Source organism: Gymnoscopelus microlampas, assembly GCF_963454915.1.
Source record: "Gymnoscopelus microlampas genome assembly, chromosome: 11".
NCBI lineage: Eukaryota > Metazoa > Chordata > Actinopteri > Myctophiformes > Myctophidae > Gymnoscopelus > Gymnoscopelus microlampas.
Window position 1 is genome coordinate 18,921,479 of NC_139948.1, and position 117,958 is coordinate 19,039,436.

The 117,958-nt window shown below is 41.9% G+C and overlaps 3 protein-coding genes across 3 annotated transcripts; all 3 read right to left on the reverse strand.

Moving 5' to 3' along the window:
- Positions 1-38,373: 38,373 nt before the first annotated feature.
- Positions 38,374-41,468, reverse strand: LOC311056479 (serine protease 27-like). The gene is made up of 7 exons (XM_084073126.1): positions 41,420-41,468; positions 40,881-41,076; positions 40,267-40,517; positions 39,897-40,042; positions 39,569-39,809; positions 39,214-39,279; positions 38,374-38,833 (listed from the first exon to the last, which is right to left on the reverse strand). The coding sequence occupies exons 1-6, from the start codon at positions 41,457-41,459 to the stop codon at positions 39,242-39,244; spliced, it is 912 nt and encodes a 303-aa protein (XP_083929252.1). The 5' UTR covers positions 41,460-41,468; the 3' UTR covers positions 38,374-38,833; positions 39,214-39,241.
- Positions 41,469-43,782: 2,314 nt separating this feature from the next.
- mapk8ip3 (mitogen-activated protein kinase 8 interacting protein 3) lies at positions 43,783-104,409 on the reverse strand. Its single transcript, XM_084072400.1, has 33 exons — positions 103,861-104,409; positions 92,912-93,032; positions 91,047-91,117; positions 89,196-89,287; positions 88,811-88,834; positions 84,853-84,907; positions 83,350-83,590; positions 82,049-82,151; positions 81,557-81,675; positions 79,145-79,156; positions 76,519-76,576; positions 75,589-75,741; positions 74,805-74,862; positions 71,065-71,216; positions 70,601-70,657; positions 69,692-69,862; positions 67,189-67,348; positions 64,791-64,841; positions 63,869-63,958; positions 63,603-63,755; positions 62,550-62,715; positions 61,838-62,035; positions 55,838-56,009; positions 55,390-55,509; positions 54,118-54,198; positions 53,625-53,692; positions 50,754-50,902; positions 50,167-50,338; positions 49,685-49,798; positions 48,960-48,998; positions 46,448-46,612; positions 45,911-46,057; positions 43,783-45,313 (listed from the first exon to the last, which is right to left on the reverse strand). Exons 1-33 carry the CDS (start codon positions 104,164-104,166, stop codon positions 45,186-45,188), a joined length of 3,966 nt encoding a protein of 1,321 aa, XP_083928526.1. The 5' UTR covers positions 104,167-104,409; the 3' UTR covers positions 43,783-45,185.
- A 1,845-nt stretch (positions 104,410-106,254) lies between these two features.
- Positions 106,255-115,742, reverse strand: jpt2 (Jupiter microtubule associated homolog 2). The gene is made up of 5 exons (XM_084072294.1): positions 115,585-115,742; positions 112,617-112,768; positions 110,884-111,035; positions 108,182-108,218; positions 106,255-107,696 (listed from the first exon to the last, which is right to left on the reverse strand). Exons 1-5 carry the CDS (start codon positions 115,635-115,637, stop codon positions 107,419-107,421), a joined length of 672 nt encoding a protein of 223 aa, XP_083928420.1. The 5' UTR covers positions 115,638-115,742; the 3' UTR covers positions 106,255-107,418.
- Positions 115,743-117,958: the final 2,216 nt, after the last annotated feature.

A 117,958-nucleotide genomic window follows, 5' to 3' on the forward strand; every position in this document is an offset into this window, starting at 1 on the left:
CCTACAAGTTATTCTACGGATATCAGTCAATTTATCCGTTGCCCCAAGTTACCGGGGACACTTGACTGGAGTGGGAATCGAACCCACTAATGTCAAGTCAAGTCATGTTATTGGACAGACGCTCTACCAGTCGAGCTATGCTGTTGGCTGAGAGTTACAGGTTTCCTGGTGGTTTTAACTTGTTTTTCTAGAAGTTAGTCTGCAAAGGGAAGCATCACTGAGGATATCAGTCAATTTATCCGTTGCCCCAAGTTACCAGGGACACTTGACTCGAGTGGGAATCGAACCCACTCAAGTCAAGTCAAGTCATGTTATTGGACAGACGCTCTACCAGTTGAGCTATGCTGTCGGCTGAGAGTTACAGGTTTCCTGGTGGTTTTAACTTGTTTTTCTAGAAGTTATTCTGCAAAGGGAAGCATCACAAAGGATATCAGTCAATTTATCCGTTGCCCCAAGTTACCGGGGACACATGACTCGGAGTGGGAATCTAACCCACTCAAGTCCGGTCAAGTCATGTTATTGGACAGACGCTCTACCACTTGAGCTAAGCTGTTGGCTGAGAGTTACAGGTTTCCTGGTGGTTTTAACTTGTTTTTCTAGAAGTTAGTCTGCAAAGGGAAGCATCACTAAGGATATCAGTCAATTTATCCGTTGCCTCAAGTTACCGGGGACACTTGACTCGAGTGGGAATCGAACCCACTCAAGTCAAGTCAAGTCAAGTCATGTTATTGGACAGACGCTCTACCAGTTGAGCTAAGCTGTTGGCTGAGAGTTACAGGTTTCCTGGTGGTTTTAACTTGTTTTTCTAGAAGTTAGTCTGCAAAGGAAAGCATCACAGTAAAGACACCAGTGGGATTTGAACTCATGGCCTCTGGATCATGTATACTGTGTCTCAACCCATTGAGCTAACAGATGGCTGACAAGTACAGCCTTCCTGGTAGTTTTCAGTTGATCTTCTGGAAGCCAGTCTGCAAAGGAAAGAATCATAGGAAAGACATCAATGGGATTTGAACTCATGGCCTCTGGATCATGAATACTGCGTCTCAACCCATTGAGCTAAGAGATGGCTGACAAGTAAAGCCTTCCTGGTAGTTTTCAGTTGATCTTCTGGAAGCCAGTCTGCAAAGGAAAGAATCATAGGAAAGACATCAATGGGATTTGAACTCATGGCCTCTGGATCATGAATACTGCGTCTCAACCCATTGAGCTAACAGATGGCTGACAAGTACAGCCTTCCTGGTAGAGTATAATAATGCATAGTCTAAGATATTTTAGGAATGTTTAACAAAGCATATGTTAAACATGAACAAGCTACCAATAGCTTGTATATATTATGTAACATCAGTTACAAATGATTTAATAATCATTTACAGATGTATTATACATGTCTTATTCATGAATAGTCATAAAATACCTTTATAGATGATTTGTAACCGTAGCTATAAAGGTTTTAGTAATCATTTACGAATGTCAATAAACAGGTTGTTAATGATTTGTTAATAGTCTACAAACTGCTTATAAACGTTTATAGATGCTTTAGAATGGGTCGTTACAAATGATTTAATAATCTTTTACAGATGTATATAAATGGCTTATTCATGAATAGTTCACTACTTACTAATACTTTATAAATGATTTGTAACTGTAGTTATAAAGGTTTTAGTAATCATTTACGAATGTCAACAAACAGGTTGTTAATGATTTGTCAATAGTCTACAAACTACTTATAAACGTTTATAAATGCTTGTAAATGCTATATATATAAGTATATAAGTATATATGTATATATATATATATATATATATATATATATATATATATATATATATATATATATATATATATATATATATAAGTATATAAGTATATATGTATATATATGTATATATATATAGCTACGTGCGGTCCGCACTTAGCTATATACTGTTAAGAATGACGTAACGGTTACATAACCATTACGTCATCTCCAACGACGAAACCATTATGACGTCATCCTGGAGTGAGATGACGAAAACTTTTGACAGATTTTTGACTATGACGTCATCCTAGTAGTCTATAACTGTCCATCGACTTCAGTCTTCAGTGTTCAAGCACAGAAAATTTCTCAAGTGAAGGTCGAGGACACTGACCTCCCCCTCCCTCAATAACATTTCTTTATATATATTTTTTTTTTCTTTGTTTAAATTGTACATTAATTCTCAAGGCGCAAGTTAGCAATTGACAGATTGCAGTCTTGCAATCATTTTTCGTCACCAGCATTTTTCGTAATTTTTCGTCACCAGCATTTTTTCGTCACCAGCATTTTTCGTCATTTTTCGTCACCATCATTTTACGTCATTTTTCGTCACCAGCATTTTTTCGTCACCAGCATTTTTCGTCACCAGCATTTTTCGTCATTTTTCGTCACCAGCATTTTTTCGTCACCAGCATTTTTCGTCACCAGCATTTTTCGTCATTTTTCGTCACCAGCATTTTTTCGTCACCAGCATTTTTCGTCATTTTTCGTCACCAGCATTTTTCGTCATTTTTCGTCACCAGCATTTTTTCGTCACCAGCATTTTTCGTCATTTTTCGTCACCAGCATTTTTCGTTATTTTTCGTCACCAGCATTCTTTCGTCACCAGCATTTTTCATCATTTTTCGTCACCAGCATTTTTCGTCATTTTTCGTCACCAGCATTTTTTCGTCACCAGCATTTTTCGTCACCAGCATTTTTCGTAATTTTTCGTCACCAGCATTTTTTCGTCACCAGCATTTTTCGTCATTTTTCGTCACCAGCATTTTTTCGTCACCAGCATTTTTCGTCATTTTTCGTCACCAGCATTTTTCGTCATTTTTCGTCACCAGCATTTTTTCGTCACCAGCATTTTTTCGTCACCAGCATTTTTCGTCATTTTTCGTCACCAGCATTCTTTCGTCACCAGCATTTTTCATCATTTTTCGTCACCAGCATTTTTCGTCATTTTTCGTCACCAGCATTTTTTCGTCACCAGCATTTTTCGTCATTTTTCGTCACCAGCATTTTTTCGTCACCAGCATTTTTCGTCATTTTTCGTCACCAGCATTTTTCGTCACCAGCATTTTTCGTCATTTTTCGTCACCAGCATTTTTCGTCATTTTTCGTCACCAGCATTTTTCGTCATTTTTCGTCACCAGCATTTTTCGTCATTTTTCGTCACCAGCATTTTTCGTCACCAGCATTTTTCGTCATTTTTCGTCACCAGCATTTTTCGTCATTTTTCGTCACCAGCATTTTTTCGTCACCAGCATTTTTCGTCACCAGCATTTTTCGTCATTTTTCGTCACCAGCATTTTTTCGTCACCAGCATTTTTCGTCATTTTTCGGCACCAGCATTTTTTCGTCACCAGCATTTTTCCTCATTTTTCGTCACCAGCATTTTTTCGTCACCAGCATTTTTCGCCATTTTTTGTCACCAGCATTTTTTCGTCACCGCCATTTTTCGTCATTTTTCGTCACCAGCATTTTTCGTCATTTTTCGTCATTTTTCGTCACCAGCATTTTTCGTCACCAGCATTTTTCGTCACCAGCATTTTTCGTCATTTTTCGTCACCAGCATTTTTCGTCATTTTTCGTCACCAGCATTTTTCGTCACCAGCATTTTTCGTCATTTTTCGGCACCAGCATTTTTTCGTCACCAGCATTTTTCGTCATTTTTCGTCACCAGCATTTTTTCGTCACCAGCATTTTTTCGTCACCAGCATTTTTCGCCATTTTTCGTCACCAGCATTTTTTCGTCACCAGCATTTTTCGTCATTTTTCGTCACCAGCATTTTTCTTCATTTTTCGTCACCAGCATTTTTCTTCATTTTTCGTCACCAGCATTTTTCGTCATTTTTCGTCACCAGCATTTTTCGTCACCAGCATTTTTCGTCACCAGCATTTTTCGCCATTTTTCGTCACCAGCATTTTTCGTCATTTTTCGTCACCAGCATTTTTCGTCATTTTTCGTCACCAGCATTTTTCGTCACCAGCATTTTTCGTCACCAGCATTTTTCGTCATTTTTCGTCACCAGCATTTTTCGTCATTTTTCGTCACCAGCATTTTTCGTCATTTTTCGTCACCAGCATTTTTTCGTCACCAGCATTTTTCGTCATTTTTCGTCACCAGCATTTTTCGTCACCAGCATTTTTCGTCATTTTTCGTCACCAGCATTTTTTCGTCACCAGCATTTTTCGTCATTTTTCGTCACCAGCATTTTTCGTCATTTTTCGTCACCAGCATTTTTTCGTCACCAGCATTTTTCGTCATTTTTCGTCACCAGCATTTTTTCGTCACCAACATTTTTCGTCATTTTTCGTCACCAGCATATTTCGTCATTTTTCGTCACAGGTTTTTTTTGGGGGAACTTTTTTTTTTTTCGTTTCGGTAGTGTCACTACCGAAACGGAAAAAAAGTGACTAAGTCCAGAGCTCGATGAATGTTAGGGACCAAAAAAAACTCACAAAAAAGTCACTACCAATCAACTTTAAATTGCCTTAAACGTACTCCTAACAGGTTTTTGGGGGAAATTTTTTTTTTTCGTTTCGGTAGTGTCACTACCGAAACGGAAAAAAAATTACTAAGTCCAGAGCTCGATGAATGTTAGGGACCAAAAAAAAAGTCACAAAAAAGTCACTACCAATCAACTTTAAATTGCCTGAAACGTACTCCTAACAGGTTTTTGGGGGAACAATTTTTTTTTCGTTTCGGTAGTGTCACTACCGAAACGGAAAAAAAATTACTAAGTCCAGAGCTCGATGAATGTTAGGGACCAAAAAAAAAGTCACTACCAATCAACTTTAAATTGCCTGAAACGTACTCCTAACAGGTTTTTGGGGGAACTTTTTTTTTCCCGTTTCGGTAGTGTCACTACCGAAACGGAAAAAAATGTACTAAGTCCAGAGCTCGATGAATGTTAGGGACCAAAAAAAAAGTCACAAAAAAGTCACTACCAATCAACTTTAAATTGCCTGAAACGTACTCCTAACAGGTTTTTGGGGGAACATTTTTTTTCTCGTTCTGTCTGTGATGACAACAAGAAGACCACAAGCTTCAAGCCACAGAGGGAAGGAGAAGAGCATGCGTTTTCCACAGCAGAGCGTGTGTGGAGCCATGAGAGCAGCACCAACAATGTCACCATGTAACAGCGGAGGTGACGAAATCGACACCTGGTCAAACACCAAGAGACTTTGCCACAGCAGGAGGACTTAGCCACAAAAAGACATGCTGCATTTGAGAGCCACTGAATAGTGGAACCACTAGCCGAGTGGAGCTCGCTGTCAGAGACATAACCAAATGGACCCGTACGCCAAGTGAAGATGGAGGAAAGAGCCATTAAAACTGGAAAACTATATTCGATAACTAATGTGTAAAATATTTGTTCGTACTGCCTAATCTCTGGCATATCAACGTCTGGAAGGGTGAGAATCAATTATGGTGTGAGTCCATCCAGAGATCTGGAAAATAACTGTACAGGAACTGTACATAGTCCGTGGAAGACGGAGAAAGCCGTGGTGTGAGTCCATCCAGAAATGGAAAATAACTGTACTTAATAGTGCATAGAATTGGTAAATGCCCTCAGCCTTGAGAAACAGAGATTTAAGGTACAAACAGAGATAGATTTGACATTATACTAAATTTTAGAAGCTCTCAAAACTCTCAAACCAAAACAAGTAGATCTACTTTGGATATTATTATGAGGTTAACAGAGTCAGTGATGCCTTCTGTCTCAGGCAATTATGCATCAGTTATAAGTCGCACGTCCTGTCTCCTGATATTTTTGTCTGATTGATCATACAGTAAATGGTTGAGAAAATATATAGCTTTGTCATTCTAAAAATCTCCTGTCGTATGTACATGAATATGATTATTCATGTACAAAAACAAAAAACTCTGGAATGTAATGGTTATTTTGAGAATGCCAACCTGTTCTAAATCACATATGTATCTATATGTATTTTGGCCCTAGAATGGTAGCCACACAGCAGGGTCCTTTTCAAAGCTTCTGTTCCTGTCATTCAACAACTGATACAACGGTCTATTTCCACATTATGCTCTGTGTCAGCAAATAATCTGTCCTGTGATACTATACATTACATGGTCATTGCTAATTTAACCAGTCAGCTCTATGGTACTGTTACTTAGTATAGCCTGTTTATATTTATCTACATTTAGGGGAGAGATCTTTGTGTATAAAAGGTGTCGCATATGACACTTCAGGAGGCTTGTGCCCCGAATGGGCTGTTGGTCAGGCCAGGAGGCCTGGCTCTACCGATCTGTGTATGCTGTCTCTCTGCTGAAACTCTTCCTAATAAATGAGCTACAACTTCATCCGAATGGAATATTATTATTAATAATATTGCTATAACATGTTGTACAAACTTCATCATCATCATTTGACTGTTCTTTAAGTGTCTCTGTTGTTTTTAACAAGCTCCGCCTATTCCTTCTCAGGACTTGACCATCTTCTGTTCTGACGGTGTAGGATCTCGGACCCACTTCCTCAAGAACTGTGGCTTTCTTGTTCCAGTAGCTTGAATCTTCAAGTCTCACTGTGTCATTTTGTGACAGTGGCAATACACTTTTTGACACTTTGTCATAGTTTGCTTTCTGTCTGTTTTGCAGACACTTCTGTTTCTGTCTCAGGATGTTATACTTCTTTTGTTTTGCAGTGTAAGGAAGCGTGGTTCGTAGCCTGCGTCCCATCAGAAGCTCAGCAGGAGACATTCCATGTTCTAGTGGTGATGCTCTGTAACTCAGTAGAGCTAGGTATGGATCAGAACCACTCTCTCGTGCTTTCTTGAGCAGTTTTTTTTACTATGTGCACATTTTTCTGCTGTACCATTGGACTGGGCATACAGGGGAAATCGTATTCTTCTGCAAAGTTCTGGAACTCCTTACAGTTGTAACATGGCCCGTCACTTTGCAAAGTCTGACAAATTCCATGTCTCGCGAAGATAGATTTCATATGTGTAATCACACAAGTAGCTGTCATGCTGGAAAGCAGTGCAATCTCTGGATAATTTGAAAAATAATCTATGACTAGTAGATAATTTTTTCCATCCAAGTGGAACAAGTCAGTTCCCACTTTCTGCCAAGGCACATTAGGTAGGTCTGTGGTTATCATGGGCTCTTTTTGCTGCTTTTTCTGGTGTTTCAGACACATTTCACAGCTCGAGACCATCTTGTCAATGTCTGTGTTGATTCCTGGCCAATAAACTGCTGTTCTGGCTCTTCTTTTGCATTTTTCCATTCCGAGGTGCCCCTCATGAAGTTCTGTCTGACACCGGTAATGCTTTTGCAATCATGTTCACATGTATTTGGACATCAATCTCTGTAGAGCTCACTGGTGTGTCACTCAGTGTCGTTGCCCTGGACAGAGCATCAGCCATAACTATGTGTTTACCTGGTGTGTATATCAGCTCGAAATCATAACGTTGCAGCTTCATCATTAGTCTTTGAATGCGTGGTGACATCTCACTGAGGTTTTTCTTTATGATGGATATTAATGGCTTGTGGTCTGTCTCTGCCACAAACTTTGGTAGGCCATAAACATAACTGTGGAACTTTTCAAATCCATACACTAGTCCTAAGCACTCTTTTTCGATTTGTGCATAGCGACATTCAGTTATTGTCATTGTTCTTGACGCGTAGGCAACAGGTCTCCAATCATCTCCATCAGCTTGTAGTAGCACTGCTCCTATTCCATTTTTGGACGAGTCAGTGGAAATCTTTATCCTCTTGGATGGGTCGAAAAACGTCAGCACTGGTTCTGTTGTGAGAATGGTTTTCAGTGTTTTCCACTCCTCTTCATGACTGTCAGTCCACTTAAAGTCACACTTGTGTTGTAACAGTTGTCTGAGGTGCACTGTTTTTGTTGATAAAGTTGGTATGAATTTTCCAATGAAATTGATCATTCCCAGCACTCTCAACACACCTTGCTTATCTTCAGGCCTCGGCATCTCCAGTATAGCTTTCACCTTGCGGATGTCAGGCTCGATACCTGCACTCGAAAGCTTGTCTCCCAGAAAGGACATTTTGCTCTGTTCAGTTTTAGTCCATGCCTTTTGATGTTTTGCAACACTTTGATGAGTCTCTCATTGTGCTGTTCCAGTGTGGATCCCCACACCACTACATCATCCACGTACACCTGTGCTCCTTCTACACCTTCCAATATGTGCTCCATTGTTCTGTGGAACACTTCAGGTGCAGAGCATATTCCAAAAGGCATTCTCTGGAATGAGTAGCGACCAAACGGTGTATTGAATGTACAGTACTTTGTGCTGTCCTCATGCAGTTTGATCTGCCAAAAGCCCTGTGAAGCATCCAATTTACTGAAGTACTTTGCACTGGCCATTTCACTTGTTATTTCTTCTCTTGTTGGAATCTGATAATGTTCTCTTTTAATGTTTCCATTGAGGTCTTTTGGATCCATGCACACACGTAGATCTCCATTTGGTTTCTTGACACACACCCTTGAATTCACCCACTCTGTGGGCTCCTCCACTCTCTTTAACTCCCAGTGACGTCATTCGGTCAAGCTCTTGCTTCAGCTTTTCTCTGAGCGGTGCTGGAACCCGCCTGGGAGCATGAATGACTGGCTGTGCATCATCTTTTAGTTGGATCTTGTAGGTGTATGGTAAGACACCAAACCCTCGGAATAGATCTGTATATTGATCCACTATTGTCTCTACGCTTTTCTGTGCATTTGTTTTGATGCTATACATCCTCTTCACTAGACCCAATAGTTCACATGCTTCATCTCCCTACAGTGAGTCATGTCCATCTGGAACTACACTGCTCAAAAAAATAAAGGGAACACTTTGATCCCTTAATTCTTTTGATTTTTTTCATGAACTGTGTACATACTGCTAACGAAAAAACTCAAAAGAATTAAGGGATCAAAGTGTTCCCTTTATTTTTTTGAGCAGTATATTACAAACATGAGGTGATGCTCTTTGCCTTTAACTCTCACCTTCAGTCTGCACATTACTCTTGTGGAGATGGGTTGTCCATTGTAGGCCTTGAGTGGAATTGGATTAGGACGAATATGTGGCTTCACTTTCATGTCCCTGATGTGAAGTTCATTTATCATGTTAGCCTTTGCTCCTGTATCCAGTTTGAAAGCAATAACAGCTCCATTTATGTGCAATGGCTCGGTCCACTTGTCCTGCTCCACTCGATTCACACGTGTCTGTTTGGTCTCTTCAGACATGTTGTCCACATCCTGTGTCACCATGCCCACAAAGAAGGAATTACACAGGTCATTTTCCTCCACTGTGTGTACACGTTCCCCTCTGCCTGGTTTTCCCTTGGAAAAGCACTGTTTGGAAAAGTGATTCTGTCCTTGACATTTGTGACACATTTTTCCATATGCTGGGCATTGTTTTGGTGCATGACGCCCACCACATCTTTTGCAATTAAAAGTCTCTGATTGAATTCGCTGATTGAACTGCCTCGGAACTTTGTACGTCTTCTGTGACACCATGGCGATTTCTGCGCCATCTTTAGCGTCTCCATCGAATGTTTTCGCATGCTGCATGGCTATTTCACTGGCGTGGCTTATTTTCACAGCCGATACAAGGGTTAGCTCTGTCTCTCTTAGCAACCTCTCTCTCAGTTTTGAATCTTGTATGCCAAACACAAGCTGATCACGGATCATAGAATCCTGCACAACTCCAAAGTTGCACGTTCTAGCTTTTAGCTTTAAGTCCGTTAGAAACACATCAAAACTTTCAGCTGGCTGTTGCATTCTCAAGCGAAACATTCCGTTCAAAGGTTTCATTCTTCTTTGGTGAACAGTGTTCATCAAACTTCTTGACAATCTCGTCAAACTTGTCTATGTCTTCCGCGTCGGCGAACACAAATGTGTTGTATACTTCCACGGCTTGTTGTCCCGCGACGGTCAGAAGCAGTGCAATCCTCCGTGTATCCGCCTTTGTATCCAGTCCTACAGCCATCAGGTACAGCATGAAACGCTGTTTAAAGGTGCGCCACTCGTAGTCAACATTACCAGTCCAATTCACAGCGTCTGGCGGCTTCACACTTTCCATCTTGACGACTCGTGACCACTCCTGGTACCATGTAATGTTTTTATCTATCAATGATGAAACATAGATTCATTCAAGTTCATTTATTTAAGACTGGCAGTTGGCAGCACACAGCATTCATCATGTCTCTTGTATATACTAGTTCTGCAAATGTTTGTAGGCGTGGCCTATATATAGCATGGTATGCTGGCAGGGTAAAAGGCATAGATATGGGAGCGCCAATGGAGGGGGAAGGCTGCTTCCGTACACACTCCTCAGCGTGGCAGCGTTTTTCCTTTTTAGTATTTTTAAGCCTTTTCTTTTTTTCCTACACCGTCGGGTGTCTAAGGAGTTATGACAGACAAGCACTTCTAGACATCAGCACAGCGATCGTACACAGAATTCCGGACTTTTTCGCAGAAAACCCTCCACCCAGCTGGGTGGTGGGAGATCTTCCCTTTGTCTCGGCAGGGATCATAGCGTGGTAACGGCGAAAGAGGCGAGCGCGTCCTGGCTGTCTGGGGAGGGCCTTCGAAAATGTTCAAAAAATAGCAGATGTCCAAGCTCACAGCGTGGCACGATAAACATATAAATGGATAGAGTGGTTAAAATGTTTATGATGCTACCTTAACTACTTTAGCTGGGAACCCCCTGAAATCCCCCCAAGGACCCCTGGGGGTCCCCGGACCCCACTTTGAGACAGGCTAAGAGCTTGTAGCTGCGTTTGGAACCGTATCCATCACACTGTCAGAGCTGGTGTGTGGACTTCACGTCTGATAAACCATTACAATACCAGTGGTCCTGAAACTTTTACATTTCAAGGACCACCATAACGGGTCCATTTGGTTCCATTTGTACACTAAAGAGTTAGACATGTAATAGTCCATTTGGTCATCAACAATTATAATGATAATGAAGGATCCCAACCCTACACAATGAACATAAAGAATAAAACAAACCATGTAAGGGTAAATACAACATTATGAACATAAAGATAAAATAAACCATATAAGGGGAAATACAACACTATGAACAAAGAATTAAACAAACCATGTAAGGGTAAATACAACACAATGAACATAAAGAATAAAACATAAAACCATAAAGGGTAAATACAACACTATGAACATAAATAAAACAGACCATATAAAATGGTAAATACAACACTATGAGTAGGGCACTGCAGGGAATTGAACCCCGTCCCGGTAAACCAGGAGAACCACACCAGAGCCTTTGTTTTTATGTTGTTATTTACAAATCACATGGTAACATTCACTCATTTACATTTCAACAGTAAAGTCACTTTTTTCAATTCATCTATACTCTTTGTCCAGAGTGACTCAATAAACAATGTAAACACATACATAGAAAACAGAGGCAGTGTAGTGTCTCAGTAAACTAGGATCACAGGTAAACCAAGAACCTAGCATCAGTCAAAACGGTATAATAAATTAATAATCTGTACATAGAAACTATAGGATGCCGGGTCAACAAATGAACCCAGCATCTGAGGTATTTTTTACTTTACTGGAGTATTTCCAATGTTCAGTACTTTTACTTATACTCCACCACACCTCAGAGGCAAATATTGTACTTTTACTCCACTACAATTATTTGAAACCTTTAGTTACTTTGTAGATTTTGATTATTACTACAAAACATACAAACATTAACCCTATTTAAACGTTGGCCATTTGAAAATAGCAGATCTACAAGCTCAAAATGCATCTAAGTGCTACAGGATGAGGTGGAGTCTGAAGATGAGTCTCTTCACATTACAACAATGATGAGCTACGCTGTTGGTCACAGAATTCCTGAAGCAGCACAGCTGTACAGTTACAGATAATGAGCCTATTGAGATCAGATACGGTAATGTTTAGTGATATAGCGCCTTTATAAAAAAAAAAGAAGAAAGCAATAAATAAACAAATAAATACAAAAAAAAACATCACATTCAAATACAGTAAATGGAAGTTAAAACAAAACATACATTACAACTGAAATATTTTTTGTGCAAATATTACATAATTTCCAATGATATTATCCATCAAAGAAAAAAAAAAAAAAAAAAAAAACTAATGCCATTATGTAATTTTGACAAGCCTATGAAGTCATGACGACCAAGAAGAAAACAGGAAAACAATAACCCAAAATACATGTCAATAATTAACATTACAACAATAAAAAAAGGAGAAAAACTAAAACAAAATACAGATAAGATACAATAAACTAACAGATATTCAAATTAATATTTGCACAAAAAAAAACTCTTTCTGACCTCCCTCATCTATCCCGTCACAGTTCATCCATTTACCAATTTAGTTTATCCACTTAACAAGGCTGCCATGTTAAAGGACAAGTCCGGACTAGAATAACAGCCTTTTTTTCCTACTTTTATTGATCCCAAATGACTGGCCATGGAAAAATCATGAACAGGCCATAAATAGGTAGCCATGTTTTCACTCCACACCAACTTTAAGGAAAACTCCTTAGACAGAGACTAAGAAAATATATTTGCATTTTATTTGTGGAGCACTTTATGATCATGAAACGAATAAAATAAAAATAGCTTTTCTTTGTCTCCGTCTAAGGAGTTTGTGGAGGGAGTCTTTTTTTCTGCCAGTTTTGCTTTGTTTTTGAGACCAGCTACAGTCAGTAAATATTCCTCTTTTTCCTTTTAGTTTCCTACAATAAAAAAGAAAGAAAGAAATGTACAGAAATAAAACGTTATTTTTCAAAGGAACCTCATATATTTAAGGAAACACATGGAACCAAATGGACCCTTGTCCACTGTTTCCCAAATTATGGGTCGGGACTCAATAATGGGTCGTGGACACATTTTCTTGGGTCATGAGTAAATAACAATCAAATAATAATCAAAGCTTCCAGCAGGTGATTGGCCTGTGGATTACGGTTCATTGAACATTGTAATGTATTAAATACATTTGAAAATGACATTGGTTTGTTCTGAATGGAGCAGATATGACATATTGGAATATTGTTGATGTCCAAAAAACATTATAAAAAGTGAAAATAGCCGATCTACAAGATCAATGTCACAAAATAAAGAAAAACATTCAAAATAATGTAATTTAAGAAAATGCTAAATAAGAAATTCCATAAATAAAATAAAATAATGAAAATCTACACGTTTTTTTAATTTACTTTATGAAATTAGTTTGAGCTTGTAGATCTTACAAGCTCAAACTAATTTCATAAAGTAAATTAAAAAAAGAAAAGCAATTCCATAAAGTAGGGGAATAATTTGTTTAACATACAACTTACATTTAGTTGAAATTCAAACCAGTGGTTCTCCTCCTAAATATTTGGCAAAAACATTAAGATTTAATATAAAAAGGTTATACTAAATAAATAATTTATACTAAGTTAGTACCAATGGATTGATTGGTCTTTAAAGCATGCTCTGAAAAGGCCCACCCATCTGTCCACTTAACACGGCTGCCATGTTAAGTGGTCAGATCCAGAATAAGGTTGAGAACCACTGATTTACACATTTCAAAGATCTACAACTACAGCAGATGAAAACATAACCCTATGGATTAACACTCTGTAAATGAACATTTAATTAAAGATCTACAACTACGGCAGATGAAAACCTAACCCTATGGATTAAGTACATGAGCAACATGTAATTAAGTTTCACAATTAAGATTGACATTTTTAGAGGAACTTTATTTTATTTAACACTTTTTAAAGCTCGTGGACGTTGTTTTACTTTGTTTTAATAAAAACCTGATAATGCTTTTAATCGGGTAAATGACATATAGATCATATTTGTTATCAAAAAACAAAAATGTCCACAAAACTTACAAGTGTGAAATAAAATCTTGACTCCTCCAACCAATTTTATATTTTTAAAATTTGTAATAATGTAATAATTTACAGACCATAAATGGGTAGCTATGTTAACATCTTTTAAAAAAAATAAAAAACGATTGAAGAAAAGACTCACTCCACAAAAACCTTATGGAAAACTCCTTAGACAGAGACTAAGTAAATATATTAGTGTTTTAATTTTTTATGCTCATAAAGAGCTCCAAGTGCTAAAAGTGAAAAGTGCAACAGCAAACGTTTGGGTCAAAGGACCATTATCAGTGCATCGCCTACTGACCGCTGTGAATAATGAAGCTTTACCCGCAAATGACAACACATAAATCCACATCACATACAGCGCCTATGGTCATATGTGATGTGGACTGACGTGATGAAGACTTACCTGCAAATGACTTATAAGTGACGTGAAATGATAAGACGAGACGCAAATCAAATTACGCAAAATGATACGAGACATAAATCCACATCACATACTACACTACACTACACTACACCAGACACACACTATGGTCATTATGTGATGTGGATTGACGTAATGAAGCTTTAACCGCAAATGATTAGATCTGATGATATAGCACTGACGATGGTCTTATGACCTAAATGTGTGTTGCTGCACTTTTCACTTTGAGCACTTGGATCACTTTATGATCATGAAACAAATAAAACAAAAATAGATTTTCTTAATCTGTCTATCAATCTTTCTCTTTTTCCTTTAAGTTTCCTACATTTTTTTTAAAATAAAACACTTACAGAAATAAAAAGTTCTCATATTTCAAAAGAACCTCATACATTTAAGGCAACATATGGACCCTGGTCCGCTGTTTCCCAAGTTATGGGTCGGGACTCAATGGTGGGTCGTGGACACATTTTCTTGGGTCATGAGTAAATACCCCCTCCCCCCCCCAAACCTGTTAATAAAGTATTCAATCAAATCAAAGATCTACAACATCAAAACATAACCCTATCGATTAACGCTCTGTACATGAGCAAAATGTAGTTCACAATTAAGATTGTTTTTAAAGGAAAAACTATTTTATTCAACACTTTTTAAAGCTCTGTGGATTTTTTGTTTTACTTTTTTTTTTTTATGACAACCTGATAATGCATTTAATCATCGGGTAAACAATACATCATATTTTTATCAAAAAAACAAAGCAAAAATATCCACAGAACTTACAAGTGTGAAATACAATCTTGACTCTTCCAAACAAAAACATTTAGAAATGTGTAATAATTTAATCATTACAGACCATAAATGTGAAGCCATGTTAACATCTTTATACAAAAGGAAAACCGGTTGAAGAAAAGACTCACTCCACAAAAACCTTAAGAAAAACACCTTAGACAGAGACTAAAAAAATATATTAGTGTTTTATTTGTTCATGCTCATAAAGTGCTCCAAGAGCTAAGTGAAAAGTGCAGCAGCAAACTTTTGGGTCAAAGGACCATCGTCAGTGCCTCGCCTACTGACCGCCGTGAATAATGAAGCCTTACCCGCAAATGACAACACATAAATCCACATCACATACTACACTACACTACATTACGGTCATTATGTGATGTGGACTGACGTGATGAAGCTTTAATTGCACTGACGTGATGAACCTACGACCTAAATGTGTGTCGCTGCACTTTTCACTTGGAGCACTTTATGAACATAGAAAAAATAAAATAAAAATATATGTTCTTAGTCTCTGTCTGAGGAGTTTTCCTTAAGGTTATTATGGAGTGAGTCTTTATTTCTGCCAGTTTTAATTTGTTTTTGAGATCAGTCAGTGAATATTCCTCTTTCCTTTTAGCATCCTACATTTGTTTTACATGAATAAAATACAATATTTAGAGTAGTAAAACGTTCTTATGTTTCAAAAGAACCCGATACATTTAAAAACAAAAATCAAAGAAATTCAATTTAAAATATTAAAATAAGAGTAATGAAAATAGCAGATCTACAAGCCGAGCTTGTAGATCTGCTATTCTCACTAGGTCCCAGGGAGACATCACATTTCTCTTTTGGGTCTCGAGCTAAAACGTTATGAAAATCTTTACACTGAAATGTTTACATTCCAGTGTGTTTTTGCCATTGCTTGTTTATTGATAATTTCAGATCCAGATTCAAACAGTGACTATTTTTTCTGGGGTCAAATAGTAAAATTAAAATGAATTAAAAGCACATATAAGAAGCAAGCAAAATAGAACATGTGCTATTTCGTGAAAACAACAAATCTAAGCAATAAATTAGAAACAAAACAAAAAAAAGAGGTTGTGAAAATAGATTTACATGCTCGTTGTGAGCTTGCAAATCTATTATCTTCACTAGTTTGGGTCCTGAGCTAAAAGGTTTGGGAACCTCTGCAGTGGCACAATGCCTGGTAGCTGTTAAATATAGAGCTTACACATTTTGAATGACATCAGTTTTATTACATTGCTCTCTCGGTGTTCACATATGGGAAACAGCGCCCTCTGGCGATGATACAGAAGCTTCACATTCACTCCCTCAGGACCAAAACCCTTTTTGGCCCCGAGGGTCTCCCGTCTCTTTCCGGTAGTCCTTTCCCCAAAGGCATAAAAGGAACCGGAAAACGGAAGTTCGTTCTCTTGGCTTCCTTCTGCCTCAGATGAAGGAGCTTCACGCAGCAAAAATATCTACAACTACGAATTCTACAAAACAAGCACGAGTTTTCTGCGGGTCCTCAAACTCTAAAGCAACGAGGCGGATCTCGTCCACAGAGTTCCCCAGATCTCTCTCTTTTTCCCTGTCCGCTGTGTTTTTCCGGAGAAGAGCACAGCCCTCCAACAAAGAATCTACGACTAGCTAGCAGCCTAGCTTGCTATGGCTCGACGTCGTCCTGCAGTAGCCGACCGCCGGGAGTTCCAACTTCGGCGGTGCGGCTCCCGTTCCTGCCCCCAGATGCTCGATGAGTGGGACGCACACAGCCACTGCGTCGCCTGCCTAGGCCTCGCCCACGCTGAGGACGCCGCTTATGAGCTGTACCCGAGATGCTTTGAATGCGCGTCTTTCAGTTCCAACGAGAGGAGGACCCGTTTCCTCGAGGCTCGGAATCTTTTCCAGCCTCCACGATCCCTCTACGAGGACCACGAGGAGCAGCATGGCGACGACCGCTACTTCTCCTCTCGCCGGCGTCTTCCCCCGACAGCTAGCGGCTCCAGGGCTCTGGAGCCTCCGAGATCTACTCACCCTCCCCGCTCTCGCTCCCCGCCGAGGGACGGCCACGGGGGTGCCTCGCCCCGCGTGGAACCCCCCCCCCACACCACCTGGTAGCCGCACCGAACACCGTGCGGCTTCGCACTATTCCTCGGCGCCTGGGAGCGTGGCTTCGGCAGACGAGGAGGATGACACCATCGCCCCTTACCAACCCGAGCGGCATGGAAGTGAACGGGACTACCAAGTCATCGACGAGGTGGCGGAGGATGGGGAGATCGTCCGGGAGGATGCCCACGTGGTGGACCGAACGTTCGTCCCGGAGGATGCCCACGCGGCGGACCGCGGCCCCCCCACCCTCACCCTAGCCATCGCCCCAACCCCCTCCCCTACGGAGGCTCGCGCCGAGGCGCTCACTGCCCCCCCGCCGGCCGAAAAATTAGATTTTCCCCTCCTTGAGCTATACAAAAAAGCCACCGTCAGGTGTGGCCTCAAATGGCCAGGGGATGAGATAAGCGAGACCCCCGTCGACAGCTCAGGTTTCCAGGGTCTCGAATCAGTGGAGGAGAAGGTTACTAAGAAGAGCAAACTTCCCCTGGCGAAAGGCTTCGCGACGGCTCTCGCTTCATCGTGGAATAATCCGTCAGCCCCCGACGCGGATCCCAGACGTCCACGTTTCGACATTGATTGCACGGGTGCGGCCGATCTGGGCCTAGGCCCCCCCCCACCCATGGATCGCACACTGGCCCAATCCCTCCTGCATAGTCAGCCTCGTGGCCAGAAGGCTCCTTTTTCGACAACAAAAGACCCTCCGGTCTTCTGCAACGACAAGGATGTCGCCGGCTCGGCGGCTACTAAGGCCGTGTACAAGGCTGCGACATCGGGCGGCAGGGCTCTGAACGCCACCGCCCTTCTGCAGGGTTCGCTGAAGGAGCTGCTAAGCGAGGCGGGAGACGCCGCCACTCCAGCCCAGTTGGCTGAGATGCGACGCCTTACTCAGGAGATGATCGCTTTGAATAAATACACCACTGAGTGGACGGGTAGAGTACTGGGGCTTTGCGTCGTCCACGAGCGAGCAAGGTGGCTCGATCATGTCAATTTTCGAGGACCGGATGATAAAAAACATCTTCTGAACCTGAAAATCACCCCTCAGAATCTTTTCCAAGGAGCCGTGGGCTTTTTGCAGGACAGCCACACGGCTCGAAAAGCCCAGGACGAGGCGGCTCTCTCCTGCATCCAAGCGCCCCCCAGGGCACTTCCCCCCAGACCTCAGTCCCGTCTCCCGCGACAACCGGACCGAGGAAGGCCGGTGACACGGCAGGAAGGCCCAGCTCGCCAGGCCCAGTCTTCCTCCGCTCCACCAGCCGTTCGTGAACAGCGGGACCGAAGGGAGGACGACCGCCCCCGCCCCCCGCAGAACCGGCCCAGCCAGAGAGGCTCGACCAGGGGTCGCGGTGCCAGGTCGCGAAAATGACATTTGCACGCCCTGCGTGGACAGCAGGGATGTTTTCTCCCCCGGTCCCCTCTCCCCTCAGATGGAGGATTCGCGCCTGTATCTAGTGGCCCCGGGCCTCAGTTACGGGCCGCCGAGGAAGAGGAGGAGATCCCCTTCGGAGCCGGCAGACGCGACGGAGGATCGCTCGCCGGGCACCAGAAAAGAAAAGATTTTGCTAAAAACACACACATATGCCAGAGCAGATTGTCTGAGTGTGCATGCGTTAGGAGGAAATGTTTCGCAAAATACACATATACATGCCAGAGCAGAACGTCTGACCGTGCATGCTATTGTTGCTCCTGTATTTACTGCCAATGTTGTACCTTTTCCTGTAATAAAGATGAACAACAAAAAAATGAACAACAAAAAAATGCAAGTAAAAACAGTCGATATGAAAATGAGCCGGAGACCGCGATGGACCCCTTCTGGGGGGCCCATGGTGGTCTCCGGACAGAACAAAGGCTTTGTGACGGGCCAAAACCGTCACATGCTACATGGGTCACGCCAAAATTTTCCTCGGCGCCTCAAGGTAAGACAAGGCCAAACTATTGTCGCAATGACGGAGGGAGCAGCCAAAATGGCCGCCTCCACCATGCAACACGTGTCGCTAAACAAGATGGCGGCCCCCACACGCAGACACGTGTCGACAATAGCGTTGACCGTTCCCTTGTGCACTTCCGGGACAATGGCCACGCCCATGAGCAAGAATGTAACGACAAGCACGGTAGCCATGCCAACGAGCGCAGCCAAGATGGCGGCTCATGTGAGTACGACTACAATAACAATCCCCCCCAACCCTCTGACGCTACACCTCGAGCGTTGGAAAGAATGCAACGCCAACCCCTGGGTGCTTCGTACGATAGCAAAGGGTTACAGGCTGCAGTTTTCTACAAAACCACCCATGTCCGACAAAGTACTTTTGTCACGAGCGAGTGGTCAAGCGGCGCTAACGTTACGAGAGGAAATAACCTCCCTATTACGCAAGAACGCCGTGCGGGAAGTATTACCAGGAGAAAGCCGGCTCGGTTTCTACTCGAGATACTTCCTGGTCAAGAAGAAAGGGGGGGGATTACGTCCCATCATGGATCTACGAGCTCTCAACAGGTATTTGAAAACCTTTCAGTTCAAAATGTTGACGGCGGCGGCGTTACTACGCTCGGTCCGTCAGGGCGACTGGTGGAGCTCAATAGATCTCAAGGACGCTTATTTTCACGTCCCCATTTATCCACCACACAGGAAATTCCTGCGGTTCGAGTTCGAGGGTCGTGTGTACGAATACCTGGTCCTCCCGTTTGGGATGTCTTTGAGTCCCAGGGTGTTCGTGAAATGTACTCAGGCGGCGATAGCCCCACTGAGACAGAGGGGTATTCGCATCGCGAGTTACATAGACGACTGGCTACTGAGCGGGGACTCGTATCAGGAGGTGGTTCACCACACCCATACAGTAGTGTCGCATCTGACCTCCCTAGGTTTCACGTTGAACCTCGAGAAGTGCAGGCTCACCCCGTCCCAACACGCTACTTTCATAGGCATCGAGCTGGACGCTATTACTCTCAGGGCTCGGTTATCTCAGGAGAGGATAGTCTCGTTTCTGAAGTGTCTGGCCATGTTTCAACTGGAACGCAAGGTCCAGTACACAATCTGCATGAGGGCGGCGGGACTCATGGCTTCAGCCATTTCCCTGGTACGCCTGGGCAGATTGCACATGCGCCCTTTTCAGAGATGGATGGGCTCCCTAGGGATCCCGGTCACTCAGGGTTTTCGCCGGGTAACGGTGACCGCAGCGTGCATGCAGTCACTTCGTCAATGGAAAGTAGCCTCTTTCCTGTCAGAGGGCGTCCCAATGGGGAGGATCATCTCCAGGAAGATGATAACCACAGACGCCAGTCTGTCCGGTTGGGGCGCTACCTTCGAGGGCAGGACGGCCAGGGGTGTGTGGGACCTCAGTCTGAGGAGGGCCCACATCAACTACTTGGAGTTGATGGCGGTCCTTTTGGCGTTGAAACGTTTCAAGCCCCACATCAGTGGTTGTCACGTTCTGGTCAAGACGGACAATACCACGACCATGGCCTACATCAACAAACAAGGAGGCTTGAAGTCTCGTACCTTGGACGGTTTGGCGCGGAAGCTGACGCTGTGGTGCGACACGCACCTGGAGTCAATCAGCGCCTCTCATGTGCCAGGGGTTCTGAACAGAGGAGCCGATCTTCTGTCCAGGGGCAAGATTCATTTTTCAGAATGGTCTCTGCACCCCGCGGTCGCAAACCAGATCTGGGCCAGGTTCGGACGGCCCCGGGTGGACCTGTTTGCGTCAGAGGAGAACACGAAGTGTTCTCTGTTTTTCTCAGTGAAAGGCCAGGCTCCGCTGGGTGGGGATGCTCTAGCGCACGAGTGGCCGAGGGGACTGCTCTACGCTTTCCCGCCACTGGAGCTGATCCATCCCACCCTGGAACGAATCAGGCTCCGGGACCTGACGGTACTGCTGGTGGCTCCAGCATGGGGCACATGGAGGTCGGAGATAGCTCCCCTCCTATACGATCGGCCCTGGCCCCTCCCGCTGCGAGAGGACCTGGTGCAGCAGGCGGGGGGCGAAATCCGTCATCACAGACCCGCAGACCTAGACCTGTGGGTCTGGCCCGTGAAAGGGAGAATTTGACTGCGTCTGGTCTTCCACCTAGAGTGGTGGCTACTATCCAGGCTGCTAGGGCACACTCCACTAGGTCCGTCTACGGAGCTAAGTGGGGTGTGTTCGAGGAGTGGTGTATGGAACGGTCCCCGGTCGTGGTCCCGTTCCAGGCATCAGTAGCAGACATCCTGACTTTCCTACAGGATAGGTTGGATCTGGGAAATGCTTTCTCTACGATCAAAGTGTATCTGGCGGCCATCTCTGCCAACCATGTTGGTTTTGATGATGGGAAAACCGTGGGAAGACAGCCCCTGGTGTGCCAGTTCATGAAGGGCGCGTTGCGTGAACATCCTGTTTCACGGTCCTTGTTCCCCACGTGGGACTTGGTCCTGGTGCTCGACTCACTCTCTCGTCCTCCTTTTGAACCTTTGGAGACGGTGGAACTAAAGTTCCTCACGCTCAAGACGGTGCTTTTGGTTGCGCTGACAACAGCGAAACGGGTGAGCGACATTCATGCCCTGTCGGTAGTTCCGGAGTGCATGAGGTTTGCTGGTGATGGCAGTAGGGTGGTCCTTAGACCCAACCCGGCGTTCATCCCCAAGAACCATCTGGCGGTGGTGACACCGACTGAGCTGGTGGCTTTTCACCCGCCTCCGTTTGCCTCAGAGGAGGATCAGAGGCTGCACTGTCTCTGTCCAGTCAGAGCCCTGCGGCTGTATGTCCGGCGGACTGCGGCCCGGGACCGACCTAGCCAGCTGTTCGTTTCCTTGGGCCCGGGGCCTGGGGGAAAGGTGGTGACTAAGTCTACGCTTTCCCGTTGGATTGTGGAGGCTATTCGCCTGGCTTACACTAGTAGGGGAGCCCCAGTGCCTGTGGGCCTGAGAGCGCACTCTACTAGGGGTGTGTCGACGTCCTGGGCCCTCCTCAAAGGGGTGGCGATTCGGGACATCTGCACGGCAGCGAGTTGGGCGTCTCCGTCAACTTTCGCTGTTTTCTATAGCCTGGACGTGGCGGCGTCTTCCATGGCGCACGCGGTCCTGGGTGTGGCTTCCACCCAAGGTGGTTAGGGGCGTGGAACGGCTGCGGATCTGTTCATGCCCCTGTTCTTTAGTGATTGATAGGCCGATGTTTGGGCCTTAGATGAATAAGGCGGACTTCGGTCTGTCAGGGCCCTTCCCCTTACTAGAATAGACAGGCTTGCCTGCTTTTTAGTTTATAAGGCAGACTTAGGTCTGTCAGGGCCCCACTTTTACTGTTCCATTTCCCAGACTCGGTGGGTCTGGGGGTGTGCTCTGGACCCTGGGGGTCCGGAGGCACAGGGGTGCCAGGGGGCCACGTCCCGGGGGGACGGGGCCCTGGTGCCTAGGTGCTGGGGCAGTTTGTGTGGTATCTCGTGTAGATACTTTCCGGGGGTTTATATCTCCCATATGTGAACACCGAGAGAGCAATGTAATAAAACTATAGGTTACTTACGTAACCCCGGTTTTATAAATTGCGAACGAGGTGTTCACAAAAACACCCTTCTTTTTGCTCGGCAGAAGGAAGCTGGTGTATAAGAGAACGAACTTCCGTTTTCCGGTTCCTTTTATGCCTTTGGGGAAAGGACTACCGGAAAGAGACGGGAGACCCTCGGGGCCAAAAAGGGTTTTGGTCCTGAGGGAGTGAATGTGAAGCTTCTGTATCATCGCCAGAGGGCGCTGTTTCCCATATGTGAACACCTCGTTCGCAATTTATAAAACCGGGGTTACGTAAGTAACCTATAGTTATGACTGTAATGTTTAGAATGCAATCACACAGTTATGACTAATGTTTATTTTATTTTCCAGAAGTAATACAGTCTACAGTGACTGAACTGCCTCTTACACAGTGTCACAGTGGCTGCTAGCTGATGCCTATGAGTTCAATTCAAAGTTTCAATTTAAATGGTGCATTTATCTATAGTACCTTTAACCAAAGCACTTTGTAATGTGCATTACATTCACCAACATACTTAGCAGGGGGAGAGATAGAGAGATGAGAGATGAAGAGACAGAGAGAGGGATAGATAGAGACTCGTATAATTTACATCATTTGTGAACGATTGACATAAATCCTACGAGGCGCATATGACGCAATGGCAGCAGCATTCTTTGTTTCATGTTCTCTGCATCAGTCTCAGTCCAGCATCAGTCCATTTTCTTCATTATTCTCCGGCCAAATGACGAGCATTGTACGCAAACAACGTGAAACGAAGTCCACATCACATACTGGTCATATGGTTGTATGTATCGTTTATATTATATTATTATATTATTATTATTATTATTATGTGATGTGGATTGACGTGATGAAGCTTTACTCGCAAATGACGGCACAAATAACGAGTAACTATACGTGATGCACATGCCGACATCCGTCAAACACCTTCACATCACATACTGGTCATATGCGATGTGGATTGGCGTGATTAAGCTTTACCGCAAATGACGCAACGCAAAATCAATTGTGCCAATATTTGTCAGCAATACAGCAACAGCATGAATGACATTAGTACACAACACTATGAATGACATTAGTACACAATATACAACACTATGAATGACATTAATACACAACATACAACACAAGCAACAGGAATAACCAAAGTCATTAACCCTTTAAGACCTGAAGCCGATTCTACATGTCTCCTAAATCCCAACAGTTTTCTGAAAAACATAAGTTTCTATATCAGTGGTTCTCAAACTTATTCATGTAAAGGACCCCCAAAATGATATGTATTTGGCCGCGGACACCCATCAAAATATTTTGTTCCAGGGACCCCCCTCCCCCCCGCAGAAGCAAAGATTTGAGTTAAAAGATATTTGCTTTAAATATATATATTCAAAGATTTGCACACATTTTCACGAATTTTCAAAAACAACAGATCTACAAGCTCATAGCGCGGCACTCGGTGCTGCGCTATGAGCTTGCATATCTGCTATTTTTGAATAGCCAAAGTGTAAAATAAAGCTTTTTAGCTCAAATCTAAAAATGACACAGTTCCAGGTCTTAATGGGTTAAATGCATATGATATGAATGATGGCCCTACATCTCTCCCTGTTCTGACCTACTGTAAACAACGGCGTGTAACTCGCCTAAAAGAAAAAATTGCCGACCGATGTGAATGACGAGCTATCCGCAAATGTCGTGAAATAATCACAAAATCACATAAATCCACATCACATATAACCCTAACCCTACGACCAGTAATGTGATGTTATTATTACTATTATTATTATTATTATGTGATGTGGATTGACGTGATGAAGCTTTACTCGCAAATAGCCTGAAACGGTACAACGGCAATACAATTACGCGAAACGACACACGACGTAAAGGACGACATGCATCACATACCTCCACATATGTTCATATGTGACGTGGACTAACGTGATGATGTTTTACCCGCATATGTTGTGAAATGACACAACACAAGACATACATCACATCAATGCACATCACATACGGCCCCCGTGTACGGTCATATGTGATGTGGGCTGACGTGATGAAGACTTACCTGCATATGACGGAAGCGACGTGAAATCAAATGTAATTTTTACCCGCATGTGTTGTGAAATGACAACACATACATCACATCAATCCACATCACATACTACACTACACTACACTACACTACACCATGGACTTATGTGATGTGGGCTGACGTGATGAAGACTTACCTGCACGGATATGACGTGAAATCCTGAGACGCGACGCAAATCAAATTACTTAACGCAAATGACGCGAAATGCTACGAGACACAAATCACACAAACGCTGGCCGTGACCCAATAATTTTAAAAAATGGTCCAGTCCCTTACATATTCTTCACGAATGACGGGCATTGAACGCAAACGACGCAAACCGCTGGCCCGCCACCCGTTAAATGACGCAACGCAAGCGGCGCTGATAGTGCAAATTTTACAGTTAAAGCTAAAAAAATGTTTAGTTGATACTATGACAGGGCAAAAAAAAAAGCTATATTTTTAACTTTATCAAAAATAGATAAAGCACAAATAGGTTTAACTATGTGAGTTTGCTATGTGACCAAGAGCCACATATACTATACCCTGTCACTATATTATACAACCTAGTATACATATACTGTACCCTGTCACTATATTATACAACCTAGTATACATATACTATACCCTGTCACTATATTATACAACCTAGTATACATCTACTGTACCCTGTCACTATATTATACAGCTTAGCGTAGGCCTACATATACTGTACCCTGTCATTACATAAACAGCCTGGATACGTATACTGTCAGTACTACGAATAGAACCAAATGGACCAGTGACGGGTCCATTTGGTTCCATTTGTAAAAAACTCAAAGACACACTAGAAGGAAAAAAAGTTATAACTTTATTCAAGCAAATAATGAAGAGAAAAGAGGGGAAGTTAAAGTATGGAGGTCAGGCAGAAACCTTGTATGTCCAAAATTGTTACTTTTTAAAATGGACACAAAATAACCTGTGTTCCAATGGATCCAATATAATTATCATGATCTTTGCGTTGTGAGCTTGTAGATCGGCTGTTTGTACTGCTTTAGTATGTGACACTGTCACACGGTATGACCAAGTAAAGAAATGTCTTTACGACAAAAAAAAAAAAAAAAAAAAAAAAAATATATATATATATATATATATATGGTTTCTGCCCGACAACCAATGATAGACCGTGTCACTACTATCACTTACCTTGAACAGCAGCCACGACTCAAACAGCAGATGAAATTAAAAAAACACTAAGAAAGAAGCAAATGACACCACGCACATCATTTGCTTTCTCTTTTAGTTTGCACAGACCTACAGCATAGATGACTGTTAACACAGTGTTAATGGGGCTACATGCTACCATATTGATACCAGACATAAATCACATAGCTCCACATCACATACATTTGTACACACAAACCACTAGTGAAGAACTAGTGCAATAGACAGGCAAGAAGAAAGAAATGTGTTTGTGAAAAGAAAGATAGACAAAAATAAAAAAACGATCAAATAACTCGGACACAAAAGTAAATAAAAACAAATAATCTTGTTATTGCTTTATTAAAGCAAAGAATAGAGAAAAAGAGGAGAAGTTACGACCACATATGGTCATATGTGATGTGGACCGATGTGATCAAAGTTTTGGGCGCAAATGACGTGAAACAATAAATAAAATCACATTAATCCACATCACAGAAAGGCACATGGTCCTATGTGATGTGGACCGACGTGATGAAGCTTTACCCACAAATGACGCGATGCAAATGACGTGAAACGATAGACGACGCAAATTACCACATACATGGTATGGTAGCATGTAGCATGTAGCCCCCTTAACAAGCAGCAGCTGCAATCAAAAGGTTCCTACCTTCCTGCCATCTTCACTTACGGACGTCTACTTCTTGTCATCTTCGTGTTCTGTAAAGACACAAAAAAGAAAACAAAAACGTTGAGTTGAGCAGGCCTTACAGGGTGACATTTTGGAAGCCAAGATGGTCTGTAGAGCCATAAGCTGGTCACTGACAGGGCCGTGTCACCATTATGGCATTTTACTTGAGTAATTGTCACAAATAATTGTGATTAAGGATTTAATTGTATTGTACATGAACATTGAACATGTTTGAAAATAAATCAACATTTTTGTAACTAGAAGAGTGGGCACCCGGGAAAAGTGGGCACTTCAATGTGTAATTGGCCATTTCTATTCCTCAAAGTAAGTAATTAAGTAACTTAAAGGAGTAGTTCACCCACAAAATGACTTATTTTCTATCAATTGCACACGCCATGAAGCCTTAATTCATGGATTTGTTTTTGTCGCATTCCTATGCCAATAATTAGATTCCCGTCTCCTACCGGCTAATGTATCCGGTAGGAGACACAAAGTAAATTATTTGTGTCTCCTACCGGAAATACACCCAGTCATCAAATGATTGGCTTAGTAATGAGACAAAAACTAAATCATGAATTCAAGGCTTCATGGGGTGTGCAATTTATAGAAAATAAGTGATTTTTTGGGTGAACTACTCCTTTAAGTACATGCTTTGAAGATGCTTGACTGGCCTACAGCCACTGTGGGCATAAAACAATACGTTTTAGGTCTGATAATGATGTACCCACCCGTACATGTTCACATCATGTATACTTTACATTACTTAAAAAGGGATAGTTCACCCAAAAACATACTTTTTTTCGATTAGTCACCCCACGGAGCCTTGAATTATGGACCGGTAGGCACAAAGGAGACTCTTTGTGTCTCCTACCGGAACCGCTGCCGGTCATCAAATTATTGGTTTAGGAATGAGACAAAAACAAAAACATATTCATGAATTCATGTCTCCATGGGGTGACTAATCCATAGGAAAAAGTGTTTTAAACCGTTGGTTCTCAAAGTGGGGTCCGGGGACCCCCAGGGGTACTTGAGGGGGTTCCAGGGGGTCCCCAGCTAAATGATGGACAGGAACCAAATGGACCCTTATGGGTCTGTAACTCTCAGAGTTAAATTGACATTGGTTTTACAATGTGAATTGGGGTCCCAGAGGTATAAATGCCACTAGATGGGGGTCCGTAGCCTAATGCATGTCAAACTGGGGGGTCCTTGAAATGAAAATGGTTGAGAATCACTGCTAGAGAGCCGTAAAAACCTTCTCTTATTGGGGTCCCTGGCTTATCTTTTCAAATGGGGGTCCGCGGGGTAATAAGTGTCAATTAGGGGGTCCTTGACATGAAAAAGTTTGAGAACCACTGTTTTAAACTATCCCTTTAAGACAGGGGTCTTCAACGTTTTCAGGCCAAGGTCCCCCTAGCTGAGAGAGAGATGAAGCAGGGACCCCCTCTATATTGTATAAAATTGTGTTTGGGATAAACTTTTGCTGCTCTTTTTTCCCTCTACACCTATAACTCTTTGCTAAAAAATAGCCGATCTACAAGCTCACTACGCCTTGCAGCGCGAGGCGTTGTGAGCTTGTAGATCTGCTATTTTTGGCTTAAGTTCTCCTCAGCAAAGGGATGCTAGGGTTCAAGTGGTTAATGTAAAAAAAGATTTGGCAGACCCCCTGTAGTAACTCTGGGTCCCGGACCCCCTGTTGAAGACCCCTGCTTTAAGAACATTTTGCAAATTCTTCATTTGCTTTACATTTTGGGAGAAACATTGCCAATTTAGCAAAGAGGTGCCGTCTATTCCTGTATCAAACACCATGTTCAAGTAAAGTCTACAATGCTTATCATTTCATCAAGTTTCAGAAACAACTAAAGACAGTGGCTCTCAAATGTTTTCATATCAAGGACCCCCACATGAATATTCATTTGGCCAAGGATTGGGCCTCTTCCTTACTTCCTTCACATTACCACGTTACCAATGATACAAATGAAGGCTCTGTTCTATTTAGTGCAGCACAGTGGTTCTCAAAGGACACCCATAACTCTGAGTGTACAAATGGAACCAAATGGACTGTAATTTGTTTCCATCTGTACACTCAAGAGTTACACACCCGTAAGGGTCCATTTGGAACAGAGCCTTCATTAGCATCATTGGTAACACCTGTGAAGGGAAATGAGGAAGAGGCCCGATTTATTTCCAATATGGCCGCTGATTCCAAAACTCCAGTTTGTGCCTCCTACCTCCAGCATGGTTGTGTGTTACAGTGAAATTGGTGACCTTCAGAAAACATGCGACCATCTCGTGGACTTCACAAAAACATCACCACGTCCAAATGTAAATAACAACCGTTTGTTTATGAACAGAGCAACTCTGTTCATGAACTAACAGCAGTGATTTACTTTGGATGTTTGACATGTGATGGACACGATGGACACATCTTTTGCCAGGTCACCAATTTGTCCATAACACTGGAGGAGGCAGAATGTTGAGGGTTGGGATTCGGCTTGAAAATAAAACCACAGACGTCTTGGTTCAGCTCTCAGCCGCTAGACCAGTGGCTCTCAAAGTGATGCCTGATACCAGTCATCAGTTACCATGAGTATAAACCCTAGGGTTTATACTAGACCGGTCACAATTATTACACAATAGCCTAATTGCAATTATTTGAATTTGCAATTATGTTTTGCATAATCGTCATAATCATTACCATGTTAATAATGTTCATATATTTTCAAACATTTTGTGGAAATAGCAGATCTACCAGCTCAAAACGTGTTGCGATGCGACACGTTCTGAGCTTGTAGATTGGCTATTTCCACTCTGCTAATCCCACTATGAATGTATTTGTTGTAATTAAATGATGTATATTATGTGTCATATCTACCTTGTGCAACTTTGTTTACGAAGCCCTAAAAGCCAAAAATAAATTACATTTGTATTCATAATGTTCCCATGCTCAACGTCAAACACAATTAAATCTTTGATCGCAATCAATCATGTGACAATGAATCGTCAACTTCCATTTTGTAATGGTGACACAGCCCTAGTTTATAATGGCCAGCAGTGGTGGAAGAAAATACTGATTTGTTTTTACTTAAGTAAAAGTATCACTACTGCAATGTAGAAATACTCTGTTACAAGTTAAAGTCCAGAATTCAAAATTCACTTGAGTAAAAGTACAAAGGTACAGGTATCAAAATGTACTTGAAGTACCAAAAATAAAAAGTACTCATTATGTAGAATATCCCGTTTCAAAAGTTTTCAAAATATATTAAAATCTTTTAAAAATAGCCGATCTACAAGCTCACAATGCGTCGCATCGCATTGTGAGCTTGTAGAGGCCAAAATGTATATAGGGCTGAAGTGGTTCATAATTGTTTTTTTTAATTATAGTAAACATCTACAAAGTAACTAAAATAAAGTTTTCAAATAAATGTAGTGAAGTAATAAGTACAATATTTGGATCCGAGATGTTGTGGAGTAAAAGTAGAAGTATTGAAATTTGGAAATACTCAAGGAAAGTACAAACCCCTTTGAAATTGCACTTAATACAGTACTCAAGTAAATGCACCTAGTTACTTTCCACCACTGCTGGCCAGGTGTGATCCAGGTACGTACCGTGTGGGGCCTCCCGCCGCGTGGTTGAAGATAGCTGGTATTAATAGAGCCGCGTAGGTTGTATGGCACCACGTCCCGAGCACCGTACACCTTGTATCTCAAACGGAGAACGTTCGTTGGCACCGTTATACGTTTCAGCTCTCGGGGCCTCGTTGTTGCGTCGACGCCATCGAGGTTCCATCTTCAAGCCCCTTGTCCTGAGTTACAGACACTCTATTACCAGCTATCTCCTGATGACTCCATCCATCCTTTGAACCTTCCCTGAAGCATTCATACAGTGAGTCAAACGCTGAGTCATAGCTAGGAGCCATGACTCAGCGTTTTTAACTCACTGTATGAAGTAGATTTAGTCAACTCTGCAGAAGGTCACATGATTAACCTGCAAGACACAGATATATACCAACATTAAATTTAATATATTGTATAATAATAACAATAATAATAGAAAATACAGTTTTTAAGTAGGCTATAGTGCAGGGGTGATACAACTTTGATGGTGTATAGGGCCACTATATTTCCACACTCACTCCAGAGGGACACATTGCATATTATTGTTACTGTCGGGCAGACGCCTCTTATCTCCATATTTTTACTTTTTTTGTAAATTAAATTTGTCATTCTAGTATGTCACACAAAAGTAGCAAAAAATAGCTGATCTACAAGCTCAAAGCGCGCGACGCGTTTTGAGCTTGTAGATCAGCTATTTTGGAATTGGAATCCTGACAGTTTTTTTTTTAATTTAATTTCAAACGGATTTGCTTATAATTAAGTTAACTTTATGAACTTAAATACAAATACATTGGATATAAAGTCATTGAACTAATAATATAGACTGGAGTAATTAAAGCGGGTCATGATTGCATGTTTGGAATTGGAACAGCTGAAATCAATAACATATATCACTATTAACCTGCGGGCCGCATTAAGTTAAGGTGAGGGCCGCGTGTGGCCCCCGGGCCACCAGTTGCCCATGTATGCTATAGTGCCCCCAGGGGTACTTGAGTGGGTACCAGGGGGTCCCCAGCTAAATGATGGACAGGGACCAAATGGACCCTTATGGGTCTGTAACTCTGAGAGTGTACAAATGGAACCAAATGGACCCTAACGGGTCCATTTGGTTCCATTTGTACACTCTCAGAGTTAAATTAACATTGATTTTACAATATGAATTGGGGTCCCAGAGACATACATGCCATTAAATGGGGGTCTGTAGCCCTAATGCATGTCAAACTGGGGGTCTTTGAAATTTAAAATGGTTGAAAATCACTGCTAGAGAGCCGTAAAAATCTTCTATTATGGGGGTCCCTGGCTTATCTTTTCAAATGGGGGTCCGCGGGCTAATAAATGTCTATTTGGAGGTCGTTGGCACGAAAAAGTTTGAGAACCACTGATTTAGAAGACATTTGTAGAATCCCCCCAGAAGCAAATATTAGTGTTAAAAATGTTCGCTTTAAAAAAACATATTGACACATAAGTAGTACCATCAACAGTAGCAGATCTACAAGCTTGAAACGTGGCACAAAGCAACACGTTTTCAGCTTGTAGATCTGCTACTTTTGCCATTTTTTTAATCCTGAAAAGTAACAGTTTGGGACATTCTATGGTTTCCTCCCGATAGAGACGATATAATAGTTTCATCTTAGCCTTAGATCAAGACTCAGATTTCTTATCGATTTTGATATCGATATTTAGTTTAGATTACTTATTATCCTGCCTGAGTGTTATTTATCTTATGTTACAATTTAGCTCAGTTTAATCTCTATCCTTAGGCTTTTACATTTGTTTTGTTCTAGATATTTCATGAAAAGTATGAAATGTGAAAAGTGCTGTACAAATAAAATGACATTATCATCATTATCCTATCTTTGACATTCTTAACACTCTCCAAAAATAGTGTTTGTTTGTTAGTTGGTTCCATGTTAAAGTCTCAAACATCTTGATAAATGTATGTTACTCTAAATATAACGTGTTTATCCCAAAGCCACAGATGTTATCCCACCATACAGACCCTTTATGTTCGGTAATATTCCGCATTATTCGATAAATAAATGTTTCAATCTGGTCTGTCTGAACATCACTGTATATATCATTCAATGGGTGTAAGTGGCGCTGTTGCAGGTGAACACCGGTATTACACCCCATGTAATCCAGGAAATACAATGACGTTCATCCACAGAGGGGATTAAAACACTTCTTTATTAATCTATACTGAACACATTAACTGAACACCAACACCCCGTATGTACGGATAACATCTGTGGCTTTAAGATAATCACTTTATATTTACAATGCATACATAAGTATAGACGCACGAGCCTTAAACACAGAACCACAAACTATTTGGTAAAGTGGCTGTTGCAGCAGGTAAATGTCCATGTAAATGTGGAACTAGAACGGCGTTCAGACGCACACGGGACTAAGAGACGCGTCTTTATTAAACTCTACGTAATATTACGGAACACAACAGACCCGTATGGACGGGTAACATCCGTGTCTTTCTGTTTAAACACTTTATATGTTGGATTGGGTTCATTTATGAGGATTTATGATCAGTTTAAAACTACCAACAAACATCAGACTCGATCACCATAAATAATACAATCCCTGACGGGCCGTCTTGATCCAAGACCATAGTAGATTTATAAACACACATGAACATATGGCAGGGTTAGATCTACAAACCCCCACACAGTGAGTGTTTAAACTTTAGATATAAATCAAACATTACCTTCAGCAGAGCGGCGCGACGTGGTGCAAGCTATACCTCTATGGGTGCAAGCTAAAATGTTTGAAAGCAGACGTAGTGCGCCTGCGTAGCCCCGCCTACTGGATCCGGTGCGTTGAACACGTTCAAACGAACGTCACATGGACAAACCATTTGCGTTTTCTGACCGGATCTTCATCCTGCAGAGTGAATAGATCCCCACAGACTGCTTTTTACTCATCAACACTAAATCATCTTCACCTGTGCAGAGCAGCGGTGTAAAGTAACTAAGTACATGTACTCCTGTACTTACGTACAATTTTGAGGTATTTGTACTTTATTTGAGTATTTTCAATACTTTTACTTCTACTCCACTACATCTCAGAGGCAAATATTGTACTTTTACTTCACCACAATTACTTGAAAGCTTTAGTTACTAGTTACTTTATAGATGTTTAATATGATTACAAAACATGCATTAACCACTACAGTCCTATGCATACTTAGGCTATTTGAAATCTACAAGCTCACAATGTGTTGTGAGCTTGTAGATCTGCTGTTTTCAAAGCATTTTTACACATTTGGAAACTTGTGAAATGGGATATTCTACAAAATGAGTACTTTTACTTTCAGCACTTAAGTATATTTTAATGTGAATACTTTTGTACTTTGCATATGTGAATCGTGTATATTTACATATTTGAATAAATTGTCTATTTAAAACCAGTATGTTTTAAAACAAAAAAAAATCGATTCAATTTAAAATACAGCATCACAATCATTTTAACCACTTTATCCATATTTTATACTTTGGCCATTCAAAAATATCAGATCTACAAGCTCACAGCGCGTCACTTCGAGGCGGCGCAGCGAGCTTGTACATCTGATATTTTTAAAAATGTTTGAAACATCTTGAAAATGTTTGGAACATTTTGAATGATGTTGAATTTCCTAACATAACTTTTCTCTTCTGGGGGTCCCTGGCACTAAATATTTTTCAGATGGGGGCCCCGGGGCCAGGGGGTCCCTAGGGGTCCGTGGCCATAAAGCAAATACGTTAATGTGGGGGTCTCTACTGATTTATAGCATCCATAACTAGACGCGTCGCAATTCTGGGAAATTGCAAAGTGTGGTTGCGCCGACCGTATCACGACTCGAGGGATACGCCGGGAGGAATACCGTCGGAGGCCGTGCGACGTGCCATTCGAATCGGGTGCCGATCGGATCCTGCCTTCGTGATACGTGCCGTTTTGATTTTAGGAAATAGGCCCCTCCCACTAAATAAATAGGCCCCTCCCACAAAGGTAACAGACCAATCGTATTGTCACGTCACTCCTGATATCGCTTTTATTTCATTTTGAGAGGACTGATCCCCCCAAAAATCATGTTTTTGCCTCGGTTACATTTTGTGCATTTGTGGCGCCCCCTATGGGTCAAAATGGAAATGCTTTTGGGGATTTGTTGAGTAAACCATCAACATGTGATTCAAATTTGGGATTCACCGGACGTTTTGTTCGTGATTTCTGGTGATTTCTGCATGTTCCATGCATTTTTGGTAAAACAGGCCCCTCCCACTAACTTTGGAAGCCATTTACGGACGAACGGTAAGGACTATCAAAATGCCGTTTGGATATGTTTATCGCATGGGCCCAGAGATCATGTGTACCGATTTTTGACGTAGACAATTTGGACAAAATATGTGGGAGGAGGAGCTAAAAGTGTGTTTTGATGAAAATTAAAAATGGCGGAAAATCTATCCTGACACAAATGCGTCATGACCCAAGGAATCTAGGGAAAAATATTTTTAATTTACGACCTACGGTTCAAGAGTTATAGGCCAAAACGTAAAGTGGGCTGTTATAGCGCCACCATGAGGTGTAATTTGGACTGGTGTAATTTTTTTTCCAATAATTTTGGACTAAATCATGAACCACTGAATCATTGAACGACTCTATCAAACAAGATGTCGACAAGGGCAAATATTGCGGCATGGTCATGCTGGACCTCCAGAAGGCCTTTGACACCGTTAATCACCCAATTATGATCAATAAGCTCAAAGCAATAGGTTTTGATGACACGTCGGTGAACTGGATGAGATCCTACCTGGAAGGGAGGGAGCAAGTGGTGGAAGTAAACGGCACCCAGTCCCCTCCCCTCCCAGTGACTTGTGGTGTTCCTCAAGGAAGTATACTAGGACCTCTACTGTTCCTGATATATGTGAATGATATGTCTTCAGCTTGCGACTGCAAACTGTTCCTGTTCGCAGATGACTCGGCTCTGCTGGTCTCGGACAGGGACAGGCTGCAGGTTGAGAAAACTCTCAGCACTGAACTCAACAAGATCTGCATCTGGCTCTCCGACAACAAACTCTCATTACACCTGGGTAAAACTGAATCCATCCTCTTTGGGTCCAACCCTAACCTTAGCAAGGCTGAGAGTTTCACGATCAAAGTGGGTGAAAATGTTATCACAAGAAAGGAGGAAATTACCTACCTGGGTTCCATCTTGGAGGCAAACCTCTCCGGTGACAAAAATGCTGAAAAAACAATCAAAAAGGTCCACAAAATAACACGGAGGATGTGGAGGATTGATCGCAAAGTCAGTAAGAATACTCTGAAGATTCTTGTAGGGGCCCTCATACAAGGTCATTATGATTATGCATGCACTTCATGGTATCACAACACCTCCAAGGCCTTAAAAACAAGGCTCCAAACATCCCAAAACAAACTCGTAAGGCTACTTCTTGGCCTCAATTACAAAACCCATCTAACCCATGCCCATTTTGCTAGGATTGGATGGCTTAGGGTTGAGGACAGAGTACAGCAACTTGCTATGGGCCTGGTCTTCAAGATACACCACAACATTGGGATCCCCCTGTATTTGTCAAAATACTTCCAAAATGTTAATCAAGTCCATGATCATAACACCAGAGGCAGCTCCACAAACCATGTTCAACCCAGATTTGGCACAACAAAGGGAATGAACTCTTTCTCATGCTATTCGTCAAAAATGTGGAATGCCCTACCAAAAGGAGTAAAGGAGTGTAAAACCCTACTCATTTTCAAAAATGCCCTAAAGATACACCTTCAGGAGGCTGCATTTCAAAAATGGCCCCTGTCCAAGTCCTAACCTACCCCATGTCCTAACCTAACCTACCCCCCCCCCTCTCTTTCTTACATTCTGTATAGTAGTGTGTATATCTGTCTGTCTCTTATATGTCATCATGATTTGTGTATATGGGGATCTCATCTTAAACAAGCTAAGTGCTTAATGAGCTATCCAGTTTAGTAGACCTTGTATTGCGAATTTGTACTTCCATGTACTGTTATGTACTGTCATGTACTGTTCTCATGTCTTACTAAATAAAGTACATCAATCAATCAAACCACCCCTCCAAGTCTTGAAACTCTAGCCCTTACGGTTTCTGAGAAATAAATACTTGAATGGGAGTTTTTTCATTTTCCCATTAAAGTGGATGGGGACATTTAATGCACTAATAAATCAATATCAATTAAACTATGAAACCAATCTCTTATCAAAATACAAGCACACGATTCCCGGTGAAGCCGGTCATTTTGACATATGGCACTAAATTGGGAAAAATAAATTGTGGGAGGAGATGCGGTTCAAAATAAACTGTTATGGCCTCGGAGGATAACAATACTGTAGTCTGGTGGCCCTGTTAGGGCAACCACACTAATAATAAAGTCTGCACACTAAAAAAAAGAAGAAGCTCCCAGTCAAGGCTTTTTAAAGCCTTGACTGGGAGCTTCTTTTACATTTTTCAGTGTGCAGACTTTATTATTTCTTATATATATCCACTGTTGGTCCTGCACCTGCCGTCCAGTGGATGTGCCAGTTTTATTGTTTCTATAAAACTCTGATATAGGCTCTATGCACAGCAGCCATATTGTGAAGACATTCACAGGTGTTGCCAATGATACTAATGAAGGCTCTGTTCCATTCTGCTCAAACAGAGGTCAGGGTGTTGATATTGTGCATGTTGGCTCACTGGAAACACTCTGCTACATTACAAATCCACCGTGCACTAACATATAGGCCTATGGCCTGCTGCACCAAGTGGCTCTAAGATGTGGGTCCAGGGACCCTCATGGTTCCTTAAGGGGTTTCCAAATGGCCCCTTACGAGTGTGTAACCCTTACGGGTCCATTTGGTTCCATTTGTACACTCTCAGAGTTATGGGGGATGAAAAAATTGAAAAAATGGGGGGGAAAAAACTATTTTGAGCTTTTCTCAGTGTCAGTCCCAAATCAAAAGACGCCAAAATACTAAGATCCCCCGACCTGACTGAACACTCTATATCGATGAATACTATCAGAATATAGTGCTTTAACCTTTAAAAACTAAAAACTTTTGCCATGATGACCATACATACTGTATCTCTTGAACAATAGCACCACCGTGTGTTAGTTTAAAGAACGTGTGGAGACAGGAGACATATCAAGGCTTACTGTAATAACTGTTGTATCTGTGTCGTTGTGTAATGTGAAATGAACATGAATTGAATGTGTAGAAATGTTAAGTGGATCCTGATGTGAACACAAAACAAACTCTAAATTAATACAAGGCAGGCCCTGTCTTCACCACAAAGGTATAATAAGTGATGCAATGTGAGAGTGCGGTCTAGCCAACACCAGCTCGGGACTCCTGAGTTGCTGCCCTCCACACTCTCCTATCTAACATCAGGGTCTTGAGCTCTACAGTGTTGTTAGCTAAACGGTCGCGCTGCAGTGCGTGGTGCGCTATAGCCTTTCCTAGATTCCTAGATAATACAAGAGTACTGCTGTAAGTGCAGTAGGCCTACTAAGGACAGTGCAAGTGTAGAAATCTTAACCTGTGCAAAAATAAGTAGGCTACTATCTATATACAGACAATTTGGAATTTGGAATTACATACTGTATGGGTTAGGTTACTCAGATAGGATAGGATATTAGGATATATAACTATGTTGCATCCAACGGATGCAACATAGTTATATATCATAACATTGAACATAGAATGGGAGAATACATTATCCCAGTTTTCCCCAAATCCTCAAAAGTAAAACACAATTTAAAATAGGGGTCAATTATTTTGTCAACATCAACCCTGGATTCACCTTTCCAAGATTTTTGGCATCAAAACCATACTGGTCTCTGTTTTGAAAAATGCTGGAGCAATATTTTAAGCTTGATTATCTGAAAGGTAGAAGATCACCATATCCCATTCTAAAAGATTGCAATCTATTGAACTGTAGTTATTGATGATTGACCACTTAAGCCCTATTTTATACTTCAAAGATTTGAAAATAGACAGATGAATGAACAATGAGGATTAGACTGTTTACTTGATATCTGTGATGCATTGCAAAAACATTAATGAATGAAGGAATGGCATGTTGCAAATGACACTGAATACATTATTAAAATAAAGAGTACAGTATTTGCAGCAGGAATTGAAAGAATGAAAATGAAATGAATGAAAACTTCTGACGTCGGGCACGCAGAACGCGTGTCCATTTATTTCACACTTTACACTCACACTGACAACACAACACACATACCTCTTCCCCCCAAAGCCCCGCCCAACCCCCTTAAAGAACCTTGGTGAATTAAGAGAGTCACTACATACTTTTACTTTTGGTACTTTAAGTATATTTTGAAATCAGGACTTTTACTTGTAACAGAGTATGTCTAAATTTACTTAAGTAAAAATGTACTTCTTGCACCACTGCTTCATGTTGGTGGAGAAGGACGGGTAGTCGGGCGGCGGGGGGGGGGGGTGTTGAGGGCTCTTGGAGGTTTCTTGAGCGGAAGCCAGTGAAGGTTGGAGAACTGCTGTGTTGTGGTCTTTGCAGTGGGTGCAGGTGTAAAGCGAGCAGATGAGTGCTGAACATGTTGGAGTTGCAGTAGTCAAGCCAGGCTCTTCTCCTTCTTAGTCCATGATCTGGAAACAGACAAAAAGGACAAAGAGCATGTATTTATTCATCTAATTTAATCTAGACCATTAGTCCAAAAATATTTTTTACAAAAAAGGGTGAGACCATGAAAGCTGCGATTTAAGGGTTATACAGAGTGAACTGATTGAATATTTGTGTCTACAAACACAAACAGTCATGAATGTTTGAACGCGAATGAACATTGTCAGGAGTATCACAGAATTATGACTGTCTGTCTCTGCGTCTATGTGTGTGTGTGTGTGTGTGTGTGTGTGTGTGTGTGTGTGTGTGTGTGTGTGTGTGTGTGTGTGTGTGTGTGTGTGTAGTATGCGTGGGGAGGTTGGAATGGAATGTACACATTGAATGAAATTGCAAAGTGTTACCTTACCTCCCACCATCCGCTCGCCTCCCAACATTCACTCCTTCTCACTGTACTGATCAAGGTCAGCCGGGTCTGAGGACGAGACATAAGGGAGACAGTCAGTTAAATTACAGCCTTCACTGACTGTGTACCTGATCATTAAACCATAAACAGACAAACAGCACTATATTGGTGGAAGTCAGATTAATACAGACAGAGTACATTAAAGACAGAAATCGCATTCAAATGGACCCTTATCAGGTCTTTAACTCTGAGAGCGTGAAATGGACCCTCCCATTTGTAAGCTCCCAGAGCAATGGGGGTCCTTGAAATTAAAAGGTTTGAGAACCACTGGTCCAGGACTGTATTACTCCAAACCCACCTTCAACAGCAGCTGGCAGACCGGGGCGGGTAGAGCTGCTCTCAGCGTCTGGCACTCTGGACTCAAACCGGATGAAGCACAGGCCAGTTTTGGCGATGGACGCGATCCACATCTCGCACCGGTCCACTCTGGCGTAGACACCGGGCAGCCTGGGACGAGCACAGCCATAACCCCAGCTCACAACTCCAGACTGGACCCAGTCAGAGCCGTATTTGCTGACCATTGGACCTCCAGAATCACCCTGATAAGACAGAAATTAACATTGTTTTACTCTTCAGTTCTACTCAGTTACGGCTAAGATTTAAATGGGATCTGAATGGCATTTTACCTGACATGAGTCTTTGCCTCCTTCTTCCAGCAAACCAGCACAGATCATGTCCTCTGTGATAAGTCCTGGATAGCGATCGTTGCAGACTTCGTTGTCGACAACTGGAACCTGGACTTGCTGCAGAACCTTAGGGGGCGGCAGAGGGACTGTAGATAGAGACAATAGACAGTAGAACAATCTTATCAGTCTTCAGCCTCTCACTGAAGTGGCTGCCATAGACAGTTAGGTATAGTATTAATCACATTCAACCATGTGCCCATATTTTGAGCATGTTGTATTAAAACTCTGCAGTCTGTCAAAATATGATTCAATGGAATTCTACTGTACTTTGCCAAATTTGATGTACTTTGACATGTGATGTCATGCTCACCTCCCTCGCCGATGTTCCCCCAGCCAAGGACCCAGCTGGGAGTGCCGTTGCTGAACACACTGTCAGTGGCTGCCAGACACACAGCTCTGATCTTGTCATTGAACGGGACAGGTGAAGCCAGCCGGAGCAGAGCCGTGTCGTTGGCCCACCCGTCATATCCTGGATGAAGCACAATTTCAGCAACATCTCTGGACACTCCATTTGGACCAGCCAGGTCTCGCTTCCCCAAGACAACGCGCAGATCTTTTGGCCTGGAAAAGAGAAATATAAACGTCCCAGTGAAATGTTATATTGCTTGTCTTTCTGTGTCAATGTTTTTAGTTTCTTTGTTTGATTCAAAAACGTTCAAAACTGTGAAACTAGCAGATCTACAAGCTCACAACAGTCACATTGCAACACGCTGTGGGCTTGTTTTGGCTGTGTTTGAAATGGGGTTACCGATGATAATTCATAACGATTGTTTTTTTTCTTTCTCTTTTTAAGTTTGGGTCTAAACTGAAAGAAATTAGCTGAACATTTTGGGGAACCGCTGCTCTTAGAAGTTGTTTGTCCTATCACAGTCAAGCCCCCGCTGCTATAGGCTATAAATAACTTGATGAGTGTGTCTCATTTACTGTGTCATCTTGTAGTAGCAGTGAGCAGCAGAGAGAACCCATTCACTGTTGATCAGGGAACCACCGCAACGATGACGGCCATACTGCTCAACACTGAGCATGAAGGGCCAACTTCCTTCCTTGGCATCCTCGCCTCCAACTATAAAGTCGGAGGTGTTGAAGGATGGACCAGGACCAGGAGTAGCAGTACCAGAATCTGGAGAAGAGATCAGTCATCAGTGATATAGATACTTATATAATGTATACAGTATAATATACTGTGTACATTACCGTATGACAGTAGTACAGGTGTTCAAAGCTTTTCTACAAACTCAAATATTGTCAGAATGTTGTTCTTTACATAATTATTGTTCTTTACCACACAAGCATATAATTATATATATGTGGGTTAAACTTTTATTAAAATGTGGGAACAAATGATATCTTGTCGTGACAAATTAATTAATATGAGGGAACAATGAATATTAAGTTGCCACAACAGGGAAGATCATATCAAAATAATATAAATACAGCATAAAAAGTAGATTAGGCCTACTTACTGAACGCCATCATTCCCAGGAAAATTAGAACGGTTGTCATAATTTTTCTGTCTTCTGGTGCTCTCTGGTAAGTCTGCTCGTCTCTGGGAGGGAACTTATCTTTGCAGTGCACCAAGTTACGGTAGTCTCACTTATGAATAAATGGTAGGGGCGGGGGGGGGGGGCGTGGAAGACGTGCATCCAGCCCACGCCCAGGATCTTGGCAATATTGTAACTGTTTACATTCATGCCAATAAAGCTATTTGAATTCATTGAGAGAGAGAGAGAGGGCTGCAGAGACCAACGGTTTGGTCAGATTTTAGATTTCTAGGTGTAAGAGGGTGAAATGTTGTTCCCATATTCAGTGACACAGGTGTTATAGTAGAGGTCAAGAGCTTTCCAAATCAGCTGACCTCTCTACACATCTTACTAACCTGTAAGGCTTTGAAGGTGTCTCAGGGTCAAGATTCCATAAACATGAATCACCCATAACATTGACACTGACATTATGTTACTCTGATAGGTCAAGACCTTTCAAATGATGTCTCTACTGTAGTCTTTTGTGCTTTCCTTTACTGTGCCTTTTGTGTTGTATGGACCGGACCCTCGGTGTGTGTGTGTGTGTGTGTGTGTGTGTGTGTGTGCGCGCGTGCGTGCGTGTGTGTGTGGGGGGGATTTAAGGGATTTAAATTAAATGGCCATCAGGGGTGTTGGTGCATACAACGAAGGTCCTATGTTGATAAATTACATCAGATTGAAGGTTTTTGTCAATTCACACATATCATGGAATATCATTGACTATGTAACTGTAATTGTCCAAAACAAAACATGTCCTAAACCTTGCTATGCCATTTGGATTCACAGTTTTCTGAGCTTTAGACAAAAACACACAATAGACTAGAATAGAATTCACAAAAAGCTTCAGACAACACGATTTTTCTTTTTTGGCTTTTTTTTTAGTTTTCAGCGCACAAATATGTTTAATATTTAATCCACACAGATAAAGAGATCAACATATGAGTATAGTGACAACACGCCGTCACCGCTTGACAACAGCCAGTCACATGAAGACATAGTGTTGGGGGAAATAACATAATGAGCCCCCCATTTGATACAATTCTCATCTCTGGATCTCCCCCCCCCCCCCAATCTACACACTGTAATGTGGTAAACCGGTTCCATTCATACACTCTCTTTGAGTTTACAAACCTTTTTTGTACACTTTCAGAATTACAAACCTGCACGAGGCAGCAGTGGTTCTCAACCTTTTCAGGCTGCGACCCCTCCAAAATAATCATATTTGAACAGGCCCCCCCCCCCCCAAATAATCATATTTGAACTGGGGACCCCCACCCTGACAAGCACTTGGAATTGTAGAGGTTGAGCCATTACATTTAGTTTGACTCAGTTCCACGGATAAATATTGTGAAAATGGCAGATCTACAAGCTCACAACGCCTCGCCACACGAGCCGTTGTGATCTTGTAGATCGGCTATTTTCACGAATCACAATCTTTGCCTCTTTCTTATATTATTTGACAATTTGGCCAATGTTTGACCGTTTTTTGTAATATAGTTTGTTGATTACTTTTGTTGCAGTAATGGTCCCTCCCCACAAATCCCGTCGGGGGCTCCCTGGGGGCCCACGACCCACAGGTTGAGAACCACTGCTGTAAGGGACCCATTTTGGTTCCAATCAGCTTCAGTGCAGCTTGTCGTCCAGACATCTCTACTTTAACACTTTGGTTTCAGCTCCACCCTTGTGGCCTGTTCTGCGCGTTTCAACAACCTAATTTATTGTTCACGTTCACCTCCCACAGTCACATCTCACCCTAAATGGCCACGTTCACAAGTGCTGTTGCACTTCCTATATTAACCGTCACATTTTACAAATCTTCCACCATACAGTACTTGTTTTTGGGTGGGGGGGGGGTATGGCATGCCGATTTGTCATTCAATAATTGCAATAATTAAGACATGCCCATGAGGCTTTCAGTCACTTTTTCAGTCACACAAATTTGAGTCAGATTTAACTTCCTCCACAAACCCTCGACCGTAACCCCCTTTTTTAATCCCCAAAAATCCATTGACCAAAACAGAGATCAATGACTTTTCACCAGATTGCTTACAGACACACAGTTCTTGTTTTTTCTTTTCTCTCTCCCTCTTTTTAATCTAAATCTGATCTGGCTTTCTGATTAAGCCACAGACCCCACAAGGCCCCCCTCCCATAACTCTGAAAGTGTACAAATCAACCATATAGACCACTCACTGGTAGGCAAAAGGTCAGAACTGGGACCCGCCAACGACAGTCTGCCTCACATTTAGGCTATGTGTCCAAATCGAGGGTCAACCTGTACTGGAAGAATGCTTATTATAATGCTTTTATCCATGTGAAAATGATATCTATAAAAAAAAAGTTTCACATGCCTTAAACAGTGTAGCGTATCTCTCCGGGGAGACCTTGAACAATCTAAGAGCTCCCTATGAAAGAACTCTTGTTTGTTATCTCTGTTCGAAAAAGGAGTATGACTGTCTCCAGATAAAATGCTCTTTTAATGAACTAAAATGTCCTCACATTCAAGGAGTTGGCCTGCACAATATGATCACAATAGTATTTCTGTCTGCACAGTAACATGCAGTATGAATACACATGCAGCTGTATCAGTATACAGTTATACCACACAAATCTTTATTTATTAACTTCTATAGGCTTTCTGTCACATGTTCCAGTTCTTAAACTAGACCCATTAACTATGTTCTGGCCTGGAAAAAGATAAGGCCGAGTCCAATCTTACTTTGCCGACCCCTGAAATAAACCCTTACAGGTCCATTTGGTTCCATTTGTACGCTCTCAGAGATACAGATCAGTAAAGGTCCATTTGGTCCCCAACTATCAGCAATAGCTGGGGCCCCCCTGGACCCCCTCAAGGACCCCTGGGGAGGGGGGGGGGGCATTCCCCTGACCTCACTTTGAGAACCACTGCCTTTAAAGGGCAACTTTGCTGATTTGTAACCTGAATCCTACAGTTCTGTTGCTTAAAGGCCTGATTATACTGCGTCCATGCAGCTGCACAGGTCCGTGTCTGCTTCCAGACAAATGAAAGACTTTCTCCATTCTCAAACTATTTAATGTCAAGATTGGTAAGAAGCCACAAGCCCCCATAACTCTTGAGAGTTACAGACATGTAAGGGTCCCTTGGGGTTCCTTACTGTCAATCATTTAGCTGGGGCCATGATCTGGTGATGAAACCTACACTGTGAGGACCCTAACAGAGACCGGACATGGACGGTATCATTTGGCCTTTACTGACAGACCTTCACATGTCCGCCTCGCTACAAGAATGACAGAAGATCTGCAACGTTGCCCTTTAAGATAACGGTGGCGAGGGAAAACCGTTAAATGGAATAACCTTGGGGGGGCTGATGCAGGACATTTGAGGTAAATATAGGAGATACAGTTGTACTTACAAGGTGGATACGAGGGCAATGACAGAAGAGGGAGGTAGTTATGAGGCTGGGTTACTCATGAAGAGAGGACAGAAATAGGATGGTGGTGATAAGGTTACTGAATCAGATGAGGTACTTACAAGGCAATAAAGATAGTTACAAGTGGTGGTGGTGGGGGGGGGCAGAATAGTTACAGGGATAGATAGATACAGGTCTTGGAGGGTCATTTCAGAGCCAAGAGGGAACTTTTACATGACCGGGGATAAAGTACAAGGTTTGGGGGGGCTACGGGTGGTGGGTTGTCTCTGAGGAAACGCGTGGGTGCGGAGGGATACACGTCACTCTGGGACGTAGGACACCTGCCACACGATGATGTGACTCCGTTCAGCTTTGCACAAGGCAGGTTTCATCTGTTGTGGAGCTCCTGTGTTCTCCCCTTCCTCCGTCTCGTCATCCTCACCATCACCTGAGGAAAGCGCACGCACGCACGCACGCACGCACGCACGCACGCACGCACGCACGCACGCACGCACGCACGCACGCACGCACGCACGCACACACACACACACAAACACACAAACACACAATTTTAACCACATCATCCATGTTTTATACATTGGCTATTCAAAAAGCAGACAGATGTACAAGCTCGCTGTGAGCTTGTACTGTCTGCTTTTTGAATAGCCAATAGTAATAATAGCGTTCACGCACGCATGCACGCATGCACGCACGCGCACGCTCGCACACACACACACGCACACACACACACACACACACACACACACACACACACACACAGTGTTTCATGTACTTTAGCCACTCATTCCCTATAATAGTTCCCTTTTATAGATTAACAAGATTAATCGAACTAATCGAGTTAATCGATTGGAAAAAAGTCAAGGATAATTGATCATTTAATAAAGTAATCGAGGAATAATCAATCCCTATTTTGGGCATGTCATTACAGTCGAGATCTTTCAAAAACTTTAAAAAACTTGACATGCAGGACACCATTGTGTGATGAAGTGAAGAACACGTGTGTTTATTTAAGTACTCCTCTCACCAATGCGGAAGTCGATGTAACCTTCTCCTCCACTCAGTACCAACACATTGTGAACAGTCTGTGCTTCCGCCTCTGGGGGCGCCGTGGAGCCCTGCCCTTCTGATGGACTATCCAACACGCTTCCATTCAGCGTCGCCAAAACATTTCCTGCAAAGAAAAGCATCGAGTTACTTCATGCAGGGCACGGGAGTCGTATACGCCTCAGCCACGCTTTCCTACACACCAATCACCTCATTCCCTAAACAAGGCAGTCCGTTTTAATACGGCTCCCTCCTACATTGGATCTCTGCTTTTCAATTGCTGCCACAATCTGCTGCTGCTGCTGGCAAAGCTTGCCTCCACCACCCCAGCCTCCACCTTAAAGTTCATAGTCTTGCAATACTCAAACGGGGGTCTCTCTCTCCCTATCTAGCCCCCCACCCCCCTCTCGCTCTCTCGCACGCACGCACTCACTCACTCACTCACACTCACAACACAAACATAAGAAGCTGAAATATGGAGATACAAGGTTTCTGCCAGACAGCGAAGAACACCAACCTGGCACAGAGACAAAGAACTTCACAGCATCGCGATGTCCATGGAAACAGAGCTGTGCCTGCGCCATTGAACAGTACGGGATGAAACTACCGGTGCTCTTCTCGGAGCTGTCGTCCCCATACACGTGGATCACGCCTCCAGAGGACGTAGGCGACACCTTATTGGCTGAAGGAGTGAGAGAGAGGGAGTGACAGTAAACAACTGTGTCACCAAAAAACAACAACAAGCCAAAACAAACCAAAAGAACCAATTTGGACAAATGCGAGCAAATCAGCTACAGGCCTTCATCCAAACAACGTAAGAAAAACATTCAAAGTAGGGCTGGGCAATTAATGGAAAATATATAGAAACCGACATTTAGATCCTCTAACCCACTTAATCTTGCTCACGTGGGTTAACCCATTAAAACCAGGGAAGCATCTGTGTCAAATGTTTTATTTTAGCATTGGCTATCCAAAAATAGCAGATCTACAAGCTTGTACATCTGCTATTTTTGAACATTTTGGGAAAAAATCTTAAAAAGAAAGTGTTTGAAACATTCTGAAAGTGTTTGAATTTTATTTTACACAAATCTTCTCTTCTGGCAAAACATTTTCAGATGCAAAAATGTTTGAGAACTGATTGATTTAGAAGGCATTTGTAGAATCGGCCTCAAGTCTTAATGGGTTAATGGAATAATGGAGAAGCAGCACTGTTTTCTTATACAGTATATCAATGAATCAACACAAAAACATTTTTAGCGACCAATCATTCGTGCGGAAATGGCAGATGTGCAAGCTTACAACACCAATAACAACTCTACAATGTCAAAATGAAAATGAGAAAATATTTTCAATCATATTTCTGGCATGCAGTCGCATCATGCAGGAACCTCTTAAACCCCCATAGTAGGAAATTAATTCACTATTACGCCAACATCATGAGTCACAAGTTACGATAAAAAAAGACAAACAGGTTTTGTACTTGTACAATATGGGCTACGAGGCAACCATCAATAGCATGCAGACAAACAAAATGGCTTCTCTGACGCAAAATAAAGAAACTCAATTATTGCACGGTCAAACTGCTTCAGGGATTTTTTTCAAAGGGACAGAAAGGGACGACTGAATGACTGTGTGCCTGATAGATCCATAACAGATCCATCTTTACCAGAACAAAGTGACCCATTTTCTCTTCCTGACAGTCCAATCTTATGTGTCAGATTTTGTTTTATTGTTACACCATTGATACATAACATCTGTATGATACACGTTTCGGTCCGAGCGACCGAAACGTTGAATCTTAAATAAATGTCTTTGTAAGTGAAGATAGTGTGCGGGACTCCCTCTCGACCCAGGTAGGATGCGTAAATTACGTCAGATTTCGGTGCCCCCGAAGCGAAGATTTGAGAACAAAAATGTTTGCTTTAAAAATATATATATATATTTAAAGATGTGCACAACTTTTCACGATTTCAATTCTTTTTTAGATCTGCAAGCTCAGGGATTTGCTACTGCTGTTTTTGAATATTCAAAGTATAAACTAATGGTTAAAATGATTGTGATGCTATATTAACAACTTTTGCTGGGAACCTGGAACCCCACTGTGAATGGCCACTCCCCTCTCTGGTGTGTTAATAAGGTTGGCAAAACAAAAGGGTGTCGACAGCTAGTGTTTTTCAAAGTGGGATCCGGGGACCCCATAGGAGGGGTCCTTGAGGCGCTTTCCGGGGGTCCCCAGCAAAATGGGTTAATATAGCATAAAAATCAGTTTGACTCTTTTTAACCAAATTTTATATATTGAATACAGCCAATCTACAACGCGCCATGACGCAACGCGATGTGAGCTTGTACACTACTATCTATTTTCAAAGATATCTTGGAATAGTTTTTAAATAGTTTAACCGGGAAAGCCTCTTTGTCATTTTAGATTTTAGCTATATCATTTTAACCACTTTAACCATTGTTTTATACTTTGGCTATTCAAAAATAGCAGATATACAAGCTCATAGCGCGTCACTTCGTGCAGCGCTATGAGCTTGTATATTTTGCTATTTTAGAGAAATCGGGAAAATGTGTGCAAATCTTTGAATATATATATTTTTTTTAAGCGGACATTTCTAACTCAAATCTTTGCTTCTGGGGGGGTCCCTGGAACAAATTATTTTTGAGATGGGGGGATCCGCAGCCAAATACATATAATTTTGGGGGCCCTTGACATGAAAACGTTTTGAGCACCACTGATATAGCAACATACGTTTTTCAGAAAACAGTTAGGATTTAGAAGACATTTTTAGAGTCGCCCGTCTTAATGGGCTAAAGACGCACACGGGTCCCCTGGCACAGCATCCTTATCAGATGGGGGTCTGAGAAGGCAAACACATGTCAACCTTGACATGTGTTTGAAACATGAAACGGCTTTTTTTCGACGGCCGCCGGTTCTTTAACAGATATGCTCTTGGAATCGAATGCGGGGGCGGGAAGGCAAGCAGGATACTGGGAGCTTGTTACGTCGAGGGCGCGCTCCCACTTACCCCTCAAACCCAGGAGCTGTCCCCGGTGAAGGACTACCGCTAGAGGAGGAGAGGAGCAGGAGGAGGAGGAAGGTAAGCAGAGGAGAAAAGAGCACAGTGCAAATAGTCAGGACAGAGGAGGTTTGTATAGGGCTGGGATCCTGTAGGATTTTAACGATTTCCCGTTCCCTAACGATTCCCTCTTAACGGGAGTGTACAAATGGAACCAAATGGACCCTTACGGGTCCATTTGGTTCCATTTGTACACTCTCAGAGTTATGCTGGTCCTTGAAATTAAAAGGTTTGAGAACCACCGGTATTAATTGTATAGCAGGACGTGAAGTCCACATACAGTACCAGCTCTGACAGTGTGATTAAAAAAAACGGTTCCGGGAAACGGTTCCAAATGCGATGGAACCGATTCCTGGTTCCTCAAAGTTGGATCCGGTTCCTCCGGCTCCGGATCCCAACCCTAGGTTAAAGGAGGTGCGGTGAGCGACCAAGGGAAGGAAGGAAGAGGATCATAGAGAAAGAAAGAAGGAGGGGAAAACAATTGCAAATCTACAAGCTCAAAACACGTTTTGAGCTTGTCGATCTGCTCTTTTTGACACTTTTGTGTGACACTGTAGTTAGTGTAGTAGTATGATCAAGTCATACTACAGTGTACGAAAAAACATAAAAAGTGGAGATAAGAGGTTTCTGATTTGTCATTATTTTGGTGTACGTGTTATGAACGTCAGACTCACTCTCTGTCAGGGGGATGGAGATGACCACACCATTTCCTGTGCCCACCCATAGGCGATTTCCACCAATCAGGAGGGCTGTGATGCGCACAAAAGAGAAGCCCAGCTTGCCGGTACCTGTGAATTATAACCAGAGTCTTAAAAAAACGGAAAAAAGGCCTCAAAAACGAAACAAGCCAGAAAGGTGCGCTCCTCTGGGTGCAGGTCTCTGCCATGGGCCAGGTTGCCTACTCAGGGCCCGCAAATTGTGGAGGGCAGTCATCATAGCCAACTGGAATGAAATCTGAAAAATCTGACTGATACATACAGTACTTGATTCTAGAGTAGGGGTCTTTAACAGGGGGGGACCTAGGGTGCCCTCAGTGTTACTACATTAACCACTCTAATGGGTCAAATCGTTAATCGCAATTATTTGTGTGACAATTAACCGCCGACTTAAATGTTTGTAATGGTGACAGTGACAGCCCTACATACTGGCCTCTCACCCAGCATCTTGCTGACGTAGGGCTCGATGTCCACGTCCTGCAGGTGCTGGTGGGTGACGGCGTGGTAGAGGCGCAGCGTGGAGTCCAGCCTGATGGACACCCACACACCGTCGCCTAGCGTAGCGAGCTGACGAACCTGGCTCTCTCTCCTCGGATGTGCGTCGAACGACTTCTACGATAAGGGAAGAAAAAGGAGAACGATAGAAATATAATAAAATAAACCATGAGAAAACTGTACTGTGACAAAACAAAAAAATTACGTGTTAACACTTTCCCCTCCCCCAATATTCTTTTGAAAATAGCAGATCTACAAGCTCACAACGCGTCGCAATTGTAGATAGGCTATTTTCAAATAGCCGACATATACAGTATAGGTGTGAAGTGCTCATGTGGCCAAGTCTCCTACCGGAGACTACGCCGGTCATCAAATTAGTGCATAAAGAGTACTTTCTACTTTTGGTACTTTAAGTACATTTTGATACCAATACTTTTCTCAAGTAAATTTGGAATTCCGGACTTTTGCTTGTAACAGAGTATTCCTACATTGCAGTACTTTAATTTAGTACTTTGTCCACTACTGCACGCACCTCTATTTGCATGGATTTTGGCTGAATCACATGAATTTGGTTTTTGAAACCCGCCCAAACGCGGTCGTGGACCACCGCCATGCAGCGGATGGAGTGGTGCGGCCTGCCCAGATCCATCAGGTGGTAGTTCGACAGGTCCCACTGTCCGTCTGCTGAACAGAAGCACAAACACACAAACGCACGCACACACACGCACGCGCGCGCACGCGCAGGCACACGCACACGCGCGCGCACACACACACACACACACACACACACACACACACACACACACACACACACACACACACACACACACACACACACACACACACACACACACACACACACACACACACACACACACACACACACACACACACACACACACACACTATTATGTAAACCAATGGTTCGCAAACTGGGGGCCGGGACCCCAAGGGGTCACGACCTGAAAAGTTTGGGAACCCTTAATGTAAACCAGTGGTTCTTGAGGGGGGTCCTCAGCTATTTTTTTCTTTTAATATAGCATCAAAATCAGTTTAACCACTTTCAACCCTGTATACATCCTATAGACTTTTGGAAAAATTGTCAATCTACAAGCTCACAACGCGTTTGAGATGAACTCGTAGATCTGCTATTCTTCAAACAATTCTTGGTAATCCACTGATTAAAGGTAGGGTAAGTGATATTTTTTGGTCAAAGTAGTAGTTCACCCCAAAAAATATGTACTTTTTGCAAATCAAATTATTGGCTTAGGAATGCTGCAAAAACAAGGCTTCATGGGGTGTATAATTGATAGAAAATAAGTATTTTTTTGGGTGAACTACTCCTTCTAAAAGGTTAAAGCAGTATATTGTGATAGTTATCATTGCTATAGAATTGTTCAGTCACAGGGGTCTTCATGTCTCTCCATCTCTTTAATAAAAAGAAAATGGGGTCCCCAGAAAAATGTGTTAATGCAGAATCACAATCATTTTAACCACTTGGCTATTCAAAAATACCAGATATACAAGCTCACAGCTGAGCTGCAAGCTTATACATCTGCTATTTTTGAACATTTTTGAAAAATCTTGAAGGGGTTTTGAATAATTTGTGACATTTTTAACACAAATCCTCTCTTCTGGTTGGGGGGCGGAGGGGCCCCTGGCACAAAACATTTTCAGATGGTGGGGTCCGTTACCAAATACATATTACAATTTAGGGGTCCTTGACATGAAAAGGTTTGAGGACCACTACTCTATTCTAAACAGACCTGAGTTGGCCCTGTATACATTAAGCTCTTTCCCCCCTCAAATCTCTTTGCCAAAAATAGCTGCTCTACAAGCTCACAGGGGTTGTGAGCTTTTGTGTCTGCTATTTCCAGCTAATGTCCCCCCCCCCCGCCCAGAATATGGATGCTAACATTTAACAAAAAAGCTATATCCTGTCTCCACAGAATTCTGCGGTCAGACTACTAAGAAACACATAGAGTAACCACTTCAGCCCTATACATTTCTGCCATTTGAAAATTGCCTTGTATATTGGCTATTTTCAAACGATCTTTATACGTTCTATACACTTGAAAACTTGTGAAATGGGACATTCTGCATAATGACTACATACATTTGTACTTTTACTCAAGTCAATTTTGAATTCCGGACTTTTACTTAAAAGTAAAGTAAAACATGTGAGTACTTTTTCCACCTCTGTTGGTGTCATCGCTTCTGAAAACACGGCTGTACAGTATGTTAAGTGTTTTTCCTAAGTAATCTGTGCCAGGCCTGGAATTTTGTCATTTTAGGGTCAAGGCCACATGAATGAAAAGTTATTTCCATTCAAGATTAATTGCGATTGGACTTTCAGTGATTACCTTAGTTGATTTTACACAATTCAAATATTGTATGTATTCTTAATTAATAATAATATAAGATCAAGATAAACTATTGATAATTAATTTGGCTAGCCTATTACACATTGATGTTATCAACTGTCATCCAACAACTTTTTATGCATTTTTCAAAATCTCTCTCTCTCTACTCTCTCTCACACACACATACGATAGTTTTGTTGCAGAGTTTAACTTGTGTATAAGCTCCATGAATACCGCAAAGACCTTGGAAGTCAATGGGACGTGTTGATCCCTTGCTGCACCTTTTTTCCGGCATGTTAGACAGACGTTTTTGGTGGATACAAATCACATAACTATTTGGAAAATCAGAGCTACGTAGCTTGCCTCCCCTTTGAACATGATATCACCCTCATGGACTCGTGACACCCACATACAGGTAGGCTACATTCTAAATTCCTGTCGGTTAAGATTGTTTCATTTAGCTAAGGTTCAAGGTTCTTGTTACATCTAGCGTACAGGCACATATGACTATGAGTCAAACTTATTTTTGTTCGGCTTCCTTCCAGTGATGGAAGAAGTACTCACATGTTTTATTTATGTGAAAGTATCAATACTGCAATGTAGATATACTCTGGTACAAGGTGGGGGTGGGCGCGGCATCTTACTTGCGATAACCTGGCGGCCCACTGGTGGTCCCCGGCCCATAGGTTGGGAATCGCTGTTCTAAGCGCTCAAATTTCATGCCTTCAAGTCTACAGAGGAGGCCTGGGACGCAAGGTGAATCAGGGCACTGGTTCTCAAACCTTTTCATGTCAAGGACCACCCAAATTGATATGTATTTTGACCGCGGACCCCGCCATCAGAGGTTAAAATGATTGTGATGCTGTATTAACACATTCTGCTGGAGACCCCCTGGAACCCCCCCCCCCCCCCCCCCGCTCCTCCAACCACTGAATCAGGGTACCTGCAGGTATCAGAACTTTCAATTTAAGACTCATGGATGTCTTAATTGTGCATGTTAACTCTACTAAAAGCTAAACAAAACAAATGCTTAAAAGTACCCTCGGCTCTGTGGAATATGGCGAGGGTACCATCGGCCAGGGCAACCAGCACACGGCCCTTCACATGCCTGCAGAGCGAGAGAAGAGGAAAGACCTTGAGGATAACAACATGCACATTCATTCAAACGCTTCCCAAATTCACAAGGCCAAAATGACCTTAGGATTCAAGGCACTCAAGATAATCAAAGAATAGCAAAAATATTAGGATTTTTTTTTTGCAAATGATGTACATTAGTCATATCACAGTTTGAGGTGCTTGCATGTGCTGTGCACAATTCCTACTTATAAATATTATCCATATGTGTATGCGTGCACAGCGCAGTACTGTATATACATAATATCTATTATATGTGTATATGTGTATTCACACTTTATTGACATTAAGTTCTGCTTCCATGAATGCACAGCACAGCACAGCACAGCACAGCACAGCACAGCACAGCACACGCACGCACGGTCGCACACACGCACACACTCACAAAGGTTTACTTACACGAGGCTGAGGACAGAATCTTTCAGTTTGATGGAGTGAAGACACTTCTTCCAGTTGCCGACTGCTGAGTGCACGTACAGCCTTTGAGAGAGGATGAGTCAGTTTCAACTGCTGAGTTCACGTCAGTGGTGTAAAGGAACTAAGTGCATGTACTCAAGTACGGTACTTAAGTACAATTTTGAGGGATTTTTACTTTCTTCAGTATTTACAATTTTCAATACTTTTACTTCTACCTCACTACTGTACATCTCAGAGGAAAAATATTGCACTTCTACTCCACTACAATTACATGAAAACTAAAAGTTTCTAGTTACTTTGTAGTTTTGCATTATTATTACAAAACATACATTAACCACTTCAGCCCTGTATCCTACTTTGGCTATTAGCCGATCTACAAGCTCACAACGTGTTGCTTTGCGACGCGTTGTGAGCTTGCAGATCTGCTATTTTAAAAAAAAAAGTATACGTATTGAACTTGTGAAATGGGACATTCTGCATGACGAGTAGGCTACTTTTGCTTTCGGTAATTTATGTAGGAGTTGAGGCATTACATTTTGTTTGACACAGTTCCACAGAATAGTGAAAATAGCAGATCGACATGCTCGCAACATGTAAATCTGCTATTTTAGGCTTTTTTCTTTTTACATTAACCACTTCAACCCGAAAATAGCTGATCAGGTAGATCAGCTTAGTGGTTAAATGTCTGAAAATACACATTAACATGAATCCAACATACAGTCCAACATACAGCATTAATAGAACAGATAGTGTGAAAAAATCAAAACCATTAATTTTACAATTGCTGTCAAACAAGTCTATGAAGCTCCCTACGAAATCTATGAAAAGGTTTAATCTGCAACACAATTCTATACCATTGGTTCTCAAAGTGGGGTCTGGGGAGCCCCAGGGGTCCTTGGGGGGGTACCAGGGGGTCCACAGCAAAATTAGTTAATATAGCGTCACAATACTTTTAACCACTTTAACCATATTTTATACTTTGGCTATTCAAAAATAGCAGATATACAAGCTCATAGCACTATGAGCTTGTATTGTATATCTGCTATTTTTTGAAAAATCCCTGGCACAAAATATTTTTGAGATGGGGGTCCGCAGCCAAATACATATCATTCTGGGGGTCCTTGACATGAAAAGGTTTGAGAACCAGTGTTCTATACAATACATAGATACTGCTTCATCTCTTTCTCTTAGCTAAGGGGTCCTTGGCCTGAAAAACGTTGAAGACAGCGAGTCTAGCAGGAGAGATCTACTCACCATCCGTTCTGAGCTCCCAGCCACATGGTGGGGGCTACGCTGGTGACGTTTTTGGCCTCTTCGCCTCCCTCCTCAGACTCCGGGGCAGCCGTCGTCTCCTCTTTGGACTGACCTGTGCTTCTGTCAGGACATATGAATGAAACAAAAAACGCCATGAAACCTCCTACTGTATCATCTCCATATTCTAACTTTTTGTGTGTGTGTGTGTGGGGGGGGGTTTCCCCTGTAAAAAAAAACACTATACTTGATCACAGCGTTTGCTGTTTTTGAATTTGAATCCTGAAAAGTAACAGTTTTGGACACCCGACAGAGACGATATGAGAAATGCACATAATGAAAGTGTACACAAAGTGAAACCATACCTTCCAGGTTTTGGAAGGTTATGGCAGCATTCTGTTATGGATTAAGATAACATTTCTGCGAGTGCTGGTAGTTCTTGCCCTCCTACCTATCAGTGGCGTCTGCAGGGCGAGGCTGAGGGTCGGTGAAGACGTGTTCGGTGAAGTGTCCCGGCGGTCCGGCCGTGTGGCTGGCTACGGGCGCTTCAGGCACCGTGACCTCTGTGGCCTCCGTTGCTTCCTCTGCCGACTGGGCAGGGTGAAGCTTACCATTCATCGCTCCTACAGGAAAACATAGAAATAGGCAAGATAAGATTCTACCAAAAATAAACAAACTCACTCAACGGTTAAAAGATGTGTATGAATTTTTAGACTCTCTCGTGGCAAAAACCTGATTTAGCCCAGGGTGTGTACATCTGAATACTTTATTATTTACTGACGGCGTCAGTCTACAAGAGGGGACACACTTCTCGCTGTGTTCAATAACAAAACATGTCTGACTGCGACAGTGGTGGAAAGTAAGTAGGTACATGTACTCAAGTACTATAATTTTGAGGTATTTTTACGTTCTTCAGTATTTACAATTTTCAATACTTTTACTTCTACTCCACTACATCTCAGAGGAAAATGTTGTACGTTTTACTCCACTACAATTATATGAAAACTGTTACTTTGCAGATTTTGATTATTATTACAAAACATATACAGTACATTACCCACTTCAGCCCTATATATATATATTACGGCCATTTGAAAATAGCCCATCTACAAGCTCACAATGCGTCACATCGCAACGCATTGTGAGCTTGTAGATCTGCTATTTGTTCTACCAGTCTGTGGTAGCCGGCATTCTGTTTCATGCAGTGGCATGCTGGGGAGGTGGCGTCAAGGCCTGGGAGCTGAACAAAGCTCAATACGATCACAAAGAAGGCCAGCCCTCCGAATGGAAGGGCTGCAGTCAGTCACAGAAAGGAGGATGAGGGACAACTCCATCTTGGTTTAACCACTTAATAACCATCCACTCTGTGGCGAGCTGCAGAAGAGGGCGAGCACCTTCAGACAGAGGCTCACTCTCCCGCTGATGAAAACGGAGCGGTATAGACTTTCTTTTTGTGCCGACTGCCATCAGACCGCATAATGCAGTGGTTCTCAAACTGTTTCATGTCAAGGACCTCCAAAATTATATGTACTTGGCCGCGGACCCCCATCTAAAAATATTTTGTTCCAGGGGCCGCCAGAAGCAAAGATTTGAGTTACAAATGTTGGCTTTAAAAATATCTATATATTCAAAGATTTGTGCAAATGTTCAAAAAAATTCAGAAATAGCAGATCTTAGCGCAGCACTTGGTGCATGCTATTGTTAATGAGCTTGTACATTATTGTATATTGTATCTATATACAATAATGGTTAAAGTGGTTAAAATGATTGTGGCTATATTAACTTATTTAGCTGGGGACCACCTGGTACCCTGCCAAGGACCCCTGGGGGTCCCTGGGTATTTTCACAATCTTATTACGGGGCCAGAGCTCTGCTCTGGAACCGTATTGTTATTGGCAGTATTCTGTCACTTCTTCTTCTTCTGCCACTTTTCGCAGTTCTGGCTGAACCGTGCAGTCGCTTTTTACGAAACTCGGCCATATGGTATATGGTCATGAAAAACGATCAAAAAATAATTCTCACAATCTTTCGTCAAAAGGTGGCGCTATAGCACTCAATTGAAAATGACAACTTCGAACAGGTACAACTCATGCCCTGTTTGACCTACAGCCATGAAACTTGGATACACATATGCGTCTCCTCATGCTGAACAACTTTCACCCTCTGACTTTTGACCTCTGACCTTTAGATCTCCCACCATTTTGAATTATATGAAAAACAGTCATTGGCTCCTAACTTCTGCATTTTTTCACTTATGGAAAATCCGTTGGAATTTTTTGTAGGCAGAGGTCCAAAGTTCAAGTGTTAAGTTTGGCCGAAAGTCGTGAAACTTGCTTACACATGTGCCTTGACTCATGAGGAACACACGTATCGATTTGACCATTAAGCTCCGCCCTTAGATTTTCCGCAATTTTGAGCAGTTTGAAAAATACTTGTTTTTGCCAGTTCTGGCTTAACCGTGCATACGCTTTTTACGAAACTCGGCCATATGGTAGATGCTCATGAAAAACTACCAAGAAATAATTCTCACACTCATTCGTCAAAGGGTGGCGCTATAGCACTCAATTGAAAGTGCCAACTTTGAACAGGTACAACTCATGCCCTGTTTGACCTACAACCATGAAACTTCGATACACACATGCGTCTCTTCATGCCCGACAACTTTCGTGGTCTGACTTTTGACCTCTGACCTTTAGATCGCCCACCATTTTGAATTATATGAAAAACAGCCATTGGCTCATAACTTCTGCATTTTTTCACTTATGGAAAATCCGTTGGAATTTTTTGTAGGCAGAGGTCCAAAGTTCAAGTGTTAAACGTTTCGTGCAGATTGCTCAAAAATCCCAGGAGGAGATAGATTTTAACTATTACAGTTTTATGAAAATTATTCATATGTGCCTAAAACATACATGCAGACTCACATTTCTTTGAAACTTTGCAGAAATGTACAGGGTCATTCCAAATATCACTGAAACCAATCTTACTCCAATTGGCCAAAAGGGGGCGCTATAGCAATTTTTTGAAAAGGCAGACTTTAAACAGGCATAAGTCATGCCTCGTTTGGCCGAAAGTCGTGAAACTTGCTTACACATGTGCCTTGACTCATGAGGAACACATCTATCGCTTTGACCAGTAAGCTCCGCCCGTAGATTGTCCGCAATTTTGAGCAGTTTGAAAAACACTTAAACCCAGGATTTTTCAGCTATTTGCGTGAAACTGTATCATCTGTGTAATCTCCTTTTTCATAGTTCCTTGTCTGTTGGTCCAATGGCGTCTCCCTTAAATGAGTGCCTCACAATCTCAAGGTCGCCAGTTCAAGCCTCACTTGATGCAGACTTAATTACGGGGCCAGGCTTCCAGCATGGACCCGTATTGTTATTCGCATTATTCCGTTTCTTCTTCTTCTGCCACTTTTGGCAGTTCTGGCTGAACCGTGCAGTCGCTTTTTATGAAACTCGGCCATATGATAGATGGTCATGAAAAACGATCAAGAAATAATTCTCATAATCTTTCGTCAAAAGGTGGCGCTATAGCACTCAATTGAAAAATGCCAACTTTGAACAGGTACAACTCATGCCCTGTTTCACCTACAGCCATGAAACTTCGATGCACACATGCGTCCCCTCATGCTGAACAACTTTCACACTCTGACTTTTGACCTCTGACCTTTAGATCTCCCACCATTTTGAATTATATGAAAAACAGTTAAAACCTATCTCCTCCTGGGATTTTTGAGTAATCTGCACGAAACTTTTTACACATGAACTTTGGACCTATGCCAAAAAACGTTTGCAAAATATTTTCCATAAGTGAAAAAATGAAGCTTTAATGAGCCAATGAATATTGCAGTTTTATGACAATTATTCATCTGCCCCTAACACATACATGCAGACTTACCATTCTTTGAAACTTTGCAGAAATGTAAAGGGCCATTCCAAATATCACTGAAACCAATCTTACTCCAATTGGTCAAACGGGGGCGCTATAGCAATTTTTTGAAAATTGAAACTTTAAACAGGCAAAAGTCCTGCCTCGTTTGGCCGACAGCCATTAGACCTGCTTACACATGTGCCTTGACTAATGAGGAACACATCTATCACGTTGACCAGTAAGCACCGCCCTTAGATTGTCCGCAATCTTGAGCAGTTTGAAAAACACTTAAACCCAGGATTTTTCAGCTATTTGCGTGAAACTGTATGATCAGTGTGATCTCTTTTTTCAGAGGTTTGTCTGTTGGTCCAATAGCGTCCCACTTAAGTGTATGTCTCTCAACCTCAAGGTCACAGGTTCAAGCCTCACTTGGTGCAGACTTCATCTAAGTTGCATTTCACACAACATGACTATCAATGAATACATTTGCAATTGTTAAAGATAACATGAAATACTTAATTGAGTGTTTTTTACATACTTCATTGTGAAAATAGCTTATCTACAATCTCACAACTTTTCAGATAGCAATGAGAGTATGTTTTTTCAATGTATAACATACTTCATTGTGAAAATAGCCGATGTACAATCTGACAACTTTTAATGGTTTGTGAGCTTGTAGATCGGCTACTTTCACTAGTTTTGGTTCTGAGGAGATGTACAATTTCTTCATTGGTAAATGGTTTGTGAACGAGTGATCTTTGTGTTAGTGAAACAGGGGCTTGGGTCATGACAGAAGGCAAGAGTTTGTGATCCTCAACAGACAATATCAGCCTGGACAAAGCTATAGCACTATAGGTAGTGTTGCAGCTACCTAAGAGTGCCTCACGATCGCAAGGTTGCCGGTTCAAGCCTCACTTGATGCAGACTCATTTAAGTTGAATTGCAAAAAACATCACTCAATCTATTCCGTTTCCATGGCTCTCTCTCTGTCTCTTCAATCTATTCCGTTTCTATCTTCAATATATTCCGTTTCCATGTCTGTCTCTTCAATCTATTCCGTTTCTATCTTCAATCTATTCCGTTTCCATGTCTCTCTCTTCAATTCTCTCTCTCTCTCTCTCTCTCTCTCTCTCTCTCTCTCTCTCTCTCTCTCTCTCTCTCTCTCTCTCTCTCTCTCTCTCTCTCTCTCTCTCTCTCTCTCTCTCTCTCTCTCTCTCTCTCTCTCTCTCTCTCTCTCTCTCTCTCTCTCTCTCTCTCTCTCTCTCTCTCTCTCTCTGAGGGTCGGCCATAGCTGAGTGGTTAGTGAGCCCGCCTAGGGAGCCAGAGGCTCTGGTTGACCCAGGTACGATTCCAGGCCAGGTCAACAAATGTGTCGATGAAATGAATTTTGTCCCTGAGCAAGACTCTTAAACCCTAATTGCTCACAGGCCCTCATTGGAAACAAGACCGCAAGGACTTTCATGAACTGACCTGTTAAAGGAATTATCATTTCTCTTTCTCTCTCCTGGCCCCGTATTATCGCTGCTTGCAGCTATATTTTAAGTTGAATTGCAAACAACATGACTGTATCAATGAATACATGTGCAAATGGTAAAGATAACCTGAAATGCTTATTTGAGAGTACGATTTCTCAATGTATGACATACTTCATTCTGAAAATAGCCGATCTACAATCTCAAAACTTTTCAGATAGCAACGTGTTTCTGAGCTTGTAGATCGGCTGCTTTCACTGTTTTCGGTAGCGAGGAGACATACAATTTCTCTATTGGTAAATGGTTTGTGAACGAGTGATCTTAGTGTTGGCTTGGTTCATGACAGAAGGCAAGTGTTGCAGCCTATTAGCCTATCATGGGGCGGCCATAGCTGGGTGGTTAGTGAGCACGCCTAGGGAACCAGAGGCCCTGGTTGCCCCAGGTTCGATTCCAGGCCATCCCAGCATATGCGTCGATGAAATGAAATTTGTCCCTGAGCAAGACTCTTAACCCCTAATTGCTCACAGGTTCTCATTGGAAACAAGACCACAAGGACTTTCATGAACGACCTGTTAAAAGGAATTATCCTTATCCTAGTCCGAAGGTTCCATCTCTCTCTCTCTCATCAATCTATTCCGTTTCCATGTCTCTCTTCAATCTATTCCGTTTCCATGGCTCTCTCTCTCTCTCTCTCTCTCTCTCTCTCTCTCTCTCTCCAGTTTCCATCTCTCTCTCTCTCTCTCTCTCTCTCTCCAGTTTCCATGTCTGTCTGTCTGTCTCTCTCTCACTGGCCCCGTATTATCGCTGCTTGCAGCTATATTATTTTTCTTATAATCCTTCTTACAGTATATTATTTGACAATTTGACCAAAGCTTGATCCGTTTTTATAGTATAGCTTGTTGATTACTTTTGAAGCAGCAATGGGTTTTTCTTTTCTTTTCTTAATTTTTGGGGTATTAAAAAGGTATTTTTAAGGACTTTTAAAGTCCTTAAATTGTCACTTCACTGCCATCTGGGGACCCCCCTCCCCCAAATCACGTGGGGACCTGACCCACAGGTTGAGAACCACTGGTCAAGTAATGGGGGTGTCGGTGTGGTGGAAGGCTCACCTTGTCCTTTGTCTAGGATGGGGGTGTCGGTACGCGAGGAGCAGTTGCTTCGAGCCACGCTGCAGTTTGTAGCGCAGCCCACCAGAGTAATGCCCGCCAGCATGCCCTCCACGCCGCCCGTCTCCTCTCCGCCGGCCGTCCCGCTGTCGCCCGGGTCCAGAACGATCTCCCCTGCCGGGTAGTCACTCTCACTGGCAGCTGGCAGACAACAGGGATTAACCCATTAAGAACGGAAATCTTCATATATTGCTACTCACTAATGCTCATGATAAAATGGCACCATTCTTTTCTACTCGGTCTGTGTCTCATAGGAGGGCTGTGGACACTTCAGAAACCCGCCTACCAGTGACATCATCATTATTTTTTACAAGATTTCAAATTCTTTATTTAAATCTTTATTTATGCGAGAACAATGGCTTTGATTATCATAGCATGCAAACTTTCCAGGAATAGAAAGCCTGCAGTTTCTATTAGCTTGGATTCCATATCGATGATGTCACTGGTAGGCGGGTTTCTGAACTGTCCACTCCACAGCCCTCCTCTGAGACACAGACCGAGTAGACAAAAATGATACCATATTATAATGAGCATTAGAGAGGACCAACTACTGTATATGAAGATAGGTTGACAATGGGTGAAGGTGTTAACTGCTTTTGCTGGGGTCCTTCTGTTCTAAAGCGACGGAGATGGCACGTTGGGTAATGGGTCTCACCGGGCACGCTAGAGATGCAGAGCACGTGGGCGTTGCACACGTTGAACTGGTCGACCAGGGAGCCGGGCTGGTTGGCGTCGATGATGACCACCTTGCTGGCAGAGTGGGTGCTGGTCAGGATCCACACTCTGCTGCTCATGGCGTCCGTCTCCTGGAGCTCCTTAGACTGGGGAGGGAAGAAGAAGAAGAAGAACCGGTGGTTGGAAGAAGTTACTTTTGATTTATTTTTGTATCATTAAAACTGGGAAAGCATCAGTGTCATTTTAGATGTTTTTTTTTGCCATATAAGCCTGCAAGGTCGTCAAGGCTAGGGCAAGTGCTACGGGCTAAGATGGAGTCTGAAGAGGCGGGTCTTCAGCTTACGGTGGAAGATTGGGAGTGAGTCTGCAGTTCTAACTGCAATGAGGAGTTTGTTCCACCGTTTGAGAGTCTGGGACGTGTGGAGCGTCGTCCCGGATGTTTTAGGAAAGGTTCTGACAGCTTCCCTGTGTTAGCTGATCTGAGGGAGTGGGAGGGGTTATAGTGTTGGATCAGGCTTTGAAGATATGGGGGTGCCATACCTTTGGTTGCTTTGCAGGCCAACATCAGTGTTTTGTACTCTGTGCGGCCAGTAACTGGGAGCCAATGGAGGGAGTGGAGAAGGGGGGAGATATGTGAACATTTTGGCTGGTTGAAGACCAAGTGTGTGGCAGCATTCTGGATCATTTGGAGGGGCTTAAGTGCACATGCTGGGAGGCCAGTAAGGAGTGAGTTACAGTAGTCGAGTTTTGATATGACTGAGTGAGGTCTGGATAAGGAGCTGGGCTGACTCCTGTGTGAGGAAGGGCCTGATCCTTCAAATGTTATAGAGTGTAAACCTACAGTACAGGATCAAGTGACCGCTGCAATGTGTGCCCTGAATGAGAGCTGAATGAGAGCTGACAGAAGGTACGCCCATCTACGTCACTTTCGTTATCCAGCAAATCCAAGCAGCAGATTTGTTGCACTGGGAGGCAAACTGCATATCAATTTTGGGGTCCTTGACATGTAAAAGTTTGAGAACCACTGGCCTACCTTCCTCTTCTCTGGGGAGCTGTTGGTGCTGCTCCTGGTGTCACCTCCTTCGTCACTATGCAGGAGGGGGTCACAGGTCACCGCCTTCAGTGCCGTCGGCTCCTGGCTACAGGCCCTCCACCCTGTTAGATCCACGCCCGCTGCACACCACAACTACACACACATGAGCGCACGCGCACACACACGCACACACACGCACACGCGTTTGTATTACAAATCAACTAAATCTACCGTTAACTTCTTGCAGAGTTCCTTGGTGTACCTACCTTCCTGTTGGGATCTTTCTCCACCAGGGGGCGACAGTAGACAGGAACAGGTACATTCTTCATGCGGTTGTCCTCTTTTTCATTGGTTGTCTAAAAGTGGGGAGGCGGGGCACATTATTTCATAGGACAGTTCCCAAAGGAATCAATCTCTGACCAGGACTCTCTCTTTTCCGGTGTTTCACCCATGTGGGCGTGGTTTTGAGGTTCGGTTTGGGCCAAGGGGCCAGCTTGAGAGTTGTGCATTGAGTCTAATAAGGAAGTGAGTTCAAGTGACAGTTCATATGAATGGCCTGTAGTCGCTGTTTTACCCCTGCTAGTGTCAGGGGTAAGATTCCTCCCCCAGAATCCCTTTTCTGGGGGTGGAATATTCTCCAAAAATAGCCGATGTATATAAGTTGCGATGCATTGTGAGTTTGCCTTGTAGATCGGGCTATGTTTGGCGAAGAGAATAGAGTATACAGGGTTTAACCCATTAAAACTGGGGAAGCATCATCATTTTAGATTTTAGCATTGGCTATTAAAATAATTGTAGCAGATATACAAGCTCGCAGCGCGGCACGAAGTGAAGCACCGTGAGCTTGTATATGTGCTATATATATATTTTTTTTAAAGAATCATCTTGAAAGTGTTTGAAAACATTTGGAATCAATTTGAATTTCTTGAAAATCTTCTCTTCTGGGGGGGGGGGGGGGGGGGGGCTGGCACAAAACATTTTCAGATGGGGAGGTCCACGACCAAATATATATATATTTGGCGGTCCTTGGCACGAAAAAGTTTGAGAACTACTGATTTAGAAGACATTTGTAGAATGGGCCTCAGGTATTAATGGATTAACTAAGTATAGAGGGTTAAAGTAGTTGGAGGCGGGGGCCGGTCAGTGAGGTGAGGTGCATGCTGGGACTCTGTCAGGTGTCTCACTTGCCTGTTGTCTCTTCAGCTGTCCGTCCTGTCCATTGTCCGTCTGACCAGCAGTCTGTGGGAGAGCAGAGTTTAGAGCCGAGCATAGAACCCTCCAAGCCCTTTCTGGACCAAGGCCATTTGAACATCAAGAACAGTGGTTCTCAACCTGTGGGTCGGGTCCCCACGTTTTTTGTTATTGTTTTTGGGGAGGGGAGGTCCCCTGATGACAGTAAAGTGACAATTTAAGGACTTTTAAGACTTTTTTAATATCTAATTTAAAAAAAATACTGCATCAAAAGTAATCAACAAACTATAATATAAAAAACTGGTCGAGCATTGGCCAAATTGTCAAATAATATAAGAAAGTTTGAAAATAGCTGATCTTCAAGCTCGCAACACGAGGCGTTGTGAGCTTGTAGATCGGCTATTTTCACAATAGTTGTCAGTGGAACCAAGTCATACTAAATATAATGGCTCAACTCCTACAATTCCAAGTGCTTGTCAGGGTGGGGGTCCCCAGTTCAAATATGATTATTTTGGGGGGTCAAGGCCTGAAAAGGTTGAGAACCACTGATCTAGAAAGCATTGGCGGGCCAACCCCTCTGACCACTTAAGCTAAAATCGGTGCGGTGGAAAGTTAGCCGTTACTCTCAAAGTTACAAATCTGTAAGTGTTAGATAGGGGAAGTGGGGGTACTAGTTCTTTCAGGTGTATGCAATAACCAAGATGGTGCATTGGTCACGATGCAAAGAATGGACAAGGAGACGTGACTTCCTTATTTAACTGTATTAGTCCAGTACTTCACAGTAATATTTACCGCAGTTTCTTCGTCATAAACTCATAATACTCATAAAAGTATACTGGAACATCAGGTGGTAATAAAACCGAGGCAAAGGTCAAATACACACAGTTTCAATCTTAAACTTGACTCGTAGAACAAAGGCTGGAGAACGACACACCCACTTTCTTCATGGGCTGAATCACCTGTTACCATGGTAACCTGAGCATTAAAGGGACATGCACCTATACATATCCTGGCCTTTTAAACAGTAAGGGTCCATTTTATTACTAAATAATATCAATCATTTAGCCTGTGGACCCCAGCTGGAACCTCCTCAAGGACCACTGGGGGGTCCCCAGACTCTAGGTCTTCATTGGTCCAATATGACAGACCCATACCAAATGGACCTGTGAGCCAAATGGACCCCAGCTATTATTAGAAATCTCAGTTCCGGGCCCGTTTATTTACAGTTGGTAAATACAGATAAATCCACGTTTTCTTTAGACGTATGTGTCATCATTTTCTGTCGCAAACCATATGTTTCCTGTTTATCATTACTGTATAATCGGCTTTGGAGTTTCCATTGTGCTTTGCAGACCATACCGGTGACAACATGCTATGACAACTCGATTGTTTTACCATTTTGAACCATTAACCAAAACGTTACGTTAATATCAACAATCTTTGATATAAATGCCCCGACTTCTTACTTTTGGCTTGAACTTTATTTCACCATTGACGGCATCAGAATGTGACAGTGATCCAATCATTTAGTGCCATCTTGTGGCGAGATTTTTGTTTGCACTTTGCTTTCACTTAGTTTGCAATCGTCGGGTCCACTCGGGTTTTATTAGACCCGTCATTTCACTGTCAGAGACCCGAGACAAATGGTAACGGTTCCGACCCGGACCCGGAGTCACTTCTTGTGAATGGACCCGTGACTGAGCCGGGTCTGGGTCGGATCCCGGGTGTTTCGGGGCTCGGGCTTACCCGAAGACCTCTACCCCAGACCCCACTTAGAGAGCAACTGGTTTAGGAGGGGGTTGTGCCTGATTTATACTTGGATTTATACTAAGTATAAATCTACAAGCTCACCATGCGCTGCATCGCGACACGTGGTGTCGATCGGCAATTTTTGATCTCTTGGAAAATTGTGAAAGACTTCGTGCCACGTTTTGAGCTTGCGGATCTGCTACTTTTGATGCTTTTGTGTGACGCTGTAGTGAGATCAAGTAGGGACGAAAATAACACAAAAAGTGATAATATGGAGATAATAAGTTTCTGCCCCGACAGCAACGATATCTATTTGGAATGGGGAAAAAGTTTGAGAACCCCCACCCACCGCTCTACAAGTTGTGAGCTTGCAGATCTTGCTATTTACGGCACGTTGCACAACACAAGTTGCACAACAAAGTATAACGTCTCCGTTGGGTGCAAACGTCATTATGTCCAAAACTGTTGGACAATTCAAAATCAAAAATAGCAGAAGTAGTAGATCGACAAGCTCAAAACGCTACTTTTGATGCTTTTATGTGACGCTGTGGTGTGATCACGTAGGGCGTTAATTTACCACAAAACACAAAAAGTTAAAATATGGAGATAGGAGATAAATAAGTTGGGTCTTAGCATTGTGGTGTACCTGTTTGAAGCGGGACGGCACACTCCAGCCACAGGCCTGCATGATGCCGTCGTCACGGCGCATGTGCTCTCGAACCTGCCGATACTGCGCACGGCGCTGCTCTCGGCGGGCGGACAGCGCCGAGTCACTGAGGAGAGACGCAACACCATTACTGGCCAGTCTGCAAAGCAACGGAGGGAGGGAGGGAGGAAGAGAGGGAGGGAGGGAGGGAGAGAGGGAGGAGAGAGACAACGGCGAAGCGGTTAGCAGCATGGCCAGCCAGCAGCGAGTGAGACAGAGAGAGAGACAGAGAGCCAGAGAGAGACACACAGAGAAAGAGAGAGAGAGAGTAGGGCTGCCACCATTATGCAAATGTTACATGCCGATTAATTGTCACACAAATAATAACAATTTTATTGCTGTTTTTTGTCGTGGGAACATTATGAAAAAAACTTTTATTTCTGTTTGGCTTTCAGGCTTTGAAGTTGCACAGGGCAGAACCTAAATTTACAAAGAAATTACTGACATATTTAATGACTTATTGATGCCTTTGATATTTAAAAAAAAATCCCAAACTGTCAGTATTCCAATTCAAAAATAGCAAAAGCAGATCGACAAGCTCAAAACGCATCCCGTTACGGCGCGTTTTGAGCTTGTAGATCTGCTATTTCCACAATTTTTTGATTTCTTTTGAAAATATGTTTCCATGTACATTTTTCAACATGGAAACGAATATGACGATTATACAAAATAATTGCGATTATCTCAAATAATTGCGGTTAGGCGATTATGAAATAATTGTGACAGGCTTAAAAGATAGTGAGAGAAAGAGAGAGAGAGAGAGGGAAAAGAAATACAGAAGCTAAGCTTTACTTTCGTTCCAAGCCAACAAAAAGAAATGCACTTCATTATTATTAACAATAACAGGAGCATTAAGTATACATGCGTATAGAACATGTTATGGCGATTTAGTAGTTCAGCGTTTAACCAGAACAAAATGTCTATAGACACAATGCAACATTCCAACAAGAGTCCAAATGTGATGCAAATTTGTTCTGTATGCTGTTTCCTAAACAATTAACAAAATATGTAAAATGATGATGTTTTAGTAATATTGTTCCTGCTATTCTACATACAGCCAACCAAGAAATCACAGAGTGTGGCTTTAACCTTCGCTTTTATGAAATATCCGAGACAATTAAGATTTTATGGAAGATGCTTCTGAACATATTACTAGTTTGACCACTTCAAATGCTCTAATCTTAAAATAATGACAGAAAATAGCTTGTAGATTAGGCTATTTTCGCTGCGTAACATGCTTCCATAGAAGACATGCTGGCTTCTATGGAATCCAAATGACTGAAATCATCGTGGCGACTGTGAACTTTGATCCATGTATTTGTGATCCTGAGCATTCCAGTGCAGTCTGTGCATGTCTGACACCCTAAGAAACGCCTGCAGCCTCTTAAGCTGGTACAAGCAAGCAACCATGCAGTAAGACAAAGCGCGTGCATGCGTGCGTGCGTGTGTGTGATGGAAGGGTCACGATGACCCAGGTATAGCAGCGGTTCACAAACTTTTCAGCAGTCTTCCCAGGACCCAAATATATTATTTCAAGCTTACAGAGTTTTCCCCCCAGCTTCCCTGGGGGGGAAAGGGAGGAGTCTTGCCTGCTGCACTGAACCTATGTGGTCTGTCTCTGTCAGACTGTCACAGTCTCAGTGTGGTGTGGCAGGAACAATGTTCATATTAACTTTATTTTATTTAAAGATATTTTTTTGTCTTTTTCTGCCTTCATAGATAGTATACAGTATGTTAACAGGAAATGGGGAGAGAGAGACGGGGAGTGACACGCATTGCAGCCTAGGTGCCCGGACCGCCAGGCTAGCGGTCCGGGCCTGCTTGCTATTTGCAGTGCATGCACTCAAACTTTATTGTTGATCATGGTGACGTGGTATAAGCATTTGTTTTCCATTAGATTCGTTACTCAGAACATTTATGGAGGATGTTTTTTAAACAACATCCACATGGCAATTTCAACATTCAAAGATTATAAACAATATTCGAATGATATTCAATTCCCGAATTTTGTTCTGACAGCACTAATAAGGGCGCAAGTTAGGGCCCAATATAAAGAGTATTTGTCACAGTCACAGACTTTGCATGTCTTGTCTAGGTATTGTATTTATATGTTATGTTCTTGTATTAGTTGTTTTGGTTCTATGTTGTCTTCCCCAGCTGTATCTCATCTTCCCTCATGTGTATATTAGTCTTGTTGTTCCCCAGTCAGTCCTTGTCGGATAATTGTTTGTGTTACAACGTTTGTCTGTAAGGTCTTTTGTTCACCTGTATTAAATCATGGATTTTGAACACTATTCTGCCTGGCTGTCCTGCATTTGGGTTCTCACCACACCAGCGTGTGACAGTATTGTAGAGTAGAGGTAGAGTGACAGTAGTTGCATAGAGAGAGAGAGAGAGAGCGAGAGAGTGTGTGTTGTGGTGTGGTACGATGTTAGCTGCTCACTCTTCGGGGAAGAACTCCAGCGTGCGGTTGGAGGTGGAGATCTGACACATGGTGTGGCTGCGTCTCTGGGGGAAGCCGGCCGGAGACGGTGACTTGTAGTGGATGTTGACGCTGTAGTAAGGCCGTTTGACCGGCGGAGGGCTGGACGACGAACTGAAGAGACGAGCGAAGCTGCAGGGAGCACACAGATAGATAGATAGATAGATAGATAGATAGATAGATAGATAGATAGATAGATAGATAGATAGTTGCAGTTAAATTAGTAATAATGGAATCTCTGACAATTTTCATGTTATAGTTAGACAAGATTATGGATACCAGAGCAGAATAAACTGAGTTCACTGATAAATCCTGTATAATCCAGATTGTATCATTTACTTGAAAACTGACATGCCGCCTGGGAAAGAGTACCCTGGATCGTCCCCCGACCCCGGGCTATGTGTCAAAACCAGTGTTGCCAGATAGAAAATAGCCGATCTGCAAGCTCACAGCGACGTGTTGTGAGCTTGTAGATCTGCTATTTAAATCTTTTTATTTTTTTAATCATCTTAAGAAAAACACAAATCTTGTATGGGGGGGGGTCTTAATGGTTTAAAAATACTGACTTTGACTTTGCCACTGGCATCCTATCTCCAATGGGGGGGGGGGGGGGTATGTTCCAGGGGGTCCCCAGCTAAATTTGTCAGTTCTACAAGCTCACAGCAATGTTGTACATCAGCTATTTTTGAAGATTTCTTTTGAAAGTTTTGGAAACTTTTTTTTACACAAATCTTCTCTTCTGGGGGTCCCTGGCACAAAAAAAAATCTGATGGGGGTCAGATATCGAATATATAACAATGGGGGTCCTTGACATGATAAAGTTTTAGAACCACTGCTCTGAATCATCTGTACAGAAAAACAGAATCTCACAACTGCCAGATGGTGGACTTCTTCTTCTCCGAGATCTGTGGACTCTCCCGAGATGCCCTGAGAGGAAAGAGAGATGGCTGTCAGTCGAGGGATGCAGGAGTCCATCCATCCATCCAACAAACAAACAAACAAACAAACAAACAAACACAAACATTCATCATTCACCCATCCAATTATCACTGTTTCCCAAACAGTGGGTGGGACCCATGATGGGGTCACCTACCAATTGCTTATGGGTCACGAGTAAAATAGACCCTCTTTTTGGTTTACTACATTGCTTGTAGATCTGCTATTTCCACAATCTTTCAAAAATGTTGACATTTCTCAACATGGAAAACGATTACGACAATTATGCAACAAACAAAAAAACAATCGTGATTATCTCAAATAATGTATGATTTAGGCGATTATGTTCATAATAATTGTGACAGAGGCCTAACTCATCATCACCATCATCATCTTACCTGATCATCTCTGTCCATCGCACGGCCTCCTGCAGCTCCATCAGCCTCTCCTTGTACTGGTTCCTCTCCATGAGGACGCGGGCCATCTCCACCCTGGTGAAGCGCCTCCTCTGGGTCATGGTCATGTCCCCGTCCTGCATCGGGGACGAATACTGAGGAGAGGAGGGGAGGGACAGAGGAGACAGAGATGTGACCTGGGTTGGTTATACCACCACAGCGATTCCCAAACATTTTAGCTCAAGACCCAAAAGATTCATTTAATTAATACGATTCTAAAATGAATTTAGACGTTTGCCCGCGGGACCCAAACTAGTGAAGATTCAGATCTACACACGCCATGAATATGATTCGAACCAATGTATCGTCAACCAATGTCTCGTGATGCGTATCGTATCGTTACACCCCTAGTTGTGAGCTTGTAGATCTGCTATTTTCACTATTTCTTAACTATTTTTTTAATGTATGGATTTCTTTCTAAATATTTGTTTTGTAACATGTTCTACGTTTTAAATTAGAAAAGAAAATCCTTTGAAATAATAATACAAATATATATATAGGGAGTGGGTCCTGACCAATTGTTTGGGAAACACTGATTTATCACAGAGGCGCACCAGCCTTTGTCTGTCATTTTAAGCGCACTTTGTGTGTCCTCACAAAGTGCACTTCTCTCCTTTATGCAGGTGCATGTGGAAGAGGATAGTGCACGTAAAGCCTGATTTATACTTAGATGCACACTGGTGTTGAGGGCGGTACATAGCAGATATACAAGCTCACAGATCTGTGAGCTTGTAGATCTGCTATTTACTGAGCACAACAACGGCACGCAACTAAGTAAGTACAAATCAGGCTTTATGTGAGGAAACAAGTGTGGTTGATTAAGCATTCTAGCTGGATTCACTAACGCTCACGCAATTTTTAGAGGGTCAGTTTTGCATGGAGTTTCACTGCCTTTAAAAAGCAGGTGCAAATTAGAGCAGGCAGGCTATACATTAAAGGAAGGAAGGAAGGAAGCTCGCGATGGAGATGAGATATCATGTGAATTGTTTAGTGAAATCTGTGAAACATTTTTGTAATAACTTTAACGTTTTTTATGTTAAATTTGTGTGTGCTTACAGTTTTTTACCTTTGCATCAAGGAGTCACAGATAGCCCGATAGTTCTCAAAGACACAGGAAGTGAACCAAGAAATAAGCAAAACGCAAATCACACAATAATTCCTCTAAGAAATCAAAATATGACTTTGAATCTCCCACACAAACGTTGCCAAGTCATCCCTGCCACAGTCAAGCTCCTTGCAGCTCTGGCCGACACCATGTGGCATACAGTATATAGAGCCTGCACCACACCTGGAATATCACAGCCTGCATTCTGCTGTGCTTTGCTATCCCAGGTGAATGCACTGTCATGGGACACAAGCTGTCGGGGCAGAAACCTCTTATCTCCATATTCTAACTTTTTGTGTTTTTCATTTTAACCCATTAAGACCTGAGGCCGATTAAAAAAAAAATTTTTCTATATCCTAACGCTTAAAAAAAAAGATATATGGAAAGATTTGCACAAATTTACATTTTTTTCCAAAAATAGCAGATCTACAAGCTCATAGCGCGGCACTCGGTGCCGCGCTATGAGCTTGTATATCTGCTATTTTTATATAGCCAAAGAAATTTTAAAATGACACACAAATGCGTTCCCGGTCTTAAAGGGTTAAATTAACGCCCTACTTGATCACACCACAGCGTCGCACGAAAGCCTCAAAAAATGCAGATCCACAAGCTCGAAACACGCCGCGAAGCGATGCGTTTCGAGCGTGTGGATCTGCTACTTTTGCAGTTTTTGAATTTGAATCCCGAAAAGACTTGTTTTGGACATGTGAGGTTTCCACCCGACAGAGACGTTGCGTTTCCCCACATCCAATGATGACATTCACCGCCAATAAACAGGGGTTTTAATCAACAAATTTCCACCCACAATGGAAAGCTCATTTGTGCTGCAAAACAGTGAATCATTGTCCTGTCATTGTCCATCTCTTTTTGTTTTGTGACTCCTAGTTTTATGTCCTATAGTCGGCCCAAATTCAATTTCTCTCAGCTGGAATTGCACCGCGTCCCTCCCAAAATTAGTTTGCTGTTCTGCTAATGATTCCATTTCATCATCATTGAATTTAGCTTTACTCTTTTTTATTCTTGAGCTGGTTGAGGGCTCCAAATTCCACTGTAGCTTTTAAGCTCTGCTTCAAATGCATAATGTGGCCAGCCGGTGTTCCCATGATTTCCCTGATTGTGGAATTAGCTGTTGCCTTATAAGCCCCGATTTATACTTAGTCGTATGCTGGTGTCACGCGTCAAAAATAGCCAAGCAAATCATCATGAGATCACCACAACCAAAAGAAATATTTCCGTGTAGATAACGCAAGACAGTCTGATCTGGTGTCTTTTTGACGCGTGCCACCGTTGTGCAATGGAGCATGAATTAGACTTCAGTATTACACGCTAACAGTGGTGGAAAAAGTATTAAAAACATTTACTGAAGTAAAACTATCAATTCTGCAATGTAGAAATACTCTGTTACAAGTAAAAGTCCGGGTAAGGGTCCAGGGTAAAAAAAAGTACTTACAACAAGTCCCCGGGACTTTTATGTGTTGTCCTTTTAGCCTTAATGTCGACTGTACCATGTGCTGTTTACATTTCTGACTAATAAAGTATTCAATCAATCAATCAATCAATCAATCAATCAAAACAAAACCCGATTTAGATGGTTGCCGTTTTTGCTCAATGTTTCGATGCATTTGTGTATGTAAACGCTTCGTTGGATTTATTTCCGGTTTCTTATGACGAGCATGTCTGAATAGTAAGAAGTGATGTCTTCAACAGAACTAAATACAAACAGACCCAACTTTTGAGTAAAACATACAAACAGGTTATGGCCATTATCACACTAATGTGCATGCATTCTGTAAATTGAATCAAATAATTGCCATAACCTGATTATTCCCAGTAATTGGATTGTGCACGTAAATGCCCTCTCTGCGTAGATATACTGTACATAAATGTAGAATAGACAAATACTCTTTGAATGTTTTGTTAAAAATTAAAGTTCAATTTATGACTATATTGAGTATATTAAAGCCTGCTTTGTCTGAGTTTCAAACTGATAATAAAAAAAACTAAAGAAAACATGCTTAGTGACTGGTGAGATACCAGAACAAGAACAGTCTAATGTGGCAAGATGGGGGAACACAATGTAGAGTAGTGGTTCTCAAAGTGGGGTCAGGGGACCCCCAGGGGTCCTTGGGAGGTTCCAGGGGGTCCCCCCAGCAAAATGTGTCTGTTCAAAAATAGCAGATATACAAGCTCACCAGCGCGTCACTTCGTGCCACGCTGCAAGCTTGTACATCTGCTATTTTTGAAGAAAAAAAAAGTATTGGACATTTTTGCATACATTTGGCGGGGGTGGGGGGTCCCGGCACACGGCCGAATACATATCAATTTGAAACGGAAAAGTTTGAGAACCACTGATGTAGAGAAACAGGAAAGATGGAGAGAGAGAGAGAGAGAGAGAGAGAGAGAGAGAGAGAGAGAGAGAATAGGGGAGTGACAGGGGGAGTGAACCGGCGACTCTCCGCCAGGTACCAGAGTTTGCCCATGCGCCTCATGGCTCCCACCCACTGTAGCCCCCCCCCCCCCCCCCTCCACGAGGCAAGTAATTTATGATGAAATAAACGTGGGGGCAGTTTCTACTCACATCATCACCTCCTTCATCCTTGGCGTCCTGAGAAGCTCCCAGAGCCTCTGCTCTTAACCTGCAAAAACCCAAAGCAAAGAGACATTCAAGAGAGAGCACACGCACACACACACACACACACACACACACACACACACACACACACACACACACACACACACACACACACACACACACACACACACACACACACACACACACACACATTTTGGGGGATCCTTGGCACGAAAAAGTTTGAGAACCACTGATTTAGAAGGCATTTGCAGAATCGGCCTCAGGTCTTAATGTGTTAAAGACAGGGTGCCGTGATTTTCAGTGATTCCCCCCCCCCCTAAAACATAATCATCAGGTATTATGGTTATACTAGGAGGAAGATTTTTTTCAAAAAAGTGTACAGAAAGTGTTAAAATTATGTTTTTATGTGGGCACGCCTCCAGTTCATTAAGTACAGTATACCTGGTTCTCACCTTAGCACCTCCTCCACCACCTTAGCACCACCCACCTGTCCTAGTCCCTCCTCCTCATGCCCACACCTGTTGTGTTATGATAATGAGGGGGAGGGTATATTTTTAGTGTGTCATTTAATGGCTGTTTTTCTATTGGCACGTTTGACCCTCAAGGTTTCAGCCTCCAGGAAGAAACTCAAAATCACCACCACCAAGGGGCTTAATGAAGTTCTATCAACCTCATAGACACATGAAAAACTGAAAAAGTGCAAAACCATGGCACCACCTCTTTAAGTGTCGCTGAAACACAGATATGGAGGTACAGTTTGTGGACTCACCTCTTAATCTCCTCCTCCAGCTCCTTGACCCTGGTGTCCACTTTGTTCTTGGACTGTCTCACAGCCTCCAGCTCCTCCCTCAACACCTCGTGCTCCCCGGACAGCTCGTCCACTTTGGCAATGAGGTCGTTCTTCACGATGTTCAGAGCATTTCTGCCAGAGGGGGAGGAAGAGGCGGTGGTCATAAGGGTGTTGGAAAAAAATCCATTCATGTAAAAATCGAGATTCTTATTATCAACGATTCAGAATCAATTCACAATTTCCAAAAAACGTTTTATTTTTTTTCCTGGTGAAAGTTACAGGAGTTCTTACTGGTGTGTGTGATATGAAATGCAAGCTTTACCATAATCACAGTAAACGTTATCACGTCTTCAGTCATATTCAAGGGCGAAAACGGCCACTTTCAGTTCAGCACAGCAGAGGGGAGGTGTGTGTGTTGCTGACCCTCGCTGACACTCGTTATCAAGGCAATTATGATGTGTTTCTGCATCAAATAGAACTACACCTAATCTAAGATGCCACCAAAGCCAAACCTTTTTACAAGCGACCCTCTCTGGATTTTTTTTTGTTTTGTTTGTTTGAGCTGTTAGAAATAACTATGGCTTCACTTGGATGTTAAAAGTCCAGATGACAACAATATGACTGATTGGGAACCATTTTTAAATTAGAATCGAGAATCGTTACCCAAATAATCGGAATCGAAGTGAGTGAGTGAGATAGCATAGCCGCGGTGGATCACAAACCAATTCTGAGGTCTCACAGGAGTGCTTGCGGAAAAAAACTAATTTTGAGAAAAAACAAAAAAACTGTTGTTATTTTTAGCGGCAAGCAACACCATCCAATCCATCATACACCATCACACTGCAGAGTATAAACTGCATACTTTTTTACAAATATAAATCGAATTTTCTCTGTCTGTCTCTCTCTTACTTGGTTTCCAGGAGTTGTTTGTTCTCTGTCAAAAGGTTTTCAACCTCCTTCCCCATTCCTGCAACATTCCAAAAAAACTCATTAGTTCTCATCTTCACAAACATCGAGGTAGGTGAGAAAATGTGGTGAAATTGAGTTCTACAGTATGTGTTCAATCCTCTATTATACCAAAATGAAAGTATGTGTGAGGAGTATTCACAGCGCAACATGTTACAAACATGTCAATCTTTTTCTTGTATTATTGTTCTTTCTCTATTCTACTATTCTGTTATTCTGTTTTCTTTTATACTTTAATAAAAAACAAAAACTAAGAAGCAACAAGCATTGGAGTATGTGGTAAGCTAGACACTCACATAAAAGCTTAAAACAAAACAAATAAATATTGAGTGACATGCATGCTTAATTTATACTCCCATGCCGAAATGTTAGTCAAGAAGCTTCCTGTAAGGCAGATATGCCATATAAATATATTATTTAGATGGCATGGTGTTTAGACAGATGCCAGGATTGATTTGTAGAACTTTACACTCTACCCACTCGGCTATGGCCGCTCAGCTACAGCCGCCCCAAAATAAATACGAATATTATAGAATATATATGAACCTTTACCTCCTCGCAGTAGCTTGCCAGTGTTGCAAATATTGTTTTGCAAATATTTATTGCACCATATTTGAATGAAGCCTTCATGTGCAGTTGACATAACAGGTCAGATAAGACCATGGATATAGCTAAATGATGGATTGCCAAAGCTCTAAATGCCTGTATTTTATCCTATCTCCCATTTGAAGGACTTTTATTGCAGCAGTGACATTGAAACATCATTGATGCAGTAACGGTCCTTCAAATAGGAGTTAGTACTTGGTGTAAGGATCTTTTTGTTCGACCTTGTAAGCTATTTTTTTTATCTACAGTAGCACCTGTTTTGAAACGCAAAGGAATAAATAACCCATTAAAACCGGGAAAGCATTTGTGTCATTTTGTTAGCGTTGGCTATTAAAAAATAGCAGACATACAAGCTTCGTGAGCGCGCTGAGAGCTTGTACATCTGCTATTTTTGAGCATTTTTTAAAAAAATGTGAGAACTACTGATTTGTAAGGTATTCGTAGAATCGGCTTATGGGTTAAAGAGGGGCTCTTTTATGGAGTGAACCAGAGCATGGGGAGATGGAACACACGGTTGTTATAAAGATGAAATAATAAATAAATAAAGCTGTTCAAGGGCAGTAGGGAGGTTTGTGACATCAAAGCGAGGAGCACATGCCAGGAAGTGACATCATCATGTATAAACCACCAATAGGATCAAGACTGTTAATAAGGCAAGGGACACCTTACCGAAAAAATCATCACGGACTGGTGGCGAAAAGAGAAGGGAAGGAGGAGAGAGGAAGGATAGAAGGTTTGCAGAGAAAGGCAGGAATGGGAGAAAAGAGAGGAACGCCAATAAGCACTTGTTAACAGACGGTGAAAGAAAACTCCAAGAATATACCAGTGGTGTAAAGTAACTAAGTACATTTACTCAAGTACTGTACTTAAATACAATTTTGAGGATTTCTTTTACTTTACTGGAGTATTTCCAATTTTCTGTACTTCTCAGTGGCAAATGTTGTAATTTTTACTCCACTACAATTATTTTAAAACTTTAGTTACTAGTTACTTTGTCGATTTAGATTATTATTACAAAACATGCAGTAACCACTTCACTATATATATTTGGCCATTTGTAGATCTGCTATTTTCTAAAGATTTTGTATACATTTTATACATTTGAAAACTTGTGAAATGGGACATTCTGCATAATGAGTACTTTCTACTTTTGGTACTTTAAGTACATTTTGATGCCAATACTTTTGTACTTTTACTCTTTACTCTTTACTCTTTTACTTGTAACAGAATACTTTTCCCACCACTGGTAACTACTGTATAGTAATAATAGAGCTGTCCAATCAAATCTAATCGCCGAGCCATTTGGTGATCATAATTAGAGATTCGTTGAAATCAAGCAGTGGATATTCATGAGCAAATTGATTATAAAATGTGTTTATTTTTTCAAAAGGTAACCATCTGAAAAAAGATAATCACTACAGTAAGGTGTTTTTGGAGGTATCTAATTCACAGAAGAGCTGTAATGAGAGAAGTGAATGGTGTCCTCTTATGTCTAATAATAATTAAAGGCAAAATAATCAACCACATGAACCCCAGCGTCTCTATTCGGAGCATGTCATAATAGGCGAACATTCTGCAAAAATAGGCGAACATTCGTCGAAAATAGCCGACCTGCAAGCTCAGCTATTTCCGTTTTATGACGTACAACAAAGCATAGGGTTTAAGTAGTTGATAGCAATCAGTTATTGATAAATATCTACACCAGAGGTTCTCAAACTGGGGTCCAGGGACCCTCGGCGTTCCTGGAGGGGGTTCCAAATGGAACCCTTGCAGGTCCGTAACTCTGAGAGGTTCCATTCGTACACTCTCAGAGTTACAGGGAGTCCTTGAAATGAAAAAAGTTTGAGAACCACTGGTCTACACACTCAGACATGGCGTTTTAAAACGAGAAAGGAGACGTAATCAATAGTGCGAATGGGTGCGACAGAGAGGGATACCAACCAATCCAGGTTCAGATACACACCTGAGAATTCCCCTATTGGTGTTTGCAGCAGACGTGTACAAAAAACAGGACAAAAAGAACAAAACGAGTGAGAGGTTAACAGATGAACGAGAGGGCGTGTCAAATTGTATTTCCTTATTTCATTGTGCCCCACAAACTGAACCCAAACCATTCAGAGGCAGTAAAATAAAGAAACAACACCCACTTCCCCCTTCACAATTGGCTGAAATGAACTTGACCTATGACAAGTCATAGATGATATTATTATCCCATTATGACCGGGAAAGCATCTGTGTCACTTTAGATTTGAACCACTTTAACCATTATTTTATACTTTGGCTATTCAAAAATAGCAGATATACAAGCTTGTAGATCTGCTATTTTTGAAATCATGAAAATCTGTGCGAATCTTTGAATAAAAGTGAACATTTTTAACTCAAATCTTTGCTTCTGGGGGTCCCTGGAAGAAAATATTTTGAGATGGGGGTCTGCTGTTAAATACATATAATTTTGTGGGTCCTTGACATGAAAACGTTAGAACATATAGCATAACATAAGTTTTTCAGAATAACTGTGGATTTAGAAGACATTTGCAGAATCTGCCTCAGGTCTTAAAAGAATCCTCTAGAATAAGTGAAGAGAAAATCCAGTTTAACATTGAATTAAAAACCCATAACACTGAAAACTGAATGAAAAAAAAGAAGAAGAATTAACCAAGGGTTCAAACGTAAGATGAATCCTACAGAATCTCAAAATCTTTTAAATGAATTCTGTGTCAGCCGCCCCAATAACAACATGGATAGGAAGCTGGGTGTGGGGGAGGTTGGGGAGGTGCAGCCACCATGGCAAAAGCAAGCTTTTCTGGGCTGTGCGATGGAGGGATGACATGTGCTGCTGGGATATCATGGGATATATATCTGTCCAGCCATGCAGGGTCAAAGGTCGGATCCAGTGTACACAGCCTCGCCATCATGTGACGCTCGGCCGCCACTTAATGCAACATAAAACAAACACAGGCCTCAGCTGGTTCCATGCATTTGGTAAGCTGCCTTCCCTACCTCCCTTCCTCCACTTGAACACTTTTCTACCATGACTATTATCTAATTATGGAGGGGGGGGGGGGGGGCCCAGATGATATGCTTATTATGCAACATTGTTTTCTCACTCAACAGTAAACAAACCAACATACAGTATAAGTGTACACAGGGCATCTGAACATTTCTAAAGTGACAATTTAAGGAACTTTACATTACTTCTAAAATGAAATAAATAAATAAAAATAAGACATTTACTGCGTCAAAAGAAATCTATACTGTAATGGTCAAACATTGGCCAAATTTTCAAATAATATAAGAAAGAGGCAATTGTTTTGAAAATAGCTGATCTACAAATAGCTGAGGCGTTGTGAGATTGTAGATCAGCTATTTTCGCAATATTTATCTGTGGAACCGAGTCAAACTAAATGCAATGGCTCAACTTCTACAATTCCAAGTGCTTGTCAGGGTAGGGGGTCCCCAGTTCAGATATGATTATGCCTGAAAAAGTTGAGAACCCTTGGACTAGATAATGTGACAGATACTGTAGATACAGTATACGTTTCAAGTGAGGTCTCGCTTTCATCTGGCCAGCAAGAAGGGCTTTCAGCTCAGAAGAGGATAAAGGAGGCCAAACTTCCCTTTGCAAGTTTTCAAACTTAGAATCTTTCCTTTTGTGGTAAAAGCTAGAGCTGGGCCTTGGGGTATTTCCAGGTTAAAATGTGCATTGTGAGATGTACTGTAGGCTTCTCAGAGACAGCATGTTTTATTTTGGAACTAGGTCTAACCACTTTCAACCTGAGCTTCTTATTTTGGGCAAGCATTTTATTTATTTGTATTCATTTAATTATTTCAAAAATGTTAAAACAATAAAAATCAAATGCCAAAAAATCTGCCTTGCATCGTGACGCATAGTGAGCTTGTTGATCGGCTATTGTTGCACAACACCGTTATACAACCAAGGATAAGACAGGGTCTAAGTGGCTATAGCTGAATTCCAATACTCAAATTTCTGCCTCCTCGCTTCCTCCGTCATCTGTCCTCCAGCATGGCGGTGTTACGGTGAAATTGGTGATCTGCCGAAATATGTGACAATCGTGTAGACAATCTAGACATCACATAACGTCAGTGTCGGAACGTAATCATCATTGCGGTTTGTTTATTAGCAGAGTTCAACCTAACGGTATTTAGGCCACGTATTTAAAGACCTCCATGTAAGTTATGTGAAGTCCACAAGATGGTCACATATTTCGGCAGGTCACCAATTTCACCGTAACACCGCCATGCTGGAGGATAGATGACGGAGGAGGCAGAAATTGGAGTATTAAGCCTCTCCGATACGCATCACATCACAACACAACCAACCAAACTGATTGGCAGTCCAGGTTCAGTTTTGTACCTAGAAGCTCGGCTCCCGCGTCCACGTCTCCGATGATGTCCGACTTGGCGTCCTTGATCTCGTGGTAAAGAGAGTCGGTGTTGATGCCAAAGGCCTCGTTCACTATGCCCTGGGAGGGACTGAAACACATCGACAGCTGAGAAGGAGCTCAGCCGTATCCTCTGACCAAGATGATACTGCTGTAGCTTCTGTTTCCTCTCTTTCGGGGGAGGAAACCATCATACGTCCCAAAACTGTTACTTTTCAGGATTCAAAATTAGCAAAAGTAGCAGATCGATAAGCTTTTGATGCTTTTTGTGTGACCCTGTAGTGTGATCAAGTAAGGCGTTTACCCATTCAATCCGGGAACGCATCTGCGTCATTTTAGATTTGAGCTCTAACCATTATTTTAGACTTTGGCTATTCAAAAATAGCAGATCTACAAGCTCGAGCTTGTAGAGGTTTCTGCCCCGACAGCGACGTGCTTTGTGGTTTGGTTCGAGGTCTTCCTACCTGTTGCCTCCTCCGTAGACACGGGGGTCCACACACATGTCCAGCTCTGGGGTGGAATCGATGATCTCCTGAAACTCAGACCATTCGTCACTGCTCCCCATTCCTGCATAACAAAGCATGACAGAAAACATGCATCAATACCGTATCTCTGTGGCTTCTTAGCCACTTACACCCCAGCATCCGTATTGAGGTGTTGCGTCGCATTGTGAGCTTGTCCATCGGCTATTTGCTGGAACATACGGCCCGAGGGCCGGGTCTTTGATCGTCTCAATCCGTTCCTCAAAGTCCTCAAAGAAAAACAAAATCACCCCTCAAAAATCAACATCTTAAAAGGCAGCGTTTTATGTTAATGGTTTTGAGGGAAATTAACTTAACTCGAGTCCAATCAATTATTAGTAATTAAAGGTAGGGTAAGTGATTTGCTTTGGTTAAAATAAGTGTTAAATAGCTCTATATTCTGATAGTACTCATTGCTATAGAGTGTTGTTCAGTAAAAGGAGTCTCCCATGTCTCTCCAGCTCTTTATTAAACAGAAAATGCATTTTCAGTACTCTCTCCTGATTGGCTTATATTTTGTCACCTACCAGAAAATGTAATTATATTCTGTTTACTAAAGAGCTGGAGAGACCCCTGTGACCCAACAAACGCCCTGTAGCAGTGATTACTATCAGAATATAGTACTTTAACCTTTTTAACAAAAAATATCACTTACCCTACCTTTAATATGTACCATTTTGAGTGCATACTTGCATTCCATGTTCCATCCGTATCTACTCAAATGTTAAATGTTTATAATTTGACAGTCAAACAGTCTGCCTTGAGTCCATATTTATAATGCATATAATGCAATATGTTTGATAATGTGAGTGATACAGTACAGCTGTAAAAAAAAAATAAAAAAAAATAAAAAAAAATTATATATATATATATATATATATATATATATATATATATATATATATATATATATATATATATATATATATATATTAGTTGGCCCTATTGTAATCTGTCATGTCTACCAAATTCATGCAGATTTAACATAATTCAGCACTAAAGATCACAGGGGGGTACACATGAGGCCCTCCCTGTCTGTTTGGAGGTAGTCCAAGTGCACAAAATCATAATTTGTGAAATATAGCAAAAGATTGCAGATCTAGAAGCTCACAGCTTGTATATCTGCTGGTATACCCCCCCCCCCCCCCACACACACACACACACAAACTAGCCCTGTTTCCTAAACAATTCGCTCCGCGAAAAAAAGAACCAAAAAAAATTCTGGGAACCACGGCTCTCCTTACCAATGCTAACATTTCTGGTTTCCTGGGACACCTGCACCTCCATGTTCCGGCTGAGGCGCTTGGCACTTTTCCTGCGGTTGCCGCCGCCGCCGGTCCGCATGGCGTCGAACTCCGCCGGCGGGAGGAAGCCCTCGTTGAGCGGGGTGACGGAGGCGGACGGGACGGACGAGGTGGGCGTGTTGGACTTGCTCCCCGCGCTGCTGGGCGTGGCCGCCACGGAGTCCGACTCGGAGCCGTCCTCCTTTCATGTGCGGGAGGGAGAGGACAAGATAACATCTCACCACTGAAACATGTTGCATGGCCAACAGTGTGAAAGGAGCCCCTGTTTCCTAAACAATTAACAAAATACGTAATATCATGATGTTTTAGTTTAGTTCCTGCTGCTACATACTGCCAAAAAGGTCACAAATTGAGGCTTTAACTTTTGCTTTTATATGAAATATCCCAGACCATTAGGGTTTTATGGAACATATTGTTAGTTTGACCATTTCAAATGCTCGAATCTTAAAATAATAACCAAAAACAGCCGGTCAACAAGCTCTCAATGCGTTGCAGACGCATTGAGAGCTTGTTGAACGGCTGCGAAACCTGCTTCCAGAGAAGACATGCTGGCTTCAATGGAAATCGCCAATCTACAAGCTCAGCTTGTGAGCTTGTAGATCGGCTGTTTTCGGCATGCAGCTAAGCGTATTACGACGCCATCACAGCCTCTTTGTGGCCCGAACATCTGGCATTTTAAATGTCCCTAAAAACTAGAACTACATCCACCTAAACTGTTGAAATTGCACAATGTGAAGGAGGGTACACTTACAAACACAAGGCTTTACACTTAAGGACACGAGGTACACGGTACAACACCATGGAAGCTGATGTTCCACAACCACACGGGAAAATAATCACACAAGTCATAAAGAAAAAAAACACGGGAAAGCAAACAAGGACCCCCTCTGCTTGCTTGAGTCAAAATGTTTTCTAGCAAACTCCATGGATTCTAGCCTATGATAAAAGCCACACACGTGACTTGATTCAAAATGACGCATCTTCAAAAGTGACACAAGCAGGCGTGGGGGGAGGGGTGTCCTTGTGGATGTGGCTATAGCAGGATGGGCGGTGGTCAGAGCCTTGTATTAGAGAGTTGCGTCACGTGGTTCATGTTAACTCGAAATAGTGACAAACGCTCATAGACTCCAGTGCATTCCGTAAACTTCCGGTTCAGGGCTTTGTCACTATTCGCCAATAGAAGGCTCTGTAGAAGACTGGCCCGATGAAGTGAACGGAGGTGACGCAACTCTCCTTATATGGCTCTGGCGGTGGTGAAGGCCAGCCTTCTCTCTCCCCTGCACTCCTCCAACAACAAGGCCGGAGACACAGGGAGAGATTCAGCCGGGGCCGTGTCTGGCACACCTGATAGCCGGAGGAGCCGTGGTTGGGCTGGCCAAGCTCGCTGACCTGCCAGGTGTCTTTTCCAGGCATCATCCTAGCCCCCCCGTGACCCCCACGTACCATGCCTTCGGCGTTGGGGTACAGACTCAATGACGGCGGGCGCTCCGCTTTGCTGCTGGGAGAGACAGGGAGACACAGGGAGACACAGAGACGGACGAGCGTGAGACTTAATGGACATAATAATAGCAGTGGTTGAAGAAGTACTTGTATTTCATTTCTGTCGGGGGAAGAAACCTCTCATCTCCATACTCTAACTTTTTGTGTTTTTCGTAAATGAACGCCCTACTTGATCATACTACAGCGTCACACAAAAGCATCAAAAGAAACAGATCTGTAGCTCGAAATGCGGCACGAAGCGACGCGTTTCAAGCTTGTAGATCTGCTACTTTTGCTGTTTTTGAATAAAAACTAATCCTGAAAAGTAACAGTTTTGGACATAATGAGGTTTCCACCCGACAGAGACGATTTGTTTTTACTACCACAATATGAAAATACTGTTACAAGTAAAACACCTTAAAAAATGTACTTGAATTAAAGTACAAATGTATATTGGCATCTAGCCTTGGATCAAGACTATCGTAGATGTATTTTATCAAGTCTGACTTTTACTTTCGTATCTATGATAGTCTTGGGCTATACCCCAATTGTCACTGGACATCCGTGCGGAAAGCCCGTACTTCTCTGTACATGTACAAAGAAAACATATAAAGTGCTAACACTGTAGCCCCGGATGTTAACTCGACATTAGGAACCCGTCTGCATTGTATTAGTCCGTATTTTTCAATAGATACGTGTTTTAATCCTGTCTGTGTCGGATTCTGTCGGAGGTTTCCTGTATTCCTGGGCGGTAGTGACGGGGCGCATCCGGTGAAAGCCGGTAATACACTCAACAGGACAAACGGATTCACCATTCTGCTGAATGGGAACTTAAAGGACAACTTTAGTTTTTTACAACCAAGGTTTATATTTTAGCTTGTAATTAAAGTAAATAAAAGATGAGTGTCATTTTTTTTTCATGTACTGCTTTCTACAGTTTTTTTTTCATTCTGTCCGGTGGCTAAATATGCCTTTTTTACACAATAAAAAAGGTCCTGTGGTCTTTGATGGCCAGATGTGAGTTAGTGGGGGCTAGAAGAGCTACTGTAAATAATAATAAAGAAAACACCGGGTTATTGTGTAAAAAAAGACATATTTAGCCACCGGACAGAATGCCCCCGCCCACTGTAAAAAAGATCGTGAAAATTGCTAAAACGAAAGCAGTACATTTTAAAAATTGAACACTCATATTTTATTTACTTTAATTACAATCTAAAACTTAAACCTTGGTTGTAAAAAACTAAAGTTGTCCTTTAAAGTGTACTACACTAGTTCTATTGATCCATGCCAGAACACAATCAATTGATTGATCATAACATGCTATGAAAATGCATGCGGCCCACCCATCCGACCGCTACGTGTTAAGTAGTCTGATGGGTGGGCCCGCGGACGCTTTGGAGATTGGAGCGAGTGGGCCCGCTGACCCAGAAAGAGGTTGAGAGAACCACTGCAGTAAACCAAATGAGAAGTGCGTGGGCACGTGGGTCCATGTTATACAACCAGAGTATTACATTATTCATCCATTAAGACCGGGAACGCATCTGTGTCATTTTAAGATTTATTTGGCTATTTTTTTGAAAAATCATGGAAAATGTGTGCAAATCTTTGAATATATATATGTGTGTAAAATGTATGTTTTAAAGCAAACATTATTAACTGTGCTTGATCTGTGCTTCTGGAACAACATGTTTTGAGCTGGGGGTCCGTGGCCAAATACATATAATTTTGGGGGGGTCCTTGACATGGAAAAGTTGGAGCACCACTGATATAGCAACATCCTAGGATTTAGATTTTTAGATATGTATTTGGCCACGGACCCCCATCTCAAAATGTTTTGTTCCAGGGACCCCCCAGAAGCGAAGATTTGAGTTAAAAATGTTCGCTTAAACAATATATCTATATTCAAAGATTTTCACAAATGTTCAAGATTTTACAAAAATAGCTATTTTTGAATAGCCAAAGAAATCTTATCTCTGGAAAATGTTATATTGTGTAAATACGGTAAAGATGGGCAGGCAGATAGAAAGTATATGAGACAGACAGATAGGCAGACAGACAGGCAGACAGACAGAGAGACAGACAGGCATAGACAGTCAGGCACACAGAACCAAACGATGGTGACAGAGGAGAAGGTAGGCAGGCCAAGGCAGCAGCATATCGTCACTGTCGGAGCAGAAACCTTGTATCTCCATATTCTAACTTTTTTGTGTTTTGTCGTAAATGAACGCCCTACTTGACCATTTACAGCCAATGGGCAAGTCACAATCTCAAGCCACGGCTGTATTTATAGCGAAAATCTGTGAATTTTCGCCGACTGTTCAACTACATAGGGGATGTTAGGGTTCTGTAATGACATGCGGAACACCGGGATGCCAGCCAGGTTGAAAGTGGTTAGAATATATATTTGTTTAAGGTGTAGCATGCACCTCTTTAGTGAGAAATGAGTGTGCACTGTAAATAAATAAAACAATTTGTATAGCTATACTGTGTATCGCACTAACACGCGATATGACTTCAAATCAATATCACCATTATTTCAAACTTTTGCCTCGATTACAATTAACGAACGATTATGTTATACAAAAAGTGAAACATATCAATTTAGTTGATTATGAAAAATATATTAGAATTGTTTTGTGTTGAGCTATATACATATAAATATATATACAGTATATATGTATATATAGCTTCTCGATTATTTGGTAATAAGTCGGTTATTGGTTTCGATATATTTGCAGTTAATTGCCCAGCCCTACAACAGCATTGTTGATTTATTACAATATAATTTTACCCATGTATTTACCGTTTCAGCAATGCCATTTACCAGCAACAATGACTGCTTTACTATGCTTTACAATGTACATTTATCATTACGTCTCTGTCGGGAAGAAACCAAAACTGTCACTTTTCAGGATTCAAATTCGCAAAGAGCAAAAGTAACAGATCTACAAGCTCGAAACGCGGCGCGAACTATTGATGCTTTTGTGTGACGCTGTAGTATCAAGTACGGCATTCATTTACAAAAAAACAGAAAAGGTTAGAATACGGAGGTGTCTGCACCGACAGCAATGATAAGAACAATACGGAGGGATATTCTTTTGACTGAGGGGCAGGATGGTTGGTTGCTTGACCCATTAAGACCGGGAACGCATCTGTGTCACTTTAGATTTATTTGGCTATTCAAAAATAGCAGATATACAAGCTCTTGAAGATCTATGTATGCAAATGTATGCAAATCTTTGAATATACGGTATATACAAATATTTGCTTCAGGGGGTCCCTAGAACAACATATTCTGAGATGGGGAGGTCCGTAGACAAATGCATATCATTTTGGGTGGTCCTTGACATGAAAAATGTTTGAGAACCATTGATATTATAGCAACATTTTTTTTCTCCCAAAAAAATGTTAGGATTTAGAAGACATTTGTAGACTCCACAGAAGCAAAGATTTGAGTTTAAAATGTTCACTTTAAAAAACATGTACATTCAAAGATTTGAAAAAATGTTTGCAATAAAATGCAGATCTACAAGCCCGTAGCACGGCACTGATGAGCTTGTAGATCTGCTATTTTTGAATAGCCCAAGTATAAGATAATGGTTAAAATGGTTAAAATCTAAAATGACAGATGCTTTCCCGGTCTTAATGGGTTAACAGGTTTGAAGGTAGATTTAGTTGCTATCGGGCAGAAACCTTGTATCTCCACATTTCAACTTTTAGGAACAGCAAATTTTGTTTTACTTCATCATACAGAAGCGTTACACTAAAGTTTTGAAAATAACAGATCTACAAACTCAGCTGTTTTCACTATTTTAAAATATTTTTCAAATACTGATAAAAAAAGGACGTTCTTTTTTTGTTCATACAAGGTTTCCACCCGACAGCAATGATTTGCAGGTGGGGGAGACTTTGTTGAAATTACCTTTTCCTCCATGTGTGGCGTTGACTGTGCACATGGGAGCACATAGACAGACAGACAGACAGACAGACAGACAGACAGACAGACAGACAGACAGACAGACAGACAGACAGACAGACAGACAAACAGACAGACAGACAGACACAGACAGACAGATAGGCAGACAGACACTGATTAGAGAAAGACGACAGAAGACAAGGACATGCCACAACACACCAGAGTCTATGCTAAATGCTAAATATTGAAGGAATACGTAGATTAACCATAAAACATACAAATGATGATCGCGCACGCACGCACGCACGCACGCACACGCACACACACACACACACACACACACACACACACACACACACACACACACACACAGACACAGTCGATTACTCACGTTCGTCCACAGCCTGGGACTTCTGATTGGCTGTTACTTCCCACCTGTTGCATTTTAGAGCGTTCTATATATTCCACGTAGGTCTGAATCATCTGGGATGAGAAGAGACAGCAGATCATTAACCACCTTAGCCCTATATATTTTGTCACACAACAAATAACTGAGAATTGCCAATCTACTTCGCTATCTTTGAACAATTAAAAAAAAAAGTTTTAAACGTTTTCACCTATAATAAGTAAGCCCTGCCCATTTCCATTGCCATTTTTCTAGTCTTTGGTATGACCCGGTCAGGGGAATCGAACCCCTGACCTCCAAGTCTCAGGGCAGACACTCTAACCACAAGGCCACTGAGCTGGGCTTCGCCTTGGATGACTTGTTTATTTAATTTTGTATTATTATTTTATTTAATAATTGGTAGGTTGAAGAAACAGAGGGAAAGAAAGAATCAAAGTAAATAAGTAAATAAATAGATGAAATGTATGATTTGTTGCAAAAACTGTAAGAGGTGTGGGTAACCCTTTTCTCCTTTTGATCATGAAATGTACAATATTGTAAAATTGTGAGACGAATAGAGAACACAGCAACAAGACGACAATAGAGATGTTACACAAGGTACAGTGCAGGGGTGGTAGTGTATATCGTTGCTGTCAGGGAGAAACCCTTTATCTCCATATTTCAACTTTTTTCAATATTTTTTTTAATCTGATCTACAAGCTCTCTGTGAGTTTGTAGGTTAAGGACCCCGAAATTGATTAGTATTTGGCCACGGACCCCCATATGAAAATATTGTGCCAGGGACCCCCAGAAGAGAACATTTGTGTAAACAAAAATCTAAACTATTCCAAAAAGATTTGATTTTTTTACAGGATAGCAGATCTACGCATTGTAGCCTAAGCCAGTTCAAGTAGTTGAACTAATTGTGATGCTATATTAACAAATGTTGGTGGGGACCCCCTGGACGCCACTTTGAGAACCACTGGTGTATGGAAAAGCATTATGTCAAGGTTACTGTTAAAAACAGATTGAAGATTGAAGAAATTGTTGATGACTCGATTCATTATTGCCAGCAGTTTGAATGGAAATGGTCATCCATACATTATGAGATTAGATATAGACTGACACAACATGACATAATAGCTGAGAATTCATGTAGATGATGATACGATGCCGCTTTTCTGACTGTCATTACTTTGGTGTTCATTATTCAGTTCACTTGATATTCTGTACATTTTGGGGGCAAAGTCTTGTGAAACGTGAGCGACGGTAATCAGATTATGCTGCTATTTGACATAATGCAGTGGATTATGGCAGTGTTTACAACTGCCCGAGCGCAATCAGCAGTTCATAGAGGCTTGTAGTGTTTAAAGTATTATTTCCACGCTTTTAGTGTTGTATGTCTTGTTGAATTGAGTCAAAGGACCACAATGGAAACAAACCCCCCGGGGCTTGTTGTGTTATCCTTTTAGCATATCGTGGAAATGTCCAAAACTGTTACTTTTCAGGATTCAAATTCAAAAATAGCAAAAGTAGCAGATCTACAAGCTGCTACTTTTGATGCTTTCGTGTGACGCTGTAGTATGATCAAATAGGGTGTTAACTTACGAAACAAAACATAAGAAGTTAAAATATGGTGATAAGAGGTTTGTGCCCGACAGCAACAACCTTTGTATCTTTTGTAACTGTACTGCCGTACTGTCTCCCAAAATTGCTAATATAGTATCCAATCTAATGACTAAATTGGGGACAAAAGAGGGTAAAATGCTAAATTAATTATTTCATTAAGTTTCAGACACAAACGAACAAAGAGAAACATCACCATGACGCACATTTCCAGAGATGTGTCCTCCTTACCTCAGTGTGGCGCTGGTGCAGGGCGTTGTATTCCTTCTTCATGTCAGACTCGCGTTCCTCCAGACGAGTGACTGTGGGCCACAGAAAATATTCAAGAACAAGGAACATTATTATCAGTGACTCTTGTCTTGTATTGTTTGAATGAAAGTAATGAGTTCAAATATACCCATTACTCTTACTGACTGGTTCTCAAACTTTTCCATGTCAAGGACCCCCAAAATGATGTGTATTTTGTCACGGACCCCCAGCTGAAAACATGTTGTGCCAGGGACCCCGAGAAGAGAAGATTTTGTGTTAAAAGGAATAGCAGATGTACAAGCTTTAGCTTGTATATCTGCTATTTTTGACTAGCCCATGAATACAATATGGATTAAGTGTTTAAAATGATTGTGATGCCCTGGGAAACATCAGCCCCCAAGGAACCATGAAACACCAAAGAAAGAGGGAGTCCCTTCTCAGTACCAAGAAGAACGCAAAGTCTTTTGTTAATCTTCCGTGCCGCCTTACCCCTTGGCACTACCCGCTATCTGTGAATTACGCACAAGGCAGCTGGCGCTGTCCCTAAAGGTTTAGGTTAGTTCACTTTGGTCCTTTTTAGACAAACAAGTATAGTACAGTACATACCCGTAAAGCACCTTAAAATGGTCCAAAAAAGTGTAGGCTGCGGCTAAAGCTTATTTTGCCAATCCCATTTAAATACAAAATTAGATATCAAAACAGATCAATGAACATAGTTTCGTAATTTGATTTAACAAAACTGAAAAACAATTGATAAATACATTTACTAATCCAAGTAAGAAAAACAAAAAACAAAAGAAAACATCAAAAAGGAATTTAAAATTTCATTTATAATACAGTATCAATCTAGTCCGGCGTAGCATCACGTAGCTATATAAAAGTATTACACTACCCTTCATTACTAGGTAGATACTGATACATGTATTACTTATTAATAGAAAATGCATTAATCTATATTTAGAGCTATTTATGTATTTCATTATTCGACTGTATTCACTAGTTCTTATTTATGATTAGGATACTCTATTGTAATGTTTTATATTTATTTATTACCTTGGTTCTGAATTATTATTTTTTTTGGTGACTGATGCACACATTTTCAGTTCTTTATCCAAGCTGTTCCATAAACTTACCCCTTTTACAGATATGCATCTACCTTTTGTGTTGGTCCTTGCATTTCACCTCTTAAATACACCTGTCCCCCTGAGTTCGTACTGAGTCTGTCGCACTTTGAACAGCTCCTGCATGCAGGGTGGAAGTTTATTATGGTGGGCCTTATACATTATTATGGCAGTGTTTAGGTCAACTAAATCTTCTAATTTTAGAGTGTGTTTATTAATAAAGAGTGGATTGATTGGTGCTAGGTAGTCTGTAAATACAATATACATTACATTATGCCGACTCCGTTATTTGCGCCTGGAGGTGTGCCCGTGGGCGTGTTGCTGCGTTATCCCTAAAATAGCTATCTTCCTAACCTTAACTACAATGAATTAAATTACACCCTGAAGCTATAACAGCAGTGCCAAACCTGAGGCAGCTGTAAGCTGTAACGCTGGGTTTTCCTGCAGACAATCAAATGGGGGTAGAGTGCAGCAACTGAATACCTACAAACTTTCAGAATAGAAATGTTCTCTATTCTCTATAGAAATGTCCTTTATCCATATTTTATACGTTGGTGATCTACAAGCTCACAGCGCGTTGTGCTTGTACATCTGCTATTTTTGAAATTCTTTGACAAATGTCGAAAATGTTTGAATAAACATAAATCTTCTCTTCAATCAATTTGGGGGTCCTTGAGTCTATAGAGGTAAATGGATGAGTGTAGTTGTGCGTAGTTGTCCACTCACTCTGGTCAGAGTAGTTTTTGGTCTTGAGCTCCAGCTGTTTCCCCTGCAGCTCCAGAAAATCCACCTGCATCTGCAGCTCCTTCTTCTCCGTCTCCAACGTGTCCTCAAACTCGATGAATTTCTGACGAAAAAAAAAAACATTTACCAGAAATGTACACTTTGCAGCGCTATAGTCTAGAAAGCTAGCCAGATAAACCATCCCGATTGTCTTCTGCAGACCGGTCTGGCCCTAAGTGCTGGGTGGGCATTTTGCAGAATACGTGAAAATGTGTGCTTGAATGAAAAAGTCTTTGAATATATATGTGTTATTTTTTAAAGCAAACATTTTAAACTCAAATCTTTGCTTCTGGGTGGTCCCTGGAACAAGATATTTTGAGATGGGGGTCTGCGGCCAAATACATCATCATTTTGGGGGTCCTTGACATGAAACAAGTTTGAGAAGCACTGATATTATAGCAACATACATTTTTTCAAAAAAATGTCTTACTGATTTAAAAGACATTAGTAGAATCCCCAGAAGCAAAGATTTGAGTTAAAAAATGTTCGCTTTAAAAATATATATATTGAAAGATTTGCAAAAAAATTCACGATTTTTTCAAAAATCGAAAAAGTGGAAGAGCCAATCAGTGTCTGTCAATCACAGGGCCCTGAGCGCAGACGCTGATTGGCTCTCCCACTTTTTGGTTTCTGCAAAACGCCCAGTCGCCCACCCAGCTCTTAGGGCCAGACCGGTCTGCAGAAGACACAGGATAATGTGAATTCACGGGACCGGGATGGTTTACCAGGCTACTAGAGAGCAACTCTCCAGTTGAATTAATTGTTACAAGGTAATGTCACATATACCCAGCCATTATTTTCCCTTGGTCAGGGTGAGTGCAGCTGGTAGTAAAAAATGGACAGAGAGGTGATGCTAACCTTTTTCAGCCCTGGGACTGATACAGCAACAGTTGACTCATCAACCCAAGCTAAAGCATTAAACATGAGGAGCCTTTAAATCTGCTGCAATAGAATGTGTGATGACAATTGCTGCCATAGCTGAATGGGTAGAGGCCGGGGCCGTCTGGGAATCAGAAATGTCACTGGCTCACCCCGGTCTGCCAAGTGTTGGCGGACCGGGGGTCCGAAAGTGTCAAAGTGTCCCTGAGCAAGACACTTAACCCCTAACTGCACCCTGGGTGCTGTATCAATATCGCCCACTGTTCATAATACTTAGGATGGAGAAATGCAGGGGAGAAAATTTCACATATGTGCCAAGTATACAGCGACAAAAAATACCCCAAAAGGAGTGGGCAAATGTATTTAATTATTAAACTTTGTTGTAACATGAATAGTGAAAATAGTTGATATACAAGCTCACAATGTGTCACATCGCAACCTGTTGTATGCTTGTAGATCTGCTGTTTTAGATTTTTTTTTAGTGGCGCTAGCCGCTCTATACCTTTAGGTATAGAGCGGATCCTGCTCTATATTCACAATTCAAAGGGCTTTATTGGCATGAGAAAACATACGTTTACATTGCCAAAGCAAAAAGCACAATACAACAATACAGCAATACAATCAAAACAAAAAATGTACATTTGAAAGTCAGAATCTATACCTGACTTTGTCCGTGTTCACCGTCAACGCTCTGATTGGTCAGACCCGTCAACGCTCTGATTGGTCAGACCCGTCAACGCTCTGATTGGTCAGACCCGTCAACGCTCTGATTGGTCAGGTGCGTCACCAAAGTGATTGGTCAAGCTTCACGTGACACATGACTATAAACACATTATAAACACATATCGATGACAAAATGTATCAAAGGCGCCGCTACCTTCACACAGGGTGTGATTTTTTAATGTTTTAACGATTTAGAAAATATTTGCCTATAATATGCCCAAAATAGGGACCACAGGGTTCATGTGGTTAAATCTAAATGGCCTCTAGGTGGGAAGAAAGTAATATTTGGGTACCTAGTATAGACAGTAGGATGGGCCTATGTCCTACTCCTCTCTGAACTACAACAGTGCCTTAAAATAGCTCAATTTGTCTCATATGTAAATTTAGCTAGTAAGCTGTCAGGAAAAGGCAAAACATAAAAAGAAAAGCTGCTCACAAAGACCTTCTTTTTTCCAGTGCCTCAAGGACACTGAGCCTTAACTAGTTTAAACTGGGAAAGCATTTGTGTAACCACTTAAACCATTATTTTATACTTTGGCAATTCAAAATTAGAAGATATACAGCTTTTTGAGCTTGTAGATCTAGTTTTGAAAAAAACGTGAACATTTGTGAACAATACAGTATACATATTTTTAAAGCAAAGATTTTAACTCAAATCTTTGCTTCTGGGGAGGTCCCTGGAACAACATATTTTGAGATGGGGGTCGGCGGCCAAATACATATAATTTTGGTGGTCCTTGACATAGTAACCACTGATAGAGTAAAATACTTTTTTCAGGAAACTGTTAGAATTTAGAAGACATTTTGCAGAATCGGAACCTCAGGCCTTAATGAGTTAATGCTGTAATCCCCCAACTGCAAAGACAGGGATATGCAGCTGATATGAGCACACAGACCACAGACACAGGACCAGAGTAATAACACTTGAAACTAATAAAGGGCACTTCTATCCCACTGATACTCCCTCATCTGACATAATGGCCTTAACTGTCCGGAGAACAGTCCATAACATGGACAACTGATTTTTCCATTTGACCAACCACATCCCATTTTAATATTTACATTCTGTGTATATTCTTCTAAAACTAGGTCCGTTTCACTTCTCTTTACACAGTACCAAAGTAAACTAGCCCTGTAAACCTTCAAAATACATATGAAACTCAAGATTAGCTTTTGCATATTATCAGCTCTTAAAAGCACATTCTGTACGTATGTGTGTGTAAACGATATACATATTTCAAATCACTAAGCTGACAAAACCATATCGGGCAACCCGATATGCCTGGATATGGATTTTTAAACATGATAAGAATTCTTATGCATGCTCCACAGTAAACTATGTAAAGTTTGCACTGTTAATCCACTGGTCATGATTCTGTCTGATGAAAATAATGAATACTTCAGTTCACTCTAAATAGACAAGAATGATACGTAGCTTGCGAGGTTAGTTCAGGCAGTCGAGAGGTTACACTGCTCATTACTATGTGGTTGTATACAGTGTTATGCAAGACCTACATGTCATGCACTGACGTGGCAATCAGCTGACCAATTGGTCGGGTAATTTAAGCTCACCTAAATCTGCGTTCCTTCCACTGTATGTGTCCCTGGTTTGTTGTTATGCAGCTTTTTGCTCCCACCGCCACACCAGCACCACCAGTGGCCTCTGCTATTAGTTCTGTTCCCCATGGAGGGTTGTTATTGTATATCTATCTCCCTGCTCTTAATGGTTAATGATGGTTGTCTAATTGTGCTGAGCAGGGAGAAAATGTAGCAGAGCCTGAACGCCAAGATAAATGATTATACCCACACTTGTATTCTCATTCTATAATAATATTGGTTCGATCTATTCCTGAGTTATCTGACTGAACTATTTTGAAGAGCTCTTCTGCGTATGTCAAGCAATGTCATAGTTGTCTAGAGCAGGGGTTTCTAAATCAGGGTCCACTTGATTTTTTTTTCCATGTTATATTATCATTCAAATCGTAGTTTTTTGCCAATTATTTGGGGGCCCACTTGCAATATCCTCATGGTCCACGAGTGGGCCCTGGTTTGGGAATCACTGGTTTAGAGCGGAATGGCAGTGCAACGTCACAAAAGGCATCAGTGAAGAATATTGTACTGTTTAGTTCTTCCTTCAGAGCAACAGAAGTATAAAAAATGGGATTGGTTTTCAAGATAGTCAAAGGGTCTCTGCCCTTAATGCCCTCATACCTGACTAACTACTTCATCAAAATGAGTGACACCCACAGCCACACCACTAGAGGGATGGTCTGGTATCAGCCACCTATAGAATAAACATTGGTAAATTATCTTTCCACTGCTCTGCCACCAAAGTGTGGAATCATGCCCTGACACCATGATCCCTTAAAAATGGGGATCACTGGCTTCCTTCGAAATAGGCTACTTGTCCCATAGAACGGTGATAGCGTTCACTTTTTTTTTGTGTTATCCTTTTAGCTCAAATGTCTGACTGTACCTCGTGCTGTTTACATTTCTGTTAAATAAAGTATTCCATCAATAAATCAATCAATCAATCAACCAATCCCGTCATGCACCTGCCTCCAGGGTAAATGTCCTACAGTGGTGCCCTTCAAATGCAACAAGCATCCAACTACTGTTTACGACTGCATTAAAAAAAGTATATAGTAATTGGTATTTGCTATTAGAATGGAGTGGAAGGAACGTCTGGTTTGGGGCTCTGGTTTGGGGCTGTGTGTCTAAGAGCTCACAGAAGAAAACTTAAATACACATTTGATTTGTGTTAAAGCTGCATTATGTAACTTGACATTTTCACCATTGAGCCAATAGAGCCTGCCTGCTTGCTCAGGGGATATATTTTGACCATCAGCTAGTTGAACTATTTTAAAATATTTTTCAAAATAGTCAAACATGGCTAATACGTTTAGGCATAAGGGGTAAAGCCTGACATTGTCTTTAAAGGGCCAGCTTTACCCATTTTAACCTGAATCCTATTGTTCTGTTTTGAGGAGCCAACCCAGGGCTGTGTGATGTTGTTTTCTCACTGCATAATATCTACACTATAGATTCTATAGTATCGCTCTTCCCTAACTTTTTTGCTTTTCCAAGTGCCTGGTAGGGAATGGCAGGGATTGTGTGGCATTGCTACTGTCTGTACCTAGTAGGGCAGCAATGCATTGCCAGTCATGGTGTTGGAGCAGGCAGTGATGTCATAAGCTAACTCAGCAAAGCCAGAAACACCTTACAGAGACTAACCCATTCAATAATCATTACTGTTAACCATTATTTTATACTTTGGGCTATTCAAAAATAGCTGATCTACAAGCTCATATCGTGGCACCGAGTGCTGCATGCGTTTTATAATGATGTTTATTATACCATGCAAACAAACACCTCGCTGTCAGACTAGGTGCCCGGACCGCTACACCAGCAGTCCGTGCTATAAATGAGGGTCACTTCTTAATGGCTTCTCGAGGTGAAACAAAGGGTGATGACGACGATGAAATCTCCGACAACCTACGTGAAACGTGCCAAAGTAAGCGCGCCATCTTACATAGGCTGGCGGAAAGCGAGCTCTCAACATACAGATCCACCACGCCATTTAAGCTAAATCAGCGGTCACGTGTTGGGAGAAAGAGCAGAGTCAGTGAAGAAGGTATCATACCAGAGGACAACCTCAGAATGAGAAGACAACAACTAGGACTAGCTACTAAGCCTGTCACAATTATTAACATGATCGTCTAATCGCAATCATTTGAGATAATCTTATTAATTATTTTTTGCATAATCATTTCCATGTTGAGAAATGTTCAAATATTTTGAAAGTTTTCCAAAAATAGTGGAAATAGCAGATCTAAAGCTCACAACGTGTCGCATCGCGATGTATTGTGGATCGGCTATTTCCACTATTAATGTTTTTCTTTTAAAGTATAAAGTTATCAAATATGTCAGTAATTTTTTTGTATATTTAGGTTATTTGCCATATCTGCCCTGTGCAACCTCAAAGCCTAAAAAAGCCAAACAGAAATGTAATTCTTCATTCATAATGTTCCCAGTGTTCAACGACAAAAAAACGACAAGGAAATCGTTAATCACAATTATTTGTGGTACATTTAATCAGCACGTAAAAATGTCATAATCGTGACAGCCCTACTATAGCTAACAGCTACTGTAAATTACTGTAATCCTGGTCACACAATGTTACACAAGGACAATCGTGGGACGGAGGAGAAGAGGCGTTTGCTTTTGTTTACCGTCAGGCTGAGTCAAAGAGGCCCTGTAATCCGAGACCCCCAGTGTTGTTCACCACTCCCTGCATCTCATGAGAGGAGGATGCACATTGGTGGGTTATTGCTGTTGTCTGGCCTTGAGATTCTCTCTCTCTCTCCCTCCCTTGGCTGGGTACTTATTCCTCCATGTCTATGTGTTCATTGTCTCTCTATATCTCACGGTTCACTCTCACGACTGAAAATGTCTGTATGACCAAATCCTAATGTGCGATTTGTGAATCAGTGAGAAAGGAGCCCCCCACCCCCCCTACACTATGATGTTTTAGTAACATTGTTCCTGCTGTTCTACATACTGCCAACCAGGGGAAGAAAATATCACAGATTGAGGCTTTAACCTTTGCTTTTATATGAAACATCCGAGACCAATAGGATTTTATGGAAGATGCTTCTGAACATTTTGCTAGTTTGACCACTTCAAATGCTCAAATCCTAAAATAATAACCGAAAATAGCCCATCTACAAGCTCTCAATGAGAGCTCTCAATGAGAGCTTGTAGATCGGCTGTTTTCGCTGCGCAACATGCTTCCATTAGATCATTGGTTCTCAAAGTGGGGTCCGGGGACCCCCAGGGGTCCTTGAGGGAGTTCCAGGGGGTCCCCAGCTAAATGATAGATTAGGCACCAAATGGACCCTTATGGGTCTGTAACTCTGAGAGTGTACAAATGGAACCAAATGGACACTAACAGGTCCATTTGGTTCCATTTGTACACTCTCAGAGTTAAATTGACATGATTTTACAACATAAATTGCAGTCCAAGTGATAGAAATGTCATTAAATGGGGGTCTGTAGCCCTAATGCATGTCAAACTGGGGGTCCTTGAAATTAAAATGGTTGAGAATCACTGCTAGAGCCATAAAAATCATCTCTTATGGGGGTCCCTGAGGCATATCTTTTCAAATGGGGGTCCGTGGGCTAATAAGTATCAATTTGGGGGTCCTTGACATGATAAAGTTTGAGAACCACTGCATTAGATGACATGCTGGCTTCTATGGAATCCAAATGCCTGAAATCAGTCGTGGCGACTGAGAACTTTAAATCCATGAGACTGCTTTCTCACATGCATTTCTGCCACAGGAATATGTTACTTTCATACTCTCTGCACACACTTTTTTTTTATGACCTGAACTAATTTATTTTTCTCAGAAACATCTGTGGCTCTCTGCCTCTCTGTGGCTCTGCCTGACTCTCCTCATAAGCACAAATCAGGTTACAAAAGCAGGCGTCCTCAATGTGCTCCTCTGTGTACTATTGATTTACCATGATTCCCCCAGCCCTTCACGACTCATCCCAACCCCCACCATGCTTCTCTGCCAGGCACACACACACAGCTATATCTCTGCATATTTGTCACATTAAAATTTAGCACCATCACTTGAGCAAAGATGTGGTGGCTTCCTTTCACTGGCTTGACTGAGTACTAGTTGTCGGAGCTGGATACTCCCCTACTGCACATACACACAGTGGTGGAAAAAGTACTCGCATTTCTTACTTAAGTGAAAGTATCAATACTGCAATGTAGAGATACTCTGTTAAGTAAAAGTACCTAATAAAACATTTACTTGAGTAAAAGTACAAAAGTATTGCTATCAAAATGTACTTAAAGTACCAAAAGTTGAAAGTACTCATTATGCAGAATGTCCCGTTTCACAAATTTTCAAATGTATAAAAATATTTTGAAAATAGACGCTCTACAAGCTCACAATGCGTTGCATCGCGACGCATTGTGAGCTTGTCAAAGATTCAAACCAATTATTCTAAAGTTTAACCACTTAAATCCTTTTTACTTAGTTGTCCGTGTACTTTTCGGTCCTATTCTTAGTTGACCGTATTACCGTGGCAACTAAATATCTTCCCCAAACACAGCCGATCTAAAAGTTACCTGTGTAGCCAAACTGCATGAGATGGTGTCAAATGAATTGACACATGTCATTTATGCCAAGACAAAACAAAACAAAACACAGAACTACCATATCCATTGATATAAAAGTATAGATACTTTGTAGGTCAAGGGTTCCCAAACTTTTCAGGCCGTGACCCCCAAAATAATCATATTTGAACTGGGGACCCCCCACCCTGACAAGCACTTGGAGTTGTAGGAATTGAGACATAGATTACATTTAATTTGACTCGGTTTCACAGATAAATAGCCGAACTACAAGCTCACAACGCTTCGCAATGTGAGGCATTGAGAGAGCTTGTAGATCAGCTATTTTCACACTTTCTTGGGTAATATTTGACAATTTGGCAAATGTTTAACAATTTGTTATAGTATAGTTTGTTGATTAATATTGACGCAGTAATGGTCTTATTCTTCCACTTCAGAGGTATTAGAAAGGTCTAGGTCATTAAATTGTCATATCAGAAATGTGCAGATACCCTGTGTACTGTATGTTGGTCTGTTTAGCAGACTCTGGTGGCTCGTGTGAGACAACCAAGGCATTGATGCGTGTGCAACTGTGTAATGATAACTAATAACAGATTCATGAAAAAATAAAATCACTTTTGACCGCAACAAATAGCATAAGTAGCGATATGCTTATGGGCTCCACTCTATGCTATGGGGGCTGCTGGGGAAACTGGACGACAGAGGCAATTCCGCAAATAGACCCCATGGCCAGTCATTTGGGATCAATATAAGTAGGAAAAAAGGCCCTATGTTATTTTAGTCTGGACATGTCCTTCAAGCATATCCTCTGGGGACCCCCCAAAATAATTTGGGACCCCCCTGGTGGTCCCGGCCCCCAGTTTGAGAACCACTGCTGTAGGTCATAATACACACCTAAAGTCTGCATTCACAGCCACAGACTTTGCTGGGGAACCTAATTGCTATGGATACCATGACCAACACATCTTCATATGGAACATGTCATATCCATGTTTGTCAGGGAGGCAAAGCATTGTCCATTCTGCACATTTATTTCTATGGCCGATATGTTACAGCATTTTTTATACTTGGCTTTGTAAAAGTGGCATGTACAATTGAGCAACATCTACAGTTTCAATGTTTAGATGCAGTGTTATTTAGGCGTTAATTATCCCTTCCCCCAGCCGGATTTCTGTGAAACTAAACAAATCTATAGAACCACTGCCTGTCAAAGTTCTAACTTCTCACCCCCTACAGTTGTGTTTACTTATCTCATCAGCTTGTGTGCAGGGCCCAAATATATATTCACCTGTTTCCTAGGCTGTGTGTGTTCCACTTCCTGTCGGATTTCATTGGATATCATTAGTCATCTGACCAGTTTCATTGGATTTCATTGGATCAAATCGACAGGAAGTGGAACACATTAATCCCCTGCTTTTATGATTTGTAGCACTCAACGTATGATAGAGGTGTGCAAAAACTTCAGTAACACTATTGTTATTATTACAGTAGTACTAGTTAAAAGATTACTTAAGTCCTAGCCAATGTTGCAGAAACGGTGCGGTCAATTAGACCGCCGTGCCAGTGTGCTCACTACATGCTTAACACTATTTCACAACTCTCAACTGAAAATTCATAAGTTTTCTCTTGCCAAATAGTAAAAGCAGATGAATATGTCAAAAAGCAAATGTGGACTTTTATACAAGACATTTCTCTGGGAAACTAGCCTATCATGGCATGATTATGTTTGGACTGTAAGTCTTGCTAAAACCTTTTTGGGAAAGGATGGCAACTGGATATATTGGATGTGAGGATGTTGCCTTCCGTCAAATTTGACACAGTAAAATCCTCAGTGCTAATTTATCCATGTGTAACTCTGAGAGTGAACAAATGTAACCAAATGGATCCATATGGGTCCATTTGGTTACATTTGTACACTCTCAGAGTTTATATGACTTACATTGACACTCTCCAGGGCTTTAGTCCAGGGGTCTTCAACAAGGGGTCCGGGACCCCAAGGGGTCCACAGAGCTACTACAGGGGGGCCACTAAATGTTTGTGTGATAGGAACTTTTTAAAATGTATTTTTACATTAACCACTTGAACCATAGCATTCCTAATCTGGGTGGAACTTGCCAAAAATAGCTTATAGATCTGCTATTTTCGGAGAAGAGATTTGGTGTAGTGGGAAAAAAGAGTTTACTAAGTATTGAGAGTTTAAGTGGTTAAATTAACACACTGATGACAGTGCTGTCAAACAAGTCTATGAAGAAATCTATGAAAAAGTTTCATCTGCAACACAATTCTATACAACATGTAGTGGGTCCCTGCTTCATCTCTCTCTCTCAACTTTAGTCAGTGGTTCTCAACCTTTTCAGAACATATTATTATATTGCAATAGGGACCCCCCACCCTGGAATGCAGGAGTTGAGGCATTCAATTTTGTTTGACTCGGTTCCAAAGATAAATATATTTAAAAGAAAATGTGCTTCTTTCTTATATAATTTGACAATTTGGCCAATGTTTGACCAGTTTTTATAGTATAGTCTGTTGATTACTTTTAATGCAGTGATGGACTTTTTCTTTCTTCATTTCTTTCTTTTGAAGGTATTAAAAAGGTCTTAAAAGTCCTTAAATTGTCACTTCACTGTCATCTGCAGACCCCCCCAGAAATCATGTGCGACCCACAGGTTGAGAACCACTGAACTAGTAAGGGGTCCTCGGGCTGAAAAACGTGGGGAAAAGACCCCTGCTTTAGTTGGTCTGTATATCAGTGGTTCTCAAAGTGGATTCCAGGGACTCTCTGCATGGGTTCCTTAGGCCTTTGGGGGTCTAAATTGACCCTCACAAGTCAAGTCTGACAGTATACAAATGGAACCAAATGGACCACAGTTGAGGGGAGACATTGACATTTTTAAGTTTGAGAACCACTGCAGTTGTGTATCAGTGGTTCTCAAACTTTTTCATGTCAAGGACCCCCAAAATGATAATGTATTTGGCTGCGGACCCCCATCTCAAAAGATATTTTGTGCCAGGGATTTTTCAACAAAAAAAAAGAAAATAGCCAAAGTATATGAAATATGGTTAAAGTGGTTCAAATGATTGTGACCCCCCCCCCCCCCCCAACCCCCAACCCCCAAGGACCACTTGAACCCACCTCCTCCGCCTGCTTCCGCAGCGCCTTCTCCCTCTCGTACTGGGTCATGAGCTGCTCGTTGTCCTCCTTCAGCAGCTCCAGCTCCACCTCGTGCTCCTGGTTCTCCGTCAGCACGGCGTCCAGGTTCTCCAGCACGTTGACCACCAGGGGCATCAGCTCCTTCACCACCTCCTCGTCGTAGCTGCGGATGAGCCGCTCGAACTCCCGGTAGATGCTGTTGGCCAGGCCCGACACGCGCTCCGACATCACGGACACGGAGCCGTAGTCGTCCTGGTACACCACCTCGTCCAGCTGTAGCTCCATCATCTTGTCTGGGTGGATGGTGGTGGTGATGATGATGTGGTGGTTTCAGGTTCCTGTATAGAACAGCTGCCGGGCCTATGATACTGTACTGTATTATGCTAGGCTATGAGGGTTATACGATCCAATCAACGTCAAAGAAAAGGGGGGGCACGTAATCACAGTCTTTTCCACTTCTAAATCAAGACAATGGTATTTATGACATGTTTCAGCCAGGACCGGGTCCGTTACAATATAAACACCTATTGCCACAGAGCGTGACGACGGCTGTGTTTACAGCGCATAACCTTGAAGCAGGCTGGTGAAATATTTAGGATCCTATATTTTGATGTAAAGAGGGAGGCCCCCTCCTCCTCCTCCTCCTCCTCCTCCTCTGCTGCTCCTCGGGAACCAGCAGCTTCGATGAGAAGAACGGTCCTCAGCTACCGTTTCCCCCTCGACGTCAACGTCCAATCCCGGGAGCGATGCTGCGCGTCGCGCTGTCCAGCCTGTGGATGTTGTGGGTCGGCCCTCGCCGAGTCCATACCGAATAATAATGCACCTGCTGCCTCTCTCTCTCTCTCTCTCTCTCTCTCTCTCTCTCTCTCTCCCTCTCTGTCTCTCTCTCTCCCTCCCTCTCGCTCAGCAGCAGCCGCAACGGTGGATCCTAGCCATTATTGGTAGACTCAAATAAATAAATAAATATGTAAATAAATAGATGTAGAGGCGCTCCCTATCCTATCCCCCCCCGGTAGGCGACGCCCAGTTCGCCACTTCACAACATCATTTCTTCCTTAATAAATGAATGCCGACGATGTGTTGTCACACTCACAGCACGGCAGCAGCAGCAGCAGCAGGGCCAGCGATGTCTCCCGGCAGCGCTACGGGGGAACGGAGCGGAACGGAACGGAACGGACGGGACTCTCCCTGGATTCTGACTATGGACGTTGCCAGCTGAGAGCTGGCCGTGTCTGTGCTGACGTCACACAGCCTGCATTGAGCACGCTCCGCTCCCCGGGCTGCCTTGTCACCCACTGTTGTGGCTGTGCTTTAACGCTATGGGCCGTGCATCTCAGACGTTTCCATTTCAAGGACCCCCCAAATTGGGATATCATACAGGTCGAGTGGGCACCCGCACCTAAACATGGTGGGCACATCAATGTTAAATTGGCATTTTTTTTCTTCTTTCCAAGATGTACATTTTTTTTTTTTAATAAATAAAAATAAATGTAGGCTATGCTTTGGGAAATGGTCGGAAACAAATAATGCTAAAGTATACATGATTTGAACATACACGATATACCATTAACTTCTTGATTATGTCAAATTACTGTTTTTTTTTTTTATCTCTCTCTTCCCTAGTAGGCTACACACACACACACACACACACACACACACACACACACACACACACAGTGCCCTATGCTAGTGCTATGGAAATATTTTGTGCAGATTTACAAGCTCACAAAGCGTTGAGATGAAATGCATTGTGAACTGCTAGATGGGCTATTCTAAAATAGCCAATGTAGCCTATAGGTTAAGTGGTTAAACTGATGTTGATGCTATCCTTTTGCTGGGGACCCCTGGAACTCCCTCATGGACCCCACTTTCAATAATAAATTGGAACTTAAGAGTTAAGTTAGAATTCTCAGGGGAAACTATGGAGGCGGATATCTCTTGGATGAGGTCGTCAAACATGTTATTTTAACCACTTAACCAGTCATATATTATGTTTTGTTGACAGGGGTCCCCCAGGGCTTGTTTCTTCACTTAATCTGTCCTACAGTGATAAGATCAGAAATGCTGAAAATCACATTTTACAATAAACTTTGATAAGTAGTAGACGGACACTTATATTGTACTAAAAGGTTTTGGAACATCTTATGTTTATATCTGCCTGCTAGTACACTGCAATAGCCTGGATGACAAAATCACATATTATCCCCAGCGCTCCTGACTCCTGGGGAGATACCACATTTCTCTTTTGGGTCTAAACTAAAGGTTAAGACTCAAGACAACTTCCACATCTTCTGAACTGTACCATTATAGTCAGACAGACACACAAGTTCCACATCTTCTGACTGTACCATTATAGTCAGACACACAAACTCAAGCTGCAAAATAACATTTTTATTGCAATACACAGGTTGTTTTTTGTCCTTCTGCTGTGCTCATTGCCTGCCAGGCACATCAACACTCAAGGGAAAGGCTGGCACTTGAATACCGTGAACATGTGCAGTAAATGAAGTAAGTCTGTGAAAACATCAAGTTTTGACACCTTAAGTCGGCCATGCACTTTTCCAGAGTTCACTTGTGTTCAGCCGTTTTAATTTAAAACATAAACAGAGGCCTACCCTGAGCGAGGAGCATTTTCTCTCCAGAGCAAGCAATGATGACAGAGCAGAATACCCGCAAAATACATTCGGCCTCCACACGTGACAAAATGAAAATGTAATTTTTGAGGAAACAGGCAGCTTTGGAAGTGGGCAATGTCGACCATCTTAGTTTAAAATGTTGGTGTTGCTCCTTGATCAGTGTTCTAACCTGACAGCAGGAAATCAAATGTAAAACTTTGTAAGTCAGTGAGAGTGATACTGTCATATGGCAAGGTATCATTTGTCAACAATAAGCTTACCCAGAGCTTTTATTTGGCATAATCCCTTTGACGGTTATTCAATAGAGGTCAAATAAACATTTGGTTGCAAACATTACCATTGGATCAACTCTCTAAGGCATCTTAAAGCATTACATAGATGGGACTACCTACTCATAGTCAGTATGATCTATGGAAATGAAGGTGACAATAAACATTAGAGAACACAGGCCCACTTAAAAAACTGACTTTTGTCTGCACATTGCCCAAGAACACTAAACAAGCCATTAATTTGTTTTATTTGACATAACCGTGCCTTTGACCAACATGGAACTTCTTGAAAAAGTTAAAAGTAACCGTAACATTGAATGACTGAACTATGTCAGTTTCAGTAATTAGATTGAAGACAGCCTGTTTGTTGATTGTACGCATGATTGTTAAATGTTTCACAGAATGTAAAAGCTACAAACAAAGAGAGGGCCAAGGATTGGGGCAAAAAGTGCAAGAAGTTATGAACAACAGTCATAATCGGGAATTCAGCATAAGGGGCTAACATTCCTGATTGTACAGTTGAAATAAATGGAGGGGAAAGGACAAATATAAAGTTGGAATGAGGTTGAGTACGACAGCCGACAAGGAGAGGTGCACAGACAGAAAACAAGGGAGAGTGTCATATGGGAGGGTGTTCAGTAGAAGACAACACTAGACTTTCCTCCTGGAGGGTTGAGGACCCTGTTGTGAGAGCGAGGCCGGGGCCCCAAGTGGGGTTCGTGGTCCTTAAGCTCTTCAGCCTGAGTGGTGGAAGGGGAGGACTCTGGCTTAGGACAGGCTGGGACTGGGGCAGGCTCTACCTTGGCCGGGACAGGGACTGGGGCAGGCTCTTCCTTGGCTGGGACTGGGGGCTGGGCAGGTGGGCAAACAGGCACTTCTTTTACCTCCACTTGGCTAACTGTGGCCTGGGGCACTTGAAGAAACAAGAAGAAGGTGTAAATGTGGAATACCTAAATACATTCAGAATTTGTATCAGAGACCAAATTATAAAAAAGCAGAACTACTACTAACAATAATAATACTTCTCTCAGCTGATGTGCACAACTTTGCTTTTAAACTAATGATTTTGTGAAGTCCCATAGACTAAAATGCAAGCATTCAACAAGAAACTTTGCAATATATTCAAGTACAATTCAAGACTAATCATCTAAAAACCCCACTAGCAGCAAGGCTGTACTGCTCCTTACACCCCCTGATGTTACTTTTGTAAGCTTGTTCTTGACATGTCTGCAAGCGCCCTCTTGTGGTTATAACTGTACTGAACAGTTCTGACATTACATGCATTGTGTGCATCCTTTTCTATGCAAAATATAATAATTGAATTTAATGGGGTTAATACAATGAATAATATAAATCTATTAGCAGAAACAAACTCTGTAGAGTGAAAAAAAAACTCACCTGGTGGTTCAGGCTCAGCAACCACACTTACATTTTCCTGAATATAAAAAAAAAGATGTAAGAAAACAAGTTCCTTAACATTTATTTATGCATTTGTACAGCTTTATCAATCCTATGCGATACAGAATAACCATGACCAATTATGGTCAGCATATACTAACTCCACTGAATTAGATTTCCTATTTTGACTGGGTAGTTGTCATCACTTAGATTTATCATTTGAATTATTCCCTCTAAAATATTCTAAGTATTATGGTAAAGGGTAACTAAACAGAACATTTTTCATCATGGTTCTGATAGCTTTGTGGTTTGTATGCACTGTAAAGTTTGTTGTGCACTTCAATTTCCACTCTCAGCTTAATGTTACCCCACTCTAATCAAGGGAATGTTACACACTGATTTCTGTTTATATCTAGCACTTGCAAATTATTTATTTTTGGGGGATGACTATATTCAAGTCTGAGAGCAGGCTAAACTTAATGCACATGACACCAGTTTTCTGGTTTATATTCTCAACACTCCCCACACCCATCTCTCACACACACCATCTGTGACCAGATAACACTGCAACCAATTATCTACTTAAATTCACATCCCCATGGCAGACACTTTCATAAGGAGTCTGCTCAGAATGTATGAGTGATTGAAATAATTGTGAAAGAAATGGGCAGCACCTAATTGCACTACATGCTAACACCAGTGTACACGATACACTCCCTCTGCCGGCCTAGGGAGAGCCCAGAGCCGAGCTCATGCCTTCTTCAATGCATGAGAGCTAAGAAGCCTTCTTATCACCTGACAGGGGGATTTTCCCCGGTTGGACGTAGCCACAGATTGCTAATATATATATACAGATTGCTATTATAATTTCCCGCGACCATCCCACCACCCTCCCCTCTCCCTGACAACGTCAGATGGATGTGCATTTGTGTATTGTCTTCATTAAAGAAAATAAATGCTTTACATGTTTGAAAGTGCACTGTTACTGTTATATGAAACCCATAAAATTCCCCCCACAAACACACACATATTAATCAGTTTTATGCTAGATGTGCTCAACATTGTAACAGGCCTTTTATTTATAAGGTATATAATTTACCACTATAGACTCTAGTGCAGGGGTCTTCAACCTTTTCAGGCCAGGGACCCCCAAACTGATGGGGTGATAGGGTAGGGGGTAGGCCACCACATATATCGTATATTTATGTATAAAATTGTGTTTTATATGTATAAACAATTAAACATGAACAAATGGTTGCCTGGAGCCTGCTCCTACCCACAGGTTTTCCCAGTAGGTGTGCAAAATACCTTTTCTTTCTCTACAAAATATGTATAAACATACCATGTTATTGTGCATTCAATACTAAGCTATCAAAATATGTCATGTTATGTTTAAAGACATATTAACATTTTTGAAAAAAAATTAACAAAAATTTTTTAAAACGTTTTTTTTTTTTTTTTTAATCAGACAACAATTTTGCGGACCCCCTGCAGTACCTCCGGACCCCCTAGGGGTCGCGGACCCCCTGTTGAAGACCTCTGCTATAGTGTGTTTAGCATGAATGTTTAGCAAAATGTCATGATTCCCAAATCATACCCCATCAACCAAGATAGTTAATAACGGATGATAATGATTTCACATACTATAGTCAGAATCTCAGTTTATCAGTTTTTAGAGCATCATAGTTAAAATCTATTAATATAAAAATATAAGAGAGCCCTCTGTCTCGTGCGTCAGACTGCAGATGGACTCTTCAGATATCTTCCCAAATATCGCGAGAGTTTGTTAAATTAGTTAAATGATTTAAGTTACATTTCTCATTTGCGTCCCTAAAAAAAGCCATTTTAGTATGAAAATCTTGTACATTTTGTGTGTCTTGTGGCTATCGGGTCGAATATTTAGTTCAGTAAGCATGGAGCTAAAGAATGGTTCAGAAAATGTGTTCACGTTCAGTCTCCCATTGGAATCAATAGACTCCAACCTGCTTCCTGTCTCCTAAAAAAGGAGTCCCCCTACTTCACGCAGATACGGGAAGTAAACCGGAGATCGCGACTCTTGCCATTTCCCTCTTGGACGTAGAGCATGGAAGGAACACGTTTTTCCAACCAGTTCCTTTCCCCTCCATCAGGCGCCCCGGCTGATCAGGGGGAGGCAGTATAGTGACCAGGATTACTGCATGTTTTTGTGAAGGTATCTACCCTAGGGGACACGGGGAGAACATGCAAACTCCACACAGAAAGGCCCTTACGCCAATCCCACCTAGGGTATGGGCACTGATGACGCGGAGGAGAGGACACTCCCACAGCTTCCCCAGCGGGAATCGAACCCAGGACCTTCTAGCTGTGAGAAGACAGCGCTACTGACTGCGTCACCGTGCCGCCGATCCTCGCTATTTTCATACCATGAATTGTGCCCATTAAAAATCCATGTTAATCGAACAGATCGCCAGGGGGTGGCAGGAGTGGAAACAGTAGGGGTGTCATAGGTAAAGATGTACCATGCACAAGGTTAGCATACAGGGACAGAGATTTATTTGAGACTTTAACCTGCTATTGAAAGAATTGAATAAATAAAAGACCATTATCGAATAAATAAGCACTCGCACTGGGATCCAGGAACAGTAAGCGTAACCCTTAAATGACTGAAATATACCTAGTGTACAAATACACACTATTTTACTTGCAGCAAAGCTTTTCCTAACCTTTGGCTTGTTGGGGTGGCCTTGGACTGGGCTTGGTTCAGGTGTGTGCTCTGGTCCCCCGAAAATGTTGCTGGAGGGTCCTCCTGGAGGTACAGGCTTCTGTGCCTGAGCTGGAGTGGGAGGATCCCCAAATATTCCACTACTCTTCCCACCTATAGCATCAAAAACATAAAATTCGAAATATATTAAAATGTGTTCATGTTATTTTGCAGTTGGGGAGGTATTGGCTATCCATCACTGTACATTCATTTCTGCATTGTTATTGACATTCACATTAAGGCTCATTTATACTTGGTTGCACAACAACAATGATGTATTTTCAACTGAAAAAAGTTCATGAGGTGCGTGATAAACAGACTCCCATTATGGATGGGTGTTTGGGCATGTCTTGTACGTTTGTACACTTGGAAGTGTTGTGAGACATACGGAGTCCGCGACTCCATGTTGTTGACAGAGACAAGCTTGTTCATTTATCATTACATAATATATCTCAAGTTCATTTTACGGGCACTGGATCAGATCATCCTTGGCCATCAGCCGCTGGGGTCATGCTTTGTAAACAATCCACAGTGCATGCAGCGCTACGTGACGTCGACTTTTTTGTGTTATCCTTTTAGCCTAACCCATTAACACATTCCACGCCAGAGTTTAATATCATAATGTACTCACCAGTGATTTATTGTTGTTTTTTTCACGTCGCCACAGACCTCGCTAAATACCTTAAGATCGTGCGTTAAACTGTTTGTAGACACACAGGGTAGGTGTGCGAGTTGCCCAGAGAAGACCGTTTCGATCGGCGACATTCCATTCCGACAGGTTTATGTTAAACAGCGTTCAGCGAGGAGAAAAAACACTCGGAGATAATGGCCGATTAGGGGAAGATTTAGAGCGAGGGCGGGTGGGAACGAAAATCTCCGGATATTTCCATATCCGGGTGTGCTACAATGAAATGTGTGACTGCGAGAGAAGCCTACAATGAAATGTGAACCTGCGAGAAAAAAAAAAAAGACCACTTCGCGTAGAACTACGCGACTGGCACGCTGCGCAATGATTTAGGTTCGCGTAGAACTACGCGATTGGCACTCAATGTGTTAAAACCGGGAAAGCATCGTGTCATTTTTTATTTTTGCATTGGCTATTTAAAAATAGCTGACATACAAGCTCACTGCTATTTTCTAACATTTTTTTAAAATATTGAAAGTGTGAGAACTGCTGATTTAGAAGGCATTTGTAGAATCGGCCTCAGGTCTTAATGGGCTAAATGTCTGACTGTACCTTGTGCAGTTTACTTTTCTGACTTAAGTATTCAATCAATCGATTCCCAACTAAAGGACGGATTTAGCGTTGTCGGTAAGTATAAGCAACGCCGGCATTGGTTCCAATTGTAGGCCTTTTTTTGTTTTGGGCAGCACGTTCATAATGACATGTACTGGTTCAGTCAGTCCACATAAAATCAAACCAGTTTAATCTTGCACAATGTAAAATTCCAAATTTGAGGACATCTGCATTTTATAGGAGAAATACACAGAAGACACAGTGCCCAGGGTATTTTCCCCATACAATGAGGCTGAGTATTTTCTTTAACATACATATTAGAAGAACTTCGAAGTTCGAGGTCAAGATGGCAATGAGCGAATAATTGTACTGAAGGGGTCTTGTCTTGACCACTTTCCTGGTCATTGAGAGAGCCTGACAAGCCTGCCTCTACTTGTCTGTCTGGCTAGTAGTCTAACCTGGGGGATTGGAGCGTCTGGGTCCTGCCTGGGGCTCTTCTGCTGGAGCAAAAATGGTGGAGGCCGACTTATTGGCCCTTCTTGATGGAGAGACGTCTTCCTCATAACCACCAAATAGGTTACTGGAGGCACCTCCTGGAGGCCGCAACACTCTGCAGACAAATGAATAAAAATACATTAAAAAAAATACTTGTCATCTATACCTGTCAAATTAGCTCCAGCATTTATCAAAGGTTGGGAACCTGGCCAAAGCAGGAACAGTACATTTAATGTGTGCTTGTGTAAGTAAGCATGCGTGAGAAATGATGGCAGTCTTAAAACAATCAACCAAATGCATTGCACTCAGAGGAAGAATCAATTGCTTATTATACTTGTTCTTTGATGTTTTATTTTTATTGCACTGTCATTTTTAATTGTACTTTTGACACTGCTGAGGCAGTGACAAATGGGATCTGAAACATGTCTATTCTTAAACAATTGCTTAACTTTAAAATATTTCAAGTTAGATTCGATATGTCCACACAGAGCAGAGTGCCCTTTTTTGGTCCATGATCAACAATGTACTCAAAGCTCAACACTATGATGACATATCACATTTATGTGACGGGGGAAAACATGACGGTGTGTTCCAATGAAAGGAGGATAATGGTCTGGATGACCAGGATGACCAATACCATCCTTCAGAGGCGGCAGTGGCTCAGGAGTTATAGTGGCCATCTTGGAATCGTAATGTTCCCAGTTCGATACACGGCTCCACCTGGCTGCGATCGAAGTGTCCTTGAGCAAGACACTTAACCCCCTAAAGTGCTCATGATGAGCAGGTTGGTGCCTTGCATGGTTTCCTCTGCCGTCAGTTTGTGAATGTGTGTGTGAATGGGTGAATCTGAAATGCAATGGAAAGCGCTTTGGGGAAAGGCACTAAAGAAATAGTCAATTTACCAGGCAAAACTACACAAAAATAAACGAAACAATTCCTTCTTTAAAAGTAGGCTAGTAGTCTTCAAAAATGTCTACTGTGCTCACTACTGCCTCCCACGGTGCCTTTTGCTAAAGAAAGCAAAGCAATAACGGTTCAACCCGTTGTAAAGTTAAATGGGCCTATAATAATAGTTTTCCCCGTCTAAAATCTATTTGAAAGCAAGACGGTTAACAGGGAGGAGTACAATTTGCATAGGAAAATGAGAGCAGAGAGAGGGACATAACAGTGTTACAGGGACGTGGTGTTATGTAGTCGACGCACCAGCGATGTTTTGTGATGATGTGATAATGCCTTGGAGTGACAAAGCACGTCATGCTATGCGGAGATACTTTCAATGGATCGAGGAGCCTTTAGATTTGTCTTCACTTCATTCAAAAAATAAAAAATAAATTGTTCATAGACAGCCAATTTCAATGGTCTTAAACACAATGTTAGAATAGAAACTTGAGCTTGGCCACAGCGCCGTCCTGAACAAGCACACAGCAGCCCTCTCCGCGGGCAACGCCTGGTAGGTGTTGTGTCAAATGTGGTATCCCCGTCAGAATCAGTTTCCCATCGCTTCATTCCATTTGGATTTACATGTGAGAAAATAAAACACGTTGACTGATTTACCACTCGTTTAACTATCAAAACGTCTAGAAGCTCTAAATAAGCAGCTCTCAATTTAACGTACAGATAAAAGTAGCCTAGACACGAGGCCAATGTGGCAAATTCTCGTATATTAATACTCTCTCAACCGATGAAGAATAAATACAATAAATATACGCTATAAAATGAAAAGCGTAAAAACTAAGGAATATGATGGGGGTATGAATGTTGTCCTTTAGTCCCTGTCCACAATATGTTTACTAGAAAAGTATAGGGAAACAGATTCTGACGGGTTACCAATGTTGGCACAACACCTGTTCCGTAGATGCTAGATAGCTAGCTAGCTAGCAGTGGTGGTAAAAGTACTCAAATGTTTTACTTAAATAAAAGTAACAATACTGCAATGTAGAATTACTCTGTTATAATCAAAAGTCCAGAATTCAAAATGTACTTGAGTAAAAGTACAAAATAATTGGCATCTAAATATAATTATAGTATCAAAAGTAAAAGTACCCATTATGCAGAATGTCCCATTTCAAATGAATAATGTATACAAATCTCTAGAAAATATATCTATTTTCAAATAGCCAAAGTTTAAATAGGGCTGAAGTGGTTAATGTATGTTTTAATAATAATAATCCAAATCTACAAAGTAACTTTTCTAATATATGAAATTTAGTAAAAAGTACAATATCTGTCTCTGAGATGTAGTGGAGTAGAAGTACAAGTACTGAAAATTGGAAAGACATCAGTAAAGTAAAAATACCCAAAAATTGTACTTAAGTACATGTACTTAGTCACTTTCCTCCACCACCGCTAGCTAGCTAGCTTAGCTAGCCAGAAAGCTCCAGCTGAACCTTGCCATAAACACGCTAAGAGACAGTCAGTCCCATCAGACATCATTCTAACACCAACCTAACAGTAGCAGAGGACTGGGGTGTGAAGTTGCCGAATAAACCCAAGCTACGAACCAGAGGCCAAGAGAGAAACAAGCTAGCAGTGGTGGAAGAAGTACTCACATTTTTTACATAATTGTAGTGGAGTAAAAGTACAATATTTGCCTCTGAGATGTAGTGAAGCAAAAGTACTGAAAATCGGAAATACTCCAGTAAAGTAAAACAAAAAAAACACCTCAAATTTGTACTTATAAGTGCAGTACTTGAGTAAATATACTTAGTTACTTTATACCACTGCAAGCTAACCGCTACGAGCTAAAAAAAAAAAAAAAAAAAGCCACAAGATTAGCTGGCAAAAAAAGGAGGGCGACTGAACTTTAATTAAAACAGCGCAGCGCTGACTTGGATGTAAATCCTTTATAGTAACTCCTCCGTCGAGTGAAGTTACAGTGAACCGTCGGGCTCGATGTTTATTATTACTTTACTTATTATTATTACTTATTACCTCGAGCTGGGCTTGTTGCTGTCCAGACCCTGGAACATGTTTGTCGAAGTCATGGTTTTCGTGTCGTCAAAACTCAACAAGACGAACAACAACTTCTCTCTCTAAAACCCAGACCAGTTTAACCGTCTCCTGTACGTGTGTGTGTGTGTGTGTGTGTGAGTGGACACAACCAGTATTTAGTTCTTGCCAGCGTTGCCAGATGTTGTGAGAGAAATCAGCAGCCAGGTCTAGGAAAACAGGCCCAAAAGAAGCGACATGAGCACTTTAAAGTAAACGGTAACCGGAAGTGTCGCCCCAAAATACGCTCACCCCCATTTTTTTCGCGGACCGCTCGACCCCACCCCCCTGCACCCCTAGCGGATTTGCCCCGGGTTGACTTTGTTTTGGGGCGAGCGTTTTGGCATTCTTTTTAAGCCTGTCCTATATATTGTAGTAGGCCTACATACAAGATCACAACGCGTAACGATGCGACGCGTTGTGAGATTGTAGATCTGCTATTTTAAAAAAAATAATCTTTAAATAAAATGTGGAATATTTGGAATATTTTTTGAATCATTCTAATGACACAAATCTGGTACGGGGCTCCCTGGCACAAAACCTTTTCAGATGAAATGCATAAATGCATATTCATTTGGGGGTCCATGACATGAAAATATTTGAGAACCAATGGGTTAAATAATAATTGAATTTAAACATGGATGAACCAAGTTCAAAGTCGCTTATAATAAGTGGACGTGGCAACACTACTTCTTGCTTGCGTGGTGCGCAGCCAACAAAGTCCGTTTAATCCCGCCTTCCGCGTGACACGTGACTGGTCAGAAGCCCCAGTCGATCACTTAATAACACTAATAGTATCACTGGTTAATAACGGCAAAGATGGTTAATTTATGAAGATACACCATCCCAATTGTAGCCACTAGAGGCAACATGGTACACAAATTCTACAAATGGTCTCCTAAGTGGGTGGGGCGTCGGCGTCTGGCGGCAAATCTCGCGAACGTCCTATGTTTACTGGTGCCAAATCCCGCGAGAGTGTGTTGCTGGGACAGAGAAAGGTTGATAATAAAGTTGGGGAAAATAGTTCAAATAAAATAAAGGCATTGCAGTGTTATATTAACCAAGTAGACGTTATTCTTTAAAATAAATCAATGAAACGTAATGAGACTTAGTAAATAACTAATATACAACAATCAAAGAGGAAGAACACAATAATTGGTCGTTCGCGATTCCCTCTCTCGCCGACAATTGGACCAATCCCCCGTCATTCCGCCCTCGGTTCAACCCGCTGTGCGCGATCTGACTAGGGTTGCCAGATTCTGCGAAAGAAATAAGCAACGAGGTCTATGAAAACAAGAAGCGACTAGGCTACGGCTTCTTGAAAATAGCCGATCTACAAGCTAAAAAAAAAGGTAATTAGGTTGAACATTTTGAAACATTTTAACAACACAAATCTTGTATAGGCTCGGGTCCCTGGCACAAAATATGTTCAGATGGGGAGGAGGGTCTGTGGACATTTACATTGATTTTGGGGGTCCTTCATGACAACGTTTGAGAACCACTGGTTTAAACAACATTTAGGAAACAATCCCAAATAAGCAACTACACTATAGAAACAAGCCCAAAAAAAAACGCAACCACCAATATTTACAAGCAACTTTAAAGAAAAATAATCCCAAAGTCGCTTATAATAAGCGGACATGGCAACGCAGAATCTGACCAATCGCATGCTTTGTTTTCGAGACGTAGTGGGCGGTGCTGGAGCGCGTGGGCTACAGTGTGGTGCGGTGCGGGAGGAACTGTCATCACTGAGTTTAGCAAAACGAGACATGTCAAGTCTTTTAACTCGTGTTTGGAGAGGACAATACGACTGATCATCAAGGTAAAGTGTTGATTCATTGTTGCACTCACGGTTAGTGACAGATCCCCCTCGAAAATAACGGGATTATGTGCTTGTTTTGATTGGCAACAGCTAGCTAGCTAACATTGGCTAATAGATCAGCACTTGTGCTAGTAGCAGGAAAGCCGTCTGGTTGAGATGGGTCTTTCCTTTAAATCTTCCAAATATTCCACATCTTATTTCAAGCTCTTTTTTCTTAAAAAAAAATAATTGCAGATCTACAAGCTGCTTGTAGATCGGTTGTTTTCAAACATAGGTTTTAAGTGCTCATGTGGTCTAATAGTCGCTTCTTTTGGGCTTGTTTTCCCAGACATGGCTGCTTATTTTAAAGCCTTAAATGCCAATGATTGTCATGAGTGTACGTTGTACGTTATCTAATTGCAGTTTTGAATGTTCTAAGGCCAGTGGTTTTGACCTATTGAATTAACGGTTTTCTTTAGAGGAATAAAACAAGAGAATATATAGGATTTATTGTAA

Coding starts and splice junctions, on each gene's coding strand:
- LOC311056479 (XM_084073126.1), bottom strand. CDS start 41,459: ATGACAACCGTTCTAATTTTCCTGGGAATGATGGCGTTCA. Junction 41,077..41,419: donor CCTGGGAATGATGGCGTTCA/GTAAGTAGGCCT, acceptor TCTCTTCTCCAG/ATTCTGGTACTGCTACTCCT. Junction 39,280..39,568: donor TCTGCCAGCTGCTGTTGAAG/GTGGGTTTGGAG, acceptor TCTCGTCCTCAG/ACCCGGCTGACCTTGATCAG.
- mapk8ip3 (XM_084072400.1), bottom strand. CDS start 104,166: ATGATGGAGCTACAGCTGGACGAGGTGGTGTACCAGGACGACTACGGC. Junction 50,903..53,624: donor CATATTCCACAGAGCCGAGG/GTACTTTTAAGC, acceptor TCTGTTCAGCAG/ACGGACAGTGGGACCTGTCG. Junction 46,613..48,959: donor ACAGCTCCTGGGTTTGAGGG/GTAAGTGGGAGC, acceptor TCACTCCTTCAG/CCAATAAGGTGTCGCCTACG.
- jpt2 (XM_084072294.1), bottom strand. CDS start 115,637: ATGACTTCGACAAACATGTTCCAGGGTCTGGACAGCAACAAGCCCAGC. Junction 111,036..112,616: donor CAGACGCTCCAATCCCCCAG/GTTAGACTACTA, acceptor TTGATGCTATAG/GTGGGAAGAGTAGTGGAATA. Junction 108,219..110,883: donor GCCACCCCAACAAGCCAAAG/GTTAGGAAAAGC, acceptor TTTTATATTCAG/GAAAATGTAAGTGTGGTTGC.